The sequence below is a fragment of the Lepidochelys olivacea genome (genome assembly GCF_965140295.1).
Source record: "Lepidochelys olivacea isolate rLepOli2 genome assembly, chromosome: 1".
Taxonomy (NCBI): Eukaryota; Metazoa; Chordata; order Testudines; family Cheloniidae; genus Lepidochelys; species Lepidochelys olivacea.
The window spans coordinates 198,821,380-198,940,059 of NC_140411.1; the positions used below are offsets into that span (position 1 = coordinate 198,821,380).

At 43.4% G+C, this 118,680-nt stretch overlaps 5 protein-coding genes across 9 annotated transcripts; 2 read left to right on the top strand and 3 right to left on the bottom strand.

The window, feature by feature from the left end:
- Positions 1–6,856: 6,856 nt before the first annotated feature.
- NFKBIZ (NFKB inhibitor zeta) lies at positions 6,857–25,235 on the bottom strand. Of its 4 annotated transcripts, none has more exons than XM_084616870.1 (12): positions 25,164–25,235; positions 14,026–14,165; positions 12,915–12,951; positions 12,690–12,793; positions 11,823–12,577; positions 11,346–11,451; positions 10,886–11,032; positions 10,441–10,504; positions 9,621–9,790; positions 9,092–9,202; positions 8,799–8,966; positions 6,857–8,407 (listed from the first exon to the last, which is right to left on the bottom strand). In XM_084616870.1, exons 2-12 carry the CDS (start codon positions 14,152–14,154, stop codon positions 8,354–8,356), a joined length of 1,845 nt encoding a protein of 614 aa, XP_084472996.1. In that variant the 5' UTR covers positions 14,155–14,165; positions 25,164–25,235; the 3' UTR covers positions 6,857–8,353. The 4 variants fall into 4 exon arrangements, with proteins under 4 accessions (XP_084472996.1, XP_084472994.1, XP_084472995.1 ...); XM_084616868.1 differs by lacking the exon at positions 25,164–25,235 and adding an exon at positions 24,919–25,037; XM_084616869.1 differs by lacking the exon at positions 25,164–25,235 and adding an exon at positions 24,404–24,422.
- Positions 16,997–40,204, top strand: LOC311514332 (uncharacterized protein). Its single transcript, XM_084616871.1, has 3 exons — positions 16,997–17,075; positions 23,257–23,402; positions 39,820–40,204. The coding sequence occupies exons 1-3, from the start codon at positions 17,036–17,038 to the stop codon at positions 39,976–39,978; spliced, it is 345 nt and encodes a 114-aa protein (XP_084472997.1). The 5' UTR covers positions 16,997–17,035; the 3' UTR covers positions 39,979–40,204.
- Positions 40,205–51,914: 11,710 nt separating this feature from the next.
- Positions 51,915–78,382, bottom strand: NXPE3 (neurexophilin and PC-esterase domain family member 3). Its single transcript, XM_084617744.1, is given in 7 exon segments — positions 51,915–52,790; positions 54,320–54,526; positions 66,337–66,410; positions 67,561–68,321; positions 78,167–78,277; positions 78,279–78,292; positions 78,295–78,382. Coding segments are annotated over 7 exon segments (1,755 nt in total). The 5' UTR covers positions 78,332–78,382; the 3' UTR covers positions 51,915–52,239.
- An 11,411-nt stretch (positions 78,383–89,793) lies between these two features.
- Positions 89,794–108,763, bottom strand: CEP97 (centrosomal protein 97). 2 transcript variants are annotated; one of them, XM_084617743.1, is made up of 12 exons: positions 108,634–108,763; positions 108,105–108,228; positions 105,662–105,804; positions 103,165–103,323; positions 102,607–102,708; positions 101,406–101,519; positions 100,154–100,320; positions 99,239–99,403; positions 98,828–98,961; positions 97,462–98,239; positions 95,693–95,768; positions 89,794–94,825 (listed from the first exon to the last, which is right to left on the bottom strand). In XM_084617743.1, exons 2-12 carry the CDS (start codon positions 108,142–108,144, stop codon positions 94,100–94,102), a joined length of 2,604 nt encoding a protein of 867 aa, XP_084473869.1. In that variant the 5' UTR covers positions 108,145–108,228; positions 108,634–108,763; the 3' UTR covers positions 89,794–94,099. The 2 variants fall into 2 exon arrangements, with proteins under 2 accessions (XP_084473869.1, XP_084473868.1); XM_084617742.1 differs by lacking the exon at positions 108,105–108,228.
- Positions 108,764–108,884: 121 nt separating this feature from the next.
- Positions 108,885–115,241, top strand: RPL24 (ribosomal protein L24). The gene is made up of 6 exons (XM_084617745.1): positions 108,885–109,024; positions 109,153–109,228; positions 110,790–110,900; positions 113,567–113,703; positions 114,333–114,396; positions 115,108–115,241. The coding sequence occupies exons 1-6, from the start codon at positions 109,020–109,022 to the stop codon at positions 115,186–115,188; spliced, it is 474 nt and encodes a 157-aa protein (XP_084473871.1). The 5' UTR covers positions 108,885–109,019; the 3' UTR covers positions 115,189–115,241.
- The last annotated feature ends 3,439 nt before the right edge of the window (positions 115,242–118,680 follow it).

Below are 118,680 nucleotides of genomic sequence, written 5' to 3' on the forward strand. Positions count from 1 at the left end.
GAAGGCATAGAGCATGCTAGCTATATTTTCTCCTAGACCATTTGTAAAGTACTGATTTCCTTTACAGTATTTCTAGAAAAAGGAAAGTGTTGTATGCATATATATAGGGTAACAATACAATTTACATATATGCCAATTCTCCTAATTGCAAAAAGAAAATCAACCCCCTATATAAACTTATTAGGCTTCTATGTTTGTCTATGTGGCAGCAAGTAAAAGGAAGGGAGAAAGTCTGAGAGAGAAATGCATCGGCTTTTGACTTTAAGCAGCTAGGACACAAAATCAGACCAAAGCTATATTCCAGACTGAGACAGTAAATAATCTTCCCTTATCTACTACCATTTAAAGCAACAATTTTCAAGGTAGGTAGCTCAGCTGCATCTTGCTCCCACAGGAGCAACTGTGCAGTAGGAACCATTACTTTATGTAATGGTGTCACGTTGCTAAGGATGATGCGTTAGGCTCCTTTAATAGTCCTAGTCAATCAGACAGATGCTTATTCTGGCTCTTTGAATAGTATCCTTGGTTTGAGGAATCTATTAACAATACAGTGTGTTTTATCTCATGCTCTTTGCCACATATCATACTGTGCTTTAACATGTCCCCTCTCACTCTCTACAGCAGTGGTCTCAAACACACTGAATGGGGGCGGGGAAGGGGTGGGAAGAGCCAGGGCAGGGATGCAGCCTCATGGAAGCAGTGGAGTGGGGCGGGGGCCGAGGGCAAAGGGGCTTTAACTAAAGTAATTCTAAAAGTAAATGCTTGTTTTGACATTTGAGTGAGGTGCATTACTGAGTGTCTATATTTTATTAAAACCCCTCTTCGCATTACAGTTTTTAAAAAGTTAATACATTGACTTTTAATAGCATACTGTATTACTCCTCTTTTTTTTCCATTTTTGACTATACTTTTGTATCATTGCATGAAAAGGTTTCAGTGATGCAGCCCTTGGGCCAATGTACTAGTCCTCATGTGGCCCTCGTGGTGATTTGAGTTTGAGATCCCTACTCTACAGTAAATAGGCTTCCATTGCTTTGCTTCAAGTATTCATGACCTACTCCTGTTAGAGATTTTAAGTTCACTTGTGAGTTTTTGCACCAGAAACATGATCTAAACAGTAGCCCATCCAACTATGGGACAGTCAATCAAAACAAACACCCATCTTGAATATTTTAATAATTTCAAAGAACTCCCTGTGAATGACCTGCGGACCAGGAATTGACCATGGAAATTATTCTGCAAATAGTTGAGAACAGCAAATAACTGAGTCAATTGCAAGACATTCAGACTTCAGTGGACATTGGATCCAGTCCTTTGTGTCTCTTCCCTCTTTTCTCTCACAAGCGTGTCTCTGACTAAACCTAGGGGGACTGGAGGCAGTGTGGTTTAGTGGATAGAGCACTGGACTGGGGCTCAGCAGACATGGATTCTGTTGCCAGCTCCTCCAGTGACCTACTGGATGATCTTGGACAAGTCACTTTGTCTGTGCCTCAGTTTCCCCATCTGTAAAATGAGGACAATGATACTGATCTCCTTAGTAAGAAGCTTTGAGAACTACTGGTGAAGAGAGCTAGTTATTAGTATGATGCTACCATCTGTACTTGGAGTTTCCTCCCCGACCTCATCCGTCCTCACACTCATGCTTTTCAGCCAGCCAGCTGTCAGTAACATCCACCCAGCTCTCCATTCTAGACATTTTTCCTACATTGTAACACAGTAAAGAGGAATAAGATGCAAAAGCAACAATAAGCATCTCTCATGATCTTTCACTGATGTAACCTTTGTTCTCCATACACCTTCCCTGGTTTATTGATGTTACTTGTTAGGTTGCCTTCAGTTTAGATTAGATTAAATTATTATTGGGACAGGGAGTTTTATATTTAAGCTTTATATTTCTCTCCCTGCACACTTAGTGTCCTGTGCAAGTAAGAATGGTGTACTCTTTGCTATTATTTCTATTGTGAGGCTGAGTTAAAGTTTACAGTGTACAATTGAAGACTTTTCTGCACTTCTCCTGTTTTACTTATGTCAAGGTTCCTTCCCCACTCTGAACTCTAGGATACAGATGTGAGGACCTGCATGAAAACCCTCTAAGCTTATTTTGACCAGCTTAGGTTAAAACTTCCCCAAGGTACAAACTATTTTACCTTTTTCCCTTGGAGTTTATTGCTGCCACCACCAAGCGTCTAACAGATATATAACCGGGAAAGAGCCCGCTTGAAAATGTCTTTCCCCCCAAAATCCTCCCCAAACCCTACACCCCCTTTCCTGGGGAAGGCTTGATAAAAATCCTCACCAATTTGCATAGGTGAACACAGACCCAAACCCTTGGATCTTAAGAACAATGAAAAAGCAATCAGGTTCTTAAAAGAAGAATTTTAATTGAAGAAAAAAAGTAAAAGAATCACCTCTGTAAAATCAGGATGGTAAATACCTTACAGGGTAATCAGATTCAAAACACAGAAAATCCCTCTAGGCAAAACCTTAAGTTACAAAAAGACACAAAAATAGGAATCTACGTTCCATTCAGCACAGCTTATTTTGTCAGCCTTTTAAACAAAATAGAATCTAGCGCATATCTAGCTAGATTACTTACTAAATTCTAAGACTCCATTCCTGTTCTGTTCCCAGCAAAAGCATCACACAGACAGAGAGAACCCTTGTTTCTACCCCACCCCTCCAGCTTTGAAAGTATCTTGTCTCCTCATTGGTCATTTTGGTCAGGTGCCAGCGAGGTTATCCTAGCTTCTTAACCCTTTACAGGTGAGAGGATTTTTCCTCTGGCCAGGAGGAATTTTAAAAAAGTGTTTACCCTTCCCTTTATATTTATGACAACTTAGTAGGGTGTTTGGTACCCTAGGAACTATAGACCAGAAAAAGAGGGAAAAAAAAAAGTTTTGTATGTTTTAGAAGAAGCCAAACAAACCCAACCCAACCCCTAAAAGTTAGGCATGGCAGGATGAGCAAACATAGTTGCATGGAACTTCCCTCAAAATGCGTTTTCTTATTCCACTCCTTAAAAGCATCCCACCACTGTATCCTGGTGAAAGACCATTTCACTCAGACACTCAAAAACAGGTTGGAATCACAGTCAGAGCAAAGCTACAGTAGCAAGAGGGCGACATCTTTCAACCATATATTCCCACTCCTAAATCAAATGCTTCAACTACATCATCTTACTCAGGCTACCCAGTGAGCAAAGGTGAGCAGAAAAAACACCGGAAACTAAAAGGGAAGCCAAGTGTGAAGTATGGTGAGCAGAAAAAAAATCACCAGAAACTAAAAGGGAAGCCAAGTGTGAAGCAACACCCACCTCCTTGAAAGGCAAACTTCAAAGAGCAGCTTTACAAAACAGCCATGAAAATTAACCAGCCCAGACACATACACACCTACTCTGCCACCCTTTATCAATTTATTATAGTAAGGAAGAAACTAGTGACACTTTACTCACCTCATCCAAAAAGACAGTCTCCCCTTGTTATTGTAAGGCTGGGATAAGCAGATGACAAACAGGGAACCAAACAAATCAAAAGGTCAGGATCCAGGTTTGTGAAAGACATCACACAAAAGCAACTATATGTTTAGTCAAGGTCTGTATAGGTCCTTGCACAATGGGACCCAGACTTGACTGGCATCTCAGTGCTACTACAAAATAAATATGTGATGGTCCAAAATAATATGAAAGCCAGAGGTGCTGTACGTTGGGGGAGTCTGTCAGGAAAGGAAGTGTTTGACCCTATGGTCTCTGTAAACAAACTAACTCCCCAAACACCAGAGCTGGCTCTCAAAGAATGGCCTATAGACTATATGAAGAGAGGTAAGCTAGAGTGCCAGTCAGAAATTAGCCTTGAAGTAGCAATACTAACAGTTCATTTTTTGAGAACTTGAGAAGTGAGATACTGAAAACTACTCCTTATTTTAAAATTAATATTCAGCCATTACCAAGTCTCAAGGCAGTTATAACAAAGCGGACTGACCAACATCAAGCGACGTTAACGCCTCCAAAACACCAGCTTACCACATCACATGCTTTGTGGGTAAAAAAGCCCAAGTTAATGAGCCTTGGAGTTAGTCAGCAAACAATGGCTGTTTCAGGCCAAAAAGAAGGGGTTAATTCCAGAGAGGAAGGCCCACTAGTGAGAATGGGCACCGGAACAAGGACAAGAGTGTTAATCTAATTAGAAAAAGGGTCACAGCCGAATAACTGTTAGGGGATGTTTGTCATCTGGGAAAGCCACTCTAAGGTAGCAATGGCCCAAACTAAACTATATGTTACAGTCACCACCTTAAATTTTTCCCAGAAGGGAAATGGGAGCCATTGCAGAGAGCAGAAGCAATATTCTTTTTACAGCTAACACTGCTGAAAAAGTTGGCAGTCATGTTTTGAACCAGCAGAAAGTGCTGAAGAGGACTAACCCCATGAAGGTCACAAAAGCCTAGGTAGCTATAGTGAATTCCCCACCCAGGATGACAAACCATTACCAATTGGTAAAATGCAGATGAACAGTGTTGCTTCTAGCCATCAGTACCACTTGACAATCCAGGATCAGTAAAAAGTCCCACAGTATCCCAGATGGCTAACCTCATGGATAAACATACCCATTCAAAGCTAGACTCAGATACCAGTCATGCCACCCTCTCTAAAGAGAAGCAGGATGCTCTGCAGAGAATCAACCATTAGGATATATTCTTTTTTCATATTTACCCAAATCATAAAATAACCATAGGAGTTAGGAATATTGGAAACAGTTTAAATATAAAGGCAACCAAGTTTGGCCAAGCAGGACAGGTTTTAATATTACCTCAGACCAAGTCTGCCAGTAAAAATCCTAAAGAAGGTGAAAGGTGACAATGGTTTGAATAACTAGACAGGCCAAGTTAATTTGCTAGGTATTCAAATTCAGGAACAGTCCCAGTTCTACTCTACTCTACTGCTCTACCCATCATCAGCTCTTCCCTTCTCCAGGATTGTATTTGTTAGCATAAACAGAGGCAACCAGATAAGCATGCTGTTGCCAGAAAAACCAAAATATGCAACATGGATGTTTTAAGTTGCCCCGCCATACCCAGCCACCCAAAGGGTGTACAACTAGTCTATAGTTTCTTGTTACAAACACAAAATAAATGACAGATGTGGAAAATGCTTCTCTTCCCATGCTTCGAAGCAGAGCCATATTTCTAGAACATTATGAGCAGGCACCTTTCCCAACTTGTACTTACCACACAGTCCACAAGTCTAAACTCACTCCTTTCCAGGATTTGGCTTTGTTAGCCAAAGAAGTCAACAATCTGGGGATACGGTTTAGCTCAATCCTTCTCTCCAAGTTTGCTAGCATTCCTTTCTCAATACTACTCAAGCCCCAGCCTAGATCCTCTTTTCCACCTCCATTATATCCAGGTGAGATAAGACACCTGTACCAATGAATCAGTAAAGCCTACCTTAACCCTTTCCCAGCAGCATCAACACCTGCTAATGGAGTGCAGGGTTTCAGGCAAATGTTGCCCACCTGCTATCCAAGTCAATTCCTAAAGTTTCTTACTTTAATAAAAAGGCTAACCTTTGCCTATTCCATAATATCTCACACACTAATCACCTTCTAATTTTATGTAAGAAAAAATAAGTTAGTTCTATTTGGGGCTAGGTTCTTTTTTGTTAAATTGTATACTTAGGCTTGGAGATAATGAAATAATTCTGGGTACAAAATAAAGTTGTATCAAATACTGAACTCCTCCCTGAGGGTTTTCTGGCAAAAACCTTAATTCCAAAAAAGTATCCCTCCAATGCAAGTATCAGTGTTATGGAACTGAATTAGGCTCTCTCACTGGGCCATCTGTGGCACTGACCTTATACCCAAGTACTTACTACACTATACCTACATTCTATCACCCTCAGAAGCTCAAAGTACTTTGCTCCCTTGCTGGGTGAGCTATCTAGTAATGCCTTCAGAGAAGGTATTCCGATATGTTGTCTTAAACCACAGACTATTTAGTTAATAAAATGGCACTGGAGTGGGACAGAATATGAGCAGTATCCTCACACAGAGGAGACACATATTTCTCTCCCAGATCAAGATATCAGCTGAGAAACCTAGATACGCTACTGGCAGATGTGGACACACCTTCTGACTTCAGTGTGTCTATAGATCAGAGCCTCTCAAGACACACATACTTCCCCTATGAACACTTGTGACCAGGAGACTCTAGGCTAAATTCATCAGCTTATCCAGGTGCAACTGCATGGACTTCAGCAGTTATGTCCACCTACACTAGCTGTGAATTTGACCCCGTTTCACGTCTCCATCACCATTTGATATTTCCTTTTCCACTGGTTCATACTTAGCCTCCTCCCACCCTTGCCCCCATCAAGTGAAGCAGCATCTACCTTGCAGGAGTAGTCTTTAAGAGACCTCAGTTCCTGAAGAAGAAACTGTAAGAGTATCTTGCCCCAAACAGCACCCTGACGTGATTGGGACAAATCTGCTAAAACTTCTCATTATGGAGAGCGCAACTGATGTCAGTGGAACCAAATCAAACTGTTGAACCAAATGGACTACACGACGCATAGGGAAGAAAGAATGGAGCATCAGGAGGAAAGGTCCAGGGAAGGAGATAGGAGGTTGGCTATGGTGCTAAAGCTTCACGGAGTATAAATGTAGAAGAAGAGAGGGCTCTTTGCATGTGAGGAAGGATTGGTCACATGAGTAACGATTGCAGTATTGTGTTCAAACAACCTGCTAAATGGGTAGCCCTCCCTAAGTAGCTCTCCCAGATTCCAGCAGTAACAACAGAGCGTACCAGGAAGAAGTCAAAAATGTCATCAAAACGAAATTTGTAACAAATACACCATAACCTAACATTTTTGGATTAACAGATTTATTTGAAACTGTACATGAGAGTTTAGTGGATATGCATCACAGCTGAGGATACCAGATTTCTCCAATTAACTTGTCTACAAGACATACTTTGTTAAACAATGTGATCAGATTATCCCAAGTTAGTTACATGGCTATGGAAGAGAATCACACGTGATGCAAGAACAGTTAGAGCAAAGAGTAAGAACAAACTGGATTATTGTACACACTGGACCACTTTGGAAACATGAAATTCTTTCCGACAAAGCATGTCTATACAGCATCATTTGTAAACATTTTGCAATAATAGTCAGAATTATTCTTAAAAAACAAAACAATGTTAGCCAAGTTATATCTGAAGCTATCCACTATGCTTATAAGGTAAAAACATAGGACTAACTGTTGAAAGTATTCTCCTTTTGTGCTAAACACATAGCAAAAGTACTTAAATTGAAATCAATGAGGGATTTAAGCTGATATTTAAGTATTTCACTGACTAGGGAGGGAGTTAAGCGTATGTGCTTAAGTACTTGCTTGAATCAGGGCCATATTCATTAAAGTATGTTGAGGAAAATATATACACACTGTATAGATAGGAATATTTCTCCCACATAATCCACTGTCTAGATGAAAGATAGTCCTGTGCTGGTGCATGCAAACAGGGTCTGATACTGTCCCCACAGATTTCACTAGGAGTAGGATTGAGCTTATAGTCATTTGAGAAGGAGGTTGGCCTAGATGACCTCCTGAGGTCCCTTCCAAACCTGATATTCTAGGATTCCATGATTTAGATATGGCATTTCATTTCCTGTTAATAACTTTGATGGATGTATACAAATAAGTGTCAGTGACAATTCATCTTCACTGTACTCTTTGCCCTCACAATCATACATATAATGAAATACATCTATTTGTAACAAGCATATTAGAATTCAATGTGCAATCCACAATACACAATTCTACATTTGAAACACTTGTCTCTTTTTAGTTCATTTCAAGCAAATTACAAAGAATTATAGAATAGCATGATAATGCTACTGATTTATACACAGTACAGCATAAGACACTGGAAAAAAGCTACTGAGAAATATAAATATTCTGTTGGCCTCTAAAATTTATATTAGTTTTTCCTCCATAAATTAATATTTGTGTGATTAAAAAAACAAACTTAACATTGTTGCCATTTATCTCATACCTATCTAAATACAGAAAGAAAACCTTCAATACAATCATTCTTGCCTCAAAACTAGTTAAAACTGTTTAAATAAGTCAGCTTGCCACAGCTATTAAATCCAGGTATCCAGACACCTGGGTATGGAACATTCCCATCTGTTCAGAGGAATTTGAATTGTTAACATAACCCACTATATGATAGTGAACTAAATACTTTTGTTTCATAGAAACAACTCACATTTGCCTCCACAGGGCAAATGGTCTATTTACAGATACATTAGGACTGCCTAACTGACAGTGAGTGTACTGAACTCCAAGACACATGGAGTTTAATATGGTGAAGCTCTTTGCTGAACTGCCTTCCCCTTCAGGATACGCCGTATCTGAAGAAAAGAGAGAGAGACACACACAAAGATTAATATGCACCCTCCCATACTGAGATTTAAGAATTAAGATCAGCCTATCACTATCTACACTACTAGCCTTGTGACTCCCCGAGCAACTTAACTTTTAATTGCTTCAAGCTTTACATTTAGCATGTAGCAATTAGAAGAGCATTGCAATTGGAATAGTCAATTGTCCCATTCAGAATGGTCACACTATTCTGCTCTTAGGAAAGAGGACAGGGAGGGTCTCATCTTAATGTCAACTCAGAAATGTTTTGATAGTTAGGTCTCCCATCCAGAGCCTCTCAAGAGGGAGGGCTTCTAAAGAACAGTTATTGATTTGTATCAGTTGCCAGCAAAAGGATTGAAAAAATTAGGAGGAGTTTACCTGTTCTCCTACAGGGCCATCAGGAACCAGGTGAACTGGCTGCTCATTCTCCAAGTTTCTAGCACTTGGATCAGCTCCCTTCCGCATCAGCAGACGAACTGCATCCAGCTGACTCACCCGATACTGCAGGCTGGCACCCACATGGAGTGCGGTGTTGCCATTATAAGCCTAGTGAGGATGAGAGAGTAACACTATTAAGGATAGGAAGATTTATGAACCACACAGTCACACACAATGCCATTACCATACAACAACATTCTACTCTACTGCTGAATTCAAGATAGACACCATACCTTTGCGTTAACGAAAGAGAGGCAATTGGGTAGATCCAAAAAGAAACGAATAAGCTCCAGATTGGCTTCTTCTGCTGCCAAATGCAGAGCAGAGCGACCACTTTTACCATCCTAACCAAAAAGAAAAAGCAAGCTTTCAGTATTACGTGCTGGACATTTGGTGGTTCTGCTGTGAGAGAACAAACATACATGGACATTTAAAACAAAGGGAAATAAGACATTTTCATGGGAAAAAGTACCTGCCTTTCCCACCCCACTGGTATTGTAATTCCATGAACTCACTGAAAATTAATCAAATTAAAGCAGAGTTCATTCTTCTTAAAAGTAAATATTCTGATTTTACACACAATGGGCCAGACCCTCAGCTGGTGTTAACACAGGCAAAGTTCTACTGAAGGCAAGGGAGATATGCCAAATTTTCACCAGCTGACAAACTGGCCCACTATACACTTGAACTGGATACAGGGTCAGCATTTAACTCAAATCCAAATGTCAAGAACGGTGCAAAACTCGGAATTATTGCTCTTACTTTTGCTTCAACAGAGGCTCCCATTTGGATCAGAGCTTTGATGGTGTCCACCAGACTCTTGTTTTTCAACAGAAGCTCCTGGACTTCAGGAGAGTGCGGTGGCTGACTGTTCCGGAGTTCGTGCACTACAGCGTTATGGGCCAGCACTGCACAGTGCAAAGCTGTGAACCCTTACAATTAAAAAAATTTCAATGAGTAAACAGTAAAGAACCACTGGACAGGTGGCTTGTTTCAAAGGGGGCTCCCTTCCGTGGTTCCATTTTTCTGACTAACACCAGATGTCCCTGAGCTGCTCTACGTTTGTAATGTTAGGGGTTAAACAGTAACGTGTTCTCAGCAGGTGAGTAATAGAAGAACTGATTTTCAGAAGACTGTTATAACAGTTTAGTGGAAAGTATATATTAACAGAGCAAGTTTCAATTTAAACAGCTTTCAGCTGAATTGATGGTTAATTCCTTTGCTCTGTATTCCTTATTCTTTCCTCAATGCTCAGACACACCAGTAATTAGATTAAAACGTACATCTATCTAGTTCTAAACATTTATCCACCAGAGTTAGTTCTTTTCCTACAAAATATGGAAGTTGTGCAGAATCCAAGAAAGTAAGTTCTTCATAGAAAAGAATGTAGTTTCTACTTGCTTAGGAAAACCTAGCTGATGTGCCAATTGCAATTATCTTCAGTTGGGAAAGAAACATCTGACATGCCTAGCTGTATTGCTTTTTGCCCAGTGTAGCATGTGTGTCGGCGGCTACAAAATACAACAATACCCAGCAACTCTGGATTAAAAACAAAAACACAAAACAACTCATAGCTGCTCACCATCATAGTTTGTCGCCTCAAGGTCCACATACTGAGTACTTCCAATGGCTCCCTTCTGGATTGCCTGCAAAAGTGGGGATGAAGTACTCATTAGTTCAATCCAAAAGACATATTGGTAATTAAAGCATTTATGACACCTAGCTATAATAAATAGTGTGTTGGGAATAAAAAAGGAAATTATCATAATATTAAAAGGAGAATACTCCCTTTTTTTTTTTAAATAAAGGTACAACAGGATTCTACAGTAATGGCCTAATATACTGTAGATCATCTTAGAGCAAGCTGCGGGTTTTAGGCCATTAGTGTAAGAGATATATTTATAAAAGCTTGGCAGCACAGAGGACTGTTTTCAGAAGCTTCTGGAAAGGGTCATAAAAGAATGTAAAGCTATTAGGGATAGGGAGGAAGGCAAAGGGAAAAGCTTCACAGCCTTTATGATTCTTACCTGAAGGACTTGGGAATGCCCCTTCTCAGCACAAACATGCAATGGCGTTCTACCCCAGCAGTCTGTGGTGTTCACTTGGGCCCCTAGGCTAACCAGGTCCTGAACAATAAGATGCTGATTGGCCGCCACGGCCACCTGAAAGGCACTCTGCAAATATTGAGAAACAAAGTTAACATATTAGTCAGCTGTTATCTACCAGGAAATGGGGACTAAATATATCCCCAATACAAAAGCTATTAATAAAGCAATACTTATGGACACTGGGAAACTGGGACAAATAACTCCAAGAACATAATCTTACTGATTCTGGGTAATCCACTAAACTGATGACAGCCCAAGGTGGCATGCAGGCTCAACCTCAGGTTGAATACTAACAAGCATTCCACCACACTTGGCTTAGGGTTTGGAAATGTACAGCATTTGGAAGCACATAAAGAGTCTGGGACATGGAAAACCTCACCTGGCCATTGTGTTCTTTAATATCCAACATATGCAGAGCAGCCATCTTTCTAGCAAGAACATACGAAAGAGCCCGTCGACCCTGAGCAACAGCAATGTGAAGGAACCTGCAGGGAAGGACACAAATACAGAAAGTTACAATTTAAACTGTGCAAATGGGGGACGTACCATTAGAGAAATACAAGTGCAAGGTATACAAGCTGCAAGCATTCCACATTCAATGATGGCATGAAATTTGTGCTTTCCGTTTTATGTAAGTACTGATCTACACCAGAGTCTATAACAGTGAAATCATATGTAATACTGGGTACCAGCAATATTACTGTACCACCTTTATTTGATAGGAGCAGCCGTCACATTCTTAATATGCACCCACTGCTAATACATGAAAGCCCATTCCAACTGAACAATCCACAGAATCAAGCATAAACAATCCACACATTTCTAATTTAGCAGTGGTAAAATAAACAATACTCACGTGTCCCCATCTGAGTCTTTTGCAAGGATCTGCTCTTGAGAGATGCTGGCCAGTTTGTTTTCTTCCTGTTCCACTTGCCACTGAAAGAATGACTTGCCTAGTTGTGTTGTGTTTCTGACAATACCTTGGTGTTGTAGAGAGACATTCAGAGTAGTCAGAGATGAATTGTGTCCATCGAGCATACTACAGCTGTTATTTGGTACTAGGCTGAAATTCTGAGTGTGGGCGTTGACATCAGACTGCTGATGGGCAGGGGCTAGAGGCTGGAGTATATTCTCTGAGTGTTCAGAATCATTCAAGAGAGATTCAAAACTTTGGGTTGGGCAATACTGCAGTTCGTGGCTTTCAAAGATATTCTGTTGGTAGGCAGGGGACTGGTCATTGCCAGAAAATGGCCTGTATTCCAGTAATGAATCCCGAGTATATTTCTGTGGCAAATCCTGGGTCTGTGAGGAAGAAAACTGGTAATTCTGGGGTGGATCCAGCATTTGTTGGGGACTATTGGCTTGGAAGGCTTGGTACTTCTCAGACGGGGAGAAAGCTTGTGCCCCTTGGATATCCTGATATCGGTCCCCTGGTAAGTTATGGTTAGATATGGTGTGCAGCCAGCTGACCTGCACTGTGTTCAGAGAAACAGGATTCGACTCATTCTTAATATTTATAATATTTTGAAGCAGGTCAGAACCATTATGTTTTGGTTCATTTTTATGGGCATCCTCCATGTTATCCATAGAGGTTGGTGTTTGTGGTGGTGTCTGGAGAAAAATTAAAACAAAAAATGTAGAAGAATTATTTAGCTGACTGTTTCCTATTACACAAACCAAGTGGAAAAATAAATTTAATGTTAAATATTATAGAAGTATGTACCAAGAGGTGAGAGTGGAACGTAGCTGGTCTTTTGTAACTGGGTCCATCAGAGAGAGACTCATGAGCTTCTCTTTTACCACTATGAGCGAGTATGTTCTTCAACTCTGTTCAAAGAAAATGCATTTACAATCATTTTTAGGTTACTCTTGCAATCTACTTCACAAATGTTCCAAAATATTTATACAGGTATTGCACAGAGGCATACAAAAGTAAGAACACTCGTACCTGTTAACTGTTCGTAGTTCATCAATCCTGCTTGCGCCTATGTAGAAAATAAATACATTTTAAAAAAGCCAAAACCAATTTAAAAGCAGCTCTTTAAATAATAAAAAAAAATGCAAACACTAACTATCCCCCCCGTCCCTTAAAGCAGCCCTAATAGGTGATGGCCTGACCATATTTTCATTTTTTAATCTCCATCAGATTGGATGAAGAAAAAAAATCCTTTGTTTTTAAGCCTTCTCTTACGAAAGAGTTCTACAGAAATTTTAGAGAAAATTATAACCTTTCTTCAGGATTTTTGAACCATCTTATAGACTGGTAACAATTATATCCAGGCTACAGAATCTGATAGGGTGGTTCAAAAAACCTACACATTTATTAAATTCCATAGGATCTTAGAGAAAATTCCATGGAAACCTATCAGCTTCATCCCTATTAAATTCTATTCAATTCATTTAATTCAATTCATTTAATAATTTAAATTCAATTTTCCATAAGAGAATTGCTCCTGAAGACTCTTATGGGATGTCCACAAGAAACAAAAACAAAACAAAATCAAGACACCCTTCTAAGGTACTCCTCTCTGGGCTTCCCAACATGTCTCATTTCCTCTGTTTTCCGTTTATTAGATTGCAGGCTCCTCAGGGAACACACCACCCACCCACCTTCACTCTTGAGTCCTGTATAGCACTGAGCAGGCTACCAGCTCTGACAAGCAATTGAGTAATAGTTCCCTTCTCAGAATGCCACACCCCTCAACCCTTTCCAGAATTCTATCAGACTGCACAGTGAGTTTTCATAGTTTCAAATATAAGTCTGTGTTTATGTACGCTCCACTTGGAAAATAAAGTTTAGTAAGCAAAAAAGACTTTCAAAATGTGTTTCTTTTAGGAAGCACAGTGAAACCACCTGCTGGCTTCTTCCCAATTACCTCCCAACCACAACCTCTTCCCTTCTCCTATTTTGGGAAAGAAAAATACCTCTGCTCATATGGACATCAGCAAGGAGCCAAATTTGGTTGTAGTGTTATTAAGTGGTGCATCTCCTCATTCAGAGCTGAACTCATTTACGCCCGAGCTGAATTTGACCCATACCATCAAAAATACTGAATTACCTTGAATTCATCAGCAACATGGCCTAAGGACATCTGTTTGTTGCTTCTAATGTGCAATAGGAGCTCCTTCACTGAATTTTTCACACGAACCCCTTGGAAAGGTCCTCTGTGCTGCTTTCCTCCCCCCATGTGGCGTTCAGCTGTTGAGACACAAAACAAAAACAAAATTAATGCATCGGCAGAACCCTGACCCAAGGAGACAAATCAAGAAACAACAACTGTGGAAAAATAACTTGAAACTCTGCTTTCAACTGAAAATGCAGACAGTCCTTTGACATGAAACTATATTGCACAGAACCTTGCCAGCCAGTGTTTCGGAAGAATATAACCTGCTGGAATTTTATTTCTCTTGAGTCTTATTCTCAACAACTCTTATTGAGTAACAAGCTGGAAATAACATAACACATCAGCATCATAGTGGCTAGAAGCCCCAGTCACAGAGCAGGACCCCACTCACAGGTACTGTACAAACACAGGAACCAAAAAAAAAAAACCCTGTCCCCTGCCCCAAACTATTACATTTTAGATGTCAAAATGCTACAGGGGTTTGTATAATAATTTTCAGAATTACTTGTGTTTGTTATCTCCATAGTGACTGAAACTGCTGCTTTAAGAAAGAAAACTTGCTTTGTTAGAAGTACAATACAACTGTGACACTCCCTGCCTGACCTCTTCTGTCTCACATCCTCTTTAAAATTAAATCACTTTTCAAGCTACAAAAACAGAAGTGGAAGACAGGAAATGATGATCTAAGGCATTCGACTTGCAAAAGGAAATTATGTGATCTGATAAGGAAAGTACAGAGGCTAATATATAAAAATTTATATATACACTGAAGTCTTAACTGGAGATCAGAGTTCAGGTTCCAAATTTCCCTGGCCAGCAGGAGCTGGGATTTCTGTCTGGGAAAGAGGAAATAAAGGGCTTGAGTCAAAGACCACTGATGTCAAGTAGGAGAAGTCTCTCTATGGTCTTCAAAGCACCTCATCCCAGCAAACAGTCCAACAGCCCCAGCTTTCCTTAGCCAGAGGACTAGCCAGAAGCAGGGCCTTTGAGTGGAGGTATGAAGTGGAAAATAGGCTGACAGATTTTTTGTTTGTAAAAAGACAATACAAACAAGATTATTAAGATCATGCTTATATGGTTAAAAGTGTTTTCAACAAAAAAGTTACAAAAAATAAATCCAACCAGACAAAAAACAAACGGGGGGGGGGGTGAGTTTAAGATTATTTGGGGAGGGAGGAAAGACATAATGCAAATATATCAAATAGTTATAGAGTGCTACATTAAAATGGGGGAGCAACCATTTTCAAGGACTTGTTTTATATAAGCCACTGTACATAAAAGGCTGTTTCCAGATTGTACTGACATCCCAATACACACAGCGCCTAGTGCTAGCTTTTGATACCCTTACCCCACAAGCAGAATTCCACAGAAGTCAATGGGATTACTTGTGGAGTAAGGTGCTACTTACCACGAGTAAAGGATATTAGAGTCTGGCCCTTCGGGCCTCATCCTCCAAGGTGCTGAGCACCTACTATGAAGCGCCAAGTGCCCTCCCCGCCTAATGAGCAAAGGCTGTTGAGGGCGCTCTGCTGAGCTCACAGGATTTTGTCCTATAAAAGATGCGCTAGACGAGAGGATGAATCATCCAGTGCAAAATACAGTTTCTTCCCCCTTTGAAGGTTAGTTTCTTCCTAGCCTAGTTTCCATTCTCAGTTATGAACTCCTAACCATTCTTTTTCAAAATATCCCTTGTAACCAACTTGCTTTATACAGTGGTTATGCCTACCCCGCCCCTCCTCACTTCAATATACAAGTCAAAAATTAGTAAGGGGCAGCAAAGGAAAAAAGGCCGCAATAGCACAAGGTCACACTTGCAACTAGTTACACATGGTCTTATACCCATCACAACTTCCTACATCTTTGGCATCTAGGTGCTAGATAAACACCAGGCATTTTAAGCGAGCATGAGCCTCTTCCATCAGAGGACGGAAGAGGCCGCCGAAGACGCCTGGGAGGTAAGCAAGCGGTAAAGTAGCCCGCTTTACTTTGAGGCGGCGCTTTTTCCCTCGGAAGATCCACTGCCTCAGCACAGCCGTGTGGCCAATACAGTCCCCTTGCGGCGCAGCCACCCCTGGGGCAGAGGCGGGCAGCGGAGCACGGCACAGCGCGGAGTGCACCCCAGCCGCGCACCCGGCTCGGCTGGTCGCGGGCCTGCCCCCGCAGCGCCAGGGCGAAGGCCGAGGCTCGGCTTTGCCGCCGAGGGGGCCCCCCGCGTTAGGCGCTAAAGGCCCAGGCGCGCAGGAGAACAAAACCCCGGCCCCTGCCGCCGGGTCTCTCTGCCTGGCACGGCTGCGGGCGGGGGCGGCGCGTACCTTGCAGGGCTTGGCGGGCGCCGTCCAGGGAGTCCCTCCTCCGGCCGCCGCCGCCGCCGCTGCTGCCGCCGGACAGCTCCGAGTCGGAGCCGGGCGATCCCGGGGCGGAGTGCGCCGGCGAGCAGCTGCCATCGCTAGAGTAGGGGGAGGCGCTATAGAAATAGGCCAGGTTGAGGGGGCTGCTCATGGAGCCGGAGTCGCCGTCGGCCGGCGTCTCCCGGGTGCTGTCCACGATCATATTCCGCGGGGCGGGAAGCAGCTGCCAGCGCAGGCCGGGCGGGCTGAGTGGGAGGCGGCGGGGGAGGCAGCGGGTCTAATATAGCCGCCCCGCCTGGCGAGGAGCGGGCGGCGGGGAAGCAGCAGCAGGCGGGCAGGCCATTGGCCGGGGCCGGGCGCGATGCGCTGCCGAGGGCGGGAGTTCCAGTAAATGCCCGGGATTGGGCAACACACCGCCGGCTCCGGGGCCTGGCGGGTTTCCGAGCTTCGGCGGGTGAATCATTAGCCCGACGCAGCGCCACCCTCGTCGTCCCCCCCCCGCCACCGCTCCTCCAGCCGGTGTTTGTCCCTCGCTGGTACATTCTCGTGCTGGGTGGAGACAACCCGGGCTGCTAAGCTGAGGCAGTGAGGGCGTGATGATCGTCCTGTCCCTCTCGTGTGGACCGCAGCAACCCCGTGAGTCACTGGAGCTTTGACTGTGGACCTAGATGCCAGGGCGTTGGGTACCACATAAAGATAGATAAACAAACTGGGCAAGGAGGAGGAATTACTGTGTATTACCCCGATTTTCTTTTCACTATCAGGTGAAAGAGGAGGGTTGTTTGCAATGACCTATTTATTTAATCTATACGTTCAAATCTGACCAGCTGTAGAAAAATGAAAAGGAGGACTTGTGGCACCTTAGCGACTAACCAATTTATTCGAGCATAAGCTTTCCTGAGCTACAGCTCACTTCATCGGATGCATACTGTGGAAAGTATAGAAGATCTTTTTAAAGCATGAAAAAATGGGTGTTCACCACTACAAAAGGTTTTCTCTCCCCCCACCCCACTCTCCTGCTGGTAATAGCTTATCTAAAGTGATCACTCTCCTTACAATGTGTATGATAATCAAGGTGGGCCATTTCCAGCACAAAGTTATCATACACATTGTTAGGAGAGTGATCACTTTAGATAAGTTTCAGAGTAACAGCCCTGTTACTCTGTATTAGCAAAAAGAAAAGGAGGACTTGTGGCACCTTAGAGACTAACCAATTTATTTGAGCATAAGCTTTTGTGAGCTACAGCTCACTTCATCGGATGCATACCGTGGAAATGTCTTCTGCAGTTTCCACAGTATGCATCCGATTAAGTGAGGTGTAGCTCACGAAAGCTTATGCTCAAATAAACTGGTTAGTCGCTAAGGTGCCACAAGTCCTCCTTTTCACTTTAGATAAGCTATTACCAACAGGAGAGTGGGTTTGTGTGTGCGGGGGGGGGGGGTGAGGGAGAAAACCTGGATTTGTGCTGGAAATGGCCCAACTTGATTATCATACACATTGTAAGGAGAGTGATCACTTTAGATAAGCTATTACCAGCAGGATAGGGGTGGGGGGAGAGAAAACCTTTTGTAGTGGTGAACACCCATTTTTTCATGTTTTGTGTGTATAAAAAGATTATCTATACTTTCCACAGTATGCATCTGATGAAGTGAGCTACAGCTCACGAAAGCTTATGCTCAAATAAATTGGTTAGTCTATAAGGTGCCACAAGTACTCCTTTTCTTTTTGCGAATACAGACTAACACAGCTGTTACTCTGAAACCTGTAGAAAAATGTGCATTGTAAACTAGAAAACAAGAACAGCTACCATGCAAACTTTTCACGCCACTGTCAGAAACACAGTAGTCAATTAAAGCTTAAAATTCACATATTTCCACGAGCTGTCTTATGTGTGAGCATTCTTATTGACTGCAGTAGGTCTTGGGTTTGCAAAAGCAGGTCATAGATTTTATGGATGCAGTAAAATGATTTTTCTCCCTTCCTGAACCATGTACAATTCAACAGCACACTCAGTAATGCTGTACTGATAGCAAGTAGCTATTGTCACTATTTGTTAGGCCTGGTCAACACTTAAACTTTAGGTCAACATAGCTATTGTGCTTAGAGGTGTGAAAAATCCACACACTTGAAGGCTGTAGCTATGTCAATCTAACTCCCAGTGTAGACATAGCTTGTTCAATGGAAGAATGCTTTGCTTGACCTAGTTACCATAGCTCAGGGAGGTAGTGTTCCTACAGCAATGGAAAAGCCCTGTATCCATAGGCTGCATTTACAGCGCTGCAGCTATGCCACTATAGTCCCCATAGCATAGACATAACTTTACTACAACAGCATGTGAGATCCTTTCATCCCAAACTACTCGTTTCACACTTGCTAACTGATAAATGACACCCTAAGGTAGTTTTCTGAAAACTGCTCAGACTGATCAAACTTTACCTATCTATAGTTACCCTACACCAAAAGCTCAATATTGTACTTAGTACTGGAGCGTTACCTAGTTCTTTGGTAGTGAGGTGTGGGTGCGTGTTTTAACTATTGTTGCAAACGGGTTTCCCTTCTCTTAACAAACACACAGTAGTTTACATGTGAAGAGTATATAAGCCAAATAATTAGATCATGTTGCAATTGTCAATAACATTCTCATTAAAATGTCAAGATTAATTAAAAAAAAACCCTTTCACACAAAATCAGATTCATTATGTTATTTGTATTGTGGAAGCTCCCAGTGGTTCCAGTCAAAATCATGGCCCCATTTTGCTAAGCGCTATAAAAACACATAGGAAGAGAAGAGCAGTGCCCTGAATATTACCTTGGGAAAGTGGTTCTCAACCTACAGCCCATGGGCCGCTTGTGGCCCAATCAGCACACTGCTGCAGCCCGTGTGACATCCTAAGGTCTTTCTAATTCCACTGAGCTTTGTAAATACAAACCCTTTCTATAACACGTACCCCCATTTATTGCACAGGAGCCACTCGCTGGCTCAAAGCAACCTTACAAGGTGTTGTCATTTCCCAATAACTTCCACATACATAAAATGATTGTTATGTTGTCACATTTAGGTATTAAAACCATAATGCTAAAGATCTTGAACATCAAGCAGGGTCTCTGGTGGCTCCACTGGCGAAGACCCCAATAAACATGTCCAGTATTGGAAATTCCTCCTCGGGTAGAGGACACGATAGTGGCACAAAGAGGCTGGAATATCTACTCCTCTGCGGGACCAACATAGAGAAACACAGTCAAAAATGAGAGAGGCACTAGAAGGAGCATGCCAGAGAAGTTCAGTGGATTCAGTAATTCACCACATGCCACTACTAGCCTCCCCTCGTGGGGCCGTAACAGCACATTAATGCAACAATACCCACAGCTCCACAGCGCAGGTGTAAATTAGGGTCTGAATATTAGACCCAGCTCAAATACAATCAAATAGATTTGTACCACCTTCATTTTCTGTTACTGTGTGTAACAAACTTTCAGGCAGTGGATAGCTTCCCCATTATAGAACCTCACATGGGCTCATATACTCATCAGTTATAATAGGCTGTCAATATGAAGTGCTGGTCAAAAAAAATACCACAGACCCAGGACAGCAAGAGCCAATGTTGTTTTTCTGAACAAGTCATGCAGTTATGCAGTGTACCATTAATGCCAACTAGTGGCCAAATTTGGAAACAAACATTTTGCTGAAGCCTTGCTTTAATAAACAAATTCACTAGTAAATACCTACACTTACTTCTATAATATTTGGGCACCCTACAAAATTAGGAAGTGCATTATTATCCCATTTAAAAAATATAACTCTTCTCCCCTCTCTCACTTTAAACAGCTGTCTTATACTGGTCAAATATTGGTGGACATAAGATATATCAATCTGGTTTTACCTTGACTAGATGTTCCTGATCACTGAAACTACTTAGACATGTAACAATTAACCAGTTAGCTTAATCATAGTTACATGTCTCAGCACCACAGTACTCTTTAATAATGACAGTATGAATTCAGTTTAAGAGACATGATTTTGCCAGCCAGCTTTTTGAACCAGCACTATTTTACTCTTCGTAACACAGATTCAAAAACATTTGAAACACTACAGAGCAACAATGTAGAGCCAGAATCTGGCCCCTGCTCCCAGAAAGGGAATGTAAAGAGGCCACAACCACCATTAGCGGAATATCCTCTGCAAGGAATGACATAGCACTGATGTATATGGGCCTATGCTGCCTGCAGCATGGAGAAGTACAGGAGCTTATGGTAGGGGTTCATGGCGGAATGGCTGGAGGAGTGCTCTTTGCTCTGGCAAATCTGGGCTGCAGAACAGCATGTAAGTGGCTGCTCAAGATTCCTGTAAGTTAGAGCAGTGTCTGGGGTTGCTCTAACTCACACTGGAAACTGCCCCAGACCCGAGAATCCAAGAGGCACACAAAAAAGAATCGAGGAACCTTTGCCCTGTCTCTCCTGGCCATCATGCCCTGTGCTTTACCTCCCAAGAGCTTATAAATTTTAGATTCATATACACCAGTAAACTATGAACTGTTAGTGATAAGATTCCTTTATCAACATATTTCTGGGATAGGATCACCAGAACATTGCCTAAGTTGTCTAAGGTGAAAACAAATGTTACAATTGACAAACGTATTCCATTATCTAGGCAAATATTTGCTGTACTAAGGCTCCTGATGTCAATGCTCTTTACACTAGAATAAGTATATTTAGCCTGGCACAGCAAGCTCTTGGGTCAATTTATACAAATACAGCTGCCACACCCTTGTGTGCTGGAAGGATTTCTAAATAGCACTCCAAAATATAGTCCAACATAACACTGTACTTGTCTTTTGAACAGCATCACAGCATTTAGAGGCTAAAGCATAATGATTATTTTCTCTTTAGAGACTACTCAGAAGCAGTAGATAAGTTGGCTTTAAGTTTGAACAAGGAGACTGAACAGCTCAGTGGATTGGAAATGGGATGTGACACCTTTTGCTTCTAAAATCCAGCGTGGGGAACCTTGTATTGCTTCTGACTTCATTATAGTTGTTCTGATCCCTTTTTTGTGGATGGTGGTTTTCGGGGGTGTCAGCCTAGAACTACATTGACTAGAAATTGTGTTTGTGTGTGTTGTATGCTCATACATAATTCTTCATGTTAAAAGGAAAACTGGGAGCGCTCGTACACAGTAAATATTTTAGGATCCGAACCTATTAGGTACAGAATGCCCTTAATACCCCTTTTTTCTTCATTGGGAGCTGAGGGTGCTCAGCACCTTGTGGGATCAGGCCCCTACTCAGGGCAAAAATGAAATAAGGTTGGCCTCTCTCAGACTGTGGGCAAAACAGAGCCAAGATCAGTAGGGAGGAGAAACATCAGGGCTCCCATGCATTATGAAACTGCCTCGCAGCTGATCTGAATTCTTTGTAAGTAATGCTTTCCCATATGCAATTTCTCCATACCCCTTATTCGCTGTTAGCACTCCTCCACGTACAAACTGCTGTAGGTGATCATCATTTTTTATTAGGTTCCCATTCTCATTTCTACTGTAAGGGCCTCAGGGCAGGGACTGGTCTCTAAAGCAACACACACAGCAAACACCATAATGTATACATAATTAATAAGCAAAACGCAGATTTCCCCATGACAAAGGGCAATGTCACATCACCCGGAACGGCTATCTTGTTCACTAATGTGGGACACATACCACATGTGGCTGAATGTTTTGCTCACTGATTCTTACCATAGGATTCCACTTGGAATGAATATTAAGGCTAGGATTTGTAAACACGGCCTTGGTGTTCCAGAACACACATTTTAATTTGTTACATCCACTTATTTTGTCTTAGGAACACACAAACACTTCACTCACCATTGAAATTAAGTCACCTTATGGAGTGGGCTGCAGCAGCTGTTTAACAAAGCACAGTATCACCATTCAACTGGCTAGGACTGGAAGAGGGGAAAAAATCTTTATCCAGTTGAAATGACATGGAGAATTTAGACAGGCAGAATTAGCTACCCAAATTGGACTATGGTGAGAACCCTACGTTTCCAGTCTCACAACCCATATGCACTGCATTGCTTTGGTGTAATGGGTGAAGAGTAAGTTACGAAAGCTTATGCTCAAATAAATTGGTTAGTCTCTAAGGTGCCACAAGTACTCCTTTTCTTTAAGGAGGAAGTCTTTCTTCTAAGGGCCTGATCCAAAGCCTACTGAATTCAGGGAACTCCTGAGATTCAGTTGGCCATCTTTCATCTATTAGTCAGCATGAAATTCAAGAAGCAAGAAATTTTATCATACCAAAGCACCTAAACCAATGCCAGTGAACAGACAAAATTTTGCCTTAGCGAGGAAAGTGTCAAACAGTGTGGTTAAAAGTTACAAAATACTGGCATAAACTGTATGTCTTGGGACCAATTTTTCCCTCAATTAAATTTGTGCAATCCTCATCCACTGGACAGCACCAGTCTATCTGAGGGCACAATTTGACCCATATGTACAGTTATGATAGTCAACTTCGTAGGTAGGTCCTCACAAAAGATATTAACAGTATCTCTGCCCTCTTCTGCTTCTATTGTTTTATGAGAACAATAAAAATACTTAAAGAACAAGTGTTATATATTTAAAAGGAGTCATAGTCATGGATAACAACAAATTACAGCAATATATCAACCCTATATAATTCAGCTTACAATTTCAGGACTCTTGGAAATAAGCCACATGACGCAGGTTGATGGTGAACAAAAATCTGTTCTCAAATCATTGGGTGGGGGGTTGGCTTGCGGGGGGAAAGAGCTCTCAGTTCCAGCATTCTGTTCTTCCTATAGGCAAGAAAACTCACATCTGGTGGAGACGTGATAAATTGACCGCCGAGCGCTCTCCCGTCAACTCCAGTACTCCACCAGAACGAGAAGTGTACGCGAAGTCGACGGGGGAGCATCAGCAGTCGACCTACCGCAGTGAAGACACCGCGGTAAGTAGCTCTAAGTACGTTGATTTCAGCTACGCTATTTTCGTAGCTGAAGTTGCGTAACTTAGACCGACTTAGCTCGTGCACCCCCACCCGCAGTGTACACCAGGCCTGAGCTGGGAATACAAAATATCTAAATCCAGATCCATCATGCAGATGTGATTGCAGAATTTTGCTTTGCAGGAGCCAGGCTACGGGCAAAGTTGGATTCACATCTCCTGCTCACTATGATTGCCCTTTTCATTACAGTCCCTTAAAAAGAGGCTCAGGACACACACAATTTTAACCTCCACCACCTACACTTGCTTACGCAGCAGTGATATGCTGAGGTTAGTCTCAGGAATTCGGGGGGATCTGATAGGAACACAGAATCAAGAGTAACACTTCCTGTAAGCATGAAGCAAAATGTAACGCCTTCTGCAAAGAAAACCGGTAAACTAATAACCAAAAAGAAAAAGGGTGTCTGTCTTGATTTACGAGTTTCAGTTTGAGCAGAAAGATGCCCTAATTTTAAGTGTTCCTAGGTGACTTTTGCCCTTTGTTATTTGGCTTTATGAAATGGTAACCTAAGACCTCAGGACATCATGCTTGGTTTGCTCTGCCACACAATGACAAGTAAGCTGTGACATACAGGAAGAATATATCCTGTCCATGCCTATCACCAAGGTATCCAATCCCTGAACAACAACTCCAGGTAGCAGAACTACATCCAAAGAGGTATCAGCTCTCTCCATAATCCAGACCATGTTTTGTCCTTTACAAGAGTCACTTTGCCCAATTCTGTCACACATTCCCTCACCTTCTGATAAGATGTGTAATACAATGAAATAGGATGCTATGTAAGAGTCAATAATTTTCATTAAGTGATAAGCCAGAGAAGCTCCTACTGGCCAATAAACTTTGTTTCAGTCCCATAATAAATTTCCATTCATGATAAATATTTATTCCCTTCTTTATATGTATTTGTCTACATTCTGTATTATGTATTATGACTTGCTACTCACTTTAGATTGCAGCTGTGTTGCTTCCACTCTGTCCTCCTGCAGTTCATTGATAAATCACAAACGAAAATAAATTATAGTGTAGCCAAAGCTACTAGAAACACCTGCTTCCTAAAACAGATGCCTCAACTAATACTCTAAGCTTTTAAGCTTCTTCCATCATCCATTTTCACACAAGCCATGATAGTTACCAAAGGGGCTTTCGGGTAGGATTTTCAAAAGCACCTAAGTATTTTAGGAACACGAGTCTCAGTGAAAATCAATGGGATTGTGCTCCTAAATTACTTCGGTGCTCTTTAAAATCCCACTCTTCACTTAAGCTCCTTCACTCCTGATTGTCATCTGTTAACATTAGCCAAAATCAAACATTTTAATATACCTGGTATTCCACTACAGAAATAACTGGACAATGATAGCACAAGCAATTTCCAAGGCTGTCCAAAGGGAGAAAAATACAGTTATACGCTTACTGTTACAATTTTTAAATTATAAAAGTAAAGAATAAAATTATATTGTACCTTCATGTCTGTAGAGCGATTTAGATATATACAAAATAAGCAATTACTTTGTTCCCCACTGGTAACCGATCCTCAATAATTATCTGTGATAGAGAGAAAAGGATAGAGCAGTTTCCTCCGAGATGTAATAATGAGGAACTGAGAAGCAGCAGCAGCAAGGAAAGTCCCCCCCTCCAGACACACACAAGCCCTGCTCACGCTGACCCTATAACCAAAAGAGAAGAGACCTGACTCTATTTACATACAGATCTGGTGTAACCGACGAGGGTCTTTTTGTTGCCGTGATTCAGACCCCAGTTATCTTTTGCAATGGTTAACAGGAGGCGGGAGATGGGAGAATGCTGTGACATGCGAGAGGAAGTTGGGGTGGAGAGGGACCAGCGTGGCTACTTGGACTTTTTCGGCACTGTGGAAATTCCCAAGCAGGGTGAGCGTCTCAGGGACATTCCCCTGTCTGAAGGGCATGCTGGAAAACCCGGACTGGCATTTTGCTGCTGAAGAGGATTGAGAGGCTCCACGGCAGGGCCTAGGTCATTGTTTATTGTTGTTGCAGGGTCAGATTACACTTCAATGGGAAATATTATTTAAAAAGGTCAATTCAAAACGTTGCAACTCAGAGAGCAGGCAGGATTTCTGTCCTGGTGCAAATTAAAGTCCGCTCCGTAGACCACGCTTTGTTTCTGCAGCACTTAATTTGGTTTTTCAAAGGCTGGATGCTATCCCACAGGTAATCAAGAAATGTTTTACCTTTCTTTCCTTTTCTTACAAGACATTTGCGTCTCTGTTGCAAACGTGTTACAATACTACTGCATAGTCACCTGCCTTTTGGCAACACTACTACTAAACTCTGACATAGGCACCACATACTGCTCTGTACACATTAACAAAGCTGTACAGCCGTGAGACACATTGGCCAAATGCATACCCATGCTCATTCCTTTGACTGCAGAGAAATTACACCAGGGATGAATCTGCCCCAGTGGGTCGCAGCCTACCTTCTGTTCCTCCTATCCATCCCACTGGCTTCAATAGGGTGGTTTGGGTTTAACTGAGACTTGTAATTCGCAGCAAATGAAGGTTTTGCATGGTGAGCAACCTGCTAAATGTTCTAGAGAATGAAAAGGTAGGTCCCCTTCATTAACCATAACGATTTTAATCAAATGTAAAATATCACCCACCAAAAGACATAACTGTGATCTTCACCACACTGTTGGTCTCCGGAGTATCCTAAGAGCAGATTGGATCAATCTATAAAATCGCAGACACAAGCAGACACTCTGTCCTTCCCCTGGTGATATATGCCAGGACTCGCTACACCTATCAAACACAGCAAGCAGGCCAGTGGCACCGGAATCTTAAACATCAAAGAGGTAGCATCCACTGCTTTAAGCACCCATCATTAACATCGCCCAAGCATGCTTATGATGAATATCAATGCTGGTTGCCAGCACCAAAAAAGTAAATGCACTGAACAACCTTCCCATAGCCCCTCCCTGTGCATTTGGTATCATTGCCGCCTATTGCACTGGAATGTGGATGTGAAGAACATAGCAGTAACCTCCGCCCCCGCCTGTCTGAACAAGCTGAAAGATGTTCAAGATTACCTTCCCTCCTGAAGGTGATCATTTTGAAACCTCCCCCCCAGCAGCCAGGAAGTGCTGTGTGGGTTCTGTTTTGCTCTTCTCAGAGATATTCTATCACTGGAAAACGGTCAACGGATAATCTTGACGCACTCAAACATTTTTCTTTGAAATAGGAGCTATTTGTTTCAAGAAGGTTCTAGTATTTTATTATTTATTACCTGAATGGTGGTGATGGTAGGCTCAGGCCTGTATAAATCACAGAAAAATGCATCCCTGCCCAAATTATAATCCTTTTCACTCCTACAGTACCTTTCCAGGGAGGATCTTGAGGCACTTTCGAAACATTAATTACAATAGGCCTCTCAATACACCTATGATGTACGTAAGTTCTCTTTGTACGTGGGGACAGCTGCAGCAAAGAGCATGGCAGACTTGTCCAAATTCACAGATAAGGAGTCTGTGGCAGAAGAAGGAAGAGCACTCAGATCTGCTGGCCCCCAGACATCCGTTCTTACCACTAGCCCTGGTTCCCGCCGACATATTTTAGTATCTGTTTCACAACTTCGTGTGAAAGCGCTCACGTGCTTGTGCCTTTTCTGAACCAAATTAATACATCTAGAATGCCTGCTTAGCTTGGTGATGTGTCCTAATGATGGAGCTCTGCTGCACACAGCGTCTCTTGTCAATGAGAGGAATCTCTGCCTTGATTCCAGAGACAACACTTCCTGTTAGATGAGGCAGGGCATCCACTGACCACGGACCTGCCTCCAACTCATTGCCCGGTTAGGTAGAGAAGAGAGACCAGGATAAATCCTGAGATTATATAAAGTACCCCTGTAAATTCTGTGTCAGAAAACTCTATACCTCCCCCAATCTGTGAAAAAAAACAGTCATCATAAATCTTACCTCTGCTGTGAAAGGTTTCTAGGAACGGGGATTTTTTCCCACACCCCTCAAGCCATCTAGGGAATTAAATAATCATTTGTAACCTACAAGTGAGATTGTGCAGCACCCAGAACAACTGGTTGCCAAACACACAGTAAAAGACAGTCCCTTCCACAAGAGCATACAATCTAAGTAGGTATGATAGGCAAAAGAGTCAGAGGAAAAACACTTGCAGAGAAGTGATGCAACTTGACCAGGGACATACAGTAGGTCAGTGGCAGAACAGAGGATAAAACCAATGCCTCCCCAGATCTAGACCAGTAGACCACACTACCTAGGAGTCCACCACAATTAGAGGAACTGCAGCTGTCTATGGAGACATGGTGGGAACTCAGTAGGATAGGAGGCACCTAAACAGAGACACATGACCACATTTCACATAGAAGTTACAAACTTATCAGGAGTGAGAGGTGCATAGCTAATCTATGTACCTATTTTACATGTCTTTTTCTATGAGAAAGTAACAAAGACCTAATATTTGCTTGTTTCTGATTCCATTGATTTTTTTCTTTAAAAGATCCAAACCTATTTTGAGCCAGTCTCCTCTTTCTGTAAAGTAACTGCCACTTTGTACTGTTCTTTACTAAGTCAAAGGCAAAACTGAGACACAATGGGAACAGAAAACCAGAGAAAAGCCAAGAGACAAAAGGAGAAAAGTTTTAAAAAAAAAGTGTCGGGGGGGACTGAAATGGAAGAAAAGATGGATGGTAAGAGACAGCTAAGACAAAAATACGTTCTTACTATTGACAAGAGACACCTCCCTGAGGAAAGATGATTCAAGCAGACAAATGTGACAGAAGAGATTGGAGGTATGACTCAGCCAGCCGAAGGCAGAAAAACTGGGGGTGGAAGGGACAGGGAAGAATAGAGATAAAGAAGACAGGGTGGCAGGAAGAGAAAGGAGCCCTGAACTCCACCTACTTCCGACATTCCACACTTCCGACAAATTCAGCTACTTTCTTTAGCATCATTGCTTCATCTCCCCTATTGAATTCTGAATCACCTGCCCAGTTTTTGGTCCGAGGATCCAGTCCTCGACATTCTGCTGTGCTCCCTGTTTTATGGGCTAGTTAACTTGAAACAGACTATCATGCTGTGGTATTGGAGCATTGTTCATGCACTTCCCACAGCCAGATCATGTCACTAATAACTGGTCTGCCCCCTGCTCTACCAGGTATAGACGTACGGGAGCGGTGGATAGACAAGCTGCAGTGCAGGATCAGGCAAAGCAGAGAAGCATTTCACTGAACTGGTCAGACAATACAGGATGGGTTGATCAGACAATTCAGAAGCTGTGAATGAGTGACAGGGGATGGATCACTTGATGATTACCTGTTCTGTTCATTCCCTCTGGGACACCTGGCACTGGCCACTGTCAGAAGATGAACCTTTGGTCTGACCCAGTAGGGCCATTTTTATGATGCAGATTGATAGGCAAAGGACCAAGTCATGAGGGTGTTGGATGAAACATGCTTACATATTTTTAGGGCTAAGAAGGAGGAAAAAGAACAGAAGGTGGAAAGAAAGGGCAAGGAGGAATGCACATGGGGTGGATGAATCATGGAGCAGTGAGGGCTCCTCCTATCCTGGACACACCACGCTGTTGGGGTAGCCTCTGAGACCTGTTCCACTGCGTTTCCCAAGAGCTCGATTCGACTCAAGTCTCATTACTCAGGTTCCTTTATACTGCATACAGCAAAGCTATGCTGAGTTGATCAGACTCAGGCATAGGGGATGGGTACGCGGTATACCACACATCCAAAGTTACACAGAAGCCCCCTTCCTCTATACACATTTACACTTACATTATATTCACTATACATTGCATCACATTTTGGGACTGGCTTGGTTACTTTGCAGGAACCAATTCCCTTACAGCATGCTCTGTCCATGTTTCACTTTACTCTTTACCTCAACTTTATGATCCCAACTTCTCTTATCCCTTGTTACCTTGTTCTTAGGAAATGGTTCCTGGTTGTTCCTCTTCTTATTTCAGCTAGCTCAGAAATTTTGTGTCTTTCAGTTTACTGACCTATTTACTTATCTTAGCACAAAAATTCTGTTTTCAGCCTGCTCATCTAGTTACCTCTCTAATCCTGTCTTCCAAGAAATGAGACCTTCCCCACATTTAATTACTCATGTCAAGTCAGGCGTATACACACTACCTGTTAAACCACTTTCCCACGTGTTGGAAGAATTTTGAGTTGCTTTCTTTGCCCTGAGGAAGTAACCTTCCCCCTGCTTACCTTAGGCTACATTGGCCCTGGGGTGGGAGAGACAGGGCAGAGAGAGGAAGGATGTGCCAGTGGTTAGAGTGCTAGCCTAGGACTTGAATGAACTGGGTTCATGTACCACATACTTCTTGTATGGCCATAGGCAAGTCACTTTGCTTCTCTATGCCTTGCTTCCTCTCCGTGAAATGGTGCTGCTAAACATCCTGTGGCTCAAAAAAATACTTAACCATTTTGCCCTCAGAATGGGCCAGATTCAACAAAATCCCAGATGAGGATAATCCTGGATAACTTCTACCAGGATTTGACCCCAGCCCCATGTCAAATGACACAATGGGAACACAATACTACACCCCTCCAAATCTAGTCACATGTTTCTACAATGCAGCCTTCACTGCAGTATCTAGACCCTGCATTTTTTTTAAAAAATTAACAAAGTGTAAATAGTCTCACCATTTATTCATTAAGGTTTTACCTCTAAAAAGAAGCTTCCCAGCAGAGGGTGCCTACCCAAAACTCTGGGTATTCTTGACATACATTTAAAAACACAACCACAGAGGCATTACAAAACATAAGTCAGCCCAGCACAACCTTTTTTCCCCTCCCACTCTGCTATGCATCATAGGGTATGTCTTCACGGCAGAGTTAGCCTAGACTCTCTCTCAGGCGTTGTCTTTAACATCAATCCTCTCCCCCACACAGAGCCCTCTTGCCTGAATTTGGTGGTGCTTTCAAGCCAAGTTCGCTGGCCAGGCGGGGGATGCAGGTTAGAATTTGGGTGCCACTTTCACTTGGGCTCGTAAACTCGCCCACTTTTCACTGAGGGCACAGACTGACTCACTCAAGCACTGATTATCTTCAAATGCCTTCCCACAATTCCCCCAAGTGTCTAGAGCAGTGGTTCTCAAACCTTTTTTCCGCGGACCACTTGAAAATTGCTGAGAGTCTCGGCGGACCACTTAATGATCTTTCCAAATGTTGTTTGTACCGTTAGCTAACTATTGTAAAGCGCTTTGCATAAAAGCGCTATATATATAAAAAAAACTTAAGTAAGTTTTTTTGTTCTATAAATAAAAGCACACAGCTTCGTATTTTAGTATCAGTAGTCTTACCTTTCTAATGCTATGGATGTGCCCTCTCTCTCCCGCCGCAGCAGCCCCTGAGCAGGGGCTGGGAAAGAGGGGGGGTCTCTCCCCCACCACAGCAGCCACAGAGCTGGGGCTGGGAAGGAGGGCCATCTCTCCCTGGCAGCTGCAGCTCTGGAGCTGTGGAAAGTCGTATCTTACTTTTTCTCTGCTCATCCCAAATTCCTCCCACCTACCTACTATTCCTCCAAGGCCACTACCTCACCTTACATGTGCGTCTTCTCCAGGGTCCAGGCACCTAATTAGTGGAGACACATCTGTGCAGCTCCACTAATTAGGTGGGTGGTCTTTCATTCTTTCGTGTGCGGCTGCCCAGGCCCGCACCTTAGAGGGAACTGTCCACGGACCACATGAACGGAGCTCGCAGACCACTGGTGGTCCACGGACCACAGTGTGAGAACCTCTGGTCTAGAAGGACAAAGAAATTCTCCCACAATTCACTGGAAAAGAATCATAGTATAAATCAGCTTACTGCACTGCGGCACACAGAACCATGGGATGTGCTCTCTGCAGTCCTGGCAAGCAGCAGTTCACTTGGGTGAAGGCAGTAACGCGGGTAGGGCTTTGCAGCATAGCTGCTGTCACCTGGGCTAGGCTAACCTAGGTGCCAGTCACCTGAGTTAGCCCACAGAGATCGCCATTCAGCAAGGTATTTAAACACGTGCCTAATTTTAAGCACATGTTGTCCCCAGTAAAGTCAGTGGGGCTGCTCACATGCTAAAAAATAGGAAAATACCTTGCTGAATTGGCACCTTAATCACCACGCATGTGACCAAAACAACTGACGTCCCACCTCACTTTCCCACCAGCCAGAAATCCCACTCTTAACTGCATCACCTCTGTCAATTCCTGATTAAATACATAGGCTATTAGCCATTTGGCCAGAAAATGGATAAATTCAGGCTACGTTGGCTCTGGGGTGGGAGAGGCAGGACAGAGAGAGGAAGGATGTACCTGTGGTTAGGGTGCTAGCCTAGGATTTGAAAGTCCTGGGTTCATCTACCACATACTTCTTGCATGACCATGGGCAAGTCACTTGGCTTCCCTATGCCTCACTTCCTCTCCGTGAAATTGGGATAATAGCTCTTCCCTCCCCCACAGGGTGTAGTGAGGAGAAATACATGAGGCACTCATGCTACTGTGGTGATGGGTCCATGTAAGCACCAGAGATACAAGAGCATTCCCAAGGAAAAAGTCTGACAGCAGCTGGCACTAACTGAAAAAGTTTGGCAAATTGTGCCACCTCCCACGCTGGTTATGAGAAAGTGTTTGAGGGAGTCGTTTAATAAATGATTCTCCTCCTCTCTTACCCCTCACCTCTGCAGACATGTGAAACCCTGGTTCACAGATTAAATGTGAACACTTCTGTAAGCAACCCTTGTAAAATATTGTTGTATCAGCCCTGCCATGGAGGGAGGTGTATCTGAGGTAGGGGAGTGGGACAGACAGGGGCAGATATGTGCTTCATATTTTAAGGCATTTGGTAAAAAAAAAATGTTTTGGGGGTGCCATTTCCCACAGGGACACCCTGTTTCATCCAGTCACTAACAGCTTTGCCCAAATCAATCAGCCCTCCTCTTGTCCTGTGGCACAGAGCAGGGCCTTGGTCTCAGACATTTGCAATCTTCTCCGTCCTCCGCACCCTTTCCCTGTCCCATCTTTCCAACACATTTGAAGGGCCTCTTGCTCTGCAGCTCTTTTAAGCTAAGGGTACGTCTACAGTGCAAAATTATTTCGAAATTATTCTATTCGAATTTTGGGAAGCAATTTTAGACATTCAGTCTTGTGTGCCCCCACTAAAGCACGTGAATTTGGTAGAGTCCGTCCACAGTACCGAGGCTAGCATCAAATGTAGGAGCAGTGCACTGTGAGTAGCTATCCCACAGTTCCCACAGTCCCTGCCTCCCATTGGAATTCTGGGTTAAGCTCCCAGTGCAAGATGGGGCAAAAACATTCTCGTGGGTGTTTCTGGGTGTGTGTCATCAGTCGCTCCTCCCTCCATGATAGCTATGGCAGACAATCGTTTCATGCCTTTTTGGCATGCAGATGCCATACTGCTTTCAGCAGACGGTGCAGTACAGTGCACCGCTTCTCTCCTGGTACTATGAATCCACCTCGCATTTCCTCTCATCTTTCTATGTAATCTCTATAAGTATCTACTCTTTCTCTTCCTCATCGACTGCTTCCGCCGCCAACTCTGCTCTCCTGCTCTTGCCGCACTACCAAGCTGTTCCATGTTGTCTGTCCTGGGCTCCCGCCTCCGTGAAAGCTACAGAAGACAACTATTTCCCACCTTTTTTCAGCTATCATGAACTGAACAGCACCTCTTCAGCTGCCACTCTGCTCTCCTACATTTCGCACCCTTTTTCCAGGATTACCTGTGCAGGCCACAGCGCAGCAAGCATGGAGCCCACTCAGATCTCCACTGCAGTTTTGATTATTGTAAATACCTTGTGCATTATCCAGCAGTATGTGCAGTACCTGCAAAACCAGGCGAGGAAGCAACGACAGAGCAATTACTATACTGATGAGGACATGGACACAGACGTTCCTAGAAGCATGGCATGTGGCACTTGGGAGATCATGGTGGTGTTGGGCCAGGTTCATGCTGTGGAACACTGATTCTGGGCCCAGGAAACAAGCACAGACTGATGGGACCGCATAGTGTTGCAGGTATGGGATCATTCCCAGTGGCTGCAAAACTTTCATATGCATAGGGCCACTTTCATGGAACTTCGTGACTTGCTGTCCCCTACCCTGAAGCGCAGACACCAAAATGAGAGCAGCCCTCACAGTTGAGAAGCGAGTGGCCATAGCCCTGTGGAAGCTTGCAACGTCAGACAGCTACCAGTCAGTCGGGAATCAATTTGGAGTGGGCAGATCTACCGTGGGGGCTGCTGTGCTTCAAGTAGCCAATGCAATCATTGACCAGCTGCTATCAAAGGTAGTGACTTTGGGAAATGTGCAGACCATTGTCGATGGTTTAATTCACTGGGGTTCCCTAACTGCGGCGGGGCAATAGACGGAACGCATATCCCTATCTTAGCCCCGGAACACCGGGGCGGCCAGTACGTAAACCACAAGGGGTACTTTTCAATAGTGCTGCAGGCACTGGTGGATCACAAGGGACATTTCACTGACATCAGTGTGGGATGGCTGGGAAAGGTGCATGATGCTTGCATCTTCAGGAACTCTGGTCTGTTTGAACAGCTGCAGGAAGGGACTTACTTCCCAGACCAGAAAATAACTGTTGGGAATGTTTGAAATGCCTATAGTTATCCTCGGGGACCCAGCCTATCCCTTAATGCCATGGCTCATGAAGCCGTACACAGGCACCCTGGACAGTAGTAAGGAGCAGTTCAACTATAGGCTGAGCAAGTGCGGAATGGTGATAGAATGTGCTTTTGGATGTTTGAAAGCATGCTGGCGCAGTTTACGGACTCGGTTAGATCTCAGTACAAGCAATATTCCAATTGTAATTGCTGCTTGTTGTCTGCACCACAATATATGTGAGAGTAAGGGGGAGACATTTATGGCAGGGAGGGAGGTTGAGGCAACTCGCCTGGCGGCCAGTTTCGCACAGCTAGACACCAGGGAGATTAGAAGAGCACAGCAGGGCGTGCTGCACATCAGAGAAGCTTTGAAAGCCAGTTTCATGACTGGCCAGGGTACGGTGTCACAGTTGTGTTTGTTTCTCTTGAAGTTACACGCCCCCTATATATATGAAAGGAAATAAAGTCACAATTGTTTAAAAACCTGTTCTTTATTATTTGTTAGATTCATAGATTCTAAGGTCAGAAGGGACCATTATGATCATCTAGTCCGACCTCCTGCACAACGCAGGCCACAGAATCTCACCCACCCACTCCTGCAAAAAACCTCTCACCTATGTCTGAGCTATTGAAGTCCTCAAATTGTGGTTTAAAGACTTCAAGGAGCAGAGAATCCTCTAGCAAGTGACCTGTGCCCCTGCTACAGAGGAAGGCGAAAAACCTCCAGGGCCTCTTCCAATGATTTGTTGCACAACACACTGAGAGAAATCAGAAGGCAGACCGGGGGAGTGGGAGGGTATTGGGTTACGGGGGTGGAGGAGGAGGGAAGGACAAGTCCAGAAACCAAATCAAAATTTCAGATACGCCAGCTTTCTGCTGCTTGTGCAATCCTCTGGGGTTGAGTGTATGGGTCCCTGTAGCCTCCCCCTACCCTCTCCCGCGTCTTCTTGAGTGTCTGGGTGAGGAGGATATGGAACTTGGGGAGGAGGGAGGGCGATTATACAAGTGCTGCAGCAGCAGTCTGTGGTCTTGCTGTCTTTCCCACATTAGATCCACCATACAGTGGAGCATGTCAGTTTGCTCCCCCATGAGCTTGACCATAGTATCCTGTCTGCTCTCATCGCACACGTCCCTCCTCTCTTCGTGTTCATGTAATGTTTTACACGACTCCGCCATTTTTTGCCTCCACGCATTCAACTGGGCCCTATCAGTGCGGGAGGACTGCATGAGCTCGGCGAACATGTCGTCCTGAGTTCGTTTTTTCCGCCTTCTAATCCGGACCAGCCTCTTGGATGGAGTAGATAGGGGCTGCGTTGAAACATTTGCTCCTGCTGCTGGTGTTGGATCATATTAAAGAAGTTCTGTATTAAAATCACAAATGAGTTTGATTCCCCAGAGTTTAAATTCCAGGGTATTACTAATAGTAGGTCTCTTGGTTTTTGGTACTGTTTCTCTCCCTCTATGTGTGAAACTTACAAGCTGCTAATTGTGTTAGTACATTCTAAGACAGAGTCTGTTCTCAAAACAAAACAACTACTCACACAGAGAGAGACTCAAAGCAGTACTCTCTAACAACAGAAACAGAACCCAGAGACTCCCCGCCCTTTTGTTGTATTCATCTCGCTTTGTTAACAATTGTGATTAAAATGGAGATGGAGGATGTATGTGGATGGATACTTGGTGTGGATAATAACTGAATGATCAGGGAGGTGCCAGCCTAAGAATCCAGTGTCCATTGGCTGAAGAAGGCGTCAAGTGGAAATAAGAGGACCCCCGGAGGGCAGACTGGAATCCACCCAACAGCCTCACGGATGGGAGAAGCAAAGAACAAGATAACACGGAGCCATCAGGAATGTGCCATCTGCTGATTGATTCAACAACAGCATGATGAAGCAATTCCCATAGATTGGCATAGGAAGAAATTCCTATAAAAATGGACTCTAGAAAGTGAGAACTTTGGGGTCTGATTCTGTAAACCAACTTCCAGGAGCATCAGATGAGCATCTGACAAGGCCCTGCTCCCTCCTCATGTGCAGGCCCACCTGGCCAGTGGCTTGGCATGAGCAACTCTAAGGCTGGTAACTATGATAACAACCTTGCAGAACCTGTGTGTGTGTGTGTGTATGAATGAATGAATGTGTGAATAAATATGAAATTGAATGGAATGTTATATCTATAACTAACTGCTTACTACGATTCTTTCTGTATTCACAATAAATGGGGCATTTTGCCTTTTCCCCTTTAATAAGATCCTGCTGGTTTTTATTTTATTGCTATAACACGGGAGGAGAAAAAGGGAGGGCTGTATTTTAAAAGATACATTTTAGAGAGCCAAGGGGGCACTCTTTCTCAGTGACACAGGCAATTCATAGTATACAGCACATGTTCTTTCTGTACAAGGTCGCGTTTTGCCTCTTATACTGAAGTACCTGCCACTTTGGTGTGAGTAAACCATCACACGCGGCTGGGCAACAGCATTCAGCTTGCAGGCAGCCATGGTAAGCCCTAGGGGCACTTGGGGTTCTGCTTCTTCTGCATTCATTTCAATGCTTTCAAACTGCCGGACCCCCTTTCCCATAGCAAGCAATGCCTGGTGGGTTTGCCATATAAAAGGAGGGCCTGCATGCTCTCTGGGATGATCACTTCACACAACACCTTCTCCCTGCACCCACCACGTGGCTCCAATGAGGTTCGGAGCAGGGATGAGCCCTTTAAACTAAACGCCAACAGCCCAGAGCTGCTGCTTCCCCCACCCCCTACCGCGTGGCTCCTATCAGGCTCTGACTCACCAGAAGTGCCTTCTCTAGGGTCATGGTCCGGAAGCCTGCCTTGGGAGTTGGGGGAGGCTATTAGCTCCAGCGTTAAGAATAGTTCCTGGCTAGGGGGGAAAACGGATTCCCCACTTGCCGCCTATGCACTGTCCTCCTCCTCCTCCAATAACTCATCCTCCTCGCTCCGTGCAACTCCTCCATTGCAGGTGGCCATGGACAGTGGTGGGGTAGTGGTGGCGTCACCCCCCATAATTGCATGCAGCTCACGGTAGAAGCGGCATGTATGGGGCTGTAACCCAGAGCGCCCGTTCACCTCCCTGGCTTTTTGGTAAGACACAGAGCAGTGTCGTACAAAAATCAAGGAGCTCAGGCAACCTTGATTTTTGTACAACACTGCTCTGTGTCCCTGGAGGAGCCTCTTTCAGTCATGGCCCTGGAGACTTTAGCGTACGTATTTGCGTTTCTTTTTTTGGAACAGAGTTCTGCCATAACAGATTCGTCTCCCCAGCATGCAATGAGATCCAGTACCTCCCGTCTGGATCACGCTGGAGCTCGTCTGCAAATCCGGGACTGCGTGGTCTCTTGTGATGGTGGACTCTGCATGGTCGCCTGTGATGGTGGACTGTGCTGATGGTCACCTGTGCTGATGGTAACCAAACAGGAAATGAAATTCAAAAGTTCCTGGGGCTTTTACCGCCTACCTGGCTAGTGCATCGGAGTTGAGAGTGTTGTCCAGAGCGGTCACAAGGGAGCATTCTGGGATAGCTCCCGGAGGCCAATAACGTCAAATTGCATCCACAGTACCTGTAACCGCGAACTGCGATCTCGATTTTAGCGTTACTCCCATTGCTGAGGTGAAGTACAGAAATTGGATTAAAGAGCCCTTTAAATTGAAAAAAATGGTTTGGTCATGTGGACGGAATCCGTTTTATTTCAAATTAACTCGGCTAATTCCGAAATAACCACATACTGTAGACCAGGCCTAAGTCAGGAACTGCTGGTGCTGAGAGCCCTTCTGCATAAGAAAAGGAGTACTTGTGGCACCTTAGAGACTAACCAATTTATTTGAGCATGAGCTTTCGTGAGCTACAGCTCACGCTCATGCTCAAATAAATTGGTTAGTCTCTAAGGTGCCACAAGTACTCCTTTTCTTTTTGTGAATACAGACTAACAGGGCTGTTACTCTGAAACCTGTCCTTCTGCATAAGCTGGTATTGGCTTGGTACTTGCTTCAGCTTCCTGGGCAAGAGCCAGGCCTTAGGGAGGCTGGTTGCTGCCTGTCACCTAGTGACTGCTGGGAGGCACTGCAGACAGCAGCAGTTCTGTGGGAGCTCCAAGCACAGCATCCCCAGCACTGCAGAATACAGCAACCCACCTGCTTACAGGGCAGAACAGCTAGGACCATATTGTGCCTTCCCTATCTTCTTCAGACTGGCTGCCTACAATATGGCAACCGCAAGCGGGCTTTAAGCTGGAGGTGTACGTTTTTAAAGCCTTCAATCCTGGAGTCCTATGTTCTATTCAAAGCCCTCTGAGGCTGCATCCCAACTGGTATTCACATTTAGACACCAGGCATCATATGAGAGTGCTGGCACTTGAATGCGAGCGTTACGTTTATACCCTGCAGACAGATCCCCCCACTTACCAATAACAAAAACTAAACTGTAAAAACACTTTTCCCAAGCTGTCTTTTCCATTTTAATCTACAGGCGCATTCTGCAAGATGTCTACACAACACAGTGTTTTAAATAAATTACTTTCCAGGAACAGGAAATATGACACACTTACTTACAGAGAGGCTATAAGAACACAAAAGAAAAGTATGTGGCGCGTTACAGCAAACAAGATAAATTAAAAGGAAAGTAGGAGTTTTAATAATGTGTAAGATTACACTTCCAGCATTAAGAAAAATATGCTTCTCTGGTATATTTTTGGTGTCTGAGGTATTATTTTGCTCATATCTAACAAACAGGAAATAGCCGAGCTCTTCTTGTTTGTATTCTTTGTAAGCTTTTCCATAACATATGTATTTTAAACCCATTTAAACCAAGCAACCTTTTTTTCCACCAGTGGGCAGCCATGAGGTATCTCACTGCTCACTCATCCAACAGATGAGCAACAGACTTAGAAGTATCCTAACAAATAGGCTAGAAATATATACAAACTACACTTTTAAAAGTACTAAACAGGGTTGTGGTTTTATTTTAGTGCAGTGGCCTTGTTTATAAACAAAATTAAGTACATAGTGTGGCTCAATTAAAGGGGACATAACTTCATTCTCTAAACTCTTTGAAGTTACTACATCATAAACAAAAAGACAAATACCTTCCTAGGCAAAACAAAAACAACAAAAACTTTTAAATAAAACTGAAGCTTCAAATAATTTACAGTTTAATTTTGCATATAGAGGGTAATGAGTCGTACATCACCCCGAGTGCTTGAAGATGTTATTGTTGAAGATGAGTGCTGCAGACATTTTTTTAAAACCCCACAAAATTGTTATTATAATCTAATAAGGGAAGGATGTCAGAGTGCAGTATAGTGGTTTGAACTAGAGCTGGTTGAAAACGTGAGTGGGGGGGGGAGGGAAAGAGTTAACTTAGCTTATGCAGTAACTGGAGTTCTTTGAGATGTGTCCCCCGATGGGTGCTCCACTGCCGGTATGCTTACACTTTTGATTGGAGATTTTTGGTAGCAGTGCCTGTTTGACCCATGCATGCACCCTACACATCCTCATGCCCTGCATTGAGGCTATATAGGGCTCTGTGGGCGAAGCGTCCCCTTCTCCACTGCAGAGAGTCTCACAGAGGAAACACCAAAGCAGAGGGGAAGGAGGGTGGGTAGTGGAGCACCCATCGAGGGACACATTCTGAAGAACGCCACAAGCTGGGTACCCCACAAGATGGGTAACCTCTCCTTCCTCAAGTAGTGTCACTATGCATGTTCCATTTCAGCAGTCTCCCGAACAGTATATTCAACAGGAGAAGGAAGCTTTGGACCCAAGTCCAATACTGGAGACAAGACTGCGTTCCCAACGGCAGCATTTGATCGAGAAGAATGAACCACCGCGTAGTGCTTGGATAATGTATGTGTGGAAGACCAAGTTGCTATAGAGGTAGAAAGAGACCTTGTGGAATGGGCAAGTACCCTAGGAGGAAGATGTAAACTGGAGATTCATAGCAAGAAATAGTACATTCAGAAATCCGCCTAGAGTGCCACTGGGTGGAGACTGTGGACCCTTTGGACCTGTTAGTGATTAACATTAACAGTCTTGCAAATTTTCTGAATGACCTGATTCCATCCAACTTAAAGGCTAGTGCCCTTGTAACATCCAGGGTATGGAAGGCAGCACTTTCCCATGTCTGATGTGGTTTGGGGAAGAAAATTGAGAGATGGATGACCTGATTAAAATGAAATTCAGATAATACCTCAGGTCAAAATTTTGTATCCAGACATAATGAGACTTTGTCCTTGAAGAATACTGTAAAGGGGATGGGAGTGTCTGCCATTACAACACCTAGTTCCCCAACTCTTCTACCAAAAGTGACGGTAACCAATAAGGGCTGTTTTCATGGATAGGTGAAGGAGGGAATACGTGGCCGTCAGTTTGAAAAGGGGAGTTCATAAGACATCTGAGTACAAAGTTTAAATCCCATACGGGGTGGGTTCTCTGATGTGAGGGAAATGATTTCTCAATTCTTTAATGAATCTCACCGTGGTGGGATCAGCAAATACTGAGAATCCCTCAACCCGGGAATGAAAGGCTGTTATAGATACCAAGTGGACCCTGATGGAACTGATGGAACTCCTGGTTAAGGCTAAGATTTTGTCACGGATACTTTTAATAAAAATCATGGACAGGTCACGGGCAATAACGAAAAATTCACAGAAGCCTGTGACCAGTCCCTGACTTTCTCTAAAAATACCCGTGACAAAATGAGGAGCATTTTGCGCAGCTGCAGGCTGGGAGCTCCAGGGGCCCCCCACCACCTATGGAGACTTGGGAGCTCCAGGGTCCCCCTCTGCTGGTGTCTCCGAGCTGCGGGGGTCCACCCTGCCTCCCGCGGGCTGCTGTTTGCTCTGGGGGTCCCCCCTGCTACCTGCAGAGGCGGAGAGCTGCGGGGTGTGAAGCATGACCAGCAAGGGTTAAGCATCCTCCAGGATGAATGACTCAAATTCAAACATTAAGACATCGAGGGAAATAATGTTTGTGTTTTTGTATATTTACATATGTATGAGTAGGGTGGACAGTGTAATCAACAGTCCCTGTCTATGCTGTATTCCGTTAATTCAGAGATCAAAAGAACATCCTAGCATTTCAATGAATTGTAAACACAGGATCTCTCTGTATTCATCTCTCTTTGAAATGTACAGCCAATCATCTGCAAATGATGGAAAACAGGCAATTGCCTTATGCTAATTCATGTCACTAATTACCAGTGATGGGCCTACTTCAAAGTTGCCCTGATTGCATATTGTTCACCTAAGGACTCCGATCTGTCAAAGAAGACTTGGAATTGTATAAGAGATCCTTGGATCCTGATCCTGTCATCTCAGATGTGCTTAAGCAACATCGGGGACGTTTGAGGTGCAAGATGAGATCCCACTTAAGCTGGTACACCCTGGATATGGTATTGGACATTGGACTATAACCTATGGACTAAATTCTAAAAGAACTCTTTGCAATTATTAAGATCACCATCTCTGTTATAAATCTGAACCTCAAGAATTGAACTCATGTCTGAATGTATAGTGATCTTTTAACCATACTCTCTCTCTTTTCTTTTTTAATAAATTTTAGTTTAGTTAATAAGAATTGGCTGTAAGCATATTTTTGGGTAAGATCTGGAATATTCATTAACCTGGGACGTAATGTGTCCGATCCTTTGGGATTGGTAGAACATTTTTATATAATGAAATAAGAATTTCATTAATCTTCATCATATCTGACCTGGGTAACTAGGTGGAGGCCTGAGGCTGGGTTACTTTAAGGGAACTGTGTTTTGAACTTCTGAGTAACCAGTAAGGTATAACAAAAGCTGTTAGTGCTGGCTTGGTAAATCTAAGCATTAGAATATACACCAGCTTTGGGGTTGTCTTCCCCATTCTTTGCAGTTCACTCTAATTGAGTGACCTCAGCTGGCTCCCCCTAGTCTCTGGTCACATGGAGTCCCCCTGCTGCCCGCGGAGACAGAGAGCTGCAGGGATCCCCCCTACCGCCCATGGCAGCCAGGAGCTGCGGAGAGTTTCCCCTGTCCCTTGTGGCAGCAGGGAGCTACGGGGGTCTCCCCGCCCCCCGTGGAAGCTCCAGGAGGTCCCCCCTGCCACACACAGAGGCAGCCTGCAGCGGCTGGGAACTCCTGGGATCCCACGGCAGCAGGAAGGTGCAGGGGTCTCTCCTGCTGCCACCGTTGGCCAGGAGCTGCGGGGGGCTCCCGCCACCTGGTAGGGTACCCCCCAACTCCCTGCCTCTGCAGGCAGCAGAGGACCCTGCAGCTCCCAGCCAGCACTGGCTGAAGTCATGGAGGTCTTTGGAAGTCACGGAATCCGTAACCTCCGTGACTAAATTGCAGCCTCAGTCATCGATAATCCTTACTTTATTTCCAATAGATCATCAAGAACAGCGGAGAGTGGATAATGAATAGATGAAAGACATCACAGGGCACACTGATGGTGAAATCTTTTCAATTTTTGCAAGTAGGTATCTTGTGTCGACCTTTTTTTTTTTAACTATTTAATGACAGAGGGTCTCTATTCCTGTGCACCTTTGACGAGCCAAGCCTTGTGGTAAAGAATTTCCGAATTGGGATGGTGCGTCCGCCTGGGATTTGGAGAGAAAAGGCTGGGGAATGGACGGAAGGCGTATGGCCACACAAATGGCCAGGTGAATCAGGCAAAGGTTCAAGATCGCTCTCGGCCATGCTGGAACCATGAGTATGATCTTGGTTTTGTCTTGCTCGATTTGTTTACCACCTCCAAGGCATTGGAGGAAATGCATACAGAAGTATCGCCCAGTAGGTGAGGGCCTAATCCCCATCTCCAGCAAAATCATCTGCATAGTCCGTTGGTAGCAGTGGCAAAGGGATCCATTTCTGGAACTTCCCCAGTCAGGAAAAAATGTGCGTGAGAGTCCAACTCCCATTCATCGTCTCAGGAGACGGGCCTGCGGAGGCCATCAGCCACAGCGTTGTGTACACTTAGAAGGTAGACTGCAGAGATGAGGATGGGATTGACCAGGCACCAGTATCATAGCTCCATCTCTTTGGCACAAAGAGAAGGGGATCTCACCACCCTCCCCCCCCTGTTAATATAGAACATACAGGCAACACTGTCGTAATTTTTATGGATCTTTTTCTGATTAAAGGCAGGACGTGGATACAGGCATCCCTGACCGCCCTCAGCTCGAGGAGGTTGATGTAACCGTACTTTTTTGGCAGATCATTTGCCCTGAATGGCATGGATCCCTAAATGTGCCACCCAGCCCAGAGATGCTGTCATTATGGTGATGGAAGGGGAAGGCTGGATGAATGGAACACCAGTGCAGACATTGTCTGGGTCTTTCTACCGTTTGAGCGTCTCATATTTGACAAGGGACCAATGCCAGCTTGTTCAAGCTATGTTTGTTTGGGGTTTTTGAGCCAGCCCTGGAAACAACGAAGGAATAACCTGGCATGCTGCATCACAAATGTACAAGCTGCCTGAGTAACTGAAGGAAATTTTTTTTTATATCTGTGGATGGATTTGAATATTTTTTTTTAAACATAAAAGGTGTGTTAATGTCAAGAACCTCTCTGTGGGAAGGGAAGCTCTGACTGATCAACTGCATCTAGGGAAGTGCCTATGAACTCTATCATTTGCACTGGCCTCAGAGTAGATTTCTTGATGTGGAGCTGCAGTCCTAGTCTATGGAACAAGGACATTGCTGTCTTTACGGCAGAGAGATCCTCGTTGTAAGACCATCTCTTCAGAAGTCAGTCATCAAGGTACAGAAATACAATTATCCGCAGACATCAAAGATAAGTGGTGACCACTGTCAATACTTTCAAGAATACTCTTGGGGCAGAAGAAAGGCTGAAAGGAATCACCCAATAACAGACGGGATCCTGACTACTCACTGGAGAGAGGAATGATAGCAAGGAATCACTTCTGAGATGTATGAATGGCAGCATGAAAATAGGCATCCTGAAGGTCGAGGGTCGAAATCCAGTCTCCCAGTTAATTCTAGCAGTGAGAGTCACCATTCTGATGTTTGTGATTTCACAAAGTTATTTATGATTCTTAGATCTAGAATTCATCTTCCCCTCCACCCATTCTTTTTCAGGACTAGAAAACAGTTGGAGTAAAAGCCCCTCCCCATGTTGAGCTGGTACTAGTTCTATGGCTCCTATGCACAGAAAGGGAGTTGATTTCCTGAGTCAGCTAGTGCTCCCAAGAGGGGTCCTTGAACAGGGACTTAAATGGATGCAGTACCCCAATCTTGAACCTCCAACACCCATTTGTCTGATGTAATCTGCTCCCATACGGACTGAAAATGGGAGAGATGGTCTCCAAATAGTTGAAGATGGGTAGAATGGTGTAAATGCAGCTTGGTTTTTGTGTGTAGTTGTTCTGGGCCTTTGACGAGCCCATCAAAGCTATAATTTTGATAACAATGAAGGTTGAGTAGATAGTCTTTTCCTCTGAAACCTTGATTTCTTTCTGGGTGGCTTAGAGAGTCTCTGAAATCCTGATAATGGAGCAGGATGGGATCTCAGTGCCATCTGCTAAACTTGTTTGCTTGCAGGTGTTTCAATCCCAAGCGATCTCAAGGTAACCCTGGAATCATTTAAAGGCGTGTAAGGATTAATCAGTCTATTCAGCAAAAAGTTTGAAACCATCAAAGGTCCTAGACTGTGTTTTAGACCTCCCTTGGGAATCAAGACGTTTGAAACCAGGATGGCCTATGCGTGACTATGGCTGTAGAAACGGAACAACCCACGGTGTGTCAGCTGCACCCAAAGAGGCTTGCGGAGACATCCTAGCTAATAGTTGGCCCTCGTTAATGATAGCCTGAAACTGCTCACAGTGTTCTGGCAGCAGATGTTCAATAAAGATGTAAATTTGGAATAATTTGAGTGGTCATATTTTGCCAGAAGAGCTGAGTAATTTGTGATCCTAAAGCAAATTGTCACAGATAAGTAGGTCTTATGGCTGAACAGGTCAAGACATTTCTGATTCTTATTATATGGAGTGGATTTTGCATTGCGTTGCCTGCCACATTTATTCACTGCTTCCACAACCAGGGAGTTAGGTACAGGATAAGTAAATAAAAATTCAAAGTCCTTAGCTGGGATGTAATATTTTTTTGATTGGCATGTTTGTTGGCTGTATCGTTGCTTCAGTTTGCCAGATCGTCATGGCAGGGTCCAACAGGGCCACACTGATTGGCAGCTGGAGCAGAGGGTGTCTATTAAAGAATATCCAGGAGCTTATGTTGTGACTTTCTACTCTCCTCTAAGGGGATCTGTAAGGAGTCTGCAATGTGTTCATTCTGGAACTGTCTGAAATCATCAACCAGAGAAGGTCAGTGAGGCATAATCACCTCATCTGGAGAAGATGAGGAAATATTCCTCTATGGAGTAGCCTCCTTATCTGCTCTGGCCTCCTGCTCACCAAACCATTCCTGTACTTGAGGTATAGATGGAGTTGGGGAATATCTTCTTCTGTGGTCCCCTCAAAAAAGATTAAGGACTTGAGAGAATTGTTGTCAATATGCAGCCCAAGGATCCCAGTGTGGCCACTGAGGTAGTCCATAAGGCATCAGACATGGCATCCATTGGTGCTTGAACCAGTTTGGTTTTTTTTGCGGGGAGGGAATTGCGGGGGAGTAGGAGCTCATCTTGGATGTAACTCCTCTCCTCTCAGAAGTATCAGGAAGAAAGTCCCTTGGCTCATGAATAGGGGGACTGTGCTGAGATTTGAGAGTTGGAGAACTCCTCGTCATCCAAAGGGAGAGCTCTACCAAGTTCAGAACATGGTGGAGAATCAAATGGTACTGGGAAAAAGTCCAATCTTGGTGACCATCTCTCTCTCTTGATATGGTAAAACATTCGGTACCCACTAGCAGGGAAGACTCCAGCCAATCTGAAATACAGAAGTCCCTAGAGTATCTGAATTCCTATGATATCAGGTGGGCTTGAGATCACACATGGTAAGGTTCTGCCATTAGTACCGAGAGCAAAGACTGCTCCAGCAAGTCTCTCCTGACAGAAGTGGAGGGTGATGGTCTAGAACAGAGGTGGGCAAACTATGGCCCGTGGGCCACATCCGGCCTGCGGGACCCTCCTGCCCGGCCCCTGAGCTCCTGACCCGGCCGGCTCGCCCCCGGCCCTTCCCCCGCTGTCCCCTCCCTCTGCAGCCTGGCACAATGCTCTGAGTGGCGCGGCTGCAAGCTCCTGAGGCAGCGCAGCTGCAGAGCCCGGCCTGACCTGGTGCTCTGTGGTGCGCGGCTGGCTCCAGCCGGGCAGCGTGTCTGCCTGTCCTGGTGCTCTGGGCCTCACAGCTGTAGTGCTGTCAGCCACCAGTGCTCCAGGCAGCGTGGTAAGGGGGCAGGGAGCAGGGGGGGTTGGATAGAGAGCAGGTGAGTTTGGGGGGGGGGGTGGTCAGAGGGCAGGGAACAGGGGGGATGGATGGGGCAGGGGTCCCGGGGGGGCCAGTCAGGAAGGAGAGGAGGGGTTAGGAAGCAGGGGGCAGTCAGGAAACAGGGGGGTTGGATAGGGCAGGAGTCCCGGGGCAGGGCCATCAGGGGGTGAAAAACAGGGGGGCAGGGGCTGGGCCACGCCTGACTGTTTGGGGAGGCACAGCCTCCCCTAACCCTCCATACAATTTACGAAACCCGATGCAGCCCTCAGGCCAATAAGTTTGCCTGCCCCTGGTCTAGAATACTTAGCCCTGCCTTGGTGCAGGAGACTGGATTAGGTAACCTACTGATGTCTCTGAGTCCTACATTTCTATGATTCTACTGATGAGGATGTCTTGGAAAGAGCCAAGATCACATGAGAAGCATGGTGTCTTGCTGGTACTGAGGGTGTCTTGGTGGTTGGCTTAGGTACAGAGGGTACTAAAGGAGTTGTAGGTACTGCCCCCTTAGAAGTGGAGTTCTTAGACTCCCTTGCTGCAGTGTTCTGTTTCTGGGGTACAGAGGGCCTTGGTACAGAAGCATGTCTGGTGCCCTTGTTCTTAGAGCAGCTCGGCTCCCTGGACACCGGGTCAGTACCAATGGAGCCTGGAGCCTCAACTGTACCCATAGCAGGATGTGAGGTCTCCAATGCAGTCTTATTTTGAAGAGATGGAGACTTCTTGGAGGTAGATGGTTTATGAGGAGAACGAGTCCTCTTTCTATGAGTCATCTCTGAGGATCTTTCCCAAGTAGATCCAGGTGAGCATACTGAAGTTGATGGGGCCCTATGCTCCCTCAGAAACCATTGCCCAGGGGTGAGAGAATGGAGAGATGGAGAGAATGCTTCAACCAGATGGAGAGAATGCTTCATCGTTCAAAGACTATGTTGTATTTCTTAATTCTTTCCAGCCCTGCTTTTGAATGCCAAGCAGATGGAACACTTGAAATATATCTCCCCCCGCAACAAGCAGAAGATATCCTGGGAATACCCATCACTGACCAGGATAGCTTTCTGCCAAGAGAGGAAACTTTTGAAGCCTGGAGACCCTGGAACAACGGGGACCTTGAAAGGAAAGTGCTTCCGTAAGGGGAAAAGAGATTGTAAAACAAACTGTTTTATTTATTTTATAGAACAAAGACGAGGATAATTAAACTAAAAGAAAGGCCATAGAGAAGGAACTGAGAGCAGTTTGTCCATGCAGCTCTATACATAGATTCATAGACTTGGAGGTCAGAAGGGACTATCGTGATCATCTAGTCTGACCTCCCGCACCCACTCCTATAATGGACACACACCCCCACCCCCATCTCTGGCTGAGTTACTCAGATTTTCAAATCATGATTTAAAGACTTCAAAGTTACAGAGAATCCACCATTTACACTAGTTTAAACCTGCAAGTGACTCATGTCCCATGTTGCAGAGGAAGGTGAAAAACCTCCAGGGTCTCTGCCAAACTGACCTGGGGGGAAATTCCTTCCCGACCCCAAATATGGCGATCAGTTAGAGCTGAGCATGTGGGCAAGTCCCATGAGCCAGACATCTAGAAAATAATTCTCTCTGTAGTAACTCAGAACCCTCTCCATCTAGTGTCCCATCTCCAGCCATTGGAGATACTGGTTGCTAGCAGTCACAGATCAGCTACATGCCACTGTAGGCAGTCTCATCATACCATCCCCTCCATAAATTTATCAAGTTCAGTTTTGCAGGGCACAAGGATGTGTAGGACGTGTGCACAGGTCAAACAGACACTGTTACTAAAAGTCTCCACTCAAAGGTACACAAGGTACAAGCACACCTGAAATGGTGTGCCCATAGGGTCATTACTTGACAAAGAACGAGAAAGTTTTCAGATTTTTCCCTTTTTCTTGGTCAAAAAATTTCAACTAGACTTTTTCACCACAGGTTCCAAAAAACAGCCTCAGCTGAAATAAGTGTGAGGAGACCAGCGTTCTAGAACCATTTGCCACTGACTCACTGTATGACCTTGAGCAGCAGCAAATAACTTAACGCCACTGTGCCTCCATCTCCTTGTCTGGAACTTGGGGGAAATGATTCTTACCCACCTTTTGTAAAGCATTTTGAAATCTTCAGCTGAAGACCACCATGAAAGTGCTAGGTATTTTTCATTAAAAATCCCTGTTATTTTTAGATATTTACAATCGGGATTACGGTTTAGGGTGTGGGAAACGGTATTAAAAAAAAAAACAGTGCCTGCCCCAAAGGGTTTACAATTTAAAGATGTAAATAGGTCAGGGATGAGAATAATACACACAAGCACAAGAATGGTGAAGAATTGTCTCAGCTATGTATTGTATTTTTTGTTCCGGTTATGGGCAGTCACATAGGGGAAGTCACAGCTTCTCACTTGGCTAGCCATTATCAGCAGGCTGGGTTTTGTTGGCATGACAGAGGTGAGTGTTAAGGGGCTGTAAGATAAGATTGTGGCCATTTAAAATTTTATCAGGAAGTTTATATAACCACTTCTCAAGCCTTAAAGCAGTTTATTTAGCTCATAACAACAGAAACCATGAAGTAATTGATTTAAAAATATTTTATTACTTATTGTTGTGATTCTGTAGATCAGGGGTGGCCAAACTACGGCCCGCAAGCCGGATCCGTGGCCAATGGGAGCTGTGGGGGAGGTACCTGGAGATGTGGCAAGGGCAGTGCATGGAGCCCTGTGCCCCCCCCTTCCCCAGGGGCTGTGCAGGGACGTGGGTCTGGCTGCTTCCCAGAGTGGCGCGGCGTGGGGCCAGGGCAGGCAGGGAGCCTGCCCCGGCCCCGGTGCATGCCGCTGCCACCCCGGCACTGCTTTAGGTAAGCGGCACTGCCGGGCTGGAGCCCGAACCCTTCTTGCACCCCACCCCCCAACTCCCTGCCTGCACCTCGCACCCCTCCTGCACCCCAACCCCCTGCCCTGAGCTCCCTGCTGCACTCCCGTACACCCCAACCCCCTGCCCTGAGCCCCCTGCCACACCCCGCACTGCTTCTGCACTCCAACCCCTGCGCCCTGAGCTCCCTCCTGCAGTCCCCACCTCTCCTACACCCCTGCCTTGAGCCCCCTCCTGCACTCCGCACCCCTCCTGCGCCTCAACCCCCTTCCCTGAGTCCCCTTATACCCCTCCTCTGCCCCAATCCCTTGCCCTGAGCCCGTTCCTGCACACTGCACCCCCTCCCACACCCCGCACCCCAACCCCCTGCTCCGGCCCTACATACAATTTCCCCACCCAGATGTGGCCCTCGGCCCAAAAAATTTGCCCACCACTGCTATAGCTACGTCAATATACAACAGGTGAGATCATTGACAACTATAGAGATGAAAACAGCATTGCAATTAAATTTTACTGATTTAGAAGTATAATGTGACCACTGTTAAAAATGTTGAACACTGGAAACTCCAGTTTATTTTTCCTTTCCTGTCAATCCCCATTCCCAAAGTAATGAAATATTGGTCCTTAACTTGAGTAAACTGGCAACTTTCTTATTTTAAAATTCATGACTTAAAAGAAGTTGGTCATAAATGTGATTGAAACCAATTTCAATTAGATTTTTAAAAAGCAAAAATACCCCTTGTGGCAGTCTTTCACCCCCTTTTGAAACTGCTAAAATAGGAACAATTGCATACTGGACCCATAAAGGGATTTAGTTTTTCAATTACTGTTGCTCCCAAACCAAAACTATCTGTGTCACCACAACATCTTGCAAAGGGGCAGATGCTCCTCTTTGCTGGTTTGCACATACTTATGTCTGATACAAGAGAAAAAACCACACCAACAAAGGCTCAAGTTAAGCTGCCATGGCGTAGGTCAGTTATCTGACAATTCAATGGTTATGGTACATATGTATACATTTGTGATAAATGAAGTGTGTGTGTGGGGGGGGGGGTAGCTCCCTTTGATGGACACCCAGTCAGCCACTTGGCTGTAAAATTCCTCTTGGTAGCTGTTCTCTACTTGCTTAACTTGTAAAAGGTTAAAAAGTCCCCCAGGTAAAGGAAAGGGAGTGGGCACCTGACCAAAAGAGCCAATGGGAAGGCTAGAACTTTTAAAATTGGGGGGAAAAAAACTTAGGACTCTGCTCACACCTGTTGCACAGCGACAGGGGAGCAAGACTGTGGCAGAGAAACAGAAGGGCTACAAAGAGAGAAAGATGGCAATGCTCTGTTCCCACTGAAGTCAATGGTAGAATTTCCATTGGTTTCAATGGGAGCAGCCTTCTGAAGACCTCATTGTTAGTGTTTAATCTGGGAATTGAACTTCATCAAGCCAATAAATCAAAGTGTGACTTACACTGTAACCAGATCCAGTCAAAACAGAAAGTGCAATGTGCAAATCTATTAACCCTTTCTCTAAAAGGGCCACTCAGCAATACATTTTCAGCTTAACATTGGAAATTCAGGTGGGATTTACCAAATACACAGGGCAACACTGAAGGTATTTTGTACCCCATATAGCTGGCAGATTTGGCAGCTATGAAAATGGTGCAAAGAATGCCCAACATAAAAGTGGAAGAACAAAGATCAGTCAGAGCAAGAATTTATAGTGACGCTGTCAAGAGTTGTAGGCTCAAAATTTGACTCTCTCCCCCACCTTAGCCGTTTGTGAAGTCCATGTAATTGTGTGTGTTCCTACCCCTCAAAACAAATATATTCCTTAATATAAACAGAAGCCGGGTCCCATAAGCAGCAGTGAAGTACTAAAACAGAGTGAGCACATGACAGGAGAAAACATTTAGCTCACTGGTTTGAGCATTGGCCTGCTAAACTCAGGGTTGTGAGTTCAATCCTTGAGGGGGCCATTTAGGAATCTGGGGCAAAAATTGTGGATCGGTCCTGCTCTGAGCAGGGGGTTGGACTAGATGACCTCCTGAGGTCCCTTCCAACCCTGATATTCTATGATTCTATGATCTATGAACTGTAAATGTAAGGAAACATTCCAATGAGTTATTGCAAATTTGTTGTTGCTGCTGAAGAAGAAACTACCTACAACTGGTGCTGGCTATTTGTATTATTTAGAAGCCATTCTGTAAACATTGTGGATGATTGATTAACATGCTGGTTGATTAACATCAGTGCCGACACATCCAATAAATATTCTGATAATTCTGCAGGCTTTTTAGGTTGTGCTTCCTGGACTGATCTAGTGGTTTTAAGACATCCCCTTTAGATTCCTGATTAGGACTTTGGAAGAGGTATCCCCAGATTACTTCAATCAAAGAAGCACAATATGAAACGTCTTTGGTTGTTCCAAATACCCAATACAACCTTGGAACAACCAAAGAAAACGCTGTTCCCAAACAATCCTTCCCAGGTTTCACACAGTACTCTGGATAGTAAGAAAGGACTTTGGGAACTGAATCAGTGCTGTATGAATAATCATGCGGTGCAGACAGACAATTAATAAAGCTTATAATTTAAGTACTTCTGTAGTGAGTCTTGTAGTTTTGATTTAAGGAGCACCCTAGTAATCTGAGACAAATTACAAGGTTAAGAGGAACCATCCCTACAGGAAGATATAAAAGTGGTCAGAATTAGTCCATTCCTCCTCACAGTCATCTGTCTTCATGGCCAAGCAACTGAGATCACATATGGGAACAGGAACCATACAGTTTGCATGTAGCTTCATTTTATAGCTCTGACAGAGAATGACTTGGTTATGCTGCAGCAAAACATTATCTATCTATCTATCTCACGGGGCTCCTTCTCCACCAATTGTGCTACGTTTCTGAAGGACAAACGAAAGACAGGAATGCGTCTATCTGATTCTTAACAATGATGTCCTGTGGGTGCAAGTTGTGTGGCAAGTAATGGGCCAGAGACATCTCCCAGGCATCCACAAAGAACACAGCAATCCCTGAGAACATCTTCCTCATGACTGTGTCAAGCTGAAAGGAATACCAGTCACTGTTGAAGAGACTCACTTCTGGGCCAAGCTCCTGAACATTGGCTGTTCTGATGACCACTAGAGTTTTGGGGCTGCGATCGAGCAGCTGAATTATGGACCTGCGAATGTTCCTCAGTCTCCGGATGTACACCTCCACAGGGAAGGTGCTGAAGTGGGACCATACGGTGATGGCTATCACGGTGTTTCTTCCGCCTACAATGCCATTCAGCTCATTGGCAATGTAGCGTAGCTCGCTACTGAAGACAGTGGTAAAGCGAATGGGTGGCCCATGACAGCGGAACTTCAGCAGGACATTGTGCTTCAGGTCCACGGACAGGAAAGGACCTACGTTTTTAGGACTCCCAAGGTTAAATTCCACTAGATCTGAAACACAAGAAGAAGAAAGGTTTCCTCACTTGCCATCTTTTACTATCCATAAATAATTTGGACAGTATGAAAGTTCTGGTGCTAGAAAAGAGTGTTTGAATAGAATACTAAATGCAGTTAAAAAACACAGATGAATAAGCACCTGGTACACTTTCTGAACTCCGATGTTTTGTGACCTGAGCACCGAAACATATACCCACTAAGATTGGCATCTCTCTAAAGCTGAAATGCTATCAATGAAAAGCTATATCTTTGATTGACTTCAGATAAATTGTTTTTCCCCCACCACCTTACAAATAAAGGGATTTTCTGAGCAGATTCTTTCCATCATAAATACCCTGCCGTATAAAGTGCCAGCAGAAAGCCTTCTCTGCCAACTTTTAACCTCCATTTAATTTAATTATCACTTCAGGAGCTACGTCAACTGTATTAAAATGATTTCCACCCTTTATCTACATAAAATTGATTCCTTTATGCAGTTATGATGGTTAATTCAATTACTGGCTGTTAAATTATGCCATCTAATAAGGAAGGTCAAAATTCTGAGTGAAATGAAAGAAGGAAGAGTCCAACACTGACCCACAATAATTGAAAAAGTTACATTACTGGGACATTGCAATTGCTACCATGTCTTATAGAAGCTACATCATGCCCCCTGGTGGTTGTATATTAACATGCTCGCTTATCTCAAAGTAATAGAAATGGTCTTGATAGATGTAAGCAGAACACACTCCATGGTGCCGGTTTTGAGGGTGTATTGCAGGAGTAGGCAAACTTTTTGGCCCGAGGGCCACATCCCCAAACAGCCTGGCCCCGCCCCTATCTGCCCCCTCCCACTTCCCGCCCCCTGCCTGCCCCGCTCAAAACCCCCGACCCATGCAACCACCCCTGCTCCTTGTCCCTTGACCGCCCCCTCCTGGGACCCCCACCCCTAACCACCCCATCTAACCCTTCCCGCTCCCTGTCCCCTGACTGCCTCCCCCCAGAACCTCTTCCCCATCCAACCACCCCCTGTTCTCCGTCCCCTGACCGCCCCCCCCAACCTCCGCCCCATCCAACCACCCCATCCCTTGACTGCCCCCCCGGTACCTCCTGCCCCTTATTCAAACCCCTGGCCCCCTTACCATGCCACTCAAAGCAACATATCTGGCTGTTGCACCGCCCGGCCGGAGCCAGACACGCTGCTGCGCTGCTCTGCATGACAGCGGGGGAGGGGCCGGGGGCTAGCCTCCTGGGCCAGAAGCTCCGGGGCTGGGCAGGCACATCTGGCCCGCAGGTCATAGTTTCTCCACCTCTGGTGTATTGCATATATATTTGTTCACTGGGATTTGGTCCCATATATTTCCAATCTTTACTAAGGAATTTGGATGACTCATCCTGTCAATGACTATTTATTGAAAATCCATTTGCCCTCCATCCCTCTTTATTTCTTCCATTATTTTGATATTAGGATATAAAATCACTATGGAGTGAGAGACGTAAAGACTTTTTGAAAGCAATCGGCACAAATCAAGAAAATAACCAACCTGGAACAAACGTGGTCAGATATTCAAACCACTGTCTTATTGTAGAATCTCCAAACAAGTGGACTACTTTTCCTTGTAAGCATTTGCTTATATCAGCTGTCTTGTTAAAATGACGGATCCAATGTGTTCTTGGCCTCCACTCGTCTTGGTAATAGTAACCCAAAGGGAAAATATCTGGGCCTTGAGATCTGTCCAGATTTGCTGATTCTGGAAGAAGAAAATGATTCCAAATTAATACACAATTATAAAAATAATCTCGATAATTTTCATGGAAGTATATCCAACCAAGCAAAAGCATCAACCCTTATCCTAACGCAAAGCAGCATGACAAAACAAACTGATTAAACACCCCAATCTAACACATTTTTTCCTCCTTCTACAACAAAAGACAGTTACAGACATCTCTACCAGCTTCACCAACAGTTAAGGTTACTTAAGCATACTTCACGTTAAAAGGCCCCATTGTAAATTTCTTGTAACTTTGCCCTCCTTTAATGGTTCAGAGTGAAACGTTCCATGCAAGCTGTTTGCCTGAGGCTGGATTTTTTTTTTTTTAATGTTTCAGCAAAAATGGTTCAGCTATTTCTGAGACCAAGAAGAATAGTTTCCCCCAGGTTTAAAAAAAAAAAAATCTTACAATCATTTAGTTGATAAGCTCTAGAATCTCCACGCCTTAGAGAAAGGAACTGAAATCTGGATGAGGGGAGGTTATCTTTGTCAGGGATGTGCCATGAAAAATCATCAGACCAAAATTGGCCAAGTTATAAGCCTTTGAAAAATCTCAAATTCGCACATGTGCAGTAGAGACTTGTTTGAGTTTGGCAGCTAAATTCTCCCAAGATACCATTCCTCGCTGAGCATGCCCCATCCCGGGGCTCCAGGGATGGAGCTGCAATTGCTCCTCCCAGCTGTTGGGGATTGCTGTGGTACCAAGCATCAGAACCGAGGGCAGGAACCTGTCTCTCCTGTGGTCTCAGAGGTCCACCTGCTGGCTCCCAGTTAGGCTGCTTCCTTCTCCATGCTAACTCAAAAACAAAGATGACGGGGAGACTGGGACAAGGAGCTGCTAGGATGGGCAAGGAGCGACAGATTGGAACTGGCTGGGCAAGGAGCCTGGGACTGGGGCAAGGAGAGACTGAAGGGAACAGGAGCAAACAGGGTCAAGGTTGGAGGGGGCGGAAAACAAGGGCAGAAAGGTCTGTGCCCATTACAGCACACTTCCCTCCAGAGTGGAATAGAACAAAAGATTCCCTTGTCTCACCATTTCTCCGCTGTTAGCAAACACCTGTGAAACCCACTGGGCAAAGTCTCTCTCTCTCATCCCCCTCTAGTGGCTGGCAGGGACACAGCTAAGGAGCAGGCCCAGATTACTGGCCAGCCACACCAAATTTGAGAGTATATGAGGTCTCAGATTGGATCACAAATTCATTCCAATTGCCTTTCACCTCAAAGCACCTTCATGGCTGGCCCATATAAAGGATGACAACCTAATATTGCTGTCAGTTACTCCATTAGCTTAAGTGGCAGAGGTCACTTCTGCAGTGGACAGAAGGTTCCAACCCTTGAGGACCCATGTGGGTGTCAATATTATGCCACATGATAGTACTGTTTTTTCAGTTTGTTTTTTCCAAAAAACTAGGAAGTTACATATAAAAACTGTTAAAACAACATTTAAGTTGCAAAGTCAAGCACTCAAAAGTTAGGAAATACCAAAGGTAAAGTTGCCCATGCGACCTTAAAGTTGCAAGGGCAATGTTAATTCAGCCCTCATGTATGCATGCATTATGTTGCAGTCTTTAATTACATGATCACATAGTATTCTTTCCACAGGACCCCTGCCTCAGTCCGCACACAAGATGAACTATACTTCCAGATGAATCAAGATTGTGTAGTGAAGGAAGATGTTGTCTATAGGATCCATCTCATATCTAGGCCCCTAGGTGTCACTGAATACTGACAAACATATAGGTGGAAACCAATCTGGTTTACCTGTGTGAGAGTGTGGGATGCTGCATGTATTGCAATTAATTGTAATATCTGCATGTTATAAAGTAACATTGAAATGTTGGCTCTAGAACTATAAAAATGTTTGCTAAGGCTTTGTCTACACCGAAACTTAGTCGGCAAAACTTTTGTTGTTCAGGTGTGCTAAAAAACACCCCCCCCCAAACAACAAAAGTGTTACTCATGAAAAGTGCTGGTGTGAACAGCACTTTGTCAGCAAGAGTGCTCTCCTGCCGACAAAGCTGCTGCCGCTTGTTGGGGATGGCATTTTGTCGTCGGCAGGAGAGCTCTCTCCTGCCGACAAATAGTAGCTACATTGCACGTCATTTAGCGGCATGGCTAGCAGCACAGTCCTGTCACTAAAAGCTGCATAGTGTAGACATAGCCTAAGACTGTAAAATTAGTCGGAGGAGGAGCATTACCAAATTTGAAATTCTAGTTCACCACAAGAGGAGTTATCTTCTCCCTGACAAAAGATGGTCTACAGACATCAGCCAAACATTGTGGACAAACGACTTTGCAGCTTGCTTCCCCACACCCCTGAAGAGGGTACATGCAACAAGCCCACATCCCATCACAGCTTGAATGCTAGAGGAAGGAAATAAAAATGCCTATTAAGGAGAAATTGTTATTCCTAAGCTGCTTGAATTCTGAGGGGTGAGGATTTCTAAGCTTAAGCAAGGAGTCCCCAAGTGTTTAGCTTGGGTTAGCCCAAAAGGACACAGAGTTTGCTTATGAGAGAAGTTTCTATTATCTTTTGAAATCTAAGATTAAGTCATTTGTGTGCGTAAATTTATGTGCTTTAATCTTGTAAATAACTCTTATATGCTTTTCCCTAGTAATAAGCCTTTGGTGAGTTTATTACAGGGGTGGCTACAAGTGTTGTCCTTGGCTTAAAATCTAAATACAGATGAGCTTGGGTAAACGACTGGTCCTTTGGGACTAGGGGTATGTCTACACTATGGAATAAGGTCGAATTTATAGAAGTCGGTTTTTTAGAAATCGGTTTTATATATTCAAGTGTGTGTGTCCCCACAGAAAATGCTCTAAGTGCATTAAGTGCATTAACTCGGTGGAGTGCTTCCACAGTACCGAGGCTAGAGTCGACTTCCGGAGCGTTGCACTGTGGATAGCTATCCCACAGTTCCCGCAGTCTCCGCTGCCCATTGGAATTCTGGGTTGAGATCCCAATGCCTGATGGGGCTAAAACATTGTCACGGGTAGTTCTGGGTACATATCGTCAGGCCCCCGTTCCCTCCCTCCCTCCGTGAAAGCAAGGGCAGACAATCGTTTCGCGCCTTTTTTCCTGAGTTACCTGTGCAGACGCCATACCACGGCAAGCATGGAGCCCGCTCAGGTAACCGTCACTGTATGTCTCCTGGGTGCTGGCAGACGCGGTACGGCTTTGCTACACAGTAGCAGCAACCCCTTTCCTTGTGGCAGCAGACGGTACAGTACGACTGGTAGCCGTCATCGTCATGTCCGAGGTGCTCCTGGCCACGTCGGCGGGGAGCGCCTGGACAGACATGGGCGCAGGGACTTAATTTAGAGTGACTTAACCAGGTCATTCTCTTTAGTCCTGCAGTCAGTCCTATTGAACCATCTTATGGTGAGCAGGCAGGCGATACGGATTGCTAGCAGTTGTACTGTACCATCTTCTGCCGGGCAGGCAAGAGATGAGGATGGCTAGCAGTCGTACTGTACCATCTTCTGCCGAGCAGCCATGAGATGTGGATGGCATGCAGTCCTTCTGCACCGTCTGAGGCCAGCCAAAGATGTAAAAGATAGATGGAGTGGATCAAAACAAGAAATAGACCAGATTTGTTTTGTACTCATTTGCCTCCTCCCCTGTCTAGGGGACTCATTCCTCTAGGTCACACTGCAGTCACTCACAGAGAAGGTGCAGCGAGGTAAATCTAGCCATGTATCAATCAGAGGCCAGGCTAACCTCCTTGTTCCAATAAGAACAATAACTTAGGTGCACCATTTCTTATTGGAACCCTCCATGAAGTCCTACCTGAAATACTCCTTGATGTAAAGACACCCCCTTTGTTGATTTTAGCTCCCTGAAGCCAACCCTGTAAGCCGTGTCCTCAGTCGCCCCTCCCTCCGTCAGAGCAACGGCAGACAATCGTTCCGCGCCTTTTTTCTGTGCGGACGCCATACCAAGGCAAGCATGGAGGCCGCTCAGCTCACTTGGGCAATTAGGAGCACATTAAACACCACACGCATTATCCAGCAGTATATGCAGCACCAGAACCTGGCAAAGCGATACCGGGCGAGGAGGCGACGTCAGTGCGGTCACGTGAGTGATCAGGACATGGACACAGATTTCTCTGAAAGCATGGGCCCTGCCAATGCATGCATCATGGTGCTAATGGGGCAGGTTCATGCTGTGGAATGCCGATTCTGGGCTCGGGAAACAAGCACAGACTGGTGGGACCGCATAGTGTTGCAGGTCTGGGACGATTCCCAGTGGCTGCGAAACTTTCGCATGCGTAAGGGCACTTTCATGGAACTTTGTGACTTGCTTTCCTCTGCCCTGAGGCGCATGAATACCAAGATGAGAGCAGCCCTCACAGTTGAGAAGCGAGTGGCGATAGCCCTGTGGAAGCTTGCAATGCCAGACAGCTACCGGTCAGTTGGGAATCAATTTGGAGTGGGCAAATCTACTGTGGGGGCTGCTGTGATGCAAGTAGCCCACGCAACCAAAGATCTGCTGATATCAAGGGTAGTGACCCTGGGAAATGTGCAGGTCATAGTGGATGGCTTTGCTGCAATGGGATTCCCTAACTGTGGTGGGGCCATAGACGGAACCCATATCCCTATCTTGGCACCGGAGCACCAAGCCGCCGAGTACATAAACCGCAAGGGGTACTTTTCGATAGTGCTGCAAGCTCTGGTGGATCACAAGGGACGTTTCACCAACATCAACGTGGGATGGCCGGGAAAGGTACATGACGCTCGCATCTTCAGGAACTCTGGTCTGTTTCAAAAGCTGCAGGAAGGGACTTTATTCCCAGACCAGAAAATAACTGTTGGGGATGTTGAAATGCCTATATGTATCCTTGGGGACCCAGCCTACCCCTTAATGCCATGGCTCATGAAGCCGTACACAGGCAGCCTGGACAGTAGTCAGGAGCTGTTCAACTACAGGCTGAGCAAGTGCAGAATGGTGGTAGAATGTGCATTTGGACGTTTAAAGGCGCGCTGGCGCAGTTTACTGACTCGCTTAGACCTCAGCGAAACCAATATTCCCACTGTTATTACTGCTTGCTGTGTGCTCCACAATATCTGTGAGAGTAAGGGGGAGACGTTTATGGCGGGGTGGGAGGTTGAGGCAAATCGCCTGGCTGCTGGTTACGCACAGCCAGACACCAGGGCGGTTAGAAGAGCACAGGAGGGCACGGTACGCATCAGAGAAGCTTTGAAAACCAGTTTCATGACTGGCCAGGCTACGGTGTGAAAGTTCTCTTTGTTTCTCCTTGATGAAACCCCCCGCCCCTTGGTTCACTCTACTTCCCTGTAAGCTAACCACCCTCCCCTCCTCCCTTCAATCACCGCTTGCAGAGGCAATAAAGTCATTGTTGCTTCACATTCATGCATTCTTTATTCATTCATCACACAAATAGGGGGATGACTACCAAGGTAGCCCAGGAGGGGTGGTGGAGGAGGGAAGGAAAATGCCACAAAGCACTTTAAGCACAGCACTTTAAAAGTTTACAACTTCAAAATTTATTGAATGACAGCCTTCTTTTTTTGGGGCAATCCTCTGTGGTGGAGAGGCTGGTTGGCCGGAGGCTCCCCTACCACGTTCTTGGGCGTCTGGGTGTGGAGGCTATGGAACTTGGGGAGGAGGGCGGTAGGTTACAGAGGGGCTGCAGTAGCAGTCTGTGCTCCAGCTGCCTTTGCTGCAGCTCAACCATACACTGGAGCATACTGGTTTGGTCCTCCAGCAGCCTCAGCATTGAATCCTGCCTCCTCTCATCACGCTGCCGCCACATTTGAGCTTCAGCCCTCTCTTCAGCCCGCCACCTCTCCTCCCGGTCATTTTGTGCTTTCCTGCACTCTGACATTATTTGCCTCCACGCATTCGTCTGTGCTCTGTCAGTGTGGGAGGACAGCATGAGCTCGGAGAACATCTCATCGCGAGTGTGTTTTTTTTTTTCTTTCTAAGCTTCACTAGCCTCTGGGAAGGAGAAGATCCTGTGATCATTGAAACACATGCAGCTGTTGGAGAAAAAAAAGGAACAGCGGTATTTAAAAAGATGCATTTTATAAAATAGTGGCTACAGTCTTTCAGGGTAAACCTTGCTGTTAACATTACATACATAGCACATGTGCTTTCGTTACAAGGTCGCATTTTGCCTCCCCGCACCGCGTGGCTACCCCCTCAACCTTCCCCCGTCCCTGTGGCTAACAGCGGGGAACATTTCTGTTTAGCCACAGGAAAACAGCCCAGCAGGAATGGGCTCCTCTGAGTGTCCCCTGAAGAAAAGCACTCTATTTCAACCAGGTGACCATGAATTATATCTCACTCTCCTGAGGATAACACAGAGAGATAAAGAACGGATGTTGTTTGAATGCCAGCAAACATACACTGTAATGCTTTGTTGTACAATGATTCCCGAGTACGTGTTACTGGCCTGGAGTGGTAAAGTGTCCTACCATGAAGGACGCAATAAGGCTGCCCTCCCCAGAAACCTTTTGCAAAGGCTTTAGGACTACATCTAGGAGAACCGCGAATGCCAGGGCAAAGTAATCCTTTCACATGCTTGCTTTTAAACCATGTATAGCATTTTAAAAGGTACACTCACCAGAGGTCCCTTCTCCGCCTGCTGGGTCCAGGAGGCAGCCTTGGGTGGGTTCGGGGGGTACTGGCTCCAGGTCTAGGGTGAGAAACAGTTCCTGGCTGTCGGGAAAACCGGTTTCTCCGCTTGCTTGCTGTGAGCTATCTACAACCTCCTCCTCCTCATCATCTTCTTCGTCCCAAAACCTGCTTCCGTATTGCCTCCGTCTCCATTGAAGGAGTCAAACAACACGGCTGGGGTAGTGGTGGCTGAACCCCCTAAAATGGCATGCAGCTCATCATAGAAGCGGCATGTTTGGGGCTCTGACCCGGAGCGGCTGTTCGCCTCTCTGGTTTTCTGGTAGGCTTGCCTCAGCTCCTTCAGTTTCACGCGGCACTGCTTCGGGTCCCTGTTATGGCCTCTGTCCTTCATGCCCTGGGAGATTTTGACAAAGGTTTTGGCATTTCGAAAACTGGAACCGAGTTCTGATAGCACGGATTCCTCTCCCCAAACAGTGATCAGATCCCGTACCTCCCGTTCGGTCCATGCTGGAGCTCTTTTGCGATTCTGGGACTCCATCATGGTCACCTGTGCTGATGAGCTCTGCATGGTCACCTGCAGCTTGCCACGCTGGCCAAACAGGAAATGAGATTTAAAAAGTTCGCGGTTCTTTTCCTGTCTACCTGGCCAGTGCATCTGAGTTGAGAGTGCTGTCCAGAGCGGTCACAATGGAGCACTCTGGGATAGCTCCCAGAGGCCAATACCATCGAATTGTGTCCACAGTACCCCAAATTCGAGCCGGCAAGGTCGATTTAAGCGCTAATCCACTTGTCAGAGGTGGAGTAAGGAAATAGATTTTAAGAGCCCTTTAAGTCGAAATAAAGGGCTTCATTGTGTGGACGGGTGCAGGTTTACATCGATTTAACGCTGCTAAATTCGACCTAAAGTCCTAGTGTAGACCAGGGCTAGGAGTAACCAGATTACTGATTTGATTTTTGGTGTAAGCAACCATCAATCACAAAATTCCAGCTTGCCTGTGTGCCAAGATAGACGGTCTCACCTAAGTGATCGTTCTGGTTACAGTGTGTACGGTAACACGCATTGTTTTATGTTCTCTATGTATATAAATCTCCCCAATGTATTTTCCACTGAATGCATCCGATGAAGTGAGCTGTAGCTCACGAAAACTTATGCTCAAATAAATTGGTTAGTCTCTAAGGTGCCACAAGTACTCCTGTTCTTTTTGCAAATACAGACTAAAACGGCTGCTACTCTGAAACCATGGTAGGACTGTTATACTGCTTTAAGAAAAGGAGTACTTGTGGCACCTTAGAGACTAACCAATTTATTTGAGTATAAGCTTTCGTGAGCTACAGCTCACTTCATCAGATGCATTCAGTGGAAAATACAGTGGGGAGATTTATATACATAGAGAACATGAAACAATGGTTTTTACCATACAGACGGTAACGAGAGTGATCACTTAAGGTGTGAAATTACCAGCAGGAGAGCAGGGAGGGGAGAGGGGGAACCTTTCGTAGTGACAATCAAGGTGGGCCATTTCCAGCAGTTGACAAGAACGTCTGAGGGGTGGAGGGGGGGAGAATAAACATGGGGAAATAGTTTTACTTTGTGTAATGATCCATCCACTCCCAGTCTCTATTCAAGCCTAAGTTAATTGTATCCAGTTTGCAAATTAATTCCAATTCAGCAGACTCTCGTTGGAGTCTGTTTTTGAAGTTTTTTTGTTGAAGAATTGCAACCTTTAGGTCTGTAATCGAGTGACCAAAGAGATTGAAGTGTTCTCCGACTGGTTTTTGAATGTTATAATTCTTGACGTCTGATTTGTGTCCATTCATTCTTTTATATAGAGACTGTCCAGTTTGACCAATGTACATGGCAGAGGGGCATTGCTGGCACATGATGGCCTATATCTCATTGGTAGATGTGCAGGTGAATGAGCCTCTGATAGTGTGGCTGATGTGATTAGGCCCTATGATGGTGTCCCCTGAATAGGTATGTGGGCACAGTTGGCAACGGGCTTTGTTGCAAGGATAGGTTCCTGGGTTAGTGGTTTTGTTTTGTGGTGTGTGGTTGCCGGTGAGTATTTGCTTCAGGTTGGGGGGCTGTCTGTAAGCAAGTACTGGCCTGTCTCCCAAGATCTGTGAGAGTGATGGGTCGTCCTTCAGGATAGGTTGGATGATGCATTGGAGAGGTTTTAGTTGGTGGCTGAACTTTGTGACACTGTCCTCACCCATAACTATTTCACATTTGGGGACAATGTATACCCTCAAATCAGCGGCACTGCTATGGGTATCCGCATGGCCCCACAGTATGCCAACACTTTTATGGCTGACTTAGAACAACGCTTCCTCAGCTCTCGTCCCCTAATGCCCCTACTCTACTTGCGCTACATTGATGACTTCTTCATCATCTGGACCCATGGAAAAGAAGCCCTTGAGGAATTCCACTGTGATTTCAACAATTTCCATCCCACCATCAACCTCAGCCTGGACCAGTCCACACAAGAGATCCACTTCCTGGACACTACCGTGCTAATAAGCGATGGTCACATAAACACCACCCGATACCGGAAACCTACTGACTGCTATTCCTACCTACTTGCCTCCAGCTTTCATCCAGACAACACCACACGATCCATTGTCTACAGCCAAGCTCTATGATACAACCGCATTTGCTTCAACCCCTCAGACAGAGACAAACACCTACAAGATCTCCATCAAGAGTTCTTACAACTACAGTACCCACCTGCTGAAGTGAAGAAACAGATTGACAGAGCCAGAAGAGTACCCAGTAGTCACCTATTACAGGACAGGCCCAACAAAGAATATAACAGAAAGCCACTAGCCATCACCTTCAGCCCCCAACTAAAACCTCTCCAACGCATCATCAAGGATCTACAACCTATCCTGAAGGACGACCCATCACTCTCACAGATCTTGGGAGACAGGCTAGTCCTTGCGTACAGACAGCCCCCCAACCTGAAGCAAATACTCACCAGCAACCACACACCACACAACAGAACCACTAACCCAGGAACCTATCCTTGCAACAAAGCCCGTTGCCAACTGTGCCCACATATCTATTCAGGGGACACCATCACAGGGCCTAATCACGAGCCACACTATCAGAGGCTCGTTCACCTGCACATCTACCAATGAGATATAGGCCATCATGTGCCAGCAATGCCCCTCTGCCATGTACATTGGTCAAACCGGACAGTCTCTACGTAAAAGAATAAATGGACACAAATCAGACGTCAAGAATTATAACATTCAAAAACCAGTCGGAGAACACTTCAATCTCTTTGGTCACTCGATTACAGACCTAAAGGTTGCAATTCTTCAACAAAAAAACTTCAAAAACAGACTCCAACGAGAGTCTGCTGAATTGGAATTAATTTGCAAACTGGATACAATTAACTTAGGCTTGAATAGAGACTGGAAGTGGATGGGTCATTACACAAAGTAAAACTATTTCCCCATGTTTATTCCCCCTCTCTTCACCCCCTACTGTTCCTCTGACATTCTTGTCAACTGCTGGAAATGGCCCACCTTGATTATCTCTACAAAAGGTGTCCCGTCTCGTCCCCCCCCACCCCTCCCCGCTCTCCTGCTGGTAATGTCTCACCTTAAGTGATCACTCTCTTGTTACAGTGTGTATGGTAACACCCATTGTTTCATGTTCTCTATGTATATAAATCTCCCCACTGTATTTTCCACTGAATGCATCCGATGAAGTGAGCTGTAGCTCACAAAAGGTTATGCTCAAATAAATTTGTTGGTCTCTAAGGTGCCACAAGTACTCCTTTTCTTTTTGCGAATATAGACTAAAACGGCTGCTACTCTGAAACCTGTTGTTATACTGCTTGAGGAGTTCATACTTGTTAATGGGTTGGAGACATCTAATTATAGAACATACAACCAGACTGGGGGTTTTGCCCTGCTTCTTGACAGTCTGCCCTGAGGTTGGCACTCACAGTCGTGAGCCACTGTGGACAGCGTGACAATTCCTTCATTCATTGCAGAAGTTGGAAGATGCATAGCGAATGAAGCAAGGAATTGCAGGAAGAGAAGGATGGTCTCATGATTGAGTCAGTTTTATACTGCCCTGGAGGCTTCTAACCCTGCCTTTGCCACAGAGGTCCAATTTGATGCTCATCATATCACCTAAACCAAATTTTTCACAAGTGGTCACTAACTGTGTGTTCCTCATTTTCTAATGCCCAGCTTGAGACCCTGAGTCTGAGTATTTGCAACTGAAGTTAATGGGAGCTGTGCAGTGAACATATAACAGGGGTGGCCAAACCGCGGCTTGTGAGCCACATGCAGCTCTTTTACAGTTAGAGTGCAGCTCTCAGAGCCCTCCGCCCCCCCTTCCCCATTCTCTGCCCACCAGCCTGTTTGGAGGAGCTTCTGCCTGCAGGAAGGGAGATCTTGGGGCTTCCGCCCCACAGGAGGTGCCCCAGTCTGTCCTCCCCCACTAGACCTTATGAGCCCGTCTGTGACCCCCAGCAGCTCCACGCTGTCTGTCTCCATATCCCCTATCTCCTGACCTGGCCTGACAGGTGCTGTGAAGAAGGCACTGCAGGCTCTCTCTTTTCCCTAGCTGGCAGGACAGTGGCTACTCTGTTCTCGTGCCATAGCACCCTCTGGTGGGCAAAAGGTGGAACTGCAGCAACTTTCTGGCAGAAGCTATTGGTGGGGGGGAGGAGGAGGAATGGATGGGGATTAAAATATGCGCAGCGCATTAAATATGCACATGCGCAGTGGTGCAGAATTCCCCCAGGAGTAACAAATCCTAATAAGAGAGAGTTTGTGACACGAAAGCTTATGCTCAAATAAATTTGTTAGTCTGTAAGGTGCCACAAGTACTCCTTTTCTTTTTGTGACAGAAGAGTGTACGATCAACTGATGACTCCATTCCTAGACGACGCCTCGTTAAACAAAAGCTCACAGTTGTAAGTTGTTTAGTTTCTATTTACATGGCAAGGATTTGTAAACCTGTTAATACTTCCTAAATAAATAGTTTTTTTAAAAAGAGCTTTACCATCTAATTGTATTCAATGCATAAATTTAAAAAAATATTTTTGCCAAATAGCTGGGAAAACAAAGTCTCCAGTATTATTTAATCATGCCTGTTTCCCTTTCTATTGATTTCACTGTGATTTACAAAACAACGATATTTAAAAACACACTTTACCTGTAAATCCTAAGGGTTCCACAGTCACTGAATCAGGGCCACTGGGAAGTACTGGCACTTTGATATTCACATCACTTGAAGAACAGTAAGAAAAATATAAATGTAATAAAGCAATGCTGGATATTTCAAGTTCATTTTTAGCATCAGTTTCTCCTTACTTGTGTGTACACACTGCATGTGGGATACATTTTTTATTTCTAAGACGCAGCCTACTTTCTAAAGCTCCAATCAGTACGTATTAATCTCCTTGAGACAACTCTCTTAATCCCACTTAGCCAAAGATTTAACATTTTGGTAGTCCTAGGATATTAGATTTTACTTTATAAACCCATTTTTACTTGCACAAAGCCAGCAGGGTACATTACTTCTAGCAATCAGAAGTCTGTACAAGTCACTAGGGGAGCTACCTCATAGATTCCATGGAGTCCTTAAGCCATGATGGGCTTTTCCTGGCTGAGACCCACACATTCTTGTATTGGGAAGGCAGAGCCATAGATGCTACACAGTAACCTCCAGTTCTACTATAGGAATAATTCATAATTGAAGGCTATCATGCACCCATTTTCTGTCATTTCAGGCCATGGTGATTGAGAAGGAGTGAAGAGCACAGTAGGCAATCAATTTAGCAACAACATGCTGATTTTCTAAGAAAAAATTACTGTGACTGAAATCACCCTTGCATTCACACACTACTGAAATATTTTTTGTACAAAATATGCCTTGTGAGGTATATGAACACTAACAACACTGATCATCAATATTCTTATGTAATGTATGTACAAATGCATATTAAGAGTTATGAACATAAACTGAAATTATGACTGAAATAAATGGACCAACAACAAAACAAAACAAAAAACAAACAAACAAACAAACCCAACCACCATCACAGTGGCAGTAACACTCATCAGTGTCAGCAGACAAGCCTAGTACTGACTTCAGGGCACGGAGACTCCACTACCTCTCTCCTAGTTTCTTCAGTTTAAGACTGAAGCATGCAGGCTGAGCAGCATGAGGAAAACTTTCGCTGCTACTACTTAAGCAGTATCTGTTTCTGCAAATAAAGAGAAGATTTTGATCTCCAGAAATGTCAGTCCAGCACCTTTCATCAACATTACAACTAACTTGTTGCTTGATCTTGTCAACATAAAGACACAGATATAACTTAAGGGCCATTAAAAAAAAAAAGTGTGTGGTTATGCATATATTTAGGAACATACATACGTTTGGAAAAAGAGACTCTCAGAAGGTGTCAGAAGGCCCTTTTGATATCCTCCCTTGGCATGGTTGATTCTGCTGGCACAGGACAGTTTTCTTGGCTTGTAGCAGAACCATGGCTCACCAGTGAAGAGGTCTGTGAAGTTACAGACAGGAAGCTCTCCAGGCAAACACACATTGCATACAGTGGTTTCTGAAGTACTACCAGACCTGAATAAGCTTTTAAAGAAGACTCTGTCTGGCCTTTCTTCCCGTAAGCGCTGCAGGACTTGTATCCCTTCACTGGGGTGGACCAGAGACACAGAGACTCTGACATCCCCTGGCCAAAGTAGAGTGAAAAAGACTTTGTAAAACCCATTCTGATCATCTACAACCCTTCCCGTTGCTCCAGCTTTCAGTAGCGGAGAGTGAATTCTTGCCTGTATGTAGTCTCCACCATACTGTTTTGGTTTGCCTTGAAAATCCTTCATGTGGACAAGCACCTCTAACTGATCTCCCACCTTGAAACGCACATGGGAATTCAAAATCACAAAACTGCTGTGGGCAGGATCAGTGCTTCTTATAAATGGGATTTTACCTAAAGGGGGGTTTGGCCACTGTATAGCAGCAAATAAGGATTCCTCCTCAGCTTGTTCTCTTTTGGACAAAGTTTGATGTTCATAATCACAGTAGTGCCTTCGGGTAGTTTTAGTTGTTGGCGATGAAGACTGCTGGTCACTGGTCTCTATTATCCAATTTAACCCCGAGACCGTGTTGTGATCCAAGTGCTGCAAAGGAAGAGGACTATTAGAAAATAGGCTATTAACATTACAAGTGTTTTGTCAGGATATAAAACCATAAAAACTGTGCTTTGTTTTGGATCGTGTAGGTGGTGATTAAATATCTTAGTTTCACAGGAACACAGAAGATGATTATATTCACCTTAGGATTTCTGAGAAACTAGGTGCCTGATTTTTCATTTGCACAAAGGCTCTGAAAATCAGGCCCAAAGATTTTATGGTTACATTTTGAACATCCATGCAGCAAAGTATCAGTAAGGTAATCATTATAAGGCTTCCTTTGCCTAAGAAATAAAGGTTATCTAACGTTTTATTTTAAAACTAAGGCACAACAGGCCAAATTTATCACCAACATGAAGCAAGGGAAGTTGGTTACATTACTCCAGAGACAAAACTGATCCTGCACATTGCATGCTTTTTAGACTGCCCACTGCCTTTGGCGATCATGCTGTATTTGTCTAGTCACCCCACATTACTTTTCATCATCCTTGTGTAAACATGCATCTCCTTGTTTAAAGTCAAGAATTAAAAGAAGTTACAGAAATTCAAAAAATGATTGAAAGACATGACTGAACACATGAACTGGTTAGTGGTTACACAAATAGAATAGTGAGTGACAAGCCCCAGAAAGCATTGATCAGGACAGACTATGATTTCACATGCTGCTAAAGCTCTAAATCAGTAAACACAACATTGTAGGGGAGAAAGTAGCAGAGATCAAGTGTTCCATCAGCAGGTAGTGATCCATCTATTGGGGATCGATTTATCGTGTCTCATCTAGATGCGATAAATCAATTCCCGAACACGCTCCCCATTGACTCCGGAACTCCAGCTTGTGAGAGGCGGAAGCGGAGTCGATGGGGGAGCGGTAGTGGTGGACTTGCTGCCATCCTCACGGCCAGGTAAGTCGACCTAAGATACTCCGACTTCAGCTACGCCAGTGTAGACCAGGGCCAAGGAAGTTGCTGGAATTTCAGCAAACTGAAAGTATTCCCAAAAATAAGTTTTAGGAAAAACAGTAAGACACCAGAGAATTCATGATGGCTTCTACTTGCCAAGTACACCCTCCAGCTTCAGACCTCAGTTCAAACATGCATCAAGTCAGGGTTGAGATATTTTCCTGTATGTGACAGAACCTCGCTAATTGATACACAAAATAGGGAAACCCTTCTTACTTCTTGGTGAAGGCTTAATGTGAGAGCTCTTTACCTTACTTACTAATGCCTCATCAACTTTACAAAGTATCTGAAGAAGTGGATTTTTTACCCACAAAAGCTTATGCCCAAATAAATCTGTTAGTCTTTAAAGTGCCACCAGACTCCTCGTTGTTTTTGTGGATACAGACTAACACGGCTACCCTTCTGATACTTTATAAAGTTTCAAAAAAATAGATCTACAGTATCCAAAAAGAGATAAGATACAATAGAAAGGTTTTTTTATTAAAACAAACCAAAGATTTTTGTTTGCTTGCCCAATAATTCACAAGATTCAGAAATACAGTGGATTTCCCAGTAATTGATGAGAATTAGTGAAGTTCTAATGTAACTCAATCCTCTACATGACATGGTAGCACAGGACATTATTTTGTATCTTTATTCATCCATTCCCAATATGTCTCCCCACACTATCATCATTTAAATTTTCAACTATTCCCAAGCAGGGATTGTGTCTTTATGCTCTTAGAGGTGCTTATGTGCTTCTGGGTACTAGATATTTTTAAGAATAAGAATGCATGGAATACACTTTAAGTCTATAGCAGAGGGTTTTTTTTTTAGTCTCAATGTAGTGCTGGCGGTGTGCAGCCCTGGGAAGTCCTATACTTATCCACACAACAGGCATTGCAAGCTTCCTCACACTGCCCCACTAGCATGCCACAGTACTATCTTGGAGGGTACACTTTTCAAAGTCAGAAGACACCATGCCCTTTCAGTGTCTGGTCTCTGCCATGTTTACCAATAAATGTACCAAGCAGCGCAAAGCGAGTTAGTGTCAGATGGGACATCTTTTGTGATGTGGCCACTTTCCACTAACAGTTGGACTGAGATCAATTTTCACCCACACAATCAGAAAGCCATCGGATAGCAATGGCTTTTGGCTTCCACTGACCAAAGATGGATTCAAACAGGAAACACAGAGGTGAAATGTTCTATGTCCTATTGTCAGTGGTCTGGGAGACAGTTTTAAAAAGTTAATGACTTTCTGGATTGCCCTCATGTTTAATTTCAGGTGCTAAACTCTCCAAAAACTGGCCAACAATGACAGCACTGTGAAGGCAACAAAGTTGCTTCGCAGTTTCCATGAATAAATGACCCAAAGCTGCATCAAAAGCTGAGACATATGCTACTTGGAGGACGGATTAGCTGACCTCCTGTGGAGCCTCTGAGGAAGGGTTGGTGGGGAGGAATTACAGTGTGGGAGTAACCCTCTCATGTACAAATGAAAACCTGTAGTTGACTATCCAGGTAAGCACCCAATACAGGGCGGAATAGAAAAGTTTGAAAAAGATCCTTTTAAAATTTCAGTATGCTTCCAAGCAGATGAAACTTCAGCTCTGTTCTAATGCCCATAATCCTGTTTCAGTTATAATTCTTAGCACGTCTTAACATATCTGGATGTCTCATTGTTGCAAACCAGCATTCGTCACAACAACATTAAAAGCAACAAATCGCAATGGGGGGGGAAAAGGTGTCCAAATGGTAGAGACCAATTCTGAACAAGTGTGGAGAAGAGTAAACTCCTTCCTTCAAGAGATTTTTATCCCCATAAAAATATAGAAGATACTATATGGAACAAAGCATGCCCAACCCAATAGCTTAGTCATCTTATTTTTATAGTATCATATCCTTTGTAGCTTGTGCTTACTCACTGCCGGCTTAGACAGGAACAAGTCATTTCTGACATCACAGCACATGGCTGATGCTATGTAAATAAGTTTTTCTAAATGTTGAAGACAATACTAAAAAGCTAACACCCTATAGAAAAAACAAACTTTCTAGAGCTGGTTGGCTGTCTTGGATGTTTGGGAACCGTCGGCTTGACCTAAGAACACACGAATGGCCCACTGGGTCAAACCAATGGTCTATGTAGCCCAGTATCCGGTCTTTTGACAGTAGCCAATGCCAGATGCTTCAGAACAGGGCAATATTGAGTGATCCATCCCGTTGTCTAGTCCCAGCTTCTGGCAGTCAGAGGTTTAGGGACACCTGGAGCATGGGGTTGCATCCCTGACTATTCGGGCTAATAACCAATGATAGACTTATCCTCCATGAACGTATCTAATATTTTTCTTAACCCAGTTATACTATTGACCTTCACAACATCACAAAGACTTGCCTAATTTGTAATGACAGATAAGGCAACTTCCTGGACTAACCTCACTGAATTAGGTTTAAGTCTCTTAGGAGTTCATTGTTTGAAGGACTGATCCTGCACTACAGCTCTTATTGAAGTTGGGAGTGATCTCCGGTAAGCTTATTAGCATGAAGGTAGGTTCTTCCATTGTTTTAATAGGTTTTCTCTGTAGCGCTTTTACCTTAATATAAATTTGCTTGCTTAGAAAGAGCTGTGTGGTAACATAACTGTGAGCAATAACTGTCTCTGAGAAGAAGGCAGAGCAGGACTGCTGAGGCAGTCTCACTTGCTGGGTAATTCACAGTGTAGGCAAGGAATAGCGTAGCCTGGAAAAATCCAGGTCTCGAAGGGGAAGAGACATTTCTCTGCCCAAGAGAGGTGATGGATGGGGTGTAGAAGCCTGGGAGCGGGTGCCTTTGCTGAAGCAGAAAGGGGGAATATGGACACAGCTGCCCTGAACAGTGATAAATGTTAAAAGCTAGGAGCAGGAAAATAAGTAGCAGCACTGTTTAAGACTCTGCACTGCAATATTATAGACCCAGACAACAGAATCTTTGTACTTTATTCTCATCCTTTCAGTAATTGTTATGTTTAATCATGCTTTATGTTTCACTTGGCACATCCAGGGCAGGGATTTGCACATACCTAAAGCAGCTACCACATTATTAGGTGTTACATAAAGAAATACTTGCTTCACTACGTTAGTCCTATTGGATGATTATTTCCCTATGCACAAACAAAACCAAAAAGTCTGCACAAGAAATTGTTGCCAAAGGATATGCGCACTTATTGAAAAGTAAAACACTTTTGGACAGAATCATATTAATAGCTTGGTGCAATATTTAACCCAAATGGTACAATGGCCCCAGCAGTATGGTAAAGATTCTGGCTTTGATTCTCCAGATCACTGGAAGTAGTTAGGCCAAGTACACATTTATCTCCAAATGGGCAAGACAAAACTCTGTTTTAATATCTCTCTCCATGAAATAGAAAACCTGATTCCACACCAAACATTCTGCTTATAGGGCTGAGGAAGCTATTTTGGATTTTTCAAAGGGATTTCAGCTCTGAATCACTGGAATGACAGCAGAACTCCTTAAGCTTACGTATGGCCTCATTGCACAGTGTCATTTTAGCATCCCTAGAGAGAAATCCCAACCAGAAACACTGTGACCTGATCTACACATGGGGCTTTCAGCCCTGCCTACACTCTTGCTTATCTGCTAAGGTGGCTGTGTGACTATTCAGGTGACATTTCTATTGTAACAAAGAAGAGCTGCAGCACACAAGCACCGTCTGTACAGCCAACTGAGCCTCCTGTATGCCAACAATACTACATAAGGTATTTGTTAAGTTTTGCAGACACATGCTGGCATTAGTCAGCCTGAGGTAACAATCAGTGCACTATGCTTTAAAGCTGAGAATTCTGAACACAGAAGAAAGGCATGTTATCCTTGTTCACCAAGGACCACCATAAGCCTCTAGTGTGCAGTGTCCTGGATGCCTTACCTCACGGGTTTTAAGTCACTACTTTTAGACTTCAGGTTTGTTGGACACTTCTTTCAAAGAAACTCAAGAGTATATCAGTATCCCCAGGGAAAATTTTCCTCCTCTGCTGCAAAAGCTCTTCAAAGGCAGGCAACCTGAACTGACCACACTGAAGACTCAAATGCTTATTTTTTCCTCTCCTCACCACACCACAAAGTAGCAGCATTAGATGTCCCTAAAACAACCATTAGCTGAGTGGGGATAGCCATTCTCTTTCCCTGGCATTTGCACCAGCTATGAAAAAGGAATGTTAATGTAGTTATCTTGTTATGTTTTCAGCTCTGTCTCACTCCACATACCAATGAATCAGGTTTACCAAAAGGAATCAGTCGTCTCTCATCCCTGCAGAAGCATTCTGCCCCCCACTCCCTATTCTCCATAAAAATCTTTTTCAACAAGCTTAGGAAGGTTTGTTTCTAATTTATATAGAATGCCCAGGTGAACTTGACTTAATCGAGAACATATTGCAGAATCCCTGTGTCAAAACTTTCACAATCTAATTCATACAGATACAACACCTGGTCTAACAGATCAAATGACGGAGAAGCACAGATGGTCATTGAGGAAAGCAATATATAACAGGAAGGCATTACAAAAGGTGTTCTCATAAAACAGGGGTGGGCAAACTTTTTGGCTCGAGGGCCACATCAGGGTTGCGAAACGGTATGGAGGGCTGGGTAGGGAAAGCTGTGCCTCCCAAAACAGCCTGGCTCCAGCCCCCTATCCATCCCCTCCCACTTCCCGCCCCCCCTCCACCCCAACTGCCCCCCTCAGAACCCCTGACCCATCCAACCCGCCCTGCTCCTTGTCCCCTCACCGCCCTCTCCTGGGACCCCCCCGATGCCCTCCCCAAATCTCTGCCCCATCCAACCACTCCCTGTTCCCTGACTGCCCCCTGAAAGCCTGGGAGGTGGGTGGGTGCAAGGTGTGCTGCCCGCGCGGCAAGCTGAGACTGCGGTGGAGGGGCCGGGAGTTCAGGGGCCAGGCAGGACAGTCCCACAGGCCTTACCCACCTCTGTCATACACACACAGAAAATTGGGAGATATCCACACATAGTGGGGCACCCAAGGACATTCCTAACCAATCCTGAAGTGGCTCTGTTGGTCCACGTAACATTTGGTATGAAAATATTTGTTTGCTTTCTATAAACAAGTCACCTCTTTGATGCAACAACCTAATGCTCCACAGAAGACAGTTAAGAATATTCTTTCATTCTGTTTTATCTTCAAGAACCACACCACATCTGTTACTATAATGCAGCACTTAACCAATATGGATCTCAATATGGGAGCAGCTCAGCCTTAGTCTATCAAAACACTTAATGGGCAGCTCGAGGTCTTAACTGAAGCTAAAAAGCTAGCTGAAAGAGTTCAAAGAGAAGTGACATTTCTTAGCACTAGACTATTAAACAATAAGTGGTTTGCATCTGCATCCACATTTTAAACAGTAATCAGTAGGAAAGGAGACTTCCAGAATAAACTGCATTCTGACTACCTCTGATTCTCTAAAAGCTCTCTCAAACCAGATCTTTTCTGAGAGCATTATTCCTTTGAAGAATATCAACATATAAACCTGTGCTAAACTGACTGTAGGGCTATGCCCCCCAAAAAGAAACAATGTTGCAGCAGATGCATTTAGAGAAGTCAAGGACAATAACAGAATCAGAACCTTTTGAATGTATCTGACATTGGAGTGATTTAATAGCAACATATAACTTGGCTGGGGAATGTGGGATTTATACAATGTGGTATATATATGAGAACATACCTCCCCCCAAAATGTATTTGTGAATTTGAATCCCCAAAAATAAGAGTCAGAGCATATATTTCTAGGACAAGTAATAAAAAATTAAATGTGTTGCCAGAGACAAGAATAGCCCAATATCCTACTGTAAATGAAAAATCGGTAAGAGATAGCAACAGGAAACGAAAAGAAGAAACAAAGACGGATCACCAGTTTTCACTACGAGCAAATGCCATAGGAAAGGTACTTGACGCTCCCGAGACAGTCTGCCTAACCCACTATGTTGTAAAAATCAGTTATGATGTCAAATTCCTATTTGGTAGATAACAGAACTAGTTGCGAAGATCAGCAAAGGAAACCTATGGTGTCCTACTCAATGTCAGACTGGGTACTAACTGTCCATTTAAAGATAATACTTGAATTAGATGTATTCAGCATTTAGAAACAGCTGTTAGTGTATCTCCCCAACAAGATTTGGCTTTAGCACAATCAACTGAAACTGTGTTAATTTCTAAGAGCCCTTCTTAAAGGTGTGTCACTGCACACAAATATGCAGTGCTTAGTAGAAGACAATGGAATCCACAGAATGAAAGCCGAAAGGCTTGCTCTTGATTTTTGCAGCCGTTTGTGGGGAAGTTGCCAAATGCAATCATCCAAATATCTATGAAAACAGGAAGACATCTGCCTTCTTGAGAGTCAAGAATAGGCTGCACAGTATCTAACTATGAAAGGCAGTGCAGCCTCCATGGCCAGAAACTTTAAATGTGTCTGCTCAGAGACAGCCTTAATATGTGCTGACTTTCAAAGCTGGAATATTTTAAAAACTTTTTATGATGCTGTTTTTATTCCCCATATGTAACAAAATGTGTCCCAATATTTGATGCTCAAAAGCATTCACCAAGCTGGCAAGCAACAAAATGTTTGCAACACAAAAATTCTGATGTAAAACAAAATGAACATATAACTTCAGAAATATAGCAAACATTTATTGCAAGATGCTGTTCAGTCTTCTTGAGAAGAGTACTACATATTCAACAGATTGAATACAAGTTGAATAAGCATTTCCAATTATACCTGGCTAACAGTTATTTAATATAAAAATTTCATTTCTCTTAGGCGCCAGAATCCTAAATTTCAAATTGCTGGGAGATTAATACTTTCTATCCCTAACACACACACACAAACCCCTTTGTTGTAGCAGTTCTATTCTGTGAAATTAATATATCTAGATAGCTGTGTATGGAACAATGGAGGATGGGAGAAAGAGGGGATGAGATGGACTGAACTTGCTGGATATAACTGATAAACATTATTATGAAGCAATTCTGGATGAAAGGAGATTAGGATGTAAACAGAAGAGTAGACCAACCACTGTCCCATTGACCTCTAAGAGCTACCTTAAACAAGAACAAAGCAAAACACAAACTTTCACTGGTAATATGATTTTAGTATGAGCTACACAAGGACTTTTTGGGGCATCGGTCACACACACACACACAAAGACGTGGACAACACTCTGATAAGAGAGCGTTAGCACACGTAAAGCCAGAGAAAATGTATGTACAAGACCTATATATAACACATGAAGAATGAGCAGTGCAACAGGAAATGGACACATTATCGTTTAGTGGGGACCAATTTACACAGAAGGTCAAAGCGGAAGTACGGATACTACAGGAAGAGCTTAGTGGCAAAGTGATAAACAATAAGAGCTGGCAGATAGGAAAGCACCACAGCAGGAAGTTGATACATAAAGGTAATTCAGGTAGTATTGTAAACTAAACGAAATAATGTTAATTAAACCAGTTATTTAAAGTGTTATAGGTTAATGTGGTTTGAAAGTATAGTTTGCCTCTTTTATTTAGTCCAAACACAGATTTGGGGAAGAGAAATTGTATATCAACTACAGTTAAGCCATAGTCAAAACATATTACTACTCCTCAGGGAATTCTGCACCAAAAATTTAAAAATACTGTGCCAAAAAAATAAAAATTATGCGCACAATATGTTAAAATTCTACAAATTTTATTGGTCAATAAATAAATGTGGCTCCAGCATAGCAGTGGGGAGCACAAGCCACCGGTTGCACTGAAGTGGGAGATCACCCTAAACCCCCACCTCCCCTGGTACAGGGACTCGACAGCGAGGCTGCAGCCAACCCTGACACAGTGCAAGGGCTGGGTCTCACCCAGAAACACCCCAGGATCCTGACCCTCTGCACCAGGCACACCAGGTGTTGGTGGGCAGGCTCAGCCCAGCAGGATCCAAGTGTGGAGGGGCTTAGTGTGGGGCAATCTGGGTGCAGGCAGCTCAGTGGGGGATCTGGATGCACAGGGGCTCATTGGGAGTTCCGGGTGCAGGGGCAATGGGACTCTTAAGGGGATCCAGGTGTAGGTGGCTGGGGCTCAGCGGGGGGGGGTGTCTGGGTGTGAGGAGATGGGGTTCAGCGGGGGGGTTGGGTGCCGGGGGCTCAGTGGGGAGGTCTGGGTGCTGGGTGAGTGCGCTTGATGGGGTGGGGGTCCAGGTGCAGCTGGTTGGGCCTCAGTGGGGTGGGGGTCTGGGTGAAGGGGGGCTGATCGGGGGTCCAGATGTAGGCAGATAGGGCTTGTCAGGGTGAGGGTTTGATGCGTTAATGGGGAAACCCCAGCTCCTGCCAAGGGGACACCACATGCCGGGCTCCTGCTTCACCCCACGATTCCCCTATCCCGTTTTCTTCCCCATCTCATCCCTCTCCCGCACTGCCCCATGCTCCTCCTTTCACTCCCACATTCCCCTCCCCTATTCCACCCCCCCTTCCTTCCCCACTGCCTCATTTCCCCCACCCCCACAGCCAGCACTCACTGTTTAACAGAAAACAGGAAGGCTCCCAGCACACAAAACGGGAGCTCGACTGGCACTAGGACCCAGGAGGCGGCATTCAGCTGCAAAGTCAGTGGAGCGGAGATATGGCTCGCTTCTGTTTAGGGGGGCAATCCCTACCAAAAAACTGCACCCATGATCGTTTCCCGTTCCCCACACAGTTTCCCTTTGCTTACCTGCTGTTTTCTGCAGGGAAGCACAGGAATTCTGCAGGGAGAAGTGGCGTTTTCTGCAGCATGCAGTCCCACAGAATTCTCCCCGGGCGGCATAAGCTAAACAGGAAGACTGTTACTCAACCTCTTCCACTGTTAAAGAAAACTGCTTGACTCACCTCAAACTGATGGAAGTTGTGTACCAACACCAGAACAGCCAGCACTGCTAGGCTCATGCAGAAAACCTGTAGTCTACAGAAACTGGGCCACATTGTCCACTCATGTCTTTCTCAACCATGTTAGTTGCTGTCATGATTTCCATATCCCACAGGCACCAATGTCATCGTGTTTCAGTATTACACAAGAGATTCAGTTGACTTCTACTTCATTAGTCTCTTCCTGTGAATGCATTTACAAGGATTTTACTAAGTCCCTAGACGTATTCGAGAGTGTTGGGTTTAACATTGAATTAGGAATGTCTAAACGCTGAACCAAGGAGAAAGGGAAAAATAGACTAGATAATATATTTTTATGGCACTATTATTTTACCTAGACAATACTCACAGTTACATTACTAAGTTACGCCCTTCAGTGTTTAGACTCACCATCTTACCATAAAATCAAACATGGCCACCTATACTTAATAGCATCACCCATGGAAGAGCGTTGCACGATCTCTTGCCTGTAACTAACAATAGAAATTGTACTCATAATGTAGGTTGACTCCACAGCCACAATCCATCCCAAAGGGGCCAAAATTTCAGCAGTGACTGGTGACTTAGGTTATCTCCATTTCTAGATGTCAAATCTGAGACACCTTCATAGGACCTGATTTGCACAGGGCAGGTGTTCAGCACTTTCTGAAAATCAGGCTCCTTTAAAGGTATCTCAGATTGGGGCACCAAATGATTACTAGTCTTCTTCAAATCCGGGACAGACTGACCAAGACAGACTGCTGCTCCAATCTTTCATCTATTTTCAAACAAAATTCCCCCCAACTCTGCCAGAGTCCAGGATCGGAACCTACATATTTCCTCATACAAACTATGCAAGTTAGTTTTTCCCCAAACATAAAGGCAACTATAAAAGCTGATAATTAGACAAGTGTCATCTGTATTAATCACAACTTCTTGTCTTAGCATTAACTGAAAATTTATGAAACAAAGTACACCATTTTTTTTTATGTTAAGCTGCACCATCTTTTAAGTTTCTATATGAGAGAGACAGTCTCCATTCACAGGGACATGAAAAAAGATAGAAAGATGTTTAAGGGGTGCACTGAAGATCAGGGAGGATTATTTTTATAACCAATTACTATGAATATTTCTTTTATAATAGTTCTTTTAAGGTTAAACAACATAGACACTTACCTTTTATGAAATGTAAAGAGCTTCCTCAATGTTGTTAGATTTTTTCAAAAATGTTATAGGGGCAGGGATTTATCCACAATTGTTGACAAAATGCTCACAGCCTGACGCATCCTCAGTTTTACATCATTCTTCCTCCTTTGGGGTTAATTTTGGGAGTCATTTTTGCATACAAGTTCACCATTCCTGTAGTGCAACTTGACACTTGAAAACAGAGAGTAGTCATTAAAAAAAGAGGAGTCAAAAGACATTAGCTTCTTAAAATAAAATATTCTCAGTGCAATTTGACTAGTATAAACAACCACAAAGTATCTCAATAGAGTTATATGATTAGATCAACTTTGATTAAGAAGTCAGACTATTTGTTAAAAATTTAAGTGAAGGATGCTTAAATTGAAGATTGCATGCTAAACTGGATAACAGCTGTACAGTTACGGTTTTTAAATAAGTCACTACATGCACACAGAATAAAAGATTCCTGATTATATCGGTAATATTCTGTAATAATAAAATAGAATGCACATGGAATTGCTTTACAAGCACTCCTATCCAGATTATACTTCAACTGCTTTCCAAAGAGATTACAGAGATCACACTATATTTTTGATTGATGAACTATGACTGCCAGGGCAAAGTATCCATTTAAAAAAAAGGATTTAATAAAGTTTTAATGACTGAACATACAAAAAGCTGCAGCTTTGTTAGAACTATCTTTACAGTAATCTGAAAAACCAGAGCTCAAGAGTCAACTGCAGTACAATACAATAATTGCACTGTTTTTACAGCAACAAGAAAATCTGGTTTGCATATTTAAATCAAATTACAGCACCTGCTCTCTGCACTCTGACATGCTTTCAGTGCAGTAACAAAAAGCAATTTAAATGGACATGGGCAAAAAAGACTCCAAGCTACACCCCATAATTTGTTTAAAAGTAAATATTGTGCAACATTCCTGAAGGATGCTTTCTATATATTTTCTAAACAAAACAAAGAGACACTTGATTGCTTTGATCCTGAAATCTTTTTTAAAAATACAAAGGTATAATACACATACTAGTATAATTGAAATGGCAGGCAAACACAAATGATAGTCATACAATAAATTGATAAGAGATTTATGATTCAATGTATTTATCATGCACCTTTGAGTGTATTCTTCCATCCCAACCATCTGAGAAACTTTAATGGACTGCTTTTAAAAAAAAAGAAAGAGTCTCCTAGAGAAATGTCCTCCCAACAAATTCTGACTAGACTCTTCTCCCCCCGACCCAAGTTATCGCCATTTGAGGTCCAATACAGTTAACGTTCAACCCTGGGCCAATGATGGCTTTTCTATGCATAAAGACATGCTTAAGGTCCCATGTCTTTTGCCATTAGAGGGATAGAAACAAATGCATTATTATACCATGGAAAAGAGGATATTTCCAACATTCTGATGGATGAAGAAGTACCCACTTCCAGTCGTTAAAGAGCCCACATTTTGGTTCCTTGCAATGAGCTTTTTTTCAGGGAAGCATGACAGCTTTCACAAATATGACTCAGCTAGTGTCTAATCTCATTTTATAAGGACACGGTCCATATGTGCAGTGGGTGTGAACTGGAAGAAGGAGCCACTGCTGCTACCAATTTAATTAGGGCTTCAAGATTTATCTTCTTTTTTATCCCACTCATCATTCCTGGAGCAAGCATATAAATTCATTGCTATAAGGATACACAGGCGGATTTGCGTACATCTTGTGTGCTGGTAGGTTTCCTCATTTGCACACAGAATAAAACCCTTCAAGAGGCTGCAAGTAAATTTCAACATCTGCAGTAGCTGGAAGCACCTTGCAGAGGAAACTGGGATGAAACTGACAGGCACTCAAGTGCACCTGCTAAAACGCATAGGCTTATAAATGGCAAGTCTGAGCTGAGCAAGAGCTGAACTGCAGAAGTGGATACAGACCCAGACCCTAGACACACACTCCAACCCCACAGACCCAGTGCCAGGTTTACAATGGCATCAGTGGCTCTTTGGAGCCGGGCCCAGGCTCAGAAGGGGCCCCAGCCTACTCCACTTGCACTGTACCCCGAGACCCCGATCCTTCCCCTGCCTACCACTTGCTCCTCTCGGCCTGCCTGCTGGCAGAGGGCTCCTCTACTCCCCTGGCCCACCCCCATGCTCCTCACTGCCCCCTGGCAGGATCCCAGTGCACCTCTGGCTCCAGACCTGTGGGGCCCCGCCTGTCTCCTCGGAGATGAACTGCCTGGGACTGGTGCAGAAGCCTGGCCAATCTCAGCCTGGGGAAGCTGGGGGGGGGGGGGGGGCTTGGCTGGGCCCCTCCAGGCAAGTGCATCTTGAGGGAGCCCGGCCAGGGCAGGCCTTGGCCGGCTGATCACACCACTCCTGAAGGGACGGAGCAATTCCTGGCCCTGGGACCAGCCCTGGCTGCGCTGCCTGCTCAGCCCAGCAGACACAGTCACCTCCCAGCGGGGAAGGGGAATGCAGCCAGGAGGCAGGGCATGGGGTCTCTGGAGTGGGGGGGGGGGTGCTGGGCTGTGAGGGGGCAAGGAAGATGTGTGTATTGGGGCAATATAGGGGTTCTGTGCTGGGCAGTTGTGGTGGGGCTGTAGGCAGGGGAGGTGTTGTGCAGGGTGCTGTACATTTCTGGGGGAGCACTGGACATAGTGGGTCCAGGGGGGCTCTAGTCATAGGAAGTCCAGGGGTGTTGGGCAGGGGGTCTGTGGCATGGGCCTGTCCCCCCGAGGGGAAGGGGCATGCTGGCATCACAGGGCCACTGTGCATCTGGCAACTGCCAGTTGGAAATAGTGCCCTCACACTGGGCTGGGCAGAGCGGGGCCGCCCTTGCCATGCCCCTTTGCCTTTGGCTGGCCCCTCGGTCTGGGGGCTGACCTCCCCGCACCATGCTCCACTGCCTCAATGGGGTCCCACAAATATGTTTGGCGCCAGGCCCACAAAAGGTTAATCTGGCCCTGCACAAACCCCACTCACTCCAGCACCCTGGTACCTCATCATGCACCCTACCAGCTCACCCACTGTCACCCCTTGTCTCCCCACCTCTCCTAAACCCCACTCCAGCCCCCGCCAGCCCAGCGCTAGTCTCCCCAGTACCAGGCAGTCTCCCCCACGACGGCCCGCCAGGCCCAACACCAGCCCCCCTGAACCCCACTAGCCCAGTCCGCCGAAGCCCTGAAGCCACCTCTACATCCCCCCTCCCAGCACGCCCGGGGGGGGGGACTTCCTAGAGCCTCCGCCGCAAGGGGAGGCTGCGCTGGACCCGTGCTCCGCTCGCTCACCGGCTCCAGGGGTCCCAGCCAGCGCCGTCCCCGCCCGACTCCCAGCGCTCCACGGCCCGCGCCCGGCCCCCGCGCGGCGGAACAAACACTGGCTGGCGCCGGCCGGAGGCGGGAACTGGGCGGGACTGACCCTGGGAAGGAGGCGGCTGCGGAAAGCGCGTCAGCAGCCCTGCCCCCACCTATCCCCTATTACACCGCACCACGCAGCCCCCCTGCAGCTTGGGCAGAGCCCGGCGCGCCCCTCCTGCACAGCAGCCCCCGGGCCCACCGCAGCGAGCTCCCGCCCGCCTCGCTCCGCCTCCCCCGCGCACGGCGCCGACAGCTCCTGCGCGTTGCACGGGCCTGGCTGTAGTCGTTTTCCAGGGAGGCGTGCGCACGCTGCCTCTGGGCTCGCTATGGCTGCCTCTACCCTGGCATCGTCTCCCCTCGGCTTCGTGCACCTGTCCCCCTCCACTTGCGTCCTGCACGGGACGTCCCCTTTCCGCTACATTGCATTCTTCATAGCCCCTGGCTTCTAGTGCTGGCTGCGGCTGCCCTTCCTTCAAGGGGTCTCCAACAGCCACACCAAGCGCTTTTCAGGGGCCCTGGGAAGCGGTTTCTGTCACAAGAGCGTAGGCTGGCCCAGAGATCCAACACTGACCTCTGCCGCTACGTGCAGCCCTCTAGTCCCTTCGGATTTCTTTCAATCTCAACTAGGAATAAAAACAAGCCCATTTCTGGACCCTGCAGAGCTGCTTCGTGTATTTCTTTCCCATAAGTTTCTGTGCTGCGAATTCAACTACAGTGAAATACGCAGATGCAACAGAAAGTGGGTATCCTTATGACGTTTAGCTAACATACATCCTCACTTGTAGTTCCAAATTTTCAAAGTGACCTCGAGAGAGGGGAGGGGGCTGTAACTCAGGCAGGAAGATTTGGTAAATAGGAATTCCTACATGCTAGAATAGAAAATAAGGGACCCAGATATATAACAGGAGAGGAATGTAAGTAAACAGCTAAAACCATCCTCTTAAGGCAAGTTAATTTTAACTTTTCTATCTCCCTTGTAGTCTCATTCAATTATTTTTTCATTTAATAACCAAGCAGGAGCTGAAGTCTCTGGGTCAGATTTTCGAAAGAGCTCAAAGCCACAGTTTCAGGTTCTCAGCATTCACAATTTAGGCCAGATTCTCCAAAACTGTTCAGCATTCAGTAGCTGCCATTCTGACACTTGAAAACTTGGCCATAAGAATCAATGTGAGGAATTATTTTAAAAACAGCCATTTATTTAGGTGCCTAAATGAGAGCTAAACTCTTCTGAAAATCTGACTGCAACTGAGAATGCTGAACACTTTTTGAAAATTTGGCCTTGTGAGAGAATTACAAAAGAGAACCACAATATGAGAACATTTGAGAGCCACCAACCCGTTGTGGCAAAGAGTCCGGTGGCACCTTATAGACTAACATACGTATTGGAGCATAAGCTTTCGTGGGTGAATACCCACTTCGTCAGATGCATGTAGTAGAAATTTCCAGAGGCAAGTATAAATATGCAAGCAAGAATCAGGCTAGGGATAACGAGGTTAGTTCAATCAGGGAGGATGAGCCCCTCTTCTAGCAGTTGAGGTGTGAACACCGAGGGAGGAGAAACTGCTTTTGTAGTTGGCCAGCCATTCACAGTCTTTGTTTAATCCTGAGCTGATGGTGTCAAATTTGCAAATGAACTGAAGCTCAGCAAAAAGAAAAGGAGTACTTGTGGCACCTTAGAGACTAACCAATTTATTTGAGCATAAGCTTTTGTGAGGTACAGCTCACTTCATCGGATGCATCAGTTTCTCTTTGAAGTCTGGTCCTGATGTTTTTTTGCTGCAGGATGCTGCTACCTTTAAATCTGCTATTGTGTGTCCAGGGAGGTTGAACGGTTCTCCTACAGGTTTTTGTATATTGCCATTCCTAATATTTGATGTGTCCATTTATCCTTTTACATAGGGACTGTCTGGTTTGGCCAATGTACATAGCAGAGGGGCATGGCTGGCACATGATGCCATATATTACATTGGAGGACATGCAGGTGACCCCGTTCTGCTGTCCTCAGCATCCATTTCCTGTTGATGTGGCAATGTAAACAAACACTTCTTTCTCCACCCAAGAAAGCATTTTTATTATTAATTTCCACACATCCTGTTTTTTTTCCTATAATGAGCATGTTCCTATAATGAGCATGTTCAGCTTACAATATGAAACCACACCAGAATAAACTGAGGGAAGCAACGCTCGCAGTAAAGTTAAACCATAAAAAACAAGGTAGAGACAACAGAGAATGGAGATTCAATTTTGAAAGGGAGAGTTGGCAAGATGTAGCAATACCAGAAGGCTGATGCAGATAAGAAAGATCTCACACCAAAAATGATGAAATGTGGAATGGGGTGTAGAACAGGAGATACATGTTGATTTAATCTGAAAAGAGGTCTATTTTTGTTCTCTATCTTAGGATCTAATTATTATTATATAGCAATGGAGTTGTACACAGGGCTGCCCGGAAGTCGGGGGGCAAATGGGGCAATTTGCCCCAGGCCCCACAGGGGCCCCCAGGAGCATTTTCAGGGGCCCCCACGAGACCCCGCTGCTGAAGACCCCAGGCCCCCGAATCCTCTGGGAAGCCCTGCTTGTACATAGAACTTTACACAAAATTAGAGATCCTTATTGTTATGGTTAAATCTTGTTAGATTCTCTATAGGTTTGGTGTTAGAGATTTAGCTAAGAGAATTTACGGGAAGATTTGACATGGATTTCACAGCAGATGAGGTCAAGAAGTATAAATCAGGGATGGGGCTAATGTGATGATTCATCACGGAGAGACACAAAAGATCAATATTAAGCATCTTTCAAGCCATGTTGCTTTTGTAAGTTGTTCTACCGATTCAGCCTTTGGATACTAGATTGCCACTGTCAGAAGCCTGGATACTGAGCTAGATAGACATCTTGTCTGACCCATTATGGCCACTCTTATGACTTATTAAAGTCTATTATATCACGAAAGCACAATGCTTGCTGTCACTATGACATCTCACTACCCAGTGATCATTCATGTAGCATTTATCAATTTATTCTGAACTGTCTAAAATATTAGATTTATAGGAATGTATTATGTGTTTTTCTCCAAAAAAAAAAGGACATATAAAGAGGCTGTCTCGTGCCTAGTGAGGACGTAAAGGTTAGAGAGCACAAACCTGCAACTATTATTCATGTGACTAGTCACTAGATCGTGAACATGTTAGGACAAGGCCTGTATTTTATGTATTTGTACAGATATGCTCAACAGGGCCTTGATCCTAATTAGGGCTTTTTGATGCTATCTCAGTACAAATAAATAAGTGATTGGGGCAACTCATGTATGTAAGGATGCATGTTAACAACTTCCCCACCTCACACACATGTACACACTCTCCTATCTTTCCTTGCACAGATCCTGGTTTTGTGCAGGGCACCAATGGAAGTACTCCCTCTCCCTGCATGCTTTTTCATGGACAGAGGTTGATCCCTGTAAAGGGGGCATATGATAGCAGGCTGGGCTTACCGCTGGTGTCCGTTCCAGGGTGCAGTTATGATTTTTTTTTAAGAACAGGTTTTTCTGCTCCTGCCAGCTTGCCCCCACACCTCCTGGCATGACCTTACATGTATGGGGCACATAGAGTCCTGTTTAACCATTTTTCTCTACAAAGCGTTATCCCCCATACAGCATGACCTGACACACAGTGTACTTGTGAGGTCATGCCATGTGAATGATGCCTTTTTGTTTCTGTATAGTGCTGAAATGGCAGTCCACCACATTCAGGCCCCACTTTACCTGGTGCCTTTCTTCAGCATCTTCTCTGATAACATGACAGCCAGCCTTTAGGTGGATGACGAATCAGCCCTCAGGCCAGGTTACCAATTTGGTTCACCCCCTTCCAGCCTAATGAAGTCCAAACTGATACAAAGAATCCCACATCCTCATAATAGGAAGGGTCTACAGCCCACCTCTGGACCCTGATGGGTGGCTTGCCCTCAGCTTGGGGCTCTGGATGTCTCTATTCTTTCCTCATTCCTGAGAGAACGGGTCAAAAAGACAGACATTGTTCAAGAGCTTTGGGGAGAAGTCTATCCTCCTACCCTGCCTGCACCCTTTTGAGTTATCTGGCTCCCACTTAAGCTCCTTCCTCCACCTGGAGCATGGCGGAGGCGGGGGGGGGGGGGGCTGGGTGTGACAGCCTTTATCCTTTCCTCCCCCTTCGGCCTTTCGCCCCACCCCCAGGCCAGATTGGGCTACAGCAGGACAGAGCAGCTGTGCAGACAGGCAGCCAATCAGCCCATCAGAGAGGGCCTGTGGGGAGCCAATCATGGCTGAGCAAGAGGCAACCAATCAGGGCCAGGCTAGGCCCTATATAAAGGCATCTGCCAGGCCTTTGGAGGGTGAAAGTCTGTCTTCTGTGTGAGGAGACTAGCACTAGGAACAATACAGTACTGGTTAGGTCAGGGAAGCAGAAGGGAACTCCAGCCTGGTACCTGCTAGGCTGCAAGGAAAGGGCCTAGCTGGTGCAAAGGGGAAATAGCCCAAGGAGAGAGATGGACAAAGGGAGAGAAGGAGGGCAGACAGGAAGGCTGCTGCCAAAGGGTCCCCGGGTTGGGACCCAGAATAGAGGGTGGGTCTGGGTCTCCCCCCCCAGCTTGCACTTACACCTGGCTGTTAGGAGTAGCTATCATGGACTGCACCAGACCCCTGCCAAAAGGGGTTAGACTTTGGGGGGTGTGGTTGGCTGCTGGGGCAAAGTCAAAGGACTGCTGTTAACACCCCTGCCCCTCTGGAAGGGGGTGAGCATGGACTAGGGGGCACTGCTGGAGAGCAGTGTCCTGAAGAATAGGCTGTGAGAGAAGGAAGCAATGTGGGTCCAGATGCCAACGGAGGGCAAAAGATGGATGGGATACCACCCATGTAGTGCGCTCCATGTGGACTGAGCTAATTCCTGGATGTACCAGCAGGAGGTGCTGCAGTGGTGAGTCCCAACCCTGTCACACTGCCTGTGAAGAAACCTTTTATTCTGCATTCATACTTTTAACCCTTCCTGAAATTATTAATTCTTTCCAATACATACAACAGCATCAGCAATATATGAAGCTGGTGTTTACCCATGGAACCCACTGGGGGGGAGGCCATCTTGTAACATAGGGGTGGAGTCACATGGTTTCACAACTGTTCCTTAACCCCTTCATACACTACATCACAGGATTCTTTACAGAATGCAGAGGTAGGAAGTAAGGAATGGAAAGAGAAGGATTAAATCAGTTTATCAGAAGTAGCAAAACAGGGATGTGCACTGTTCTAGCTACATAGCAGTACTTACATCTGTGTATTGCACCACTGTGAGCTTCCCTATAGAGGAAGGCCTATGAGAAGGAAATTTGCAACCTAGCTCAGGTTTCTGTTTATTTACCAGATACTTTTCTGCTTTCTAAATGAGACTTTGAAAAAGAAATCCACTGCTGTCAGCAAGTTTGAACAGATTGCTATCCACAAAGATTACACCAGCGATTTTCTGCATGCGGGTAGTCATAGAATTGTCTCTGAGATAGTAATACCTATGTTTTCCTCCTGTGTCTGAAGATTAAAAGGTCATTCACCTCTATAAACATGGAAGTCAAAACATGGACATGACTGATATTGGAACTAAGCATTTGTAGTATTAAAGCCACATTACTTAAAGGTGGCATTCAAACTCACCCCATACTTATTCTAAGAACCCAACAGGGGCCCCCAAAGGCTTTAGCAATACTCATTTTTTCAGTATCAGGATTGACAAAAGGGCTGGGTCTTTAACTGGTGTAAATTTAGCAAAGCAATTCTATATGGCTCTGCACAGTCCTGAGCTGCTAGAATATTTTGAAGGAGGTGGGTTGGCTGGTTTGGTAAAATCCAAATGACCTTTAGAATTTTTTTTTTAATTGTGTGGCAGCCACCTGGCAGTTCTATAGTACCAGGAGGGGGATTAATTTACCCTGTAATTCTGTATCTCTATTTCCTGGCAGGATTCTTATTCCTGGACCTTGTGCTCCCTAGCTCAAGGAGGACTGAAATCCCCATCTCTGAAGGTTCTTGGTCACTAAAGGCTGCAGTAGTGAATCAAGAGACACTTCTCTGCTAATGCTCATGTGCCACCCAGAGTATAGCGCTCTTAAAGCTTAGAAATGGTTCCTTAACTGCACTAAGTGAAAACTCCACACTGGAACTATAATTTTTCAACTGCCAGTCTGGCTCTTCAACCTAGTCAGAGCTGATCTTGCTCTTTTTCATTAAAAATATTTCTAGAACTGTGGTACGATGTACTTCAAATAAATCTTGGCTGTGTGCCCCAGGATTTTGATTGGGCACTAACCATCCCACTGCCCTTTCCCCCTGTGCAATTGCCTTTTCACACCTTATATTCACTTTGAAAAAAGCAAAGTCTCATGTTGCTTTGACTCTTTAGCTCTCTGCACTTCTAAATTAATTCAGCTCAACAGCTACTTGCTTCAACTGTTTAAGCTCTGCTTTTTTCCCCCCCCAGGATGTCATCCATTGCCTTAGTCCTTTGTGAGGAAAGAAGATTGTGCAGGGACAACCAACAATGTGAGGCAAAAGATCTAAAAATGGAGGAGCAAATTTGTTGTATCCTCTGCCCAGAAATCATGGTTTTGTGCAAAACACCTCCAAGCCCTCCTAATCTGATCAGAAGACAACCTGAAAAACAGAGTTTGAAGCAGGGGACTGGGAGTCAGGACCCCAAAAATCATGACTGTCAATTTGATTCATAACTTTAGGCAAGTCACTTAAGACCCAGTCCTGCTCCAATTTTCATCAGTGGTAAGGTGGGCCCTTAACCTCTTTACCTCTCTGCATTCAAGCATAAAATACCTACCTTACTGACTACTATGATTTATTGATTTTCATATTTGTAAATCACTTAGAGCTTCAGATTAAAGGCACTACAGAAAACGTGACTGACATTTGTATAAACTTAACACCAAGCTCAAACATCCAATCAGTGTACAAATTTATTTAAAAATCAAAACTGAGGTACAAACTAAATATCAGAACCAATAAATTCATACATGTAAACAATCATAGAAAATATACAAATTGTACCAGTTTAACCACTCAACATTCTTCACAGAAAATAGTGAGAAGTATAAAGACAAATCAAGGCCTAATTGTTGTTTTTTTTTAAGACTAGGTTAGAGGTAGAATACTACTGTGAAAGATTCAAACTTAAAATTAATTTCAGAGAAATTACACTAAGGGTGAATTTGGCCCACTGAATTTATATGTAACAAAGGCATAAAGTAGTCTCCTATATCACTATTTACACTTATTAGTTCTGTAAGTTAAGATTTGGTATGGCACTTATTCACGGTTAAAGCACCTCTTATTGTAATACTATTAAATAGTTTATAAGAGTTAAGTGTCTTAAGTCCTTTACTTTTTGCTGAAGTGATGTGAACATTTAAGATAGCATAAGTCTTGGCCACCAAGACAAACCATGGGACCAAAAAATGTTGTGTGAAAAACTTCAGAGAAAGTTATAGTAGGAAAATGGTCTATAAAATACTTTTTTGAAAAGGCTTCACTATAAGTTTACTTAATTGAGTAGCACAATCCTCAAGGAAAAAATAAATAGAAGTGTCTCCTTTCCACTAGTTAAAGCAGAGGAACTGACCGGCTTTATACTGCATTTTCATTCAAGTCATCTCCATTTCAAATTAGACATTTTCAACTCAAATAAAATGAACTAAAGTAGACTCAGAGGAACACATCTTCCATTTCTTGAGTTTGTTTGGGGAACTGGCCAATCTGCCACAAGTGGCAATAAGGCTTGGAGTTCTATAGACATTGTGTACAAAAAGGTCAAAAGTCAATATACCTAAAATAATATAATCATGAACAACTTGCAAGCTCAATGGCATTTTATGTTATTCAGAAAAATGAGCTTATTTGCATACATACACACAGATTGGCTGATAAGTACATTTTCTTATTAGATGTAGCATGCATGTTATGGGGTCTCCTAGAAATAAATCTAAAAAAGTTGTTACACTTGCACCATTTAACTTATCAAGGGCTTCCACAGCTATTTGTCCAGCGATACTTATGTTTTAGAATGATCAAACCAAACTTGTGATCTTAATGTTTTCCCTGCACTCTGAGAAAAGCATTTCTGTAATGACGATAAGCTTCTAGGGTGGGATTTGCAAGAGCACTCAGTGTAAGCCTAACTCTGCTTCCTTTGAAGTGAATGAGAGCGGTGTTAGACCACTGCTTCAAGCTTTTGGAAAGCTCTCCCTTAGAGTGCTCATTCATTTTGTTTACCAAACAGCATAAAGGGTGGGGAGATGTAGAGGACAGATTAGTCACCACTCAAGTATCTACAGCAACAGATTCTAAATTCATTATATACTCAGAACTCCCATTGATTTCACTATTTCATCATGCTGTTTGCTATTTTTCAGCTTTATCTTTCATTATCTCTTTTCCTTTCCATATTTAAGGTATTATTTAGCCTTTTATTTCATGCTGCTCAACACAATACTTTTGCTTATGTACAACTAATTACTTCTAATCCTGCAAAAGTTATTAATCCAAATCTTTCTCTGACATTTAAATATGCTAAATTTAGGCAATTTATTTTCTACACATGCAAGATATCGAACAACAGAAGAGATATTTTGTGCTTCAAAGCTTTTGAAAAAGTAACAAGATACAGCTGAATATTATAAGTTGGTATATATTTTGCTAAATCTTCACAAAATGAAAGATTTTTGGATGTTATATAGAGAGTTGGATGTACAGGTTACAAGTAACAGTTGATATAGATATCAGGTAAAATAAAAGTCTTCGTGCATTTGTGTTTGCAAGTCCTACGACTACAGGGAATACTATGAACTTCTATGGCTTCCATGGAAAATTAGTTTTATGAAGGTATTGCCTTTTGGCACTTACACAACATATGTTGACTCTTCTCAGCTTAGTTCCTGGCAGCAAATGAGGCACTTTTATATAAAATAGCAAAATTAAAGTCTTCAGTAATTGATACTGTTCTTATCCAAAGAAATTAAATTTTCAACATGAGATCTATTACACTCTCATTCTGTCACTAGAGTGAGAACTTAGTGATTCCTTTCAACATTTGGCAACTGTTTTGTGTACCGCAGAGAAATCCTCTCACACTTAATGGAATGCTTCAAGTCCCTTTAAAGAGATACCTGACAGTTCCACACCAGATTGATACAAAATCACCAACCCCCCTAGAGGCCCCATTCTGAAAGAGGCAGAGATCCCCAACAGCCATTGATTTCAATGGAAGTAGAGAACTCACATCTCCTTAGATCATCTAAATGCCAACTCAATTACACTACAGATATGTTTTAACTAGCATTAGGTGGCAAGATGTATATTTAATATATTTCAACCTCAATTATCTAAATATTCTCATTATTCAGAACAGAGTCAAGGGCCCTAGCTTCTTAATTACAACAAGAATTCCCAGATTACCCAATAGGTATATAACATCCCCATGACTTTTAGAAAAAAAGAAGGTTGTACTATATATAAAGATAAGCTTTATTCTTTCAAGGTGAAGTTCACGCCTGTGCACTGGGCTGGTAAAAGGCCCATACACTACTTGAGTTCCATTTCAGCTCTATTTTGGGGACTTAAGTGGTTCAGTGGCTTTCTGCCAACTGTCTGCACAGGGATGAATTCCATCCTTAGGACCTAATAGGGACTGGGAATCAAGACTTTTAAAAAATAATAATCTCCAGAATTTAATAGGGTGACATGTTTGGAAAAATCACTTTATATTTGAAGAAGCAATAGCTGACCTTGTGAAAATTATCTTTGTTCATGTGATTAGTTGCACTGACCTCAGAGAAATTCACACACATAATTCAAAGAGCATTGATCTCTCATGTTGCAAAATGCAAGACTAGTGATCTGGAGGTTCAGCCTCACAGTGCATTTGCTGATTTTTTTTATTTTACTGATGACCTTTCCAAATTACATGGCACAATAATTTTCTATTGCTACTTTTGTGCCATACTGAAGATTATTTTATTTCCCTGAACAAGGTATAACAGGATAAAGTGGGGTTTTCATTATGCCTAACTGCCATTTATACTTTATCTGCTGTCACCGCTTCCCCAGAGTTTAAAAGGAAGGTGAAGCAAAACTAAATAAGCACATTGAGACACACATGTTTACAATTAATTAAAACCAATTAGTGTCAAATGTTTAATGCTCCTTTACATGGGAAAAAACCAACTAAGGGGCAGGAAACAGTTTCAACTCATGGAATTTCCTTCTAATATTTACACCTGAGATACCAGCAGATAACAGGGCCATCTTCGTGGAGGTTCGATACTTCTAATTAGGTAATCAGGCCTCCATTTTAACCATAGCAGTATGGCTCCCTCCAAAACTATGTTTTCATCTTGTTCCTACCACACATGGCTGCGGTTCACTTTGGCAGAGAGGGACACTGCATATGCTTATGTTACTAGGTCCTTTTGGAGCCCTAACTCACGAAATACTGCCATTGACCCTACCATGAGTCTTACCTGAGAAAGGACAGTACGATTGGGCCGAACGGGAGACAAGGGTTAAGACTTGTTTTAAAGATGCATCCCTAAAGTTTGACTCTCCTAAGTCCATATTTAGGCTTCTAAATAAATGGCCTATTTTCAAAGGTTCAGAGCACCCAGGAGCTTCAATTGTCTTAAAAAAAAAAAAAAGACCTAAAAGAATCTTGTTTTTCTGCGGATGCAGCTGTCTGTGGCCTACTGCCCCATCACTTGCAACTTGTCCTGTCAGTGACTTGGGATTCAAGTTTTAGAGCACTTATTTTTGAAAATCTTGACAGATACCTAAGTTCGGGTCCACAGAAGCTCTATTAAGTGATTTCTGTTGTCCTGTTTCCTGTCAGTTTATACCAATACATGCAGAGATAGTCTTCATTCTTCCTCTATTCCTGTCTTTTCTCATGCTGTTTCCTTATTTGCACAGAACATGAACTTAAGCTCTGACTTTTAGGAAAAATAAAAACTTACTAAAGCTTATCTACTTTAGCTGAATTGAGCCAATAGGAAAAAATCATAATCCTTTGAATTATACTTTATGAAAACCAGTTATTAAGCTACAAGAGTCATTCAGAAATAAAGTGCATTACGTCCACCACAGAGAACTTTGCTCATTTCAGTTTAGCATAGTTAACATCAACATTCAATAAATATTCATTTTAGCATAGTTAGCATCAACATTCAAGATGCTATTAAAAGTTAAGCCTTTCCGGTAAAATGGGTTTGGGAATCCAGAATAGAATATATGAAAAGAATACAAATTCTGTATAAATGGCAAAAAAAAAAGTTAACTGTATTCCCTAATTTTCCATGGAGCTAAGCCCACTACACAGCTATGCCAACATGCAGCTCCTGAAATGAAGCATCACATTCTGTTTGCTTCCCTTCCACTACTCCTGAATTCAATTTGTAACTTTCTGGTGTCTGATTAATTTCATTTTGTGCAGGTGAAGGTACATCTTGAGAGACATTTACAGAAACAGAGTCTGACAAAGAATCCTGTTTTTCTGCTGATGCAGCTGTCTGTGGCCTACTCCTTTCTGTCCCATCACTGCAATTTGTCCTGTCATCAGCCTCTTCAAGCTGCTGAACTGACTTCAAGTATTGTTGGAGAAGACTACTGTCCTGCTCACTATTTGAGCTCTCTTGACTCCATTCCTCATGGTCTGCCTGGACACCCTCTGTATCTGAAATACATTCTGAGACAGGATCTCCACACGGTTTGCCTGTTTCTATAGAATTCCCAATCAGAGAGCTCTCATTTCCTTCTGTGGAACCCTTTTCAGAGCCATGAGAGTCATTAACATGAGTTTGATCAGTTATAGAGGAGTGAAAGCCAGAATCTGGGAACTCAGGTAAAGTTTTCTCATGAAGAGCTTCAGTAGCTGAAACCAACCAGGTAGAACTACCAACAGGAGAGTTTTCTTGATTGAGCCCAGATGACTGGACAGATAGTTTGGATGGACACAAAGTACTTGATGCAGAAGCACCAAGCTGCCAAGTGCTAAGGTTTTGGTTCACTGAAAGTTGCCACTGCTGAAGGGATCTAACCTGTAAACCATAGGGAAAAAAAGATTTCATGATGGAATAACTTACTTTGCTTCTTAGGAATGTTTTGTAAATTGGCAGTCAATCTAATATTCAATGTAAGATATAAGGACTAAATAAAAAGTAAGTGCACTTTGCCTCAAAGAAGGGAAAGATGAACTTCCCACTGTTGAACAGAAGAGGGGAGGGGACGGGATGAAAGGGAAAAGAAGCAAAACCATTGAGGAAGATTTTAAGAAAGGACAAGACATGTTTAAAAGAATATAAAGGTTTCACTGTCCTGGTACTACAACTACAGAAGTACCCAACTCTTTGAAAGAGGTCCACCTATAAGATGTAGCATCAACCTTTCAGAGTTAGAATTTAGTTAAAGAACAATTAGTATGGCTTCATAGTCTTAAGTCACTCAGAGAATAATCTGGCAATAGCCAGTTATTCTTTCACTAAGCCCAATGTGGATTTCTACACACATTTTCAAACTGCTAGTGGCAGACAATATAGCTATTAACAGAACTTTCTAGGAAGGGATCCACCATGCCAAGTCAGTTTTGCTTCCCGTTTTCGCCCAGTTGACTCATTTACCTTCTTCTGTATTTTCTCCTTACTTCTATTCTAAACTGATTTTTAGTTATTAGAACATAGTTAAGTTTCTAATGTTGCAGACAGTTCTGCGTACTTTTTCTAGAGTTCTAATGGCAGGCAATATAGCCAATTAGCAGATAACCTTCTAGTAATGCATCTAGCATGCAAGGTCAGTTTTGCAAGGATGAGCTATACTTTTCATACTTAAAAAGAATATGTATTTAGAAGCATGCTTTTTAGTTAATCTTTAAATAGGAAAAAGAGGGAGAGAGAAAGAAAGAGGCTTACCTGGTTCCAAAGGTATCTGACAGCCTCCTCTTGTACAAGTTTTTGAATCCTCTCTTCTTCTCTTTCTTTTCTTAATCTACACACACACCCAAGATATTTCACTTTAAATACTGAAATAAAGCAGTGGGGTTTTTTTGGTTGAAAATACCAGTACATTTGTATAAATGTATAATTTTATATGAGGCTATTCTTGAAAGATACTACAGGGCAAACATTTAAATATTGCAACTTGACTTATCAGCATCTTTTAGCTGCTGAACAGACTTCAAATACTGTTGGAGAAAACTACTATCCTGCTCACCATTAAAGCTTTTTGTACTCCATTCTCCATGGTCTACTGAACATCCTTTGTATCTGAAGGACACAGGGTCCTCATACTGTTTAACTGTTTCTATAGAACTCCCTATCAGAGAGCTCTCACTTCCCTCTGTGAAACTCTTTTCACAGCTTTCAGAGTAGCAGCCGTGTTAGTCTGTATCCGCAAAAAGAAAAGGAGGACTTGTGGCACCTTAGAGACTAACAAATTTATTTGAGCAAATAAATTTGTTAGTCTCTAAGGTACCACAAGTCCTCCTCTTCTTTACACAGACACATCCATCATTTTGGTCAGTCATGGAAAAAAGTGAAACCCACTGTGGGTTTCTACACACATTTTTCAAACTGCTAGTGACAAACAATACAGCCATTAGCAGACAACTTTCTAGTAAGGGATCCACCAGGCCAGGCCAGGTCAATTTTGCTTCCCATCAGCTTTAAGACATGGGTAATTACAAACAAACGACTGTGAAGTGTTTCTCTTCTGTAAAGTACCACTGAAAGTGGCATTATGAGGTCGTATTTTATTGTGTCTCACTGGTTTTGTATAAAGTTTGCTCACTTTATCCAATGCTTTTCTAACTTCTAGCTCCATAACTCAAACTGAGCTCCAAGAGCCAAGTTGAGATATTTCCCTTTTCATGCATCAACATCAGTAATAAAGGTTTTGCATGAACCTCTTCAAACCCAACCATAGGTTAATGGATTGCACCTATATAACCATAGGCATCATCTGAAAGCAATGGGATTTCACAGGTGTCACTGAGGGCCTAATTTGACTCACAGAATCTTTATTACTTGTAATGAGATAGAATGATCCTAGATCTTCACTCAGATCCCAGGTTGAGTCTGCAGGGCTGACAAAATAATCTTGTAAACTGAGCAACTTTGAGATGAAATCATACAAACGTTGGACTCCTATGATGCCTTGTTACATAGCCACTTTTCAGAGAAGAACCTCATATTAAAAACGAATACCCCAAACACTGATTTACTGTGATCTCAGCATGGATTCTGGACGACCATCTTTCACATTCAGAACCACTCATACTCTTGCTGAACTTTAAGAGAATGTTAAAGTATAGTTGCTTTATGCTCCCTTATTTTGCCTTAATATTAGAGTCTATTGTCCTGAGTGTGGGAGGATGAAGAAGAGAGAAAATTTCCCTTTAACCAAACGCGTGTAGATAGAGCTATAGAGTGAAGAGAGGGGAGTTACATACATGCTGATAAGGGAGATGGAAGAGAAAGCTGACTCCTGCTGTGATCGTAGTAGTTCTGTGTTAGCATACAAAAGAGCTACTGTGCATAGAGTCACAGCCATAGAAATAGTTCCATAAGCCAAGATAAGTTTATACTCATTCTGAAATGCATTAGAACAAGTTATTTTTTCTGTTCTAATTACATTAATTCAGTTTTGAGAATAAGAACATAAAATAAGACTTCTGACTTACTTTCTTACTTCATCAGTTAAGAAAACAATATGCTCTTGCATTCTGCTTAGCCGAATTTCGTAACGCACTTCCTTGGCTCTGGGATGGTAGTTTCTTGTGTGGAATCCCCTCCAACAGGCTTGAAGCTTGGTGGCTGCTTTGTTCATTCTTTGAAGTTCAGCATCTTGGTCAACAGCAGCTGATGCATCAGTAGAATTTCTCTCTATAGTTTGCTCAGTATAAAGATTTTTAATTAATGGTTCATCATCAGTTAATGGGGGCTTGAAGTGGCTGCACAGAACTTGGTCAACAGATGATGCGAAACAGTCATTAATACTCGCAGTTGGGTTAGCAGTGACTGTTGCTGGACTAGGGGAAGGCAATATTCCATCCTCATTATCTTCCTCTTGAGTTTCCACAATTTCTGCTGTTTTGATGGAACACTCATTTGTAACCCAAGAAGTCTTTTCCTGCTTATCATCCTCATCTTTATTGACCTCCTTCACAAATACAATCACTGTATTATCATCTTCTTCTAGGTTCAAATTGATTCCATGTAGCCTTAATTCTGTAGTGGGAGATACTGGAGACAGTCCTGAAGCTACTGGCATAAAAGTAGACTCTGAGGACAGAAGGCTGCAGTTCAGTTTGTCCTCATCAGTCTGTATGTCCTCCAGGTACAGCTCATTGTGACAGCTTCTTTCAGCTTGCACTGAAGCCGGAAAGACATTCTTAACTGCATAGGAATGGTCATCACTGGAGCCTGGCCCAACCCAAGAATTCCTTTGGATAACAGGTTCTAGATGATCAGAAAGCCAAATTTAGACTACACAGTATTTAAATATATAATTTGTTTATTTAAATCAATAGGTATTTATTTATTTAAATCAACCCAAGTACTTACTGAATAATAATAGTATCTGAAGTGCTAACAATGGCAATCATATGATTATTTAACATAGATATTGCAGTAGCATTTGGGAACCCCATTATATGCCAGGGTGCTGTATACTATACAAAAACAGTAAGAAATTGTCCCTCCGAAGAAGAAATGTCTAACTAGACAGAACAGTCAAAAAGTAGTAGGTACATAACGGAAGTAATGAGCTAATAGAAGGTATTATTATTAGTTACTTATTAATCTCATTAGTGACTGTTTTCAAAATCTGAATAAGTGATGAAAGTGGTACTAGACAACAAAGTATATCAATACCTGTATTACTTAAGTTAAAAACAATCCAAACAAATACAATAAAGATCTGAAGGATCTGTTCCAGAGTAGGACTACATTGCCAATTTTCCCTTCACAAAGTTATTTGTGTGCAAACAGCTATTTTGTTCATTTCCACAGTGAACAGTAGCTCACAGTAGCAGATTTGGATCTTACCACTTTCAGGAATTATCTGGGGCCTTTGGGTTGGACTGTTGTGTTCATACATAGCAGGCACCGCTTTGCTGGGAATAGAGGATGTAGGCAGCCCTTCATTTTGGCTTTGGTACATCAACTGCTTCTGGTGGAGCCTAAACAGAAACAAAATCCAAGTAATTTTAAAATCTCTCTCTAATGGTGCAGAAGGGAACTACCAGCTATTCTGTGGAAAAAAAATTGGTTAAACCATTCTAAAACAAGGGGCTGACTGTACAAATCCTTACACATACAAGCCACCTTACAACAGTTAGGGCTCGCAAGACCTGGTCCTAAACTGTCAAAATTAATTAGATTATCCTTAAAACCCCTCAGTTGAATAGAACAGTACTTTCTAAGTGCCATCAATAGTTCAAACTAAAATGTCCTTACCTCTGCTTACTCAGTATTTTTTCCAGTTTGGCATCCTCTTCAGTCTGGAGACCAAATGTAGCGGTAAGAGGACAAACAGTGGCCAGATACTGGACTAACTGAACATGCTGGCCAGGTCGATATGATCGTCCTTTACCTTGACTGTAAAGCCATTCTGCTTTCAAACTGGGGGGAGAAAACGCACAGTCATTGTCTTGGCATAAAATCATAGTTGTATACAAGTCATTTTCTTATTGCTAAGCTCTCTTTGTAACTTTTCTTTTACTGTATGCCTTTGCCATATAAATGCAAAGCATGTTCTCCTGCACAAAGGCCAAAGAAACTGGGATCTTCAGAGGAGCTGATGGATAAGAATCCCTCACCAAAAAAAAAAAAAGGCTGTGAAGTAGAAGATCTATTCTGCAACTGATATTCTAGTCTGCGGGCTGGCAATGCTCTTCATCTATCCATTCTCTGTTCAATTTTTTAAATTTATTCACTTCACCTGTGTTTATGGCCCTTTTTGTAGTCTATAAACATATGGATGAATGAGTTTATTAGCAGGAATGTTCACTGAAAAACTTTATAAGCATATACTGCAGAATATTCACAGAAAGTACACAGTGAATTTTAAATTGTGAGTATTCACACTGTAAACCTTATAAGAGTTATGCTCATCCAGTCAGGGAGCAGTAATATACCGACAGATACATACCATGTCCAGAATATCTATTCACAATTAAATGAATCATGACAAAGCAGAGACTGAGTATTTTTTCCTCTAAACTCGAAACATATAGTAGCAAACAAAGACAGAATGGATAAGTACAGTTGATCCGGAGATACATTTCCACTCACACAAAAAATAATATACTACTTCATTTTATCCAGACATATGAACCAATTTAAAAAGAGCAATTAAAAAAATTATTTCACCTCTCTTTCTGAGAAATCACATATCCATCCAGAACTTTAAGATTCAGACACCAGCTGACAATATATGGCCGATAGTCAAATCCAGGAATAGAAGGTGTGGCCATCACACAAGGGTTGTTCATAATTGACAACTGCTCCAACTCAGGAAAGGAAGCCAAGAAAGAAATCTGTAACAAATGATGTCTTTGTTGAAAGAAGAGAACTACTCCATGTTTATAAAACGTAATGCATTTCCATTGGTTAGACATCTTGGGCAGAGTACCAGCATTATAGATGCGGTAACTTTTACTTGCAACACATACACTACTTCAAAAAAAGAAAGAAATACTAACAATACTGTGAACACCACTGTCATGTAACCATCCACTTTCCTGTAACACAGCAACCCCCATGGCCTTTGGAAAGAATCACCTCCTTTCAGTGCCCGGATAGGTATAGTATGATTAAATATTTGTGTTATTCTGCATCAGCACAGGAGAGAAGAATGTTTTACGATGGTCAGGCCAATCAGTAGAAAAGATGGACTGTGACCATGTGATCCTAAGGAAAAGGACGGAGGAACGTAAATCCGACCAAATTAAGGGGTCCCTCCAACACGAAGGCTATGCTGACAATTTAGCAGGAGCAACTACTTATTTATATAATTTTTAAAATAAAACAAAACAACAAACAACTATAGCCAGACTATTTGCCATCTGCTTCATGGTAAAAGAACAGAACAGAGATGGGCCCAAACCAAAACTATGAATACAAAATTTAGGAAAAGTTTGGGTCCAGGCTGTGCACTTCAGACCTATCCTTTTGAGAACAGAAATTGTTTGTTGGATTTCTCAGCTGTGAAAGCCAGCAGCTGGTCAGATTTGTTCTCACTCTGTAGATACAGGAAGAAAAGCCAGGAGAAGTTATTTTATCAATTTGTAGGCAACATCTCGCCCTTGGACTGGACTTTTGGGATCTTTGAGCAATTAAACAAGGAAGGGGAAAAATGACAGCTGAAAGTTAAAACTTCCATCCCACATTTCTTTTTGGTTTTAAGGAAAACATCCAAACCAGAGGATCAGCTGGTTCGTGCAGTAGTTCACTGCATGAATCTTTACTACAGAAACAAATGAGTACAAATAAACTCCAGTAGTCTAGCATATTTGGAGAAAGCAAAGCCAATTTTACATACATTCTTGATACTTTGCTCTCAAAAGAACTATCCTTTTTTATTGTAAGTAAAAATTTGAGGATAAATATTCCACATTCTTACCTCGTTCAAGTCTCTGATTTCATTTTCTGCTAAAGAGAGAATAATCAGACTTTGAGGTAGGCAAACAGGTGCCATACGAAGTGAGGTTATAATATTTCCATGCAGCAGCAGAGTCTATGAAACAAAAAATATTGTAATGAAATGTATGCTTTTTTTTGTCAAAACATGAACGTTGTGAACAGCGATAGCTGCAGAACACACACACAGTGAAATGACAATGTAAAGATTTGCCAGTGTTTGCAAAGAGATTATTGGTTGTTATAGTCAGGAAAATAGCAATACCTTGAAAAAACCTCACATTTAAAAGCAAAATTTCCCTTTATAAAATGTACGGTTTTAAAGTTTCTAACTACCGATATTTTTAAAAGTACATTTGGAAACGTATCTTTCTCCTATGCAGATAGTTCAGTGCAAAAGAGGTAGCAGAACTTGCTTTGTTCCGATCCCATACTTAAGAGGATGAGGAGTAGTTTATTCTGAGGGCAGGTCTATACTACCGCGGGGATTGACGCTCTGAGATCAATCCACCAGCGATCGGTTTAGCGAGTCTAGTAAAGACCCACCAAATTGACTGCAGATCGCTCTCCAGTCGATCCCGGTACTCTACCCATGACAAGAAAAGTAAGGTAAGTCGACGGGAGATTTTCTTCCGTCGACCCCACAGTAACTCGACCTAAGGTACGTCGACGCCAGCTACGTTGGGGGAGGAGGGATTTGAGCATTGACCTGCTAAACCCAGGGTTGTGAGTTCAATCCTTGAGGGGGCCATTAAGGGATCTGGGACAAAAATTGGGGATTGGTCCTGCTTTGAGCAGGAGGTTGGACTTGATGATCTCCTGAGGTCCCTTTCAACCCTGATATTCTAGGAGTTACTGCAGTAGTGTAGACATAGCCTGAGAAGAAAACTGGGAGCCAGGAACTTAAGTTCTCACCACTACTCTCATACCAATTCACTATGTGGCCTGGGACAAAAATTAAAGATTGATCACAAGTGAATCACAAATGCTCTGCCTCAATCTCTTCATCTTTAAAATGGGGATAATAAATTTTTACATACCTCTGTAGTACAGCAATTATGGTGATTAATTAAAATGCTTTTAAAAGTGAATGGATAATGAAAAATGCTATCTGCTTAGAGTTACTGTCACAACTGTTTTTTGCAAAGAATAGTCCAAAGACAGAAAGGTAAGGAAGCATTTACCTTTAGAGACAAAAGCTTGGAGAGATCTCCTATTTGAGGTATATTGTTGTCTGACAAATCAAGATGTTGAAGAGATGTGCAGCTATTGATCTGATCTATGGTCTACAACAAGAGAAATAATCATATTAGTTACTCTAAGACTTTCTTTTTCTATTAAATAAAAGTTGATATCAACATTCTGCAATCTTTTCTGAAGCCAATTAGACTGGACAAACTGTACCATTTCAAAACTACATTATTAATATAACTATATTAAAAATGAGATTATTAAGTTTAGTATCTGACCTGCATGTCAAAAGATTACCCAAATCCCTTTATATTTTGGGATTCAGTTATTTAGGTCAGTTTTCCTAGGAGATCCCTTACACAAATACTACCTTTCTCCCCTTCAGAGACTGGAGAGACACAAATGATCCCATTAAAGTGAATGGGAATTTAGTGGGCACAAAAATGGAACAGAATCAGGCTACGCCGGGATGTTTTTTCAGTATTTTCCAATTTACCCACTACCGTCAGAAATACAGATTTCAGAAAACGTACAAAGAATAAATATTTCACCTTAAGGTTATTTCCTGCCAGGTTTAGCCACTCCAAGTGCACCAGATCCTTCAGCCCTTCCACATAACCAATACTGTTGTGAGGCAAGTTTAATACCCGGAGCTGCGTCAGTTTTGCCACACCCATCATCCTTACAAGTCGATTGTTGGCTACAGACAGCTGTAGATTGAATATAAGAAATGTTTTATATTTACTATCAAAGCGTATGAACAACACAGCCTATCAGAGATCTTGCTCTGATTTAACAGCTAAATATCCAATCCAGCAAAAATACTATGAATCTAGATTTTCCATTTTCACACAGAAGGATAAGGTGGACAAGACGAATTGCAGAACTATACAGACTCTTTCTTCATCAAACTCTTAAAATCTCATACAACAAACTGGGACAAATTCACCTGGGCTTTTACCTGCTGAAACCAAAGAAACTGAAACCTAGAATGAATTTAGTAACTGGTAATCAGTATTTTAAATCAGCTTTGCAAACTCACCATGAAAATGTACTATTCCAGGATCAAAATCTACTTGCTTATCCTCACCATAGTGGAGAATAAAAAAATAAAATATTTTACACAACTGTTAAAAAATAGTTTTTATCCCCAGAAAAAGAGTAATTTTTAATTATGTTTTAAATACAGACCACGTATAATGGCCACTTTCTACTCTAAGAATTTGTCAGCAAGGATTAAGACCCAGGCAAATGTTAATTCTACAGTCAAGAAGAACTCTCAGAAAACTTGAATCCATATTGAAAACACACTTACTGCCCGCCCTTTAACCATGGTGAAGCTACCATGCACGGATACCAATATATGCTTTAATATGAAAGCGTCATGAAAAACTGACCTCGTACATATTTTTGATACGTCAACACCAAGTAGTAAAACCGATAATTTCTTCGTTATAGTTACTCTGATACAATAGAACCTGTGGTTCAGCTGTGAAAAGGATTAACTACTCTGTTTTTCTACTGTAATTTTAGCCGGAATTGAAATTTACTTGTGTGAACTCCCAGTGCATTTGTAGCTCCAAGCAGGTATAATAAATCTAAATCCTAGTCCATCCCAAATGTAATGTATGGGCTTTAGGAATGATGAATTCCTACATGAACAGTCAAAGCACAAATTAAAACAACATTCTCCTAAGCCAATATTGTGAGCACTGGGCTTGAAAGACTCCTTTCATGTATTAGTTTAGATTCTCCTCTGGAAGCTAATAAGGGAACTCAAAAAGACTGTTATTCATGTCTGGCTGGAAGTACGTTGAATGATAGTTAATGATGGACTTGGACTTGTTAGAGATGTCCTGTGGAGACCAGTGCCCTGATCTTACAAACACGTATGCATGTGTTTAACTTTACTACTGTGAATAGCCCTATTCATTTCAACAGACTACTCCTGGGACTAAAGTTAAGCATGGACATTAGTATTTGCAGAATCAAGGCCTAAGTGGCTCAGGGCATTAATGTCAGAATGTAAAACCATTTAATTTTACAGTTAGCACTTTTGCTTCTTGTATTTTATCCTGTTTTACATTTATTTTTTCTTCACCTCTACTTGTGTTAATAAATTTTTATACCATATTTCAATTTACCAGTCAATTCATTTTAGCAGTTGTATATTGTGTAACTTGGAAGTTTACATACGTTAGCACAAGACTCACTTATAACTATGGTCTTACATTTTATGTTGCAAAGGTCTGGCTTTTAGACGGATTGCCCTAAAAGTGATATTGGAATTTGTGATAGCAGTAGTTATAAAGGCATGAAAATAAACTTAGTATTTTTCTTTTTAAGCACCAATAAAAAGTTTTTTGACAAAACGGAACAAAGATGAACTATAGGTTAAACTGAAAAGAGTCCTGTTTAAGAGAGTGCAAATGAAAGGAGGACTGCATGGTCTGGTGACAGGGCATAGCACTAACAGTCATGAGATAGGCATCTACATCTAGCTGTGCCAGTGTGTGTGACCTTTTGAGTCACTAAACCTCCTAGCACCTCAGCTACACCACATGTAAAATAAGGATAATGATGCACTCTCTTTGTAAACTGCTCTGAAATCCAAGGATGGAAAGTACTATATACATACATATTTATTACACATGGAAAATTTATGTTAAAAGAACATTATTATGGTTGAGTCAAGCATTAAGCATTAAGATTACTTTTGACTTCACTAGGAACTGAGTTCACTCAATATCCGAGTACCAGGCACCAGCATTTTTTTAAGACAATGAAATAATTTCTCTCTGAATTATATAGGTAACCAGGGAGACAATTTGTGCTACTATCAGCTGCAGACCTGTACTGGACTGAAAAAAAGTCTCTAATTTTTAGCTATCACCTCGTCCATTCAGAAATATAGGAAGTTGCGTAGTTAGTTTACTATGAAAAAGGAATTTTTTGAGCTCAATTCATTCATTCTTGTGACAGAATTATTTTAACAAGCACAGTGTGGTTAAGTTATTTCATGGCCAACTCGAACCATGTAATACTGACCTGCATTAAGTTCCTGCATTTCTCCAGGTGTTCCAGTTTAATTATTTGGTTTTTATCCAGAATTAGAGTATGAACGTCAGCATCACAGGGTAATGTTGGATCCAACTTTTGCAACCCCTGACCTGACCAATTAACTACCGAACCTTGGAGAAAGGTGGGGAAAAAGAAGTAAATTATGAGCACGTGTGCGGCCAATTCGCAAGCAATATAAACAGACTTGTATTCATGACTAGAGAGAAATAACTGAATTCTATCATTTGCATCTCTGAGACTTTGTCAAATGAATATTTCAGACTGAATAAATGAGAAGAAGGGTGACCCAGCGATTAGGACACTACCTTGAGACTTGGGAGTCCATATTCCACCACAGACTTTCCTGTGTGATCTTTGGCAAGTCACTTAGGTTCTGTGTGTCTCAGTTCCCCTTCTAAAGCAGCAATAATTCTCTACCTCACAGATATGTAGGGGTATGTAAAACATTCAAGACTGTGATAATAAAGTAATAGGTGCCATATAAGTATCTCAGACTGACAGGTAGCTATAATGGCTCTACAAACAATATTATAATGCTTCAGCCTTGAAAAAATGCTGTGAAAATTTTCCATCCCAGTCACCAAATCTACTCACCATCTTTTACCATGATTCTGATAATGAAAAATTTAATATAACCCTTGCCTTTCAAAAAATCCGATCACCTTTGTTGTAGTAGTCATAAGAGAAGGTGCCACAAGTACTCCTTTTCTTTTTGCGAGTACAGACTAACACGGCTGCTACTCTGAAAACTGCAAAAAAGGGATCACTATATTTAGTGGAAATAGGAGCTAACAAAGACTTGTAATTCTTTCCCAGCGAGCAATCCCATTAATAGGAAGTCGAGGAGATTCATGACACTACTCTGAATAGCAACAACAAAACAGAGCAGAGTCTTATTAATTTCATTCTGTGGCTTCTTGGGAAAGCTACGAGCAGCAGAAGTGCTGGGGCAGTCTGCACATTCAGGAAAATGACTGCATTGTCTTTTTATCTGGAAGGTTGTCTATTTACACCAACTTAAGGGGAAGGAGTTTTTTCTTTTAAGTGGCTTAAGTCCCAACACAGAGAAATCTTCCCTTGTGTTGCTGGAAAGGTTTTCCCCACTCCCCACCCGCTAAACTGGGAGCATGTATACTAGACTGGTTGGAATTTTTTTGACAAAATTTTTTTTATTGTTGTTTTTGAAAAATGCTGTTTCATCAAAGCTTTAATGTTTTGAGGAGACACAGATTTCAACAAAGTTTCTGATGGGAAGATTTCTGATCTTCGAGTGGACTTTCTGGGTGGAAACTTGACACAATTCTGTTTCACAAAAAATGTCCAAAAGGTTTTGTTTTCATTCCAATGTGAAACAAAACATTTCAAAACCTTAAAAGTTGTCACAAAACAGAATAGTTGTTCTCTGGCCAGCTGTAATGCATATTACAACTCTACACAGCATCAAACTAACTTTCCCATAAGGTCCAGAAATTGGGAAATGCTAACTGATGGGCTAACTGTTCCAGATTCCAGCACTGCCTCTAGTGGAAAGCCTGAGCAAACAGTACACAGTAAAAGTATGCAGTGCTTGAGTCCAGGTATATTTTGGGCAAGACAAAATTCTAAAAAGTTGAGACCCACCACTTAACTCTGGGGACAGAGTTAAAACATTCCAGATGAAAGCACTTGTCGTAACAGAGCTGAGAAGGAGGGGCAGTCTCCAAAATAAGTGAAACTTAGACCACTAAAGCTTCAGGATCTACAGCTTCCAATTATCTCTTTCAGATATTAGCCCAGCTTAGGAGGAGGTACTGACTGTATCCTATTTACAGCACATGTAAACCACTCTCCCATTCCTACCCACTGCTGGTTCCCCTCCCCCCATCAGCTCAGTAGCAGACCACGACCCTCCAGTGTCAAACTCTGTGGTAGTAGGAAACAATCAGTTCTGACAATCAATATAGGTTCTATATGACTACATTCTTATACTCCTGCTGGAAGCATGCTATGGCTAAAAAGAGACTGTTGGTGAAGAACAGTCTTCAAGCACTGAACTGATAGGCTAAATACAAAATTAACAGTTATGTCTGCTGGTCGCTTTCCCAAACAGAATCAGAGTTAACCGCACATTACTTTTGTCAAGTTCACACTTGTCCACAGAATTCTGAATAGCAGCAGTGGCAATGCTACCTACAAAAGCTATAATAGCAATAGAAACATAAAAGCTGTCTGGAAATTCAGGGAAACATGGTATATTTCTTATTTATAAGGTTATCTTTGCAATAAGGCCTACATTTTTAAACAGATAAAACAACTTCTGTTTTAGCTCTCTCACTCATGAAGGAAAGCCCCCCGAACAGTGAACAGGATATTTTAGGAACTGTTTGTTGTTATTTACATACACCTGTGGGACTGGATGTCAGCTGCTTACTTGCAACAGAGCCTCCCCCACACCCGAAACCCAGCCACATCTCGTGGGGTGATTTCAGCACCACTCCGGCAACGGGAAGGTGGATGGCAACCAGTGCTATTGTCTCATGGTCTCTCTCAGCTCACTGTTTTGTGGGGGAAGGGAGAAAAGGACAGGTAACTCCCCCCCCCACTTTCTGACATGACCTGAATGGGGAAGGGACGGACTCGCCTAACCTCCCCTCCCCCAGTTGCATCCCCATTAATGGGCTCCGCGAGCGACCACAGCCCCCCCTTTAGTTGATCCCTCTGCGCTCCATGCACCAGCACTGTTGTGGGGGGGAGCGCAAAGCCCTCTGGAATTTGTAGTCCACTCCCTGAGCTAACACCCATGCTGTGCCAAGGAAAAAACTACAAATCCCATAATGCAACGCGCGACCAACCTACTAAAAGGGTAGGAGAAAAGACACTAAGTAAACCGCTGAGCCCGGCTACCAAGAGTCCCCAGGATCCCTGTAACCCACCCGGCCGGTCCCCAGTGCCCCCGATACCTTCCCTGGCTCCCAGAGCCGACGCAGCCGCCTCGCTCCTTGCCGCCGCCATACTTCCCGCTTGCTAACGACACCAGGCAACCGGGCGCCGGGCGCGCTGATTGGCTGCTTTAAGCCGCGAGGAAAAAAATAATTTCTGGGTATTTTAGCTGCGAACCCCCTGGACGAGAAGCCCCGCGTCGCCGCCAACGGCCATTTTTAAAGGAGTTGGGAGGGGGGCGGGGGGGAGAGAAACTCCCTCTCGGACTGAAGCCGGGCCGCTGCCTCCCGTGATGCACCGCGCGGCAGGCGTTTCCCAGCGTGCTCTGCGCCGGGTATAGAAGGCAGTTTCCCATGATCCTCTCTTTCTTTTGGCCGCTGGAGTCGTTGGGGCTGGCGGCGCCATCATGAAGTAAGTGCCGCCGCCGGCGAACGGCGAGACCATCCGGCCCCATCCTCCGGGCCGAGCCCCCGCCACGGGGCCGGGCTCCTGCGCGGCGCTAACCCGCTCTGCTTTCTCTCCCCTCCCCTCCCCCGCAGGGTCGAGCTGTGCAGCTTCAGCGGCTACAAGATCTACCCGGGTCACGGCCGCCGCTACGCCCGCACGGACGGCAAGGTGAGGGGCCGGGCTTGGAGCGGGGCCCAGGGCCGGGGGGGTGGGGCCAAGCGCTGCCCTGCGCGGGGTCGTGGCACCGGCTCGAATCCCGCCTGGCTGCTGGATGGAAGCGGCCGGCGGCCCGAGGCCACTGGGTGAACGGGCCGGCCCCGGCTGCCCGAGCGTGTGGGGGGGGCTGCGCGCTGGGGCCTCGTGCCCTGGCCGCCCTGGCGAGGGGTCTGTGGTGCGCCTGGGTCTGGCAGGCAGCGTCCATGCTGGGGCCTGAGTAGTTCACTCGGGGCTGGGAAAGGGGTGGCTTTACGCATCAGGTCTGAAAATCACTGGGCCCTGCCGAAAGTTTTGAATCCCAAGTAGGTTGATTCACCCGTTTGTGCTGCCAAGGCCAATACGCTGAGTGGAAAGGAGTTCACTGTGTCTGGCTCGCTAAGATTAAACTTAGAATCATAGAATATCAGGGTTGGAAGGGACCTCAGGAGGTCATCTAGTCCAACCCCCTGCTCAAAGCAGGACCAATTCCCAATTTTGGCCCAGATCCCGAAATGGCCCCCTCAAGGATTGAACTCACAGCCCTGAGTTTAGCAGGCCAATGCTCAAACCACTGAGCTATCCCTCCCCCAAACTTCAGACAGATGATCATTTTTTGGAGACTGAAGGTCTTTTGTTTCCCTGTAACCAGTAGGGTTTACCCCACCTCGAGAAGTACAGTAGTGAATCTCACTGCAAACACTGGCCTAAATGTACTGACATTTTTTATCTTGGCGTTATCTCTTTTTCCCTTCTCGCCCCCCCGGTGGGGATGACTTTTTTTTAAAGCATAGATTGTACTACACAGTTGGTACCACATCGGCCTGCTTACTCTTGAGAGCATAGCTTGACATGGTGAACATTATGAGAGGGGGGATTTTGGTGAAATTTTGATGTTAGGCATTCACTATCATGTGATCAAGGATCAGTATTAAAGCATTAATCGTTAGTTTTATCAAAGAACTGCCTGCTTCCAGCTCCTGTGTACTGGGAAGTTGTTTGTACTTAGTGGAGGAGTCAGACATTTAGCTTGACACGCAGTATAACCATCAACTCAAGTCTTGAAATTTGTGTTTAATGTTTATGCTTTCATTGGTCACCCAGTTGCTTAAATGGAAAGCAGGGATATAAGTTGGAGTTTGAATTTCTTTACTTTCAAATATCGTATAGCATTTCCGTGTTATTTCTGCCATGAAAAGACTAGCATGCACATTATCAAACATAAGCCTAGAAAATAGTCTTAATTTGCACTCGGATGCTATGTTCCACAGAAGAATGTTTCTGTACTATAACAGACCATTTTTCTTATTAACAATGTAGAGTTTATTTTAATCTCAAAAGATTTTTAAATATGATGTCATGTACACGTATTTGAATTTTGCTTTAGAAGAGGCCATATTTTAATTAAAAAAAAAAGAGTTAAAGACTTTAATGCATCAGTGAGGTGGAAAGGATACCTAACATAAAACGTCATTTGTGGTTGTTGGTATTTTACTAGAAACAAAGTTGCCTTAAAAATATTTGTTCGACTTTCCAGGTTTTCCAGTTTTTGAATGCAAAATGCGAGTCTGCCTTTCTTTCCAAGAGGAACCCTCGTCAGATCAACTGGACGGTTCTGTACAGGCGCAAACACAAGAAAGGGCAGTCTGTAAGTATACTTCATGTGTTGTGACTAATACTACTTTAAACTTTCAAGAATGGTTTCCTGGGTGTCCTGGAAAAATCGATCTAGCTGCCACCAAGAGGTGAAAGTAAGCCGGTACGGCGTACTGGGGTGGATCGGCTTCCCCAGGTGCAATTTAAAGGGCCTGTGGCTTCCAGCAGCAGCTGGAGCCCCCGACCCTTTAAACCGCTGCCAGAGCCGCCAGCTGCCACTGTTACCCTGGGGAGGGGGAAGAAGGCACTTGTTGGTACAGGGTGGGCTGGGGCTGGCTCTGACCCTCCCCAGCCCTTCCTCTTCCGCCTGAGGCCCTCTTTTGGGGGCCAGAGCCAGCCCCAGACCAGCCCCTTACTGGTAAGTCCCTAGACTTACTTTCACCCCTGGCTGCCACTGACAAGCAGGTAAGTGAAAAGTTTCTCTGGACGCCATAGGGAGTCTAAACCATTGAGTTCTGTAAACCTTCATGTTTGTAAAGAGGTTTTTCAAGCCCTCATGACTGTGAAGACATTCCCACACAAACACTATTTCCATGTAGTTCCAATACTTAGACTCGTGGTTTTGCTATTGACAAGCACGTTGAAATAAAGACTGATAATTTGATGCCATGCCTGCAGTCTTGGGCAGATATTATTATGTTGGTTCACATTTGAAAGGTGGATATTTGTTGAGCACAAAGTACAAATGTATGTTTCAGTAGTACCTTCAGGCCTCAGTCAGGGCCATGCTGGGCTAGGCACTGACAAACTGATTAACAGTTCATGACTTAAAAGTTGATCGACATACAGTGGGGTTCTAGTTAATCCATTGGTGGTAACTTTGATTATTTTGTTTTTGTTTTTCTAAAAGTGAAATTTTATAAATGCACTGCTTGTGGTGGTATGGTAAACTGGTTTTAGAATGTTATCTTTGCAAACAGCTGGTATCAAAAATGCTCCCGTCTGAAAATTTTGGCTGTGAAGTTGAAATCTTTGGAGATACAAAAGTATTTTCATCAGGGCTACAGTATGGCATTTCTTCTGTATATATTTCCAGTGGCCTTATTTATGTTCCAGGGGCCTGGGTTTTTAAAGATTGTAATCAGTGTTCTGTAAAATCATAGTAAGTTAGGAGGCTTTTTAGCATTTGGCTTGATTGGAACAGAGAAGTATGGCTGGGATATGTCTACAACCAGGGGCTATCAACCTCTTTCTTTCTGAGGCCTCCCCAATATGCTCAAAAAAACTCCACGGCCCATCTGCTACAACTGTTTTTCTGCATATAAAAGCCAGGGCCACTGTTAAGGGGTAGCAAGCAGGGCAATTGCCTGGGGCCCATTCCACAGGGGGCCCTGCAAAGCTAAGGTGCTCAGGCTTTGGCTTCAGTCCCAGGTGGTGGGTCTTGGGGCCCTGGGCTTCAGCCCCTTGTGGTAGGGCTTCAGCTTTCTGCCCTGGTCCTCAGCAAGTCTAATGCAGGCCCTGCTTGCGGCCCCCCAGAAGGCCGCAGACCCCTGGTTGAGAACCACTGGTCTACACTGCTTTTTCTTTTTTTTTTCTTTTTAAACCCTTGGGTTAATTCCCCAGGCAGTTGTTCCAGGCAACCCCAGAACAAGAGCAAACCTTTGCATCATGGAACAAATGCATTGGGAGTGTCCACACTAGCCTTTTCTCAGGGGTTGAGTATCTAAGTTAATGGGCAATCATAAAAGTCTAGTGAAATAAGCCCTTAGCCAGAAACCTCCTAAACTCTCTCTTCACAACTCCAGCAAAAGTCACTGGGGATATGGAGCTAAAGTTATATGCAAGTTTTTAAAATTGAGGCGTGGACATTAAAAGCACAAAAGGTAACAAATGTGCATTTTTGGTATAAGAATTGCAAAACGTTCACTAGCACAGTGAGTTATCAAATGAATGCTATTTAGATAAATGGTACTCCTGAGGATTACAGTTAACCTGTTACCAAAACAACACTGTAACAAGACACGCTTTTGATTTCAATTTTTTACACTTAACAGTTTTATTGTTCTTCCTTGCCTGACATAATGTTACGGTTTTTGTACAGCTGTTCTTCACTGTGATCCCTGAGTATCTGCCACTTAAAATAGGGTGGCAGTGTTGAAGTCCCTTGCAGTGTCCAAGCAGCCTCTCTTGATTCTTCTTCCTTTTGGGGTTATAGAAAGCTGTTCTTGAATGTAGGACTTTGGGAAGAGGTCTGGAGAGCAGTGTAGCTGATATTCTGGTATGGAGGGAAAGGTTTTGCCAAAGGGGAAGGTTTTGTAGTATTTCCGAAAGATTCATCTTATGTTTGGAAGTTCATTCCATGACCATTAGAACGAATAAGCTTGATACAGCTAATTGGCATTCTGTTTCTAGTCAGTCACAGGGAATTTCTGATTAAAAAGTTTAATTTTTAGCTAGCTATTTTCTATACGTTGTAATGGTCTGTGAATTCAGTGACTATTATACTGTTGGATTCTGCACATAAAGTGGAGATAGTGGTTGCCATTAGTCAATATTTGCCAAGACAGTAATTTCCTGTTTGAAGTATCTGAGATACCACAGTAATTCGATAGTTGCAGATAAATTTGGACATCACAACAACCACTTTGCTAATTGCCCCTTGTGGGGTATTTTTGTTTGTTTTTGTAGCACTAATTATTTTAAACCTTTCCATTTTAGGAAGAAATACAAAAGAAGCGCACACGCCGTGCAGTCAAGTTCCAGAGGGCTATCACTGGTGCATCTTTGGCTGAAATAATGGCCAAGAGAAATCAGAAGCCTGAAGTGCGAAAGGCCCAGCGGGAACAAGCCATTAGGTGAGAATCTTTAGTCAGTTGCAGCAATCTCCTTAGTATTTCCAAAATTATGGATTATGATTTCCTTTACAAATCCCTAAACTGTGGAAGAGCTCTGTGCTTTGCATGCTGCAGGCTGTTGAAAACAAACTTAGAGAGATTAACTACTAATTGTTGGGACTGTAAAATACTAAATCACATAAAATTTGTTAATATTGCTTGAGCTTTTAAAAATTTAGCATTATTTCAATACTTGGGTATGAGGTCAGGGTTTCTTAACGGGACTTGCCATTTTACTAATATTTAATTAAAATTTGTGAGGAAATATAGAGAGACAAGATGGATGAGGTGGTAATTTCTGAAATGCTGAGAAGAGTTCAGGACATGGGAAATGTAGTTTGTCATGATACTCAAGTATCTTGTTATATAACTAATCTAAGGGCCTTGATGAACCTTTTGGGATGCTTCATGTGGCTGAAGATAGGAGAGCCAACATATCTTAATTTTAAGTTTTAGTCTCATGGGAACTTTTTAATTACTTTATTTAAATAGAACTTGGCTTCACTTTTGAAAGGGAGCGATAAGGGTGAGTGGGAAAAATATATAGCTGTGAATTTGTTCATAGTTCTTGCTATAAATATAATTAACAGGGCTGCCAAAGAAGCCAAGAAGGCTAAGCAGGCAACCAAGAAGTCTACACCCTCTACAACAAAGGTAACATCCATTAGGCAATGAATAGGTGCTGTTTGAGTGCTCAAATAAATTTGTTAGCCTCTAAGGTGCCACAAGTACTCCTTTTCTTTTTGCGAATACAAACTAACACGGCTGCTACTCTGAAACAGTAGTATATGGTAGTGCAAAACGTTTTAACTGGAAACTTGGGGTTTCCTTTACCAGAATTCTGAGCTTCAGCATTCTGATATCAAAACCACATTGCCCAGTCTATGTTAAAGCTCAACACAGGTTATTCAGGATGAACAATATCTGGAAGAATAATCTTATGCTTAAAATACTGCTATCTTGTGATCTGTCTCTGAGAGAAGACTTTTTGGCTAAATAATTAGTCCAATATCCCTATAAGTGACTGTGTATTAATGTGTTGATGTATGCCTATTTTGGGAAGCAACAGATCTACTTTGTCCTCCATGTAATTAGTAGCATTATGCTCTCTTTGCATTACATGAATACTTGAGTTTAAACTGTGATAAGGGCATGCTGAAGTGAGTAATGGTAATGCAGCATATATCTATAGTGTTGACAATACTATGCTGTGTCAGTCAGTTCTTTGGTGTCTTACCTGGAGTAGGCTTGACATAAATGTCCTAATTAAATGATTTAGCAAAGCTTTTCAGAGCTAAAAATGGAAATATTTGTTTGGAGAACTAAATTTCATCCCCCGCAATCATATTTAATGTCTCTTTACAGGCTCCCACAAAGGCTGCACCTAAACAAAAGATTATGAAGCCAGTGAAAGTTTCTGCTCCTCGTGTTGGTGGAAAGCGCTAACTTGTCAAACAGTAGTTGGTTACATTAAATAAACATCTGACTGACTTTCATAACTTGTGCAGTGTTTTATTTGTTTTAAATATATGGGCTCATTTAAAGAATGATAGTCTGCTTTGGCTGACTAGGTAATGAAAATATACCCACTTCCTGTACAAAAATTTACCTTTACTATTGGAAGGCAACAAAATCAAATGTAACCACAATTACATACAGTAGTAACTGGCTTAGTTCAACTGTTAAACATACCAGATTCCAATAAGGCACTCTTAGGGTGTGTCGCCCACAGCAACTTGTCGCCCACAGCTGACCCGTGTCAACTGACTAGAGTTGCACAGCTGTTTCATTGCTATGTAGACATCTGGGCTCAGGCTGGAGCCCATGCAATAGGACCCTGCGTGGCAGGAGGGTCCCAGAGCTTGGGCTCTCAATCTGGGTCCAGAAGTCTACACAGCAATGAAACAACCTCACAGCTGGAGCCTCCTGAGCCTGAGAGAGCTGGCACGGGCCAGCCCTGGGTTTTTCTTTGCTGTGTAGACGTACCCTTAGAAATTACACTTTGCTTTCTGTGTTGCTGGTAATTGCACTTGCTGGAGGGATCTGCCCTACGGTACAAGCAGGGTCCTCTAGGCTTTGAAATAGGTTGCTAGGTCCGCACTGTGCAGTGGTATGAGTAAAGCTGATTTCTTTCAGGAGACTGCTGGAGGGTCAGAATACCACCACACTAAGTATAAAACCCACTCAAATGGTGTGAGGTGAGTGGCATAAAGGAGACTTTTAAGAAGGGTCAAGGGTTTAAAATAGGGCTGTCAAGTGATTAAAAAAATTTATTGCGATTAATCACACTGTTAATAATACCATTTATTTAAATATTTTTGGATGCTTTCTACATTTTCAAATATATTGAGTTCAATTACAACACAGAATACAATGTGTACAGTGCTCACTTATATTTACTTTTTATTACAAAAATTTGCACTGTAAAAAACAAATAGTGCAACCTCTGTATAATGAAAGTTGAACTTACAAATGTAGAATTATGTACAAAAAATAACTGCATTAAAAAATAAAACAATGTAAAACTTTAAAACCTACCAATCCACTCAGTCCTACTTCAGCCAATCGCTCAGACAAACAAGTTTGGTCACAATTTGCAGGAGATCATGCTGTCCGCGTCTTCTTTACACTGTCGCCTAAAAGTGAGAACAGGCGTTCGCATGGCACTGTTGTAGCCGGCATTGGAAGATATTTACATGTCAGATGTGCTAAAGATTCATGTCCCTTCATGCTTCACCCACCATTCCAGAATACATACGTCCATGATGATGACGGGTTCTGCTCAATAACGATCCAAAGCGGAGTGGACCGACGCATGTTCATTTTCATCATGAGTCAGATGCCACCAGCAGAAGGTTGATTTTTCTTTTTTTGTGGTTCGGGTTCTGTAATTTCCACATTGGAGCGTTGCTCTTTTAAGACATCTGAAAGCATTCTCCACACCTCGTACCTCTCCAATTTTGGAAGGAACTCCAGATTCTTAAACTTTGGGTCGAGTGCTGTAGTTATGCTTAGAAATCTCACGTTGGTACCACCTTTGCATTTTGGCAAACCTGCTGTGAAAGTGTTCTTAAAACGAACACGTGCTGGGTCATCATTCGAGATTGCTATAACATGAAATATATGGCAGAATGTGGGTAAAACAGAACAGAACATGCAATTCTTCCCCAAGGAGTTCAGTCACAAATTTAATTAACTCATTTTTTTAACGAGCATTGGAAGCATGTCCTCTGGAATGGTGGCCAAAGCATGAAGGGGCATACAAATGTTTAGCATATCTGGCTGCAACGGTGGCTACAAAAGTGCCATGCGAACGCCTGTTCTCACTTTCAGATTGTAAATAAGCAGTCAGCAGTATCTCCCGTAAATGTAAACAAACTTGTTTGTTTTAGCAATTGGCTTAACAAGAAGTAGGACTGAGTAGGCTTGTAAGCTCTTAAAGTTTTACATAACTGTACTCAAACAAAACAAAGTAACAAAAAATGCTACATTTGCAAGTTACTTTCACGATAAAGAGATTGCACTACCATACTTATCAGGTGAATTGAAAAATACTATTTTTACAGTGCAAATATTTGTAATCAAGAATAATATAAAGCAAGTACTGTACACTTTGTATTCTGTTGTAATAGAAGTCAATATTTTTGAAAATGTAAAAAACATCCAAAATTTTAAATAAATTTCAATTGTATTGTTAACAGTGTGATTAATCACTTTTTTTAATGAGTTAATTTTTGAGTTAATCACATGAATTAACTGTGGTTAATTGATAGCCCTAGTTTAAAACTTAAGACCATCAGTCTTTCTATCAATTAAAAGATCAAAACACATATGCTATTGGGTTGAGTACTTAAAATTTAGTTGGCAACTTCAGTTGATAACTATTCCCAAACCAAAAGTCATATTAAGCTGTTTTTAAGCCTATGAATTCTCATTAGAATGTTGTTGTATTAAAAATACAAAAGCCAGAAGTTATTTGTACTTAAAATGGAGAGTTTGGAAATGCGGGCTTAAGGGCATAATTTGTGTTAAAAATAAACAGGGAAACATTACCCCAATAGCTGATGGGTAATACAAAGATGGTATTTAGTTCACTGTCCACCCCCTTCCCCCATCATTTCAAACTATGCACAGAGCACTTGTAAATTACAGCGCTTAATGAATTACACTAATAACAAGAGCTTTGGGTACAACAGCTTGTCTGTTGGGCTGTGCATAGTTTACTTCAAGTCTCCCTCTGTCCTCATTAACCTTTCAATGACTACCTCACCTTTATTTCAACATAATGGCTACTACATTAGTTGCTGAACTCTCATAGATGACCATCATCTTGCTTTTTTTCCTCTCTCCAAAGTACAGTCTCCATCCTGCCATTGTTGCATGTAATTGAATCAGCATCTCTCCAAATCTGTGTAATCATGGAATGATTTCCTTACCAAGGGTAAAGCAGATATGCGTTGTTGCCCAGAATCAATGGCTTGACACCCTTAATGTCATTTAGTGAGAATAGTTCTGAGAAATCCAACATTCTTAATATAGCACTTTTCTAGATTCTATATATAAATCTATGTGCCACAATGCTCTACTGAGGCTTGCACCATGACAGCTTCAGTAGCTAATTATTACTTCCTGTCAATGTACTACTGGGCTTGTTTTGAGGGAAGGGAGGAAAAAGCTGAAACCCATGTGTTCATTCAATAACTCCAGCAGAGTAGGAGTTCCCATTCTTTAAATCCTTCAGTTATACTACTTTAATTGAGTATGTACTGCCATGCACTCCCTTCATAGCAACAATGTCCATCATGAACTTGCCAAATTGCTCCCTGACTTTCACAGTAAGTAGATATTCCACTCCCACCCCAGTTGGAGAGATTTGTGAAAGGTGTATTTGACTCTGATGAGACACAGCTTCTTCAGCTCACTCAAGAAATCTGACGT

Coding starts and splice junctions, on each gene's coding strand:
- CEP97 (XM_084617742.1), bottom strand. CDS start 108,685: ATGGCGGCGGCAAGGAGCGAGGCGGCTGCGTCGGCTCTGGGAGCCAGG. Junction 105,805..108,633: donor GGCTCTGGGAGCCAGGGAAG/GTATCGGGGGCA, acceptor CCTTTCTCCAAG/GTTCGGTAGTTAATTGGTCA. Junction 99,404..100,153: donor GTGATTTCTCAGAAAGAGAG/GTGAAATAATTT, acceptor TTCTCCCCCCAG/TTTGAAAGCAGAATGGCTTT.
- RPL24 (XM_084617745.1), top strand. Junction 110,901..113,566: donor AACACAAGAAAGGGCAGTCT/GTAAGTATACTT, acceptor TTTCCATTTTAG/GAAGAAATACAAAAGAAGCG. Junction 114,397..115,107: donor CTACACCCTCTACAACAAAG/GTAACATCCATT, acceptor GTCTCTTTACAG/GCTCCCACAAAGGCTGCACC.
- NFKBIZ (XM_084616867.1), bottom strand. CDS start 16,641: ATGATCGTGGACAGCACCCGGGAGACGCCGGCCGACGGCGACTCCGGC. Junction 12,952..14,025: donor ATGTTGCTGATGAATTCAAG/GTAATTCAGTAT, acceptor TTTTCTACATAG/GCGCAAGCAGGATTGATGAA. Junction 8,967..9,091: donor TCTCTTTCGTTAACGCAAAG/GTATGGTGTCTA, acceptor CATCCTCACTAG/GCTTATAATGGCAACACCGC.
- LOC311514332 (XM_084616871.1), top strand. CDS start 17,036: ATGATCGTCCTGTCCCTCTCGTGTGGACCGCAGCAACCCC. Junction 17,076..23,256: donor GTGTGGACCGCAGCAACCCC/GTGAGTCACTGG, acceptor TTCTTCCTATAG/GCAAGAAAACTCACATCTGG. Junction 23,403..39,819: donor ACCGCAGTGAAGACACCGCG/GTAAGTAGCTCT, acceptor GTTCCATTTCAG/CAGTCTCCCGAACAGTATAT.